Source organism: Pelodiscus sinensis, chromosome 4, assembly GCF_052426305.1.
Source record: "Pelodiscus sinensis isolate ZL-2025 chromosome 4, ASM5242630v1, whole genome shotgun sequence".
In the NCBI taxonomy this organism is placed as follows: domain Eukaryota; kingdom Metazoa; phylum Chordata; order Testudines; family Trionychidae; genus Pelodiscus; species Pelodiscus sinensis.
In genome coordinates, this window is record NC_143055.1 from 108,694,814 (window position 1) to 108,836,976 (window position 142,163).

Sequence of the window (142,163 nt, forward strand, 5' to 3'; positions counted from 1 at the left end):
TCTCAAGGTTACATGATTGAAATGTTGAGGTGTTGGAACAAGGTTGTATTAACATTGGCTCAGTTTAACCAACTTCCTCCCCCTCCTTCATACCCAAACATTAACCAGATCCACTATTTAATGGAAGTTCAAAGGCTTCCCAAAAGGTTCAGAAGTCTGTGTGATCTCTAAAAATCCTTGATTTTTTGTTCACGTTGGAAACCACTTGAAGGAGCATAATTCCAGAAGTCAGACTGTCTCCTGATGCCTGTGTTTGGGCCTGATGTAATGGGCTTTAGACCAAGCCTAACAGGAGGAGAAATAATTAAGATGAATCATCCATGTGCACATTAACCAGACACAGATTACACATGTGCACACGCATGCGCGTGTGCACACACACGCACACACGATGAATTTATGCTATAAGTGCAAAAACACAATTTGGCCATAACTCCATGTGTGTCAACATATGTATCTAGTGTGTGACATCTAACTGAGGTGTCATAAGTGACTCTGTAATTAAGTGCAACTTTCAAAGCAACTTTAAAGCAGGAAATTCCTATTTCATATTTTGATGATGAAAATTAGCTTCCACATTTGGCATAATTCTTAATGGATAAACCGAATTTTCACTGTAAAGCTTTACTAAAGAAGCTTCTAACTTTTTTTTCCGGAGGAAACAGTCCCAGTTTCAAGTTTTGGCCCTACTTTCATCACTTTTTCTTTAGTTAATGTTGTTAAACAGTCACAGCGCATATAAACTGCAAATTTTAAAACAAACATTCTTATATCACCTAGTGATAGAGATGCAGCCGTGTTAATCTGGTGTAGCTGAAACAAAAGACAGAACTATATAGCACTTTAAAGACTAACAAGATGGTTTATTAGGTGACGAGCTTTTTTGGGTCAGACCCACTTCCTCAGATCAATATGTGCTGATTTTCTTCCACAAACTGATCTGAGGAAGTGGGTCTGGCCCACGAAAGCTCATCACCTAATAAACCATCTTGTTAGTCTTTAAAGTGCTACTTAGTTCTGTCTTTTGTTATATCACCTAGGACACTGGTCACTCTTGAAATTTTGAACTTAAATGCATAAAGAATTATGCTCCTCATTCAGGATAACTGAACAGAGAACAGCTGATAAAACAAGAACTCCAAGAGTAATGAAGTAGTGGGGTGTTTTGCTAATGTGGCATAAAGAGGCATAAAGCTTCCCTAAGTGGGCTGGTGATGGTTCCTCTGCTGGCATTCCCTCACTAACATAGGGAAAAATACATGAGTGTGGAATGGTATAGTCAAAGGGAAATGGAGTTTTACCCTATTCTAGTTTGGGGAGTATAGAGTTTAGATTAGTTTACCCATTTTTAAACCACTACACCCTTTCTGGGGAAGAAGTTAAGCATGGGGGAGTAGTATGACTGGATTGTTACTGGGCTCCAGCACTCCTGAATTTATACAATGTCCGTTTTGAGGGCTTTATTAACTGGCTTACTTTAGAACAGTCCAGCCATTGCTCTAACCTATACTAAGGGCAGAGCTGGTTCCTAAATATTTCAGGGAAGCTCTTTCCTTCCAACAGGCCCTCAAAACCTACTCCTCGTCACTCCTATCTTGTCTTTTTTTTTTTCAGGGATGAATTAGAAGTCCTCTTCTCTTTCATTGAGATGTTAGATGGTTGGCTGCAATAACATAGTCCCATTTCCCATACCTATCAGAACAAGAGAAAAGGAAGGGAAGAGCTTCTCTGAAATATTTGCTGTGCCTCAGATGGAAGTCATCATGGTACCTCCCACGGCTATTTCAGAGTCAATGCAGTTTATGTACCAGCAGTTGCACATGGTTGTGTACAATTATGGTACAATCAATCAAACTTCATGTGTCTAGATAAAAGCAAATTGTGAGGCAAACTTTGGTAAGAATGGCAATGTAAGGAGTTAATTGTGAATTGAATGAGGAGGAACCACTTTGGCAACTTGGTCTGCGCAAAGCTGGAATTTGGATGAATTCAAATGCAAATTCAAGCAATTTTAATTTCACAGAGTTTACAAAATTAAAGTTTATGAAAGAGTCTAAAAGTTACAATTAGATTTGAAATAAATACCAGAAACTTAATATTTTTAAGGAATCAAAGTTTATCCTTGATTTTAGTAGAAGCAACATAGTTACATCTTGGACTGCTGACACCTTGGGTTTTTCTATGCTGTACCATCACCATTTATAATGTTCAAAAATTGGTGGCAAAACTATACACAAAACAATGGGTTTCTACCTTTTTTAAACATAGTGTAGGGTGTCTGACTCTCAATATGGAAAATAAGCATGTTGCGTAATGTCTTTTGTGGTATTGGAAAGAACAGATTTTTCCCAGATGTGGGTGATGTATAGCGAGCAATTAATAGGCTTCCTATTTTACATGTTATCATAAGATCATTCTGTCCTATGCTGAAAGGACAGCTAATTCCATATGCAGAAAAAAACTCAGAATGATGAAGAACTTAGCAATAAGAACTGGGCTAACATACAAAAACTATAACTTGGAATCTAGCCTTGACACTGTAGTTACTCCCTATGGGTGAAGTTCATGGCAGTGCAGACAGCCTGTGAAAGGTCCTCCACAATAGCTTAACCCCTTGATGGAGGATTTAAGTTGCAAGACAAAAATGACTTTCCATTCTTGGAAAGAAGAAGAGAGACTACAGGCAGCACAGTACAAATTTTGAAAATGTAACTTGTTCGTGACCAGGTCATGTTTGTGAAAATACCACTGATGATGTACTAGGGCAAACATTATTTGTCTTTATACCAAATATTGTTTAAATTATTTGTCCTTATTCTCAATATTGTAAACACATAAATGGAATTAGATTTATATAGCGCTATTTGCTTTCAAAATAATTTGAAGTGCTGCACTACTGTAGGTTTTGGTGAGAGTATGTCATCAGTCATCACTCTTTAAAATCAGGATATCAGAGATAATTTTTTTGAGAGAGAGGGGGAGAGAGAAAGAGAGAGAGAATGTTGGTGGAGACATAAGGATTATCCTCTTCTTTTCTTGAAATCAATAGCTAGTGGTATAATTTCTACTTTGTTCAGCTTTATCTGGGCAGGCACCAGAAATTGTTAGCTTCATATAGATCTTAATTTAGGTTGAATCTCCACAAAATATTTTAACAGACGCTCAACTCTGAGCATATGAGTTGCCCCATTTAAATCACTGAGATTGGTGAATGGAGATATATATTCTTAGATTTCGAGGTCAGAAAGAAACTGTTGCCGTGATCTAGTCTAATTTTTTGTATAACACAGCCCATAAAATTTCACGGAGTAATTCTTTCATTTAACCCATACCATTTGCTAAGCCAGGCCATATCTTTTAAGAAGATATACAATCTTGATTTAAAGACTTAAAATTATGAAGAATCTATCACATCCTTAGATTAGTTGTTGTATTGCCAAATTTTTAACTATGAGGGTTAGCCATCTTATATCTAGTCTGAGTTTGTCTATTTTCAGCTTCCAATCACTGAATCTTGTTAAGCTGTTGTCTGCTAGTTTACATTTAACAGACCTATTCTATCAGAACTCATTAAACCCTGGTAGGTATTTATGAACCAGGATTAAGACACATCTGACCTTCTTTTGGATAAAGTAAATGCACTAAGCATTTTAATCTCCATTGTTAAGGCTGGACTTCCAGACCTTGAACATTTCCTGTAGTTCTATTCTTAATCCTTTCTAATTTTTTAGCACTTAAGTATATTTAAGTGCTTTCCTGAATTGGAGCCATTCTGCCTAATCTGAAGCAGTAGCCTTTCTAAAATGGTATCATTCTATAATAACGGGTGATAAGCAAGACCGAGTGTTCAAAATATTGTTTTGGAGAAGAACCCAAAAGTCTGGTTACTTAATCATCCTTATTCAAACTTTCCACACACATTAAGTCTGGAAAACAGGGCTAGAAAATGCTCAAGTGAGCAAACTTTAAAAAACATACAATTTGTGATGCTTCAGGGCAGAGGTATATAACAATGGAAAACATTATGAGAAAAATATATTGGTATGCTTAAAGTCTCTCTCTCACACACATCCTCGTTTTGTAAATAAATAGATTCCTGCCCTAGATGTTCCTGTAGTTAAAGCTCCTCAACTTCCATTGCCATCAGAAAAGATTTGAGGGCATGTAGCACCTTGTAAATTTTGCCCTACAAAAGAAAAAGATCTGAAAGAGGAAAAAAGGGTTGCTATAAGGACTGGGATAGAAATCCATTAAAATGTGTGCGCTAATCTGTAGGAATTGGCTTATTACCTATATCTGTGTAAATAAAAGAGTGCTCTATTGCTGAAATGAACTCAGTCAATTAATTTGGTTTTGGAATGCAAGATTAATGAGGAACAAAGTGAAGTATAATCATCCAGACTCCAGAATGAAGATTTCAACATGCAGATGTCCGGGCCATCCCTGCTATTTTTTCCTATAGACGTCAAGTCAGTTTTTTCTAGTAGGTGACAATTGAACTGATGCTGCATGATATAAATATTAATAAATCAACTTCAGGGCTATTACTGTTTCAATTATTGGTCACAATATAGATTTGCTCATCTGACCAGCTGAGGTCCAACATCTTTAACTCTGTATCAACCTGGGACAACTATAAAAACACACAGCTGTGATTGACCCAACCTACCACTGGATGTCAGTGTTTACTGTACACAAACACAAGTGCACTCAAGTCTATACTAGTCTGGACGCTAGTCTGGCAGTGTAAAAAAAAAACTCTTAAAGAAATCAGCTGAAGTGTTAAAGTTTAATTAATTTAGTCTGTGGTAAGAATTTGATACTTTGTGGTGATAAAGGTCCGACCTTTTGGCATTGTTTTGTCAGAGTAGCATACTTTGTGATGCATGCAAGGTGAACATAAATCTCCCTATTATGTCATTCTTTGCCTGAAGATCCATGCCATCAAATCAGATTCCCATTATAATGATTTATCATGACACCGTGATATGATACTGTGGTGATTGGTGGGGTGATATTCCATCAGCAGCAAGTCAATATTGTCTGGTGCTGGTTGAGCCTTAAGCAAGAGAATGCAGATACCAAAGGGGGAAATGCCTTTGAAATGCTTAAAGAATTTTAGGTAGGTAATGTTAGGAAGTTGTGCTATGACTGATTTTGTAGCTCTAAGTTCTGGACCCTATCTACCACCATCTTTCCCACTCCTCTTAGCTTCTGGGAGGGAGCTTTTTCTCTTTCTTCCTTCTGCTTTTCCCATCTCCTTAATTAGCTGCTTAGAATGATAAGAAGGGTTTCTAGGCATTCTGGTCTTTTGATTTGCCTACCTGTGAAAGGAGTGCTGAGTCAAGAATATCTCCTTTTAGACCCACAGATTCCACGAAAGTGGCATGCTGCATGCCAAGCTATACAGATAACTGATTGGGTAATGAAGCTCTAGCAAATACGTTGGCCTATAACTTATTCTTGTTGAATTCATTCTGTACATGTTGACACAAATCTGCAATGATTCTGGAAAGATTAGAGTGATGATATTCAGTGCCATAACTGCTCTTTGAAGAAAAGTTTTAAATTAGTGGAAGGATTCACTTAGGAAAAACAAGTTCATTGGCAGTCATCTCATTTGATAGTGGCTCATTCCTAAAGAGGTCTCACACTTCATTGTATATAAGTTAAAATGGAAACACAATAAGCTTACAGACCCACTTGGTGATTTTAAAAATTAATTTCTTTATTTTGTAATGTTTTGGTTTGAATTAATTTTTTTTTCAGAAATCTGTGCAAAAACTTCTTAAGTATCTCTAAGTTCTTACTCTGGTTTCCAAAAAGGAAACTAAAATATATATTGTTTTATTTGTATGTCTGATCATTGAGTGCTAGATATTCTAGCCTTAACCACAGAGTTGGTACAATAGCTTGTGTTATTTGTTACTATTAGCTTCATATTATAAACTATTAAGAGTTTGTTAATGCCTATTTTGCATTTGGTGATATAATGTGTAATTTCTGATAGGGAGAAGATCCCTTTGGTTTAAGTGAATAGTAAGTTATATATGTGCATTTTTTACTAAAATTAGCAGTTCATCTCCCCCTTTAAGTTTTGCCTGTTTGGGGGGCATGTACTCACTAATTGAGCACACCTATTTAATTGTGAAACTGCACAAGTATTTTTGAACTAACCAATTAGCCCGTCATAAGACGGGATTTTCAGGTCTCTCCTCCACGCCAGTCTTCTCTCCTGAGCCTCTGGTCTCTCGCTCCATCTCTCTCTCCTCCTCCTCCTGCCTCCCCCCCTCCCTCTCTCTCAGCTCTCCTCCACCTCCTGCCTCTTTCTTTCTCTTCTCTTCCCTCTCCTGCCTCTCACTCGGGGGACCACTCCGCACTCCCTGTGCTGCATGGGGAATGTGGAGCCCAAATGGTCGCTTGTGCCACTTGCTCCCACGTGGCGGCCTGGCTGAGTGGTGCAGAAGTCAGCTGAGCGCCACGGCGGGAGGCGAAGGGGGGCAGGGCGATGACGTTCACGGGCAGGGGGCAGGGCCTGGAGCCGCTGTCACACCGCACGTCGACGCCCCCCTACCCCCCGCTTCCCCTCCTGCCATGGCACTCAGCTGACTTCTGCACCGCTCAGCCAGGCCGCCGCGGGGGAGCAAGCGGAGCAAACGGCCATTTGGGCCCCGCATTCCCCATGCAGCATGGGCTTCCCAGAAGGAACAGCCAGCATTTCAGGCAACAGCACCGCCCAGAGGAAACAGCCTGCATTTCAGGCAACATTGCTGCCCTGAGGGAACAGCCAGCATTTCAGCGTTACAGACTCACAGACATTGGGTTACTATATATATGATGTGTACCTGGGGTTTTTCTTTCTGAAAATTTGTACTCCTTTATTTTGTTGGTGATGTACAGAACAGTTCTTTTTTTTTAACCCTGTATTTACTCATCATAACTAAAGTTAGTGAAAACACTTGGTTCCTAATAGTGTTGTGTGTCTCTGAACTGTTGTCAGCAACATAAGAAAATATGCATAAAAGATGTACAAAAAGCAGATGTGTTAATTATTGAAGTGCCAATTTAACACAGACATGTTTCTGACTGTAACAAGCTAGAAAAATATTTAATGCATTGAGTTTGGGGAAAAAACTTTTAAAAACAATCCAGAACATATACTGACAAATTTAGAAGATTGGCTAAAGCTGCTTTGAAAACTTGGCCTACTATCTTTTTTTGATCCAAATGGGATATTTCTATTTGCTTTAACTTCAAAACCCAAAGACACTTTAAATATAAAAATAAATCTTTTCCCTTTTCCATTTTTAAATGGCATACTGAATCAATTTTAATTAGTTAAAAAATTTTATAAGGAGGATGTCCTTAGATCTCCCTTGAATTAGTTAACATGTGAATCATGCCAACATTTGGTTTGAGTTGTCCAAGCCATTTGATGAAAGCTAATGAATAAAAGGAGAAAACTGACAATTCTGATGCATTTCTTAACACTATTATGAGAAATTAAAACTGGGAATAAATTAATGATTATCATGAGAATCAAAAGCACGGGAACAGTTTATTCTGTTTGTGCTTTTGAGCACTCCAAAAATTAAATATGTTCCATTATAATATGAATTAGGTTGTCATTGACATGTGTAATAAAAATATTTGCAATTGAACTTAATGTTATTTATTGTTGTTTCATCACCACTCTTGATTTCTTAGCTCTCAGTGGAAGACTGTCAGGTTGTACTGTAAACCTTAGCCAGTTCTAACCAACATGTGTGACTCACTTAGGGTTCCATCTAAGTAGGGTAATAAGTAGGAATGATAAACAAGATAAAATAAGAATCTGTTCTAACCTTAATTTTTGTTCAAAGCCTCTGAGGCTCTGAGCATCAGAAATTTGGTGTTCTCTTCCTAATACTTTAGAACTAGTTGAATGAATAGTTTGTTATTTCTTTTCTATTCATATAATTCTGATTAATCCATCCTTAACTAGGGAGTAAGAGATGTTAATTTATTTAGTCCAACTACATTTGTTCATAATGCCATAATTTAACTAATGGATTACAAAATTCTAACCACTGGAATCAGCATGAGAACCTTATAGAGGGGCTGCCATAAATCATATCCTAAAGGATGGTGTGGCCTAAACAATTCCCATATACACTTACTCTATGGGGAGTTATGACTCTTCATTGCTCCTACCAGGTCCAGAAGTTAAATTACACAGTTTTGTCCATTCTGACTGTCTTTCCTAGGAGGTGACACTCTGGGAATGCCCAATCAGGGCAAATGGCAAAGAATAGGGCAGATGACACCCCACCCCCTAAACTGGTGGTTTATTCTATAATTAGATTTGCCAAGCCAGCCACAAAACAGCTTCTGTAATTCCTTGTGCTTATCAAAAAGCTAAAATACACTTCCCCTTAAGCAATCCAGCTTTTGGCTTCTATCCTGACAGCCAGTCTAATATCGTGAGGATTTCTTAAAATCTTATTCACTATAAATAAAGTATTACCATCCCAAGAGATTGGACACATTACCCATCAGGTCAATTAATATTTCAGATCTTACCCAGATGCACACTAGCCTATTCTTATTAATTAATCTAATTTATTTTTTAAAGGAAAGTTGCTATGGTTAAAAGATCACTATCTACAGGTATGAATAAAACTCTTGAATCGGCTCATAAGAGAGATGGTGAGATACTAATTTTGTGAAAGTACTTCCAGAATCAGTTGAATGGGTTATAATCCATATACAAAATGTATTCAAATTCTTCCATGAGAGAGAGAGCAGGGATAATCCAAATGGATCTGGAGACTTCAGTCTTACAGCTTGAATGTCCCCTAACAAAGTTTAAGCAGATCTGAGATATAAAGGATCAGGCCCTAGAGTTCTTTTATAGCAAGCTATGGTATCTTCTTAAAAGCAGACATCACAGCAGGCATTCCTTGGAAGAATAGGTAATATGCATTTCTGCTTTGAAGTAAATCTGTTTCTTAGGTACACACTGGTGACTAGCTGCATTCATTAACGTAAGGTAATTAACCATTCAAGCATTTCATAGGGAGTTTGCAGTAAATAACAGAGAAAAATAGACAATGATATTGTCACACCCAAGTTCTATTTAGATGTTAATATTCCTTTTTGATGTCTGAATCAATAGAATATATGGACAGAAGTTTACCATCCACCAGCTCATTAGATCACACTGATAAATGTCTAATAGGTATAGGCAAACACAGGTGTAAACAGAAATACTATTAGTATCTACTTGAATTTCTCTGATAACACAGCTTTATATTTCAAAGAATTTAGTGTACTTAATATAGCTCCTGGCAATTGCAGCTGCTACTACATTACTACATTACTGCTAAAGCGCCATGCTGGGCACTTCATGTGGCTCTGAGTAGGAGGGGCATGTCATGGTCTGGGCAGCACTGAGAGCTGGCTTCCCCCTGCCACCTGAGGTCCCATTTCTTTAGGGGAAGGCACAGTGTTGCTCCCTCCATACCTTGCCCCAGGGCCTGCGGCATCTGTTATCTAAACTGCAGTTAAGTAGTTCTCTAATATGTCTTTAAAAGTCTCAGGGGGTAGCCATGTTAGACTGCAACTTCAGAAACAACAATTAGTCCTGTGGCACCTTAGCGTCTAACAAAAATATATAGTATCATGAGCTTTCGTAGGAAAAATTAACTTAATCAGATGATGAGTTGGAATAGGAATAACAGAAAATAAGTTATTTATAACAGGAATAAAAAGGGTACTTGTCCACTTTAGGACCGGTGCTAATAAGGCTAATTAAGTGGGCTGGAAGTATCCCTTATCTAGTGTTTGATGTAAAAATGCAGTGGCTGGGGAGATTGGCTAACCATCTTGTTAGTCTTTAAAGTGCTGCATAGTCCTGTCTTTTGTTTCAGCTAGACCAGTCTAACATGGCTACATCTCTATTGCTTTATAATGGGACATCCAGTTAATGTTTTTGTTTACGCCCAGGGAAATAGTATCAAACTTTCAGATAAATACCAATTCTGCACTCTCTGTAATTGGCTGATGAAATTCCTTTGTAGAAGAATGGCTAATTTTAAATCCTTGATTGAGTGACCAGGCAGATTAAAATGTTCCCCTACAGGTTTATGTGTGTTACCATTTCTGATGTCTGATTTGTGTCCATTTATCCTTTGTGGTAGAGACTTCCACAGTCTGGCCAATATACACCCAGAGGGGCACTGCTGGCACTTGATGACATATATCACATAAGAGGACGTGCAGTTTATGATGTTGTGGCTTTTGTGGTTATATCCTGGGATGGTGTCGCTTGTATGGATGTGTGGACAGAGTTGACAACGGGTTTGTTGTAGGGGTAGGTTCCTGGTTGAGTGTATCTGACGTGTGATGTATGGCTGCTGGAAAGTATTAGCTTCAGGTTAGGGGGTTGTCTGTAGGCAAGGATTGGTCTGTCTCCCAAAGCCCATTTTCTAAGATAGGTTGTAGATTGTCAATGATGCACTGGAAGGGTTTGAGCTTGGGGCTGTAGGTAATGACTAGTGATGTTCAGTTATTTTTCTTGTTGGGTCTGACTTGAAGAAGTAAATTCCTGGCTACTTGTCTGGCTCTGTCAATCTGTTTTTTTTTCTTCACTTCCCCGGGTGAGTATTTAAGTTTTAAGAATTTCTGATAAATATATTGTAGGTTTTTGTCTCTATCTTTGGGATTGGAGCAAATCTAGTTGTATTTTAGGGCTTGGCTATAGACAGTTGGTCATGTGATGTGTCCTGGAGGGAAGTCAGAGGCATATAGTCTTGAAAAGTTGATTTTGGGTCACTTAACCTTCTGGTTGCTTAACCTTTCTGGGTAAGTATCATGCTCATAATAAAGCATACCATTAGAACCAATAAAATCACAGAGATCTACAGAAAATAGACACTTTAAAGGAACTCTCGTTAGATGCTCCGATACCACTTTGATTGGTAATGTATAAGAGTCAAATAGATTCAGTGCTGCTAAAGGTGCATATTCTTAATTGGCCTTGTTATGATCTGAAACTGGTGATGCATATTACTCATTTCATTCTTTATTATTTTTTAGTGAAAACAATAGCTTCTAACTACCACGGCATGAAATACCATGTAACAACTTGTGCCAGCTCAGATTAGTTAGGGTAAAGGATCAAATAAGGAGAGAGTTCATAGTTCAGTTAACAATATTGGATACTAGTGTGTCTTAATTCTTCACTCATCTTTGTTCTCTTTTATTATAATTTTGGAAGCAGTACTGACTGCTAAGATAATTTATTTTGTCTTGTCAAATCCCAGCCAATCATTTTCACGCAATTAATTTAGTTGCCAAGTATTTTCTGAGGTACCAGATGTTATCTGTCAGTGGACAATAACAAATTACAAATCTGGGTGCTATTTCCTTCCTGTTGCATGAAGTTGGGCAAGTCACTATATGCCTCTTTGTCTCCCATGTCTAATTGCAGATTCTTCAGGGCACTATTTGTACTTTTTTTTGGTATAAGTTGTTTAGGGCCAAATTAAAATACAATACAGTAATTCCTCACTTAACACGTGCCCACTTAACACGTTTTCGCGATAACACGATTTTTTTTTAGGGAACATTTTTCAAACAACATGACCCCATACCTGCAATAACACCATTTCCCCTAGGGCTGGCCGGTGGCCAGCAGCTACGCAAGGCTTCCCCTGCCTCCCTGCAAAACGTCATGTAGCTTTTTGTAAAACTAGGCAAATATCAAGATGAGTTGAACACCTCTGTCTTTAACCTTTAATGAATCTACTTATAATCTGTAAGGGTATGTCTACACTACCCCGCTAGTTCGAACTAGCGGGGTAATGTAGGCATACCGCAATTGCAAATGAAGCCCGGGATTTGAATTTCCCGGGCTTCATTTGCATAAGCGGGGTGCCGCCATTTTTAAATCCCCGCTCGTTCGAACCCCGTGCCGCGCGGCTACACGCGGCACGAACTAGGTAGTTCGAACTAGGCTTCCTAGTTCGAACTACCTAGTTCGTGCCGCGTGTAGCCGCGCGGCACGGGGTTCGAACGAGCGGGGATTTAAAAATGGCGGCACCCCGCTTATGCAAATGAAGCCCGGGAAATTCAAATCCCGGGCTTCATTTGCAATTGCGGTATGCCTACATTACCCCGCTAGTTCGAACTAGCGGGGTAGTGTAGACATACCCTAACATATGTTACTCAGGTCCATAAAGAGCTGTTGATGATTTATTAATTTATCAATATTTATTAATGAAACCTTATGAAGCACAACTGATATAGCTGTATCATTTATATTAAATCTTAATGTTTGTATGTTGAATCTTCTGAGAGAGTCTCTGATAATAGTCTCTTGTAATAATTCATTAAAAATGCAATTAAGAAGAAGGCTATTACAATATGAATGATTGTTTTGTTGCAGAAATACATATAGAATGCTTGACTGGCATTTCCATCACATCATAGGCTCTAAAAATCTGCCTCTGAATAGACAGTCAGTGGGTGTAGTAGTTTCAACAAATCAGTGGCAGAGAGTAGGCAGTATTTGGCCTGCCAAATATTTTCTCAGTGAATGTCAACAAAGATATTCTTAATCCTGTTTCTCACATATCATCACCTAACAGGTGTTGCAAAGAATAAGGGATTATATTTAGCAGTAAGTTTGTTCACTTATTCTCAGATGCTATATCAATGCCCTGTATGCCATTACAAAACTCCCATTGGCTTCAGTGGAAATGGATCATGACTGTATTACCACTATTTCCAGAGACAAACACTTCCCATTAGGCCACTTTACCTATACATCTGGATGTGATTTGAGACCTCTAAGGGTGTGTCTAGATTACAGGTTTTTTTTCGAAAAAAGTGGCCTTTTTTTTAAAAGTTTCCCCTGCATCTAGATTGCTGCCGTGCTCTTTTGAAAGTAAATGGAAAGAAGGTGGTAGTTTTTTCGATGGGGAAAACCTCATTTTACAAGGAAGAATACCTTTTTTCAAAAGTGCTCTTTCAAAAAAAGGCGCTATGTAATGCAAACTGTACTTTTTCGAAAGAGAGCATCCAGACTGCATGGGTGCTCTCTTTCAAAAAAGCAGCTTGCTTTTTTGAAAGTACTGGTTGTAGTCTAGATGCTCTTTTTCAAAAGAGGCTTTTTTGAAAGCATCTTTTGAAAAAGGTTTTTTCAAAAGAGGTTTGCAGTCTAGACGTAGCCTAAGTGGTGCTACATACATGTATGCATTAAAGGAAAATAATATTTATTACGTGACTAGTTGTATGAATGACTTTGTTACCCAGCATATAATATATTGCATATATTCTTTTGTTGGCTCTATTGCACAGAGGTGTAACCAGTCAGGGGACTCTACTAGATAGAGTGCAGCATTCTTTAGTGATATTGAAGACTTGTGGCAGTCAGTTTTCTGTTGTTCAATTTATCCGGTCTAGTGGGGACCCACTAAATTGAAAGCTGATGGAAGGAGTAAGGGAAGTAAGGGAGCATTTCTTCCCTTGACCTCCCACAATGAAGATGTGCCCTAGCTCAGCTTAAGGTACGTCAACTCCAACTATGTTATTTAGGTATCTGGAATTGCTACTTTAAGCCGACCTTCCCCCATAGTGTAGACCTGCCCTAAGGATATGTCAGTACAGTTCTCAAATGCTGGGTCAATCCCTGTGCCCATTATCTCCCAATGATGGATAGGGGCCTACTTGATTGCAGAATTATTCTTTGTCACATGGAAGGCATTTTTTAATCCTGGAAAAGGGGCAGACTGAAATAATTGATCCTACATTAACTTTTGTAGCAGCTTAGTCCCACAAAATTCGGAGAACCCTTGTCCTCAATGAGCAATGCATTTAAGCATATTGGCTCTGTGTAGAATACCCCATGCCTCTTCAGATACCTACTGAAGTCCATAGGACACCACAAGAGTGTAGCAGTCTACCAGCTTGAAGGCCATTGCAAGATCCAGATATAATCTAAAGAAATCAAATTAAATTCTTGTTCTATGCTTCAGAAATGTTATCCTTACACCCCAAACTGGTGTGTTATTCATGTCTTCAATCAAGACTTTTCATTTCAAACAAGCTGAAAGAGATGATTGTACTTCTCTGGCGTATTATTTCCCAAATGCCATTCTAGGAATGTATTATTATCTCTTTGTATTATTATCTCACAGAGGAATGTTGAATGTGCATTCTGATGGTTTCCTGTGCTCATTGGAGGAGAGGGCAAATGGGGAGAGAAGCTGGAGAGATGGAATCTGTTCCCTATGGGAAGAAGGAATGAAATTTACTTCGTGACCCACTTTCATGCCAGGACTCCTCACAGTTCTGTCAATGGCGTCACAGCATATTAAATCATTTGTTCTGAATCATAAGCCAATGCTCATGTCTTTCAAATGTCCTTGGGATAGTTATGGGTGAAAGACAGCTGGGATTTGAAGATACATTGCTTTTTTCACTCTGAACAGTAATAAAAATAGAACAAATATCACATATCATCTTGGTGCTAGTTTTAGATATGTTCATTTTAACTGCATATTGCTTTCCTGCTTGATTTTATCTAAACTTGTTTAAAGCCTCATTGTATTATCACATATTCTTACTGGTAATTCTGAGCATCTTAAATATTACAATGTAGCTAAAGAGAAACAAAATCTTTTTTGATCTGAGGAAGTGGGTCTGGCCCACGAAAGCTCATCATCTAATAAACCATCTTGTTAGTCTTTAAAGTGCTACATTGTCCTGCATTTTGCTTCAGCTACCCCAGACTAACACGGCTACATTTCTATCACTAGCTAAAGAGAGATCCCTTCATATCAGTTATATCTCAGTGGAAAACCTTGGTTCTTTGAGTGCTTGTTCATGTTGATTCCAATCAGGCGTATGTGTGCACACATGCACCAAGGTTAGAAGATTTTCCTCCTGGAAGTATCTGTCATGTCACTTGGATCACCCTCTGGAATTGTATCTTTGTGGCACCCAATATAGAACTCTGCCAACTTGTTACCCTTTCATTTCTTTCTTATTGCAAGTGACTGTTAACTGATTTTTTTTGTCTTGACAAGTGCATTTAATAGCCTATTAATATAGGTCTCCATTAGTTTTCGATTGTTTATTAATAGTAGATCAGTACTGCTAGATAACATTTTCTTTGGGGCAGGGATTTCCACTCCTGTGTGATCTTGGCACTGGAACATGCTGAGGTCTCCAGGCTTCAAAGCTGCAGCAAGGGTATGCACAGAAGTGATCCTCACATTTTGAATCTAAAGTACTTAGTAGAGGGCCATCAGAAGGATCATTGTGAAATCTGCAAGACCTTTCAACCCTGAATCTTAAAGGATAGAGAGAAGCACCTGAAAGTCCTGTTGATGGAGGCAGTATTCCACCGCCAGTCTGACTACAGCTTGATGGACCCTGCACTGAGTACATCATCTTCAGTGCGGAGCACTCTGGCACTGTCAGCATGAGCACTAGTGCCGAGTAAGGAGAAAGACTCACTGCACCGTCCTGGCTCCACTCACGGCTCACATGCCGGCACCATTCACAATCATGAGTGCTGCAAAAGAAGAGGCCAGAGAGTTCTCCTTCTGCTATGCCTAACGAGGTAGCCATTGAGACACCCATTTCAGGCCTCACTAGTTCTGCCCTACCTGTGATAGTTGCACCAACTCCTGCCCACATGAGTCCGAACCCTCTTCACTTTCCTAAGCTGAGCCGTAAGCTGCACCCCACATTGACATCTGAGACATTCAAGGTGGCCCAAGAACTGCTTCCTCTAACTTCACCATTCTCTCATCCTAGATGGGACATGTCGTTGCTCTCTGGGCACCTTCAAGGGGAAAGCCCACAATGGTGGTTCGCTAATCTCCAACCCCAGTGTACCAATTGGCACTAGAACAGACTCAGCAACCACACTGAGCACTGACTCCTGGGCACTGAGCATTTGTGCAGAGAAGTACTACTCCTCCATGGTCCCGCAAAGTTGGACCCCTTTTAGTCCTAAAGGAGTAGGAGCAGATAGTCCACATCAGCTCAGGATTAGCACACTTAGCCGGCACCAAGACCCACACAAGAGTAGCACCCTGGTGCAGTTGCCCTTTAGGACTTCCTGGGCTTTCCATCAAAGCCAGCGTCATAGCCAACGGTCGCATTCCAGGGCAATGTCAGTGTCCTTCACCACATTTGTACCCCCTCCAGCAAAGAGTTGGCATCAGCAATATTGGAGATAGTCCCATTACTACCCTGCACCACCATCATAATACCATCTTAATACTGGCAACATTAGCGGCTCAGGTGAAAATGATGATGCTTTCAGCAGCAGTGGTATCCATATCAGTGTATCCATAGCAGCCTAACACTGAGGGGCTCAACACTGAGGGATGTTATAGCCCCAGCCCTAGTGGACAACAGAGTTCAGCAGAAGTTGCCCTAGAGGATTGCCAGGGCCTGGGCATTCAAGCAGACAGCTAGTGGAGGACACAGATCCAGTGGTGGACTTCCTCGTCCCCTCCTGACCTGAATGTTTTGCCTTGCAGACTCCAGTCTCATTGCCCCGTATGTCTAAGTGCAATGAAAGGCACTACTTTGTGCCATCCATGGTATATGAGCATTGCTACACTCATCTCACACTGGATTCTCTTGTAGAGGCTGCCAAACAATGCAAGCACTAGGACTTCCAAGCACACCAGGCAGCATTCCACCCCCAGTCTGACTACAGCTCGATGGACGCTGCACTGAGTCGAGCAGTCCAGTTATTTGTCAGTGCTGGACAGAATGAAAGGTTGGCCTGTGTCATTGCAATGCATCTTGTGATGGATAGCGTCCTGTATTCACGAGCAGGCCTGGATTAAAGTGATGAGGGGCCTAAGGCTGGTGGGAGGGAAGGGCCTAAGTATGAATTGCATATTGCAGAAAAAGTCTCAAAATATTTATCTATGTACATATTTATGTAAAATTAACACATTTATTCTACTCTCACTACACTCAAACATTTTTTCCCCACTTTAGCTGTGACAAAGTAATGAATGATATCATCATCATTCAAAGACCTGACAATTTCATTTTCAGTGCTCAAGAGGTACAAAGCACTGTGATGCTCTTGAGTCATGGTGGATGTGCGGACATTTTTACCCTGGTTAGAAGAGAAAAGGAATGTTCTCCACTATAGTTAGTGATAGTGACAAATAGTGCTGTAATGCATTTTTAACATTTCGGAAACACTCTGTCACATTGGATTCAGTGATAAAGATAAATAAAGATATGATTTAATCATCAACTGAACTTGAGCTTGCAAGTCACCTGATTTGAATGAGGGGTGGGGTTGTCAGGCTTCGATATTGAGCACCATGAAGGTGCAACTCCAAGGGGGGGTCTCAGACCAACTCAAGGGATGCTGCTGGGGAAAAATCTTCCAGCAACCATGCTCATACACATGGACGCACCTTATTGGAATGGACATGAGAAACACACATAAAAAAACAGTTATGAGAAGCTGAGTAATCTTTTTTACCCCATTTTTACCAAAGGAAAAAGGTCCACAGGTTGAAGCTCTCTAGCCTGGCAACCTTGGGACTTGACCAGGGCTGAACCAGAGAATTTGCTGAACAATGGGAGGTCAATATTGTCTAGCAGCATTATCAATGCCTCCACTGCTCATTGGGTTCTTAGAGGACATTTACGTGTAAATTAGAGGTAAATAACAGCACAGAACACTAAGGGTACGTCCAAACTACATGGCTCCGTCGACGGAGCCATGTAGATTTGTTTGTTTGGCAAAGTCAAATGAAGCCGCGATTTAAATGATCGCGGCTTCATTTAAATTTACATGGCTGCCGCGCTGAGCTGACAAACAGCTGATCAGCTGTTTGTCCGCTCAGCGCGCTAGTCTGGACGCTCCCCTGCCGACATCAAAGCCCTTTGTCGGCAGCCCCGGTAAACCTCATCCCACGAGGAATAACGGGGCTACCGACAAAGGGCTTTGATGTCGGCAGGGGAGCGTCCAGACTAGCGCGCTGAGCGAACAAACAGCTGATCAGCTGTTTGTCAGCTCAGCGCGGCAGCCATGTAAATTTAAATGAAGCCGCGATCATTTAAATCGCGGCTTCATTTGACTTTGCCAAACAAACAAATCTACATGGCTCCGTCGACGGAGCCATGTAGTTTGGACGTACCCTTAGTGTTCTGTGCTGTTATTTACCTCTAATTTACACGTAAATGTCCTCTAAGAATCCAATGAGCAGTGGAGGCATGTAGTCTAGACACAGCCTGAGAGCCAGGACTGGTAGCTATAAACAAACTTTATGGGATCCCGGGAAACTTGGCCATGCCCATAGGTGGATATCCAGCTAACTAAAATCATGCCGGACCACAGATGTTGCCTGCCCAGAGAATGCCAGATTAGAGAGGTTCAACTTGTATTGAAATTTAAGTTGTGCTTTGTAATCATTACCCTTTATGGCTGGCAAAACAGGAGAAATAGAGATTTTATAACTGCCTCACAGGCACTCCCCATTATCCTCAGTGGGAGCTGAGGTGCCACCATCTTTGAAAATCAAACTGTTTTAAAATTTGTTGCTGACTGTGGCAGGACTTGAGTTTGAATAGTGCTATGGGATGAACGATGCTATCCAAGTTTAAGGTTATTACTTTGCCTATAATGACTATCACACAAATGGATAATTTAGCAATTACCTTAATTCTTTCCCTTTCCTTTCCAGGAATCTCTCTTCTGCTTCCACTTCTCTACTCTCAGGGTATATTCACCTGTGTAAATGCACATAGAAAGTTTGTAAAAGCTTGACTATCTGGCTTTATTAACACCACCCATGTACTAGAGACTTGGGGCTGGTTTGTTGGGGGAAAGAAACCCTCAGCAAGTTTAGAAGTCACATTATGGAGGGCTGGCACATAGGTAAATTCTCATTGACCAAATTGGTGCTTAGGAAGGTTTAATTTGGAAAAAGAACAAGTTTGTGCTAGTTACGATATGACAAGAATAGGTTAGCTATCCTCAGAATAGCTTCCCCTTCTCACTCCAAGGGCAGGAGGGAGACAAAGACAGCATTTTCCTTTTAAGTTTGAAATTATGAAAGAATCTTATGAATGAAGAATGTTAAGCTGTTGTCCCCCTCCCCCCCACACACATTAGTAGTACATAACTGTAAGTGACTGCTGGCCAGCTGAATGCTGTTTGTTTTTACAGCACTGGAAGCTCTTTGAAAGCTCTAGGAGTAGGGATATTTCTGAAGTTTTATTTCATTGTTTAGCTATCTGTCATCCAGAAGTGCAGTGTTTACTTAAACATTACAAGTTCAGTGTTGTAAATTAACAAGTCCTGTTGTAAATTAGAAGTCTTGGCTTTAAACTGTTGGACTATTAATAATATAATTGAAAACAGCTCAACAAATGTTTAGCTTTTGGAAACTAACTTTAGAGAAATACCTACGTCTTATTAAAAAAAATCCAAAGGAAGTTTTCAAAGTGTGTAAATACTCTCTCTCTCTCTTGAATGTAAGAGTGGTCATACTAGGTCAGACCAATGTTCCCTCTAGCTAAGTATCCCATCTTCTGACAGAGGCCAGTGCCAGATACTTCAGAAGGAATTAACAGAACAGAGAAATTTATTGAGTGATCCATCCCTGTTGTCTAGTGCCTACTTTTTTAGGGTATGTCTACACTACACTGTTATTCCGAATTAAAATATTTTGAAATATTTATTTTGAAATATCTTATTTTGAAATAATGCATCTACACACAAAATGCAATTTGAAATAGCGTTTTGTTATTTTGAAATAGTGCGTCCACACTGATTGGATGCTGAATCGCATTTAAGGTTGCCCAGCACTGGTTCTGGCAGGGCATCAAGTCAGAAGTTACCTTGTGTGGCTGCTGCTTGAGGCTATCTGAGGCTCATGCTTAAAGGGGCCCCCCTGGGCAGCCAGTTCTCAGGTTTCCCTGCTTGCTTGCCTACTTCACTGAGGGACAGCAAAGCATTTTTTCTCTGCCTGCTCTGGCTGCCCTCAATCAGGACACCACAGCACTCCCCAACATGGAGCCGGAGCTGTCCCTGGGCACACTGCAGCTCTTGGACATGTTGCTGCAAGTCTGGCAGCACTTTCTCCAGACTGCCTCACAGGCTCTGCAGCAACCCAACCCTCAAGCCTTCTTGCAGCTCCTCCTGGGGTATGTGGCGGAGTGACTGCAGGACCTGGATGCCGACGTGCTCCGCCACATCTGGCATCTGGACACCAGTGCCAGCTGGTGAGACCATGTAGTCCTAGAGCACTGGGGAGACCAACAATGGATCCAGAACTTCAGAATGAAGAAGGACACCTTCTTTGAGTTTTGCGAGTGGTTCGCTCCTGCCCTGAGTCAACAGGACATGCACATGATGCCCACCATTCCCCTCCAGAAGCGTGTTGCCATCACCCTCTGGAAGCTGCCCACGCTGTACAGCTACCAATCTGTGGGGAACCAGTTCAATGTGGGGAAATCCACCGTAAGGACCATGCTCATGCAGATATGGCAATCTCGGGCGACTGTGCCAGAAGGAGGGGTGGATGGAGGGAATGGGCTGCCCTAGGGAAAGGGCAGAGTAGAGGTGGTGCAAGTCCCCTCCCCAGGAGGATTTGTTATGTCCCACCTGCACAAAGGCCTGCCTGAAATGGCCAGGATTGCTGGGGGCTGCTTTTGGTGGGTGGGGGAACAGGGGATTAGAAGAGAGAGGAGAGAACTCTCAGGCACCCTGGCACCCCTGAGATTCTCAGGTTTTGTGTATCCTTCTGCAGGTGGTCAGGGTGATAAACACCATCTTGCTCCGCCAAATCATCCACCTGGCAGATATCAATGCCATCATCGAGATGTTTGGCACCCTGGGCTTTCCCAACTGCAGGGGACCTATCGACGGGACACACATCCCCTATCCGTGCCCCAGATCAGCAGGCCTCAATGTACATCAACCAGAAGGGATATTTTTCAGTGATCCTGCAGGCCATAACTGACCACTGGGGCCACTTCGTGGACATTAATGTTGGCTGGTCGGGCAAAGCACATGACGTGCGGATCTACCACAACTCTTCCATATGCCAGAATCTGCATGCCAAGACTTTCTTCCCTGAATGCCACATCAGGATTGGATATGTGGACATGCCTGTCTTCCTGGTGGGGGATTCGGCCTATTTCCTATAGTCCTGATGAAGCCCTACACCTGACACCTCAACACCTTCCCGACAGGCATTTATTGCCAGGCTCAGTAGGACCTGCATGGTAGTTGAGGGGTGCCTTTGGCTGGCTAAAGGCATGGTTTAGATGTCTCCTCACCCTCCTGGACCTCACACAGTGGAACATTCCACACATGGTGGCAACGTGCTGTGTGATGCACAATGTGTGCAAAACAAAGGGGGAGCCCTTCCTCCCAGGCTAGGTGGTGAAGGCGGAGCGCTTGGCCACATTGTACAGGCAGCTATGCATGGCTGCCATCCGGGAGGCCCATCGGGGGGCTGTGCACATCTGGGAGGCCCTGCGGGAGAGCTTCTACCCAGAAAAGCAGTAACGCTGCTCCCTCGTCCACCTTAGTGGGGGCATGTGCCTCACTCCTCCCCCATATGCTCTCATTTACCCCTCCCTTCCCCCCGTTCCTCATGGAAAATAAAGAAAGTGGTTTTTTTTTTTAACAAACTGAACTCTGTTTATTTGACAAAACTGAGAGGGCAAAGAAACTTGGGTGAGACTGGGGAAAGAAGCTGGGAGAGGGGAGGAGAGAGGGTGGGAGAAGGGGAGTTGAGTGGAAAACCTGGGAGGAAGGGGCTGGAACAGGGAAGAGAGGCTCAGGGCTCAGGGTTGAAGTGGTGCTTTGCTGGCTCCCAGCACCGCGGGTTCAGGGATCTCTGCGTCCATGGGATGTGTGTGTGGAGGGAGAAGCGGGAGGGGACGAGGGAGTGGGAGGAGAAGCGATAGCTTGGGAGGCAGCAGAGGCTGGAGTGGGAGGAGGCAGCATGTTCTGCACCAAGGTCTGCAGATGGGCGCAGATGGAGCAGCCCTGGACAAGCTGCTCCCACCAGCTCTCCCGCCGGAGCTGCAGGTCTTCCTCCATCTAGCAGTCAAGGGTGCAATGCAGGGCTCACAGTGCCCCCAGGTGCTGCCGCTGGTACTCCTCCATGGGACGGGTGTGCCTGCGGAGCCCTCAAGTATGGGAGGATGTCTTGGGTGATGTGGTGCGCCCTCCACTCGCAGCTGGTGCGGCTATAGAGAACAAAGAGTTCTCTATAGAGAACAAAGGTCAGTCATCCCTGGGGGGACAGTGCCTGAAGCCCAGCCACGCTCTGCAAGGTGAGGACGAGAAGTTCTCAGCACCATCAGAGCTGATGTGCTTGAACACAGGCCATGTTCGGGATGCCCAGTGGGCCTGGCTGTCCCCGGGACTGGGAGCTGCCCTGAGACTGCGGACATGCCCCAGTGTTGTGTGCTCAGTGTGTATATGTGGAGGGGGGAATGTCCCCTGCCTCCTTGGAGAGGGGGCTTGTGGAGAGAGGGTGGCCCACTGTGTTCCACTCCAGGGTCAGGAGCATGTCATGTCTCTCCACACACCCCTGTGGCCAAAAGGCCAAGGCCCCTGTGTGGCAGCCTGCTGGGACCATGTGCCCAGGAGTGGCACGAGACGTGCTTGCACATGCACAGGTAGCTGCGTGATCTGTGGCTAGCAAGGCCCAAGTGTGCAGTGCCTAGCACCCCCCACACCCTATGCATAACGGGAAAGTGATGGCACTTACACAATGTTGCTTCCCTGGCCTTGGACGATGCCTGGAACATCTCTTCATAGATGGCTTGGGAGTCCTGGCTGAGCCGGATAGTGATGCTGGCTTTGTCAAGCTCCTTGCCCTCCTCCCCCTTCTTCCTCCTCCTCCGTACCATCGTTGGGGCCCCCAACGAGGATGACATCTGCCGGCTCACCCCAAAGTTGATGACCACCTGGGGGGAATGGACTGTCCCACCCCCTAGGATGTGGTCCAGGGCATCAAAGTAGGGGCAGCTGTCTGACTCCGCTCTGGGTTGGGAGCTGCCCTCTCTGGCCCTTGCATAGGCCAACAGGACTGAACCATTAGGCAAGCAGTTATTGAGAGATGCAAAGACTGCCCCATAGTGGGCTCATTATCATACAGTTGGACAAATGAGTCCCTCATACATGGACCCCGCTCCCTCAAATTATGTATCTTCTGCATCCTGTTGCACAGATCAGATAAACAAGCAGCATTACTGCTATGTGGGTTTTATTAGGCAGAAGGGACTACTCTAGGTATATGTATTATGGAGTTTACAGACTCCAGACTGAGGTAAAAGGTTTGGTGGAATAGTGTTGGGCCAACTCAGCAACTGGCAGGCATGGTCTCTATGGAGGACCTGTTTAAAAGAGAGCTCTGGCAATCTTGGGGGAGGAGCAGGGAAGAGAGTGGTTGCAAAAAGGCAGGCAGGCTGCAGGCACTGAGGCAACCAGGGGGAAGGACTGGAACTGTAAGTAAGGCTTAGTTTGTACCTCCTTTTGCCTCACAAAGGAGCTTCAGACAAATGGACATTGAATAGGGAAGTATTTACCTCTGCCCCAGCTGAAGCCTTGAGCTTCTGAGACTGTGTAAGCCAAAAGCTCAGGCCACTTCCCAAACTGAAGGGAAACTGGGAAGATAGGAGATGGCCCACAAGAGACTGATGTGAAGTGACAGCCACAAAGGACTGAGTGACCCCCTTGCCTCTCACCCCTTGGGCTGTGGGCTGAGAGTAGAGAAGAAGGATGGCCTGGATCTCTATATCCTTCTCTTTCCCCCAGCCTGCTGAGAGATTCCAAAGGACTCTTTAAGGGACAAGAAACTATGAATTGGCTGTCAGGTTTACAAACTGCCCAGAAGAGTGCTTTTCTGGCTCAGAAATGCTATTTGACTGACTGACTGTTGAGCCTGCTGGCCCCCAAGCAAAGCCTGCTGCAGGTGGATTTTACATTTTATCCTTTCCTCCTGAAGAAATGAGTCCATGGCTCTATGTGTTCAGTGGCAAGCTGGATGCAAGTTCTGGGGCAACATTTCTGATTTCCAATACTGTCAGCCCTGATGCATTGATAATCATGAGATAGACAAAGAAAATTGTTCTAAAATCCCATTTAGCTTTGGTTAATTTTTTGCTATTTGAAGTCTCAGGGAGAACTGACTCTCTTTTTTGGGGGGGGGAAGGGTTGAGGATGGATGGGTGTACTTCAAGAAACTCCACTTGAAATATATAACATATAATCTATATAATCTAGATGTGCTTTTCCGAAAATGTTTTTAACAGAAAACCTTTCCGTTAAAAGCATTTCCGGAAAATCATGCCAGTGTAGACGTAGCCAACCTGTTTCAGTTGAGCCAGATCTATGTTTTTCAAGGAAAAAGTATTCACGCACAAATTTTCTTTTATTTCTACTCAGGATCTCAGAGCAATACAAAATTAAGATGTTCACAGGCAAGCTTACTCCTACATCATTTTTGGCTTTCTTGTTTTTCTTTGTCATGCTTGGTTAAACCAAGAAATTCTATTTTGAAAAGTTGCTCATTGTACTGAGGTTTAATATTATTCAGCATTTATGTGACCTCTTACATTAATAGGTCTGCTGGTGACTTTATTCCATTGCCAAGGACACTTTTAACTTCTTGGATGTTAGTATTTATACCTCAGTTGTCCTTTTTTTGACCATCGTAAACATTTCCATTGCCTTAATTCTCATTAGCAAAAAGGAGATTAAAGGACAACAGTATGAATTGTGCTCAGCCTGAATCTAAACTATAATTGGTCTGAAAGACTATAACCATTCTAAATCTGCTGTTAGTGTTCTTAGTATTTTAAAGTTTTATTTTAATTGCTTTTGACTTTTCTGAGCCAGTGTTTTAAGCAGCCATTTTACTAAGAAGTGATGTCATTGATGCTAGCAGTAAGGGATGCTAGTAAGAAAACAAATCTGTTTTTAATGTTTTAAAAGTGAGAAGAAAAAAAATTCAATACTTGTTGATTATTAAATCCTTACCAAAGCATGTTTGAAAACTCTTTGTAATGTTGTCATCACAAATAACATTTCTTAGATTACCTTATTCTGGTGCTAGGCTAACAAACTCTTTAGAATGATTGTTAAAAACCTATCTTATAGTGACCAGCTGACAGGTATTTCTTTCTGCATGGGTTGCTTTGCCGATCAAAATGGGTTCAATTTTCCAATATTCAGTGACTGAAATATATGCACTGTTGCTGTACATACCCAGATTGTATTTGGGACCTGATCTAGAAAAAATGCTCTATGTGCTTAACTATGGCTATGGGATTCCTCATGTGCTTTAATTTAAATCTGTGTTTAAATGCTTTTGTGGATCAGGTCTTAAAGCCTGAATTTTGGAAGTGTTGAGCACTCACCACTGTAATTGAAGTCAATGGGAGTGATGCATGCTGGTCACCAAGGGTAGCCAACCCATTCCAGATGAAAAGCCAAGATCCAGCTAGATCCAGTGCAAAGAGCCAGAGCAAAAAAGTTGTAAAGCAAAAAAAAAAAAAAAAAAAAAAAAGAGCTCCCCCTCTCCAAAAAAAGAAGAAAAGGAGCCCCCAAAAAGTTTTAGACCAAAGGAGAAAAAAAAAGGACTGGCCCTTTAAGAAGACTTTTTGAGGCTTTTTGACCTCATGGCTGCCATATTGAATCCACCATTTTGTTCCGGACGGCTCCCCTGCCCTGGTGATCACAGGGGAGCCGGGAGGCATGGGCTGTGTTCAGGAGGCTTGGGGGTGGCTTCATGTGCCTCGGAGGCAGCTTGGTGAGCTGCACTGATGGGGGAAGAGCCGCATGCGGCTTGCGAGCCATGGGATTGGCCACCTAGACTTTCATCCTGCAAACTGAGCATCAAAACTTTACAATATTCCCAGAGTGGCCTTCAGGCCCTGATTCTGTAAAGCATGTGGGTCTTGATTTAGCATGCCCTTTGCTAAATCAGCATAATAAATCAAGTAATAGCATTCTGTACATTGACACTTTATTTTTCTTAACCATGTACATACTCAAAGCTGTAATATGCTGAATGCCCCTGCTGTGGCTGTCATCCTCATCTCTCAGGGTATGTCTACACTACAAAGTTAATTCGAACTAATGGACGTTAGTTCGAATTAACTTTCATAGGCGCTACACTAGCGCTCCGCTAGTTTGAACTTAAGTCGAACTAGCGGAGCACTTAGTTCGAACTAGGTAAACCTCATTGCAAGAGGCCTAAACCTAGTTCGAACTTACTAGTTCGAATTAAGGGCTGTGTAGCACCTTAATTCGAACTAGTGGGAGGCTAGCCCTCCCCAGCTTTCCCTGGTGGCCACTCTGGGCACCACCAGGGAAACTCTTCTGCCCCCTCCCGGCCCCGGAGCCCTTAAAGGGGCACGGGCTGGCTATGGTGCCCGTGCCAGGTGCAAGCCTGCCAGCACCCAGCCATGAGCCAGCCACCCGATGCCCCCCAGCCCTCCGCCGCTTCCCGGGACCAGGCTGGCGGCTCTCGGGAGCCTGGCCAGGACCGCAAGAGGCGGGCACCCTCCTGGTCTAGTGCAGACATCATGGACCTCGTCCATGAACTCCGCACTAGGCACAGGAAAGTGGCCATCTAGGGCAGGAGAGCTGCCAGCCTGGCCACCCAGGAGCAGGTTTGCATGAAAATCAGGATGGTCCACTGAGACCCCCAACCCTGAGCCCTGAGCTTAGAATGGCCGTACTGGGTCAGACCAAAGGTCCATCTAGTCCAGTAGCCTGTCTCCTGACAGCAGCCAACCCTAGGTACCCTGGAGGGGATGGACCAAAGACAGTGACCAAGCCATTTGTCTCGTGCCATCCATCTCCAGCCTTCCATAAAGTTTGGGCAGGGACACCATTTCTACCCCCTGGCTAATACCACTCCATGGACCCAACCTCCATCACTTTATCTCACTTCTCTTTAAACTCTGTTCGAGTTGTAGCCTTCACAGCCTCCTGCAGCAAGGAGTTCCACAGGTTGACTCTTTGCTTTGTGAAGAACAACTTTCTGTTACTAGTTTGAAGCCTGCTACCCATTCCTTTCCTTTGGTGTCGTCTAGTCCTTCTATTATGGGAACTAATGGAGAACTTTTCTTTATGCACCCTCTCCACACTACTCTTGCTTTTATAGACCTAAATCATAGCCCCCCTCCGTCTCCTCTTCTCTAAGCTGAAAAGTCCGAGTCTCTTTAGCCTCTCTTCATATGGGACCTGTTCCAAACCCCTGATCATTTTAGTTGCCCTCCCCTCTCCCAGCCTCTCTCTTCCCCTCTCCTACCTCTTTTTCCCAGTCTCCCCCAGTTTTGTTCAATAAAGAAAGATTCTATTTTTGAACACACGTTTTCTTTATTTTGTACATCAGGAAGGGGGGCTAGGGAAGGGTAAGTGGAAGGAGGTGAGGGAGGAATGGGGTACGCGCCCCCGATGGGGAGGACTGGGCTGGTTCTGCGGGCTTCTCGGGGTGGAAGCTCTCCTGCAGCCCCCCGATTGCCCCCTCCCCCCAGATGGCAGCCTGTGGCAAGTGCAGCCGGGCTGATGGCCGAGTGCTGTGATATGCCCAGTGTGGGCACTCAGGGCACTCCAAGCCAGGACTGCTTTGCAAGCGGGGAACCCTGAAAACTGTCTATCCGGGATGGGGGTTGGGTCCCTTTAAGCACAGCCCTCGGCTAGCCTGAGACAGCAGCTCCACGCTCTAAGTCCTAATCTGATGCCCTGCTGGCACTGCTTCCGGCCATCCTTAACCTCTGTTCAGGGTCCACTCTGTGTGACATGCTAGTTCGAATTAGCAAAACGCTAATTCGAACTAGTTTTTAAGTCTAGCTGCGCTAATTCGAATTAGCTTAGTTCGAATTAACTAATTCGAACTAAGTTAGTTCGAATTAGCGCTGTAGTATAGACATACCCTCACTGACTCAAAGGATCCATTCCTGAAATAGATAGTACTTTTCTCAGTAAGAATCGCTAGAGTACTGTTTTCCGATGTTATCGGTGGCTGAACTTACATTAACATTGTTCCATTTAAATTCTAAGTTCTCCCCCTTGTGAGTCAGGAATGATATTTATCACAGCCCTCTATCATTTGTATGTTTCTGATATTACAGTGATTTGGAAATATGTTTAAGGTACAGATGGTCTCAGACCAGGTCAGGAGATCCCAACTTGCCCACCCATGAACAATAAGGGCAGTCAAATAATCAGATGAACCTTGTGATGGGATCATTTTACAGCCAGCTCAACTAGACCATCTCCATTCTTTTGAATAATGAAGGCCTCTATCTAGTTTAAGAACCATTATGAAAACTCTCTACATTCTTCTCTCCAAAGTCGAAGCTTTTATCTTCCAAGTTCTTTTCCTCGTGTTTATTCCTTACCTGAGGTCTTATTTCCCTTTGTGGTACCAAAATCCGCTCCACAGCAGCTAGTAACTATTTCACAAAAGGTTTTATATGGCTTTGCTTGAGGAAAAAGTCAGTGGAAGCAACACATTACCTGTTTTGTGCTATTGCCATTAGAAATAAAAAGGGAAAAAAGAAAAACCAAATAAAAAATGCAGAACCCAGCTAATGGTTGGATGTTATGTGGGTGGATGTGCCAGAAGAACAAAGGCACGTGTCTCTCCATTATCTTGATATCCCAAAAAGAGCAGTTGGCACAGCTATGGTCAGTTTTTGTGATCTCAGAGTATAAGGCTGAGAGAGACAGGGCAGTAGCAGACCTAGCCAGAGGTATAGATCTGAAAAGCTGCATTCTCTCAAAGGGATGATATAGTGGGTATGCTTTACCTGTAAGCCAGAGACAAAACTCCCTTGGGTACCATGGCTTTGCACTATCCTCTCTGCGGACCAGTGGATATAACATACACAATAGAAATTAGTTAAATGCTTTTTTTAGTTTTTAAAATTGTCCAGGAGGAGTTGGCTGCTCTTTTAGCTCAAATAATGCTTGACAGGTCAGTAATGAGAAAGAAAGGACAAATTATTTTAAAAAAATCCAAATAACTGAATACAGATAAAGAAGCAGAAACATCAAAGTAAAGAAGCTGTACACATTTTACAAAGCATTAGGAGTTTCTGGTCTCCTTTCCAAATATGAACATGTTATATAGTGTCATTATAGCTGTTAAGAAAATACAGAGATATTTACAAACAGTCCTTTGCCCTTTTAAAACAATCGTTTTTATCTTTTGAAGCTGAAGAGATACATGCAGCCTGAGTGCTGTGTTTCAGGGCAAGTAGGTAAGATGCTTCTGCCTTGTACTGGATTAGACCAAGCATTAGCGAAGCTAACTCTGATAATTAGGCATAGACTAGACATAACTGCAGTGAGAACAATTTTATATATGTAGTACATTTTTCTATTTCTAATTCAGTGTGTGTAAAACTGAGTGAAAAACACATTGGCAGAGACTAAAAGTGAAAAAGAAATAGAGCTTCATTAAAAAATACAATGATGGAAATAAATACAGGAGCATAAGTAGTCCTGGGAAAGGTTCTACGAAATCACAAGTCCATAATCAGGCTGTTCTATGATTGTAAGTTAAAGTAAGAGCTTCATTCAGATATATTCTTTGTGGCTTATTGGCTGGAAAGTAGGGAAAGGCCTATAAAGGTTGGTGTATTTCCTTAAAAATATGTGGTATATTGCATAAAATATTATACATCCTATGACAATTACTTGAACACCATATCTTGAATGCAGTTTTTCCACATTTATCACAAACATTTCAAGAAGGCATTTTGTTTTTTCATGAGAGACAGACAGACCTAATTTAACTTTTAACTAGGCTGTCAGAAGCTAATCTGAGTCTGATGTATTATAGTTTTCTAAGCCAATCAAGAAAAACCAGAATAAGATTTATATTGTCTAGATCTTTGTTGCTTTCAAGAGTAATCACTCATTTTATTGATTCTTCGTACACAGAAATATTCATCATAAAATGAAAGTTCTCTGCTTTTAGAAGATGTAACTTCAGTGAATGGTGTATCATAATAATCAAAATACTAATTGTTCTTTATATCTACTATATAGGACTACCAAATTTGGTATATAGTTTCCTTTTACCATAACTTAAATCAAGGTAAGGATTTGGTTGTGACAGGAAAATGGAATGTGCCTGGATGGGATTGCTTTTCATAAAACCATACAGAAAAGAGACAGAATCACTAGGCAGGTAAAAGGAGCTGGCTATCCCCTCTCCCTGAGTATGTCTACACTACCCTCCTAGTTCGAACTAGGAGGGTAATGTATGCATACCGCACTTGCTAATGAAGCCCGGGATTTGAATTTCCCGGGCTTCATTAGCATAAGCGGGGAGCCGCCATTTTTAAATCCCCGCTGCTTCGAACCCCGTGCAGCACGGCTACACGGGGCTCGAACTAGGTAGTTCGGACTAGGGTGCCTATTCCGAACTACCGGTACACCTCGTTTCACAAGGAGTAACGGTAGTTCGGATTAGGAACCTAGTCCGAACTACCTAGTTCGAGCCCTGTGTAGCCACGCTGCACGGGGTTCGAAGCAGCGGGGATTTAAAAATGGCGGCTCCCCGCTTATGCTAATGAAGCCCGGGAAATTCAAATCCCGGGCTTCATTAGCAAGTGCGGTATGCATACATTATCTCGCTAGTTCGAACTAGCGGGGTAGTGTAGACATACCCCCTGAGACTACCTCAGACTTGAACCTCCTGCCCCTCAGGGAGAAAAGGGGGCTGAAGCTTCTCCCTGATTCATATGGGAACATTGCTGGCTGTTCCCCTAGGAGAAAGTGCACAGTTTGCTGCACTCCTCACTCTGTCTGGGGAGCACAGGAGACCTATGAACCTGGACCTGGCCCAGCTGTGGGATATGCACCCCAGGCTAGGCGTGCTGGCGCTGCAGTGGCAGTGAAAAGGCACTTCTCACCCAGCTGCTGTGGTGAGAGAGGTCTGGATCCCTCATCCCCAGCCCACCCCAGACCAATTATTTAAATGAAGCACATACTTTTTCATTTAAAAAAAACTCCATAACTTAATTGAATTAAGGACCTGAGCAATGCTGGGTAAAACTTCTAGTTTGGCATAAAATAGATCTAATATTATCAATTACGTACAATTTTCTTGATGGATATTTCAATAATCCATTAGGAGGAGCTAGAGAAACACTTGTTGCCAGGCCTGTTATGGTCAGAAAATTCAGCTGGGATGGCACTCTATCTCCCAGACTGGTTGTGGTATGGATAGGCTGGGTCTGCATAGAGCAGGGGTGGGCCAATATTGGCCCACCAGCCAGATCCAGTTCTCCAGAGGTAGCTCCTGGCAGACCACCGCCGTTATATTTACCTGTGTCTCCCCAGGTGTGGGCAATTTGCAGCTCCCGTTGGCTGCGGATTGCCATTCCTGGTCTATGGGAGAGGCAGGAAACAGTGTCCTGGTCATGAAATACACATATAAATGACAAATATACACTTTTACACCATGTGCTAGTGTCACTAATACCATCTTGTGACTCAATAGAGGTGTACCTTCTCTGAGTGAGGATTTCTTCCAGTAATGTAGCATTTTGAATGAGTTTATCACAAATTACCAAACAAATGCCATTGGTGTTTACTCTCAGCAACAGACTTGCACTAACCTAATGTTTCTCTTCACTCCAGACACTGTTCATCACACTGAACACTCATTGCACTGAATGTATGGGCCAGAACATATGGTCATTTAACATAAACCTGCCAAATAAAGCTTTCTTAAGTACAGCACAGGACTTGTGTTCAACGTGCATGAAGAAAACCCATCTGTGAGAGTAAAGAAAGAAATGTTACTTTGTAAATATGCATCTCTTCAGTTTTTACAAATGTGTTTAAAATTCTTCAGATAAGTTGCAGTTGCTAGCTAGTCACTAGAGGGCATCTGATTGTCTTGTAGCTAAAGCTGGAGAAGATCTAGCTAAAGTGAATGCAGCAGAGTAGTCAGACATAACCACATTGTAAATGAGAAATGTCAGATTTATGTTGTGTTTTTTTTTAATCTTGATTCACTCACTTGGCACTCCATGTGGTGGAAGGGAGCTTCAGAGCAAATTTGGGGGTGAAGCAGAGATGGGGGTTTTTTTACAATTCATTCTGAATCCATTTTATCCTGTTCTTCATTGTACATCAGTTTTTCTGAATGTTTTTGAGATCTTCCAAAACAAAACAGATGGCATACTGATCCCCTTCCCTATGAAAGCTGCCAAAATAAGCAGCCCAGATATTATGAAATATCAAACATTTGTATTAGTAACCACCTAATCTTGTACACATGTTAAAGGAAGTCAGGTTCTTTTACATTTCAGTTTTCCATAGGCAACAACGCCTAGAGAATTTGGTAATTTTAATATATAAACTATTCCCCTTCTTTAGTGCTTTAAAATATACAGATATGCTTGTCTAATGTTACTATCTACACCTGCTCTGGAAACGAGCAAGAAATTCTCTGAATTTAAAGTTTTCTCTGCTTTCATTTGCCAAAAGTTTTTGTGATTTAAAAAGAATTGCCATTTCACTTAAATATCAGCATGGAATTCTTTTTCTGGTTTTGTTGTATTTTTCTCATGCTGTGCCTGAATGCATCAGTCATTTATAAATATCTAACAGCCCAATATAAACTCCAACAAGAGCATGTAGATATTATCATGATTGATACATTATTAAAAATAGTGAATGGAATAGAATCACAGATTCCAGATTTCTTTGAATAGAAAGTCTTGGGTCAAATGAAAAGGTGTTACTCAATTGTTAATCAATCCAAACTTTTATTGATGGTAATTGGATTACACGTGCTATGGTATTTTTTCTTTTTAATATTACCATCATAATATATGTTGAGATCAGTCTTATATTACATGCTAGTTCCTCTAATTTTATCTAAAATAGCTGTCTGAAGAAAACTTGAATGACCTTGCAAGCCCATGGCAGCTCCAACCATAATGGAAATTCTGTCTTGCTGGTGTACTTTTGCACTAGGCCATGTAGAACCCATACAGTGGGACTTAATGCTTTACTTCCAGCCATAGATATCACATCTCTCATTACTTTGTAGAGAGGCATGGAATGAAATGACTATATGTAAAGTTGCCCATAATGCATGAGCCGCCAGGGAGTCATGGCATTTTAATATTATCTCAGTATCTCCAAAATAAAAGTTTGAAAAATATCTAAAGTGGGAGCACAAATCTTCCAAATTCTGGCATATCAAAGGATATATTCTGGAATATTGGATTGCATCTTAAGCGTAGTTTGTATATAATACAACTCAACTTGGCCATAATTATTAAAGCTAACAAAAAGAGGAAAGGAGATAAAGCCTTATGTTTTAGGGTTTAAGTCCAACTCTGTTAGGATTTAAAATGAGAAGTTAATGGGGACAGAGCACCCCACCTCTGCCTACAAAGGAATACTTTTAACTTTCTCTGAAGCATCTGGTGCTGGCTACTGTGGGAGACAGAATACTTAAATAGGTAGACCTTGGGTCTGATCCAGTCTGACAATTACTGTGTACTTAAAAAACAGCGAATATATCATCCTATATACTGTTGCTAGATCAGAATGAACAGTGTTAAATTGACAAAGGCAAATTTATAGATTATAAACTATCATGATCTATCCTAAATCCCAAGGTCTGTACTCCATACTACTACTTTGATCCCTTGTTTTTTTCTGATGATGCCAATCATGCACTCCTTAAAATATTGTCTTTCCTTGGCTTTTCTGACTACATTCTCTCCCGTCTTTCTTTCTACTCCTGTGATTGCTCTCTTGGAATTTCTCTCAAATGTTCCTTTTTCTCCTCTCTCCCATTTAATTACTGACTCTCTCCTTGAGTCCTTACTTGGTTCTTTCCTTTTCTTCCTTTACAGACTCTTTGTGGGGGGGGGGTGTCTAGACTATACCTCTCTGTCGACAGAGAGATGTAGATTAGGCACATTGAAATTGCTAATGAAGCAGGGATTTAAATATCCCGTGCAACATTAGCATAAACATGGCTGCTGCTTTTTTTTTTTTAAACAGAGTTTTTTTTTAAAAAAAAAAACACCACAGCCTAGACGCGGATCTGCCAAAAATAAAGCCTTTTTTGGACAGATCCTGTAAACCTCATTTTTTGAGGAATACAGGATCTGTTGAAAAAGGTTTTATTTTCGACAGATCTGCATCTAGACTGCTGTTTAAAAAAAAACCTCCATTTCGAAAAAAAGCAGCAGCCATGCTTATGCTAATGAGGCATGGGATATTTAAATCCCTGCTTCATTAGCAATTTCGATGTGCTTTATTTGCATCCCTTTGTCGACAGAGGGATGCAGTCTAGACGTAACCTGGGTGATCTCATCTACTGTTTGTACATGGATGACACACAAATCTTTCTCTCCATTCTTGAATGCCAGCCTCTATCCATTCTCTCCATCCATCTCAGCTTAACTTTGACACATGGTTTTTAGATGTTTTACTAGAGACTCAATTCTTAAATGTAGAGATTGATGATAATATTCTGAAAGGCATTAGGGCAACAAATAATGGTTTTGGAGAATTTCAGCATTGACACAGTGCTGGTTCCAGAAACAGATGGAAAACAAAAACTGATATTTACCATACTGTTGTTATATCCACACTCCTCAAAGATAGAGGTATGTGAACTATGGATCAGTGCAACATAAAAATCTTGAACCAGTCCCACATGTGATATCTATGGTGGGTAATGGGAATTAAATGGAAACATTTTGCTTGATACCTGAAGGTCCTTGAGTGATGCATCATGAAAGGACAGACACTTTTATAGTGAGAGTGAACTGAGATAGTGCAGACATGTGATGCATATGTCTGACCATAGAATACCAAAGCTTGCCTCTTTTTTTCGGAGAATTGAAGACTGAAATCACTTTCAGGGCAGACTAGAAACTTTACAAAGACACCTTTAAGGGTAATCACCAACATTGCAATATTGACCTCAATACACGGGAGTTCTTAGTGTCTGACAAGATCTCATGGCAGCAGCTCTTGCTGACTTGGACTGAAAGATTTTGGAAATTTGTAGATTATTGTAATCCAGAAGATATGTGAGGGGTAAGCCTAAATCCAGTGCACATTTGCCTACAATTGTCTTTATTCACAGCACTTGCAGACGGGGCAGCAAGTCCAAAATTTATCTTTGGTCTCATCTCAGGACTCATAGAGATAGATGGGGATAGATGATACTTTGTTTATTTACTATTTTAAATAAAAAATGAATATATAAGAAAAGTGGCTATATGATTGTATCCCTCTTCACCATCTTCCTTGTGTCACTGGTCATTTAAACTTTGCAAGTTCATTGTGGGAAGAGTCTCCTTGTCTCTGTATATGCCTACCACAAGGGTGCCAGTTCTGACTATGGGCACCATGGCAACATGAATATCAAATAATCTGATATAAAAGACAAAGATTTTTATCAGCCCACATCTCAGAATTGTTTGTAAAATTAATGCATTAAGTTAAGCCCTTTGAAAAGATTCTGACAAACCTTGCTTGCATTAGAAAGGAAAACAGGTGTTTTTAAAGATGAAATCCTCAAAACCACCTTCTATGGCAAATAATTACACTGAGGGACATGATACCAACCTTCTCCCCAAATCACTTAATTAAACCCAACAAAATGAAATCTGTTCCATTAGGCTTGAAGAGACTTCCTTCTACAGAAGAAAAAAACAAACTTGGGTATTGAGCTAACAGGATTTTTTTCAGATTGTTTTCTTTATTTAAAAATACATCTGATATTCACGTTTGGTGGCTTAAAAGACCACAATAAAAGTCAGGGTGGGCTTCATCAGAAAGTCACATTTCACAGAACATTTGTTATTGATATGTTGGAAAAGTGTCAGACTTGTGAGGGGATGGGAGAGTACTTGCATGATCTGGTAATAAGAAACAGTTTAGTGTACTAGATTACTAAAGCATGGCTAATTTTGAAGCCAAAACCCACACATTCTTAACTTTGTTTCCGAGCTTTAGAGCCAGTATCTGCATATACTGTATGGGATTATTCTTTGAAAGCAAAGCCAGTGTTTAGCAAATCTGAAATTGAGTGAAGAGCACAGTATATTGTTTTAAGTGGTAATACCACAGAAAACAGGTTACATGTATTCTTGCTTTACCAACTTTGTGTCATTTGGATGTTTAATTTGTCTTGGGGAGTTCAAGGTCTGTCAGATTGACAGGAGTTCTATTTAAAGATCATTGGGAGTATTTTCTCCCAGTTTACATTCTTCCCAGAGATCTGCTGTTGAGAATACATTTCTGATAATCTCAGAGAATCCTGAAAAGATGAGTTAATTTCTATGAACTCCATACAGTTGAACTCCAACTGCTGAACAGCATTCCAAACGATCATTCTTGCCTTCCAGAAACATGCATCTTTTTCCTATTCATTAAAAAGAACAGTAGTGCAATGCATAAAAGTAGAAGGGTGAGAGAGGGTGCTATCCAGAAGTAATCATAATCAGGTAGTTACTCCTATAACTACCTGAGTAGTTATTCCTATGTTGCAGTACACAGAATACAGAAATATACTTGTTCTGCTCTGCCTAGAATGGGCTGTCACATTCTGTATCAGATGGAGCTTTTGGATGGTTTCCCAAGTTATCTATGAATGGATCAGGTTGCAATAGTTAATCCTTGATATGTCAGGGTATGTCTACACTACCCCGCTAGTTCGAACTAGCGGGGTAATGTATGCATACCGCACTTGCTAATGAAGCCCGGGATTTGAATTTCCCGGGCTTCATTAGCATAAGCGGGGAGCCGCCATTTTTAAATCCCCGCTGCTTCGAACCCCGTGCAGCGCGGCTACACGGGGCTCAAACTAGGTAGTTCGGACTAGGGTGCCTATTCTGAACTACCAGTACACCTCGTTTCACGGGGTTCGAAGCAGCGGGGATTTAAAAATGGCGGCTCCCCGCTTATGCTAATGAAGCGTGGGAAATTCAAATCCCGGGCTTCATTAGCAAGTGCGGTATGCATACATTACCCTCCTAGTTCGAACTAGGAGGGTAGTGTAGACATACCCTCTAAGATATAGGGTATCATAGTATGGAACTTCATGACTGAGAGACCTTAGGAAGGAATAGTAGTTGCACCACACTGATTTACATGATCTCTCTTAAAGGAATGGGAGAAAACTCTGTAAGGTAAATCTCTTCAACCTACTGATGTCAAGTAACAGTGAAGGTCAAGGAAGGTTGCTCGTAGATATAGCAGTATTAACCTACATAAGTAATCTCTATGCATTGACCTGAGTATGTCAAGAGCCAGCAAGATTAATGCGCCTTCAATGTCACAGCTGATGGAAATTGGGGAGAGCAGAACACACACATTTTGAGGATACCAAACATTGTAATTAACTTGCCAAGTTCTCAGTGATTATCCCCAAAATGAGGTTAAAAACTGATTGGCAATTTAAGGAAGCTTATTAAAGTCAAGCATATTCTCTTCATGTCATATAGGAAATCAGGCTAGATTATCACAACAGTTCATCTGCCCTTGGAATTTATAAAAAAAGTCATTATTTTTTTCTCTGCCGAGAGTCCTGACACTTGGCCTTCCCTCAAAGATTCTTTTGATCTTCCTTAATAAAGAATGCAAAAAATATCCAATGGCTTTAACTATAAGAAGCTACATGGGCATCTGATATAATAGGCTGGGGAAGGCACTGCCTTCCCAAACCACCAGCCTGGCCTTACCCACACTCTGCTCCCAGAACACCTACTGGGGGGTGAAGTGTTGCTGCCCCAACACCTACCTTCCCAGTGCTCCAGGGCCAGAGGGGCTGGAACTGTGTACCCTCTTCCCTCGCCATGCTCCGGAGCTGGGGAGGCTGGGGATGCATGCCACCTGGGTGTTGGGGGCTTGCCTCCCCTGGCCTACCTTCACTGACTGCCCATGAGAAGCTGACCTCTACCTTTTTGATACCTTCATAGAAATCTCCATGTGCATAGAATCATAGGACTGGAAGGGACCTCGAGAGGTCATCGAGTCCAGCCCCCCGCCCTCAAGGCAGGCCCATGCTCCGTCTACACCATCCCTGACAGATGTCTATCTAACCTGTTCTTAAATATCTCCAGAGAGGGAGATTCCACCACCTCCCTTGGCAATTTATTCCAATAATTGACCACCCTGACAGTTAGGAATTTTTTCCTAATGTCCAATCTAAACCTCCCTTGCTGCACTTTAAGCCCATTACTCCTTGTCCTGACCTCAGAAACCAAGGGGAACAAATTTTCTCCTTCCTCCTTGTGACACTGTGATGGGGCCCCGCAACCCCGCACTAAAACACCCGCGGCGAAAGCCCTATTCGGGCGGCGGGGGAGCGCGCACCGGCCTTGCACCGGTTGTACTCGCACCGCAGACCAGCTGACCGCCTCGGCGGCAGTGGCGGCACAGACGCTGCGGGAGGGGTGGAGTCAGCGGGTGACGTCAGGAGCACATCACCCTCCGGCGCCGGGCGCGGTGGGAGTTTTAAATGCCGCCCCGGATGGGGCGAGGGGGAGACCCCTCCTGGCTGCGGAACGCCGGGTTTCGCAGACCGCCGTGGAGCAACGGGGTCCGGAAGGTCGCCCGAAGAGATGAGCAGCGGACCCACGGAGGGCGGAGTAAGCCAGCAGCAGGGCACGAGGGGGGACAGGATGGAGAGGAAGTAGCCCAGGGGAAGGCCATACAAAAGCCCCTCACTTGGGCAGGTTTCGGGAGGACACCCCTGCCCAACCGGACCCAGACCGAAGCTGGTCCGTGTCCTTTAGGGCCCTGGGCTGGGGCCCGGGAGCGAGGGTGGGTCCGGGCCCTCCTCTCTCCTCCCTACCCGGTACCCCCTCTCGGCATAATCGAGAAGGAACGAAATTCCTTCCCCCGGAAGGGGGAAAGCCCAGGCTACGTGGGCACTGTCAGAGGACAGTGGCCTGAATCGAATAGCATGGCCGCCAGCAGAGCCAATTCCCCAAGGCTGACGACGAGCGACGCTGTGGGGGCGGTCAGGACGCCTACAGACACCCTTTTAGATATTTGAAAACCGCTATCATGTCCCCCCTTAATCTTCTTTTTTCCAAACTAAACAAGCCCAGTTCATGAAGCCTGGCTTCATAGGTCATGTTCTCTAGACCTTTAATCATTCTTGTCGCTCTTCTCTGTACCCTTTCCAATTTCTCCACGTCTTTCTTGAAATGTGGTGCCCAGAACTGGACACAGTACTCCAGCTCAGGCCTAACTAGTGCAGAGTAGAGTGGCAGAATGACTTCACGAGTTTTGCTTACAACACACCTGTTGATACAACCTAGAATCATATTTGCTTTTTTTGCAACAGCATCACACTGTTGACTCATATTCAACTTGTGGTCCACTATGACCCCTATATCCCTTTCCGCCATGCTCCTTCCTAGACAGTCGCTTCCCATCTTGTATGTATGGAACTGATTGTTCCTTCCTAAGTGGAGCACTTTGCATTTCTCTTTATTAAACTTCATTGTTTACCTCTGACCATTTCTCTAACTTGCTAAGGTCATTTTGAATTATGTCCCTATCCTCCAAAGAAGTTGCAACCCCACCCAGTTTGGTATCATCTGCAAACTTAATAAGCGTACTCTCTAACCCAATATCTACATCATTGATGAAGATATTAAACAGTACAGGTCCCAAAACAGACCCTTGCGGAACTCCACTTGTTATCCCTTTCCAGCAGGATTTAGCACCGTTAACAACAACTCTCTGACTACGGTTATCCAGCCAATTATGCACCCGCCTTATCGTGGCCCTATCTAAGTTATATTTGCCTAGTTTATCAATAAGAATATCATGCGAGACCGTATCAAATGCCTTACTAAAGTCTAGGTATATGACATCCACCGCTTCTCCCTTATCCACAAGGCTCGTTATCCTATCAAAGAAAGCTATCAGATTAGTTTGGCATGACTTGTTCTTCACAAACCCATGCTGGCTATTCCCTATCACTTTATTACCTTCCAAGTGTTTGCATATGATTTCCTTAATTCCATTATCTTCCCTGGGACAGACGTTAAACTGACCGGTCTGTAGTTTCCTGGGTTGTTCTTATTCCCCTTTTTATAGATGGGCACAATATTTGCCCTTTTCCGGTCTTCTGGAATCTCCCCTGTCTGCCATGATTTTTCAAAGATCATAGCTAAAGGCTCAGATACCTCCTCTATTAGCTCCTTGAGTATCCTGGGATGCATTTCATCAGGACCTGGTGACTTGCTGACATCTAACTTTTCTAAGTGATTTTTAACTTGTTCTTTGTGTATCCTATCTTCTAAACTTACCCTCTCTCTGCTTGTATTCACTACGTTAGGCACACCTCCAGACTTCTCCGTGAAGACCGAAACAAAGAAGTCATTGAGCATCTCCTCCATTTCCAAGTTTCCTGTTACTGCTTCTCCCTCCTCACTGAGCAGTGGGCCTACCCTGTCCTTGGTCTTCCTCTTGCTTTTAATGTATTTATAAAAGGTCTTCTTGTTTCCCTTTATGCCTGTAGCTAGTTTGATCTCATTTTATGCCTTTGCCTTTCTAATCTTGCCCTGCATTCCCGTGTTGCTTGCCTATATTCATCCTTTGTTATCTGTCCTAGTTTCCATTTTTTATATGACTCCTTTTTTATTTTGAGATCATGCAAGATCTTCTTGTTAAGCCAAGCTGGTCTTTTGCCATATTTTCTATCTTTCCTACACAGCGGAATTGTTTGCTTTTGGGCCCTTAACAACATCCCTTTGAAATACTTCCAACTCTCCTCAGTTGTTTTTCCCTTCAGTCTTGCTTCCCATGGGACCTTACCGACAAGTTCTCTGAGCTTATCAAAATCTGCCTTCCTGAAATCCATTACCTCAATTGTGCTGGTTTCCCTTCTACCTTTCCTTAAGATCATGAACTCTATTATTTCATGATCACTGTCCCCCATACTGTCTTCCACTTTCAAGTTCTCAACTAGTTCCTCCCTATTTGTTAAAATCAAATCCAGAACAGCTTCTCCTCTGGTAGCTTTTTCAACCTTCTGAAACAGAAAGTTGTCTCCAATGCAGTCCAGAAACTTATTGGATAGCCTGTGCCCTGCTGTGTTAGTTTCCCAACATATGTCTGGATAGTTGAAGTCCCCCATCACCACCAAATCTTGGGCTTTGGATAGTTTTGTTAATTGTTTAAAAAAGGCCTCATCCACCTCTTCCACCTGGCTAGGTGGCCTGTAGTAGACTCCTAGCATGACATCACCCTCATTTTTTACCCCTTTTAGCTTAACCCAGAGACTCTCTACACAGCTATCTCCTACGTTCATCTCCACTTCAGTCCAAGTGTGTACATTTTTAATATACAAGGCAACCCCTCCTCCCTTTTTTCCCTGTCTGTCCTTCCTGAGCAAGCCGTACCCTTCCATACCAACATTCCAATCATGCATCCCATCCCACCAGGTTTCTGTAATACCAATGATATCATAGTTGTATTTATTTGTTAGCAATTCCAATTCTTCCTGCTTATTACCCATACTTCTCGCATTTGTATATAGGCATCTAAGATACTGATTTGATCTTGCCTCCCTGTTGTGTCCTGACCCTCCTTTCTCCTTGCCATTATAGGCTGTAGCCCCCCCCCCCCATTTCCAACCCATCTCCCAGTGGCACACATTCAGCACTTACCTGTGGGCTTTGCTCACCTGTCCCCGTCGAACCTAGTTTAAAGCCCTCCTCACAAGGTTTAATAGTGAAAAATATACATTATTCTCCGGAATAAGAGATCCTCTGGAAAAGGCTTTATTTTCCGGAGAATCACATCCAGACTGGCGCTTTTCTCCGGCTTATCTCCAAGCCAGAAAAAAGCGGCAGCCATGTTAATGCAAATACCGTGGGGGATATTTAAATATCCCCCGCAGATTTGCCTATTCCAAAGTGCTACATTAGCATCCCTTTTCCGAAAGGGAGGCCAGTGTAGACACAGCCAATAAGTATATCACAGATCTAGAACTTCTATTATAAAAGAAACAAACCCCAAATTCATATTGTCATATTTTTTTTTCTCCCTCGGCTGTTTTTATCTTGTACATCTTGATGCATATTCTTTCATCAAAATCTTTAATTTCTTACTCCCCCAGATTTCTTCTCTCCATTCATGGGGCTTTATGATTATTGTGGTAGGTAACAAGGCTCTAGCACCGTATTGATGCCAGATACTTCTGTGCTGATTCAGAATCAGCTATGACTGAAATGAATTGGGCAATCAGAGTGATTTGATTGCCTACATTGTTGGGATACAACGTAAGTTAATTTTTTGGACTTTGAACTAAAGTTACAAAACTTCAGGGAAGCCAAAGAAGATCTAGCAGGGGATGAAAGAATCAAAAGCATGAATGGGAAATAGTCTTAAAAACCAACAATTTCAATGTTTTCATTAATACATTATGTTTTGCTTTAAAAAAATTTGGAAAATCAAAGCCAAAGATCAAAGTCTCCATAGCCATCTAAACAAAAGTTAACATTTCTTCTAGATTAAACATGTAAATATAGTTACAGTTTCTCCTAGAACTAAAAGCAAGGGTCAAATGATGGAAATAAAGGAAAAAACATGTAAATCTGTTTGTTCTGCATTTCTTGGCAGCTGCAGTGTTTCGTATTCTGGTACTTGTTATGCGGAAACATGGAGCTGCCCGTGGTGGATATGAGTGAAAGAGGCAAGGGACCAAATGCACCCTGTAGTATTTTGACTGACTGGTTTCAGTGGAATTCTCCAGGGGTGAATTTGGAAGGGCTCTTCCATTAAGTGACCCTAGGAAAGAAAGAAACTGGACAGAGGAAGGGGAAAGGAGAGAGGACTGGATAAACAAATCAGATGAGAGACGGCAACTGCACTTCCCCCACCAGACTAGCTAGGCATTAACTGACCTTTTGAAAGATAAACTCTTCTCCTTACTAGTCTCAGAGGGGTAGCCATGTTACTATTTAACTGAAAAAACTTAAAGAACAATGGATGGTCCTGCAGCACCATAGAGACTAACAAAAATGTAGATTGTATCATGAGGTTTCATGGGCACTAACTATTTCTTCTCCCTATTGTCTTCCTACCTACTTGCACCTACATATTTTGCTGATAGTTCTGCTCAGGCATTCTCTGGCTAAGAAAGGCATGTCCTAGTTTATTGCCTCTTTTACTTTCTCCAATAGATGCAGATGAGAGAATCCACTCTTTGGTAATTCCATGAGACCAAGGATGAAGTTTTCGGTGGAAAATGGAAGATTTGCCATTTACTCCGTAAAGCCAGGATTTTACCTCTAGTATTTGGACAAAAACCCATCAACATGCTTCAGCTGCCACCAGGTCAGCAATGCCAGGCAACTATATACAAGGCTGACCAGTCAATTGAGCCAGATAGGTACATAGATTTTTTTCAGGTCAGAAAGTACTGCCATGATAACTAATCTGACCTCTATATGGCTACTTTCCATCACTGGTTTAATGTTAAACAAAAAAGGTGGCCCTTTAATAGTGAAAAATATACATTATGCACCAAATTCATTTCTGATGTAACTCCTTTGAATTCAGTGGGGTTTTACTAGGAGTGAATTTGTCCTATTCAGTTTGTAAGAATATTGCCTGATGATCTTTAAATTTAATTATCATAGTATAATTTTCTTTGTTACATAGTACAATAACTTTTAGGGAATATAAATCTTTTTCTCTGTTACTGGATATTTCACTAAATAGAAATGACTAAGTCTTCTAAGACCCTTTTATCTGTTGCTTTTTTTCTGGTACGTAATGATTGCTGCTGGAGTAAGACCTTTCAAGTCTCGGGCTATGTCTAGACTGCAGGCTTCTTTCGGAAGAAGCTTTTCTGGAAGAGATCTTCTAGAAAACTTCTTTTGAAAGAGAGCATCCACACACCAAAAGCGCAATGAAAAAGCGATATGCTTTTTTGAAAGATAGCATACACATTCATTGGATGCTATCTTGCATTAAAGTATGATTAGTATGGATGGAGTGGCCACCAGGGCACCTGTGTTATTTCCTGGAGGCCTCTTCTTTCAAAAGAACTTCCTCTTCTGCATCCACATGCACCTTTTTCTGAAAAAGCTTTTTCAGAAAAAGGCTTCTTCCTCGTAGAAATAGGCTTACTACTGTCAGAAAACCCCCTCCATTCTTTAGACTTGCTGTCGAAAGAACACAATAGCAGTGTGGATGTAAATATAGTTTTCTGGAAAAATGTCTGTTTTTCTGGAAAAATGCTGTAATGTAGACATACCCGCAGAGAGGTAGCTGTGTCTGCATCTGATGAAGTGTTTTTTTCCCCCAATAGCTTATGCCAAATAAATCTATTAGTCTAGAAGGTGCCATAGGATTACTCATTTTCTTTAAAAAAAACAAAACAAAAAAAAACCTTTCAGTTTTGCGTCCCCGTGAATGGAAAGGAATTAGCCAGTTTTGTACCCTGTTTCTTGCGTATTTCTGTCTAAAATTTTTGCGCCAGGGACACTGATTCCCAATCCTGAATGGTTAATAACTATTGACAAATGAGCTATGTAAATCCTGAATTGTGATAGGCCAAGCCAGTTAGTTAATACTACCTCAATGTTCTGTACTGGTCATCATCAGAAAAAAATCTCTTAATATGGATTTTAACCCATTTGATAAATTACTGCATCCTTTGCCTCTCTATGTGGAATGAGAGGTTAGAAATTAGACAAAACTATGAGAGAACATGACATCTCCTGTTCCCTTTTTAGGAGCTATATTCTGTGGTTAAGGCACTCTTGTGGCAGAATGGAACTAGGCTCTCCTGCAACCCATCTCAGTGTTCTAACCATCAGGCTAAAGTTATAAAGTAGGAGCCACCCACATCTCCTACTCTTGCTGCCTTTTGAATAGGCCCTGATCTGGTAGGCCATGTGGTCCCCGGCTTGCCTGGATCTGGCCCCCGAAGATCAGGTGCTCCCCAATGCTGAGGGGGTGGAGCCGTGCTGGTGCTCCAGCCCTCCTTCAGCTTCTCACTTGTGTGCAGCACCGACTGATTTTTCTGTAGGCCAGCAGCCCCAACCTAAAAAAGGTTCCCCTCCCCTGTGGTAGGCAGACTCTGAGCCCACATACTGGAACAGGCTCCACAGGCAGGATAGATAGGTGTTACTGAACCCTCTGAAGGGCAGTGCTATAATAGGTCTCTAGACACCTGTTATGTACAAGCAGAAATTTAAGGGACTGTAACAGCAGCACTTTAGGTGCCTATAGGATTAGGTGACAACTAAGCAGGACTTTTGTGAATTGCAGTGGTGCCTAAATCTGGGATCGCTTCTGTGGATCTGAGTCCCAGTTCTTTAAGCACTGAGGGCCTGATCCAAAGCCTACTGATGATGGAGGAAGTCTTTCCATTGACTTCAGTGGACTTTGGATCAGACTCTTCATGCTACTCTGCCTTGAGAATTTCTACTGGCCTTAATATAGAAAGTGAAAGTATGAAGCTGTGTTCAAGGATGAAATGGCTCCTAGGCAGCAAAGATTCTGTCAGCTGGGCATTCAAAAGTAAGTTTATTTTCCATCTTTTCAAGTATTCCCTCTCTTAACGCTCTTCAGTGAGACCAAACAAAAATGAAAAATGTTTAATGACCCTGGCTGTGTTTTTTTCAGTAAGACATAAAACTGCCGAGTAGGGCCTCATGAAGTGAAACACTGGCTATATCTGGTCTGTGAGAGCTGTTGCAAGGGATGGTGGAAATTCAATGCATCTGAAGAGTCTAAAAAACAATAACACAAACAATGCATCTTTATTTTATATAATGTATTTCATAAAATATGTATTCTAAAGAATGAAAAGCATATTCAATTTGAAGATCAGGTAATTTTGTTTAAGTGGAATAAAAACATTAGGACCAGAAACTAGTATAAATCAGGAATAGTTTGACTGAATTCAATTAAGTTATGGTGTAACTAGTGTAAAATGTGAGATTAAAATCTGGCCTTTAATATTATTCACATATAGGTTGTCACCTTAGACAAGTGAAGGCTCATTGAGACCCTTTCACTCAAAAAGTTTGAAAAAGAATATTTCTCCTTTTTGAACTCTTTCTCTCTCAAAAAAGACTACATCAGCTGTCAAATCATGGACCAAATTTTAATACCCGTAACTAAGCAAAAAGTGTGGCTTTTCCTTTTTTGCCATTGAGTAAAATGAGTTCCATGATTTTTTAAAAAAAATTTTCCTTCCTTCTTTCCAATTTTCCTTCTGCCAGTTTTTAACTTTTTCAAAACATCCTGACCTCTTCATTTTTCCTTTTGTCACTGAAACTTTAAGAGGAAATACATGAAAACGTTGGCCATAATGAATACATTCTGTGGTACGAAGGGTGAACAGGGGTAAAAATGTCAAATTATGAAAAATTAACGTTTAAAAATGCATTATGTTTTGACCAAAAATGTGGAAAAAAATCATAAAACTGGAAGCTTTTCCCAAAAAAGCTCATTTTGTGTTTTGGGTAGAAAATGTTTTGAATGAAAAAGCATGACCAGCTGTAATTAAAGCAAACACCATGGTATATTTCTAGAACAAGTCTAAAAAATATTTCTACGAGTAATAGTATGTTTAAAAACATTCATGTAACAACCAAAATGGTTTCCCAGTACCCAGAAAACAAGTCCAGAAATAAACTTGAGGGATAAATACATCAAGGAGATATCCACTTACATTTTTAGAAATGAGAGCTTTATTTAATCATATTTTAACTATAGAAGCTGTCCTCTTCCTGAAAGATACAAGGAGGAAATGGAAGCTTATTTTCCTCCATTAATCAATTTTTAGGTTCGCTGGCTGAATCAAAAGACCAAAATGTGTTTTTTTTTTTTTTGGTTCAGCCCAAAGCAAAGTGATTTTGTTTTCTTGGTGAAACAAGAACATTAATTGGGGGAATGAGTGAGAAGAGTTCTATAGCCTCCAAATTTTCTGTGAAAATAGAAACTGTGTGTGTGTGAGGGAGGAGAATATATTTTAATAAACCCAATTAACTGTCAAATAACTTTGGAAGATTTTTGACTAACCCTATTGTTATCCCTTAGCCTAGTTTGTATCTTACTGTGATTCACTATTTGTGTTTTCAGCTATTTTTATGACAAGAACAGTATTCTTAATATTTATTGGCGGAGCTGGTAGCGCCATCTATACTTAATGTTCCTCCAACACTTCCAATTATAAACCCTATTTCAGTTGCTTATAATTTTTCCAGACTCTTTTCCCATTTGGACAGAAATTTTCCATGGCAGGTGTTTGCCTCATGCTGATTTAATTTGTGTGTATGTATGTGCCGAGGGGGCGGGGGCAGGAATGTAAGCTAAATCAGTTCACCTATTTTTAAAAATTCATTGTTTTCTCCATGTGTTTTTTAAAAAGAATTGTTTCATTGTTTCATTTAGTACCTTCCTTTTGCTGTCCCTGTGAAAATTTCCTCAAATTTGGCCAAGTTATGAGCTGTTGAAAAATCTGTTTACACATTCTCAGTAGAGACTGTCATAGAGTCTGTCTTCTAAATTATCTGAAGATTTCATTCACACTGAGCGCACCCCGTCCTTTCATAGCTCTTGGTGCTGACTAGATTATTCATGCACTATTCCGAGAGAGTGAGTGAGAATGCTCTGTCCTGTGCATGTGGGGACTGAACAAATCTTTCCTTGCAATTGCTCCTCTGATCTCTAGGCTCTGGAATTGAGCAGGGAGATTGCAGTCCCCCCATCTCACCGTGTAACCATGTGAATGCAGCCATAGTGAATTCAGTGGGGGAAGGAATGAGATGGGGAAAAGGGGCAATGTGGGATGTGGGCGAAGCAGAGAATGAGGGAGACAGCAGGTAAGGAGCAACAGTAGTAAAGGCACAAGAGATTGTGTGGGGTGGACAAAGGCAGAAGAACTGGAGACAGAAAATAGGTGCAGATGGAGAGTGAAGCAAACAGCTGATGGGGTTGGATAGGAGCAGACAGGAGAGAGAAAGGGCCAGGGCAGAGAACGGAACAGGAGCTCTGGGAAGAGATGTGGGTGGAATGGGAGCAAAAGACACATTTTAAGCAATTGTACAGCCCCTTGGCCTACATGCACTTAGAGTGAAACTTAAAACTTGCATCTTCAGTCCTAATATTGAAAATCACCTGTCAAGGTGAAACAATAGAAACCTTTCCAAATTCTGTGAGATGCTGCAAGACAATCTTCACTCCAAGGAATCCCATGTAAGAAACATATCATACAATAATTGGTCCTAGCTTCTTGGACTGCTGGATTCTCAGTTGATTTTTCCCCCCATCGTCTATACAATGCTTTTTCTGGGTCATATTTATTTCCGATTCCTTCCTCCGCTGAATTCAGGAGAATGGTAATAGGATGTACTTGACTAACTATTGTACCAGCTTCGGAACCTCACATTTTTCTCTTTTCTTTGAGTTTATACTAGAAACATAGAAGCTAATGGGAATCTTGTCAGTTCATTCATGTTCAGATTACATACTTGATATGTGTTTTTATTTAAAGACAAATAATCAGATTTAGAGTGCAATCCAGCTACCTGCTCAGTGCTTCTTCTGTGATGTTCAGCACCATTAATTGCCACTGGTTTCAGTGAGAGCTGTGGATACTTGGATCAGGTCATTACACTAGTTTTTATATTCATGGATTCTCTCTGTATCTCTTTCACTACCATTCTTTTATAATCCAGAAGGAACAAGTTTGGGATATTGCCTATCCTTACTTCATTTTCTGTTGATCCTACAGAAAGTATTTTTAAATACAGTAGACAGTGTTAATATGGAGGTTTGATCTTGCAACGTTTGCTCAGACAAAAATCTGATTGAAGTCATTGGGCATATCCTCAGTTAGGAAACAGAACCACATCCACAGTCACAATTAATTAACTCACTTAAAGCCTCATTCTATTCTCCCTTAAATTTAATAGGAAAATTCACATGCATTTCAATGGGAGAAGGTTCTGTCTCTTAGGGTATGTCTATACTACCACCCTAGTTCGAACTAGGGTGGTAATGTAGTCAACCAGAGTTGCAAATGAAGCCCGGGATTTGAATTTCCCGGGCTTCATTTGCATCTTGCCGGCGCCGCCATTTTTAAATGTCCGCTAGTTCAGACTCCGTGCCGCACGGCTACACGCAGCACGAACTAGGTAGTGAAATGAGGAATAACGGTAGTTCGGAATAGGAAGCCTAGTCCGAACTACCTAGTTCGTGCCGCGTGTAGCCGCGCGGCACAGAGTCCGAACTAGCAGACATTTAAAAATGGCGGTGCCCGGCAATATGCAAATGAAGCCCGGGAAATTCAAATCCCGGGCTTCATTTGCAACTCCGGTTGACTACATTACCACCCTAGTTCGAACGAGGGTGGTAGTGTAGACATACCCTTACTAAATGCTCAGTGTGTTTTCTAGCTATACAAAGCATAGAGGAGACACTGTTTCTGCCTCAAAGTGCTTACAAAAATCATTAAACTATTGATGAAGGATCACATTTTCAATCCATATGGCTGTCTAATATAATCACCTATAATTTTCTGATCAATAATCCAGAAATCTGGTAGAAGTTATGCTATCAATTTAAGTACAAGGCAGGGGAAGGTTTGTTTACCTAAGAAGAGTTATAAACTGATTTTGCACACTGTCAGGGAGTGATAACTGAGATAGGAAGCAGATCTTGTGAAACTTTATCTTTCTGCTCCTTTCTCATAATTCAGGGAGTGCTAAGGGAAGGCTGCTTTGTGAAATCCACTGCTGGAAAGAGGTGTAATTTGGATGGTAGTTGTTCTCTGCAGTACATTAGCTTCTGACCAAACCTGAGAGCACTTCTGACTGCAGGAAAGAAATTCAGGGTATCTCTTTCTGCCGTGATGAACCAGTGAGCTACTGTGTCAGCCTGTTCCTCTCAGGTTGATTTATGTTTGAGTGGATTAGAGCGCCCCCAGGGGTGTCAGAGCTGATAGGGTGTTTCTTTCTACCTGGCTATGATGGTAGGAATTGTTCTGTGTGCAGTCTGTTCAGATCTCACCTCACTAGCTTTCTGTGAATTTAGCATCTTTCAAAGGCTTTAAAATTTTTATTACAGAGAAGTTTCTTTTCAACACATGAAATAATTGCTGCATAGTTCCCAATCAGACTAGTAGTGTTATAAGAGAAAGGCTTGCCCATATGTGAAATGAATGAGCCCCTTGAGAAGTACCCTTTTGCTTTTGCCCTGATAGATGATTGCCCTGGCTTTCTCTTTTAGGTTTCTGATGAACCAGATCACATGAGGAAAAAGTGTGCGAACAAAAAGGGGGGAAAATATTCTCATCGCTTTCCTCGGGAAATTATAAAGCACTTACCTCCTTCTCCACTTGGAACTTTCCTGTAGAAATGCCTTCCATGATTATACACAGCTGCAAATTCAAAAATCACCACAAAGCAAGGACCCCTCTTATTCTGGAATCAGACTCTAAATTAAGCAGCGCAATTTATTTTAAGCCCCTATGTATTTAATATCCAGGCTCTATCCGGGATGTAATCTGCGTTTCTCAGAAATTAAAATAATTTAAAATCCATGCATACTAAAAATGAGTATGGAAGCTGACTACCTCTTTGGATAAGAGAAAAGAGATTAAAAAAATTCCTCCATGTAAAACTCAGTAAAAAAAAAAAAAAATCAAAGGCTTGAGTTGAAGTTTTTATAGGTTCACTTCCCCATTACCCGAAGCTCCTTCCAGATTACCACAAAGCCTAAAATTGGGACATGCTGGCAGGAGCAACCCTCTGTGTTCTTTTAAGACTTTATAAGGAATTGTTTCACATGAAGTCATTGCTGGAGACACCGCTCCTTATCTTCTTTAAAAGGATCTAGCCCTGGCTTCACAGGCAGGCAACAGAGCTCAGAGAATTGCAAGAATAAAGGATACTGGTTCAGGGGCTTTCCTCTCTTTACCCTCCCTCCTCTTTGCATGCCTTAGTGATTTCCTCTCACACACTGCTGATTTAACAGGGAGAAGGGAAATGAAGTTTCATTTATTCCTCCCCCCAACCATGTAAAGGGCTATAATAAGTGGAAATGATTGATTCTATTTCAGATGAGGAGCCCCGTGGAAGGAAAAGAACCCATGAACTCCTCACCTCCCAAAAAGTTACTGCTTATACTTAAATTTGTAAATAACCTATGTTCTCTCCCCTCCTGCTACTTACTACACCAACATGCACTGGCTAAGGAATCAAGGGTTTGCAGCAGTAAAGATATGACTCAGGGTGAGTCTTTTGCAGTGAGTCCTTTGCAGTTAATAGGAAAAAGGTAAAAACCAGATCTATACAGGTCCTGTTGATTTTTGCACTCAAGTCCCCAGTTCACTCTCTGACACCTAGATCTGGTTGCTTGCAGTGCTGTGATGCTCAGATGTGCCATACTTTCACATTTTTAGCAGACTAGCAGCTGTTGGATGTGTTCTTAGATGGTTGAATTTGGGGAACTGGGGTGCCAAAATTGCCAGGATCCGCATCTCACATCCAAAAGCTTGTGGCATTGCAGTGCCAAAAATGTGCCATATTCAGGATTTTTTGGTGCACTGATAATAGTTGAAGGTGTTCTTTATTCGGACAAAGGAATTTAGAGACATGGGCACAAAAATTGGCAGGACAAAGATTTATATCTGTGATCTGTGGATTTTTTTAAAACTACAATACCAAGATGTATCATATTACTGAATTTTTCTTCACACTACTAATGATTGGTCATTTTTTTAATTAGTGGAATTTTGGGGACCTTGGTACACATATTGGCAGGATATACAACAATGTATCATTTTCAGGCAGAATGCAACTTTTATTCCCATTCCAGATAATTAAGACTACAATTTTAGAACAGGTTTTTAAAGTAAATTTCACAGCAGGAGTATGGGGGGGGGGGGTCACAAAAATTTCACCCAGTGACACTTTCAGAGCCCTTAAGGGAGTCTTTCCCACCAGCTTGAACCCTCATGGAGCCCTGTCCCTCTTCTCCACTGCCTCGTATTCTCCTTGCTGGTAAGACTAGGACCTCAAGTGACTGGTCCATCCTGTACCTTAGATCTGTCCAGTCCCTGGTGCCAAAAAGAGCAACTGCTGTCATTTCAGCAGTCAGCAATTGAGTTCAACTGCACAGTGCTGAGCAGGAGCTGGCCGAAATGTTGCACACCGCATAACATAGAGAGCAGGACCTTGGGGCTGGCTGGCTGGGCCACGCTGCAGTTCATTTCCTCCCAGCAGGTTTTCAAAAGTGTGTTTGTGTGTGGCGGGGTTTGGAGGGCAGAATGATCCTTTGTTCCCCCACTCTGTCTCCGGTGCCTATGCAGCTGGGCCCAGACCCTGACGAGGGAGCCACTGAAGCAGCATGAATTCATCATGGACTTCACTAAAATTCCTGATTTCTCTGAATGCCATCCCTTGGTGCCAAAATTTTAGCCATCCCAATAGTCCAGAAAAAGGGATATGTGTCCTTGACTGTGCTGATCCCCTGAAACACAGTGTATGTACATGTGTCCAGGAGGTGTGCTGGTCACTCCAGGAGAAACAGAGAGACACAGCCTCCCATGTTCCTAAAATCAGGGGCTACAACTTCTGTCTCCTTGCCAAAATGGGAAGAAAGTTCTACTGTTGGAAAGATGGGTGCAAGGGGCAAAGGCTGGAGAAGAGTCAGTTTCATTCTTTGTCACTCTGAACTGGGGGCGGAGGAAAGAGAAATCCATTGTGGAAAGCTATAAAAAGTAAAGGGGGCTGTGGGAGACTAGAGTAAAGTGAGAGACTGTCAGAGAACTCTGTGTGTAGAGATCTGTGCTAAGGAACTCAGTGAGTTTGTCTAGATGTCTGTTTGTTTCTGCCTGTGTGAGTGATCTTGACTCCAGGTCTCCAGTCCCAAGGACTCACCCTGTCTGCTTGTCTGCCAGATGCCTGGAGCCCTGAATCCCAGCACCAGCTAGTCTATAGGAAGTGGAGGAGAACGTGTCCTTTCACAAACACTGGCTACAGAGGCTGAGGCAAAAGAAAGAAAAAGAAGAAGGGAGGGGAATAAAAAGGAGGGAGAGAGAAACAAAACTAATCCCAGCCCTTGACGGTGCTGCTTGGATTGGATCTGGTTTGAGTTTTCTCCCTGCTGACTTGTGTAGCAAGAGAGGAGGAGTGGGGGGAAATAAGTAACTGACTCTTCGTCTGAAGCTTGAGCAAACCTGCGGGGTGACTCCACTGGTGGGAAGCTTTCCTGGGTGCAATTGCCTCATAGTTTATTGCTCCCAGTCACTAAAACAATTCCTGAACTTCTCAAGAATCTGGAGGAAAAAGCTGTCACTTAACTTGATCTGACTGTTGCTCATTTCCTATAGACTGTACTTTTTTTTAGGCAATTCTTTTTCCTGTCTCTCCCAGGACGGCCGTTTCCTGAGCGTGTGGCATTGAAATCAATTGAGTTGTTTTGTTAACAAACCTTGGGAGTTTTTTTTTCTTTTTAGCCCTCTGCTGTTTTTTAAATCCCTCTTTTGGTGGGGAGGGGGAGATGATGATGCTGATATGGAATAAGTACTCCTGCTGTCTCCTCTTACTAGCCGTGATCCTGATGGTGGAGAGCTCCCAGCTAGACAGCTCCAGCTCCAAGGTGAACTCAATCAAATCCACCCTGATGGGGGAGGCTCCAACACAGGCAACCAACAGATCTGCAGGCATCCACCAGGGACTGGCACTCGCGAGTAAGAAGGGCAAGCTTCTCAGGCAGATGGGAAAACCTCCAAAACATCATCATCGGCAAGGAGAGGTAGGAAGCGATTTGTATGCACACTTCTCTCACTAATGTGTAAATGATGTTTTTATGTGATCTCTCTATCTGCCTCTCCCTACTTCACGTTGGTCTAACATTTAACATTAATCTATTAAAGTCAGATTTTTAGTCCCTTTCTTCTTGATAGAGCTTTTCTTCCAAAATGAAGTGAATTCACTTTTCCAAGACTGTCAAAGACAGCATACTGTTTTAGAGGAGTAAATGTAAGAGGGATACATTATAAAATTTTAAACCTTTTATTTTTCTTTAAGATATCAAAAATTAACTAACGGGTCACTAATCTTAAAAAATGAGTGGCTTGAGCATTTCTCTGCTGGAATTGCTCAAAAAGACAGCTGGAAATAAAACCATTAATCATAATGAATAAAGGATGTAGTTGCTTGTTATTAATTTAGTAAATAAGCCAAGTTTGGACAGATGATGTCAAATCAGAGCTCAACGTGAAAATGATGTTGTTAGTAATAAAATGAAACCCATCATAAAATCTCAAATAGGAGATTTGAACTGGAGAAATCATCTTGCGTGAAAATGTATTAATGAGGGTCAGAAGGCTTGCTCGTCCAATATTTTAATAAAATCCTTGGGCATAGTTATGTGCATTAGGGTGAGACTCACTCTGGGACACCCGCAATGCTTGCAGATGTTTTCTTTGGTCAGGGCCATGCTAGGCTGGGAACAGAATGACAGCCCTTAGGATGGGAAGGCAAAGTTAAGCTGAAATAAAAAGGAATTTCACTTACAGAAGTAGAATGGGAACCCAATTTGGCTGTGAACAACTGCTTCCTCTCCCTTTTCCTTTCCTGCTTTGGATACACACACATCTGACTGAAAAACATCTACATTCATGTTTCCTGAACAGTAAATTAGCATTTTAAGTCATCAGCTCTCTATTGTCTTTTGGTCTCAACATGAATGGTGCATTATAATGATTAATTATATAAAAACAATATTTTTCAAAGCAAAACTATGCAAGCTCTATCTATACACTTATACAATCAGGCACTAGTAGCACTTCCAGATACAGCTGCTTTTCATAAGCAATGGACAGTGTTGTGGCAAGGGAGCTGCCAACTTTCAGCGTTGAAAAGGAAACTTACTGAGTGCCTGAAGGGTCCCTGTCCTGTTCACTGTCCTGAACACATGTTCTTTAAAGCAAGGAAGAAGCTGCAAATTCAAGAGACTCACTGAATTCACTGAATTATTTCACGGCTTCTTAATAATTAGATGTAACTATTTTGTTATGAGTGCATGCAGAACTAGCAATGTGTGATTAGGGTCTTATTTTAAGCTCAATTACTTGATTTTTTTTAACCTTTGTAGTTTCCCTTCTCAAATACCACAATTGTTTTGTAGTTCACACGCAATTTGGTGGCCTTTCCTTACCTCTGAGCAAAAGTTTAATAGCAGGTGCTACAGTGGAGTTTCATATTACTACTTTTACATTTACTAGGATACAATGGAGTGTGACTTAATTATTATAACTTTCTATTGACAAAGGAGTACTGTACAATATTATTCATTCTCCTTGCTTTCTTTGCAGTGTTTAATCACCAAAAGTTAGATTCTGCCATGCATACTCACACAACATAATATCTTGCTCTCTCAGCAGTTCTCTTAATTTCTGTACTGCTGTTCCCAGAGTTATATACTACACAACAAGAGTATGGAAGACAGAATCTGTCTATTTGGTATTAATATGGCCAGCATTATTCAGGAGAAGATGTCTTTAGCATTAAGTATGATGTCGATAATTACTATTCATGTGGTCAGAGTGAAGTCAAAGGAAACTGCTCATGTTAAGATTTGCAGGACTACAGCCTTATTTATTAATTTGAATTATTCACTAATTTACAATGTCCCAGCCACTAGCACAAATTAGTGAAGCTCTACGGCAAAGCCCACTGAGACAACTATATATAATTATAAAAGTCCTTAGTGGGAATGAAGATGCCACTTGGCTTACAGGTCATGTTTTCTTATAATTTTTACTAGTATCAGCCAAAATCCTCTCAGTTCACTCGTGTGAATAGTGTCAACATTTCAATGGGATTACATGGCTGAGAAAGGCAAATGAGTTAGCCCAAGGGACCCTGTTTCTTTACTCTTTACTCAGGGAAAAACTCCCACTAGAATCAGTGGCTGTTTATCCTGAATGAGGAATATGGGATCGGCTCGAGTTCAGAGAGTAATGTATTTGTTATATTTTCTCTTATTAATGAAGCTTAACCCCCATTTGTGACTCATGGCTTGGTGGGGGTGAAGCTTCATTAATGAGAGAAAATATAGCCATGACAATAACTAAGATTTACAATCAATAATACCTGATTTCTTTCTATTGTTCTTGAGGTAAGATAATTAACACAACACTTCAGTAAAAAAATAAAATCTTGTGATGTAGTTCATTTTTGTTTACATTTATGGTTTCAGAGCTGGTAAGCTGCTGAATATATAAACAGTGATATTGTATATCACAAACCAATTAACACCTGACATTTTAATAATTTTCTTTAAATAGAGCTTTATTAGATTAGTACTTTTTCCTTGGTTTATTTAGACTTTTGAACATTGTAGTGGGAACGTGATATGTTTGTTAAAAGAGCAGAGCTTCCTACATTTTCTCTCGCTAATGTTTTTTTCCATAGCGAGATTGATAATGCGATAAAAATAGTAGTAATTTTTATTTTCTTGGTATTAAAGTTTTGAGATTTCTATGTTATTTAGTAATTGAAAATGGCTTTGCTAAGTAATTAGAGCATAAAGTACAAAAAAACTAATAAAATATTTTTTTTGTATTAAGACAGTTTCGAAGTATAGGCTCAATCCTTTGCTCGTATAAACTGACAGAGTTCAACTCGAGTCAACAGAACTATGCCAGCAAAGAATTTGGTCCATGCCGGAGAACAGAATCAACGCCAACAATTAGGGCTTTTTTTTCTTTAGATTAGACCAATATGTCTATGCTGTATTTCATACCTTTATTTACAACCTGTGATGATCTGAGACATCAAGGTTAAGCTCTAAAGTTTTTCAACAGATAAAGAAATGGATGTGTCAATAGTCCATGATTTCTCTGGACTATTGATATGTTTTCTCTAGTGATTGGTGCTTCGTAATGCTTTCACTTAGAAAGGGATGATGTTGCACTTCTTTCTCAGACATAGCTCCTATTGAAGCCAATGGGATTATTTGTCTGAGTAAGGCAAGCAGAATCTGGCCTCATAGATTGTTTATGGAGCAATTAAATACCAGTGGCTGAACTGGCTATGGGGCTGTAAAATAGTCGTGTAAATGTTCAGGCTTTTGGTTGGAGCTCTGGCTCTGGCACTGCATGAGTAAGAAGAGTCCCAAAGCCCTGGCTCCAGCCTAAGCCTCCACAACATTTTTTATCCTGCAAGGCCAAGCCTTGCGACCCCAAGTCAGCTGACTTGGGCCAGCCACAGTCATGCCACTAGCCTTTTATTTTAGGGTAGACACATTCATTCAGGAGGAATGTGATTTTGAATAATTCTTGTATCAAAATTGTGCCTGTACAGTGAGCATTTTTTCAGTTCTATTATTTACTTTAAAAGTAGCCCAGATATAATTTAGCGGTTTTGTAGTAGCAAACAGTGAGAGATCAGAGTAGCTAAACTGGGATTCTGGCTGTCCTTCATCCCTGTTACTCTCCTTCTCATTATATGGTTCTTTATCCACTTTCACAAAAGTGTGAAATGTACAAGCATCTACACTAGGGAAAAATGTATAGACATATAGGGCCAGGTGCTCTGCCATTTACTCTGTAGGGCCAGATTCTGTGTTGCTGAGTCACATTAATTGACCGACAAAGAAAGGTGGCAGAATCAGGCCCCAAGTTAATTGCTGCTCTGTGAAACTAAATTAACTCCCTTTTCCTGAATCAAGCAAGCAGGAATAGTGTAAGCATGTGCTATTCTAAGAGGTCCTAGTGACATGCCATCACCTCCTCACACTTTTCCTTTTAATTTTGATTTAGATGCATGAATTCTAGGAACAATTACCATAGTTAATTTTGGCAACTTGATTATGGATTTATAATATTTTTAAAAAATCACTCATTTAAAATTAATGAAAAAAGACAGATTAGCAGAACTGCCAACTGAAATTTTCCAGCCGTGTATCGTGTAGTTTACCCAGTGGCAGGGCAAGCTGTCCCCCACTGTTCTGGAAGGATCAATTTTGTGGGCAAAATTCCTATTCCTGGATGAAAGGAGAGACTTCAGAGGGACTATTCGTATGCTGTTGTCTTCACCTCACTTCACTCCTTTTTGCATATACCCTTCTGTTTCCTAAAAACTCCATCCTCTGTCTTCCAGCCACCTTGAGTACCACCTACTACTCTAGATACAGGTCCATTCTGTCTTCTGACTCCATTCCCTCTGCTGTGCTCTAGCCACCTACTACTTGCAATTACTTTCTTTATTAATGCATATGTCTAGTAGTCCCTCACTTCTGCCTAATCCTAGCCCAGTCCCTACTCCTTCCTTCTCCCTTGCTGCTGGCTGAAAGAGCAGATACTGAGTAGCTGAATTGGATCTCAGATCCTGCATAAGCTTTGCCCTGAGTTATTGAGGGAGTGGGCAATAGCTTTGCACTGAGCAAGAAAAAGAGTGAGGGGTTAAAAGATTAGAGGAAAGAGCAAGTGAAAATCTGAGTGGGTAAAAGTTGAGGGAGAAAGATTTGAAAATATGGGAGGAATGACAAAAGTGAAAAAGATAACACAGGTTGAAACCAAATAAACCTTTACGAATTCATTTTTTTAACCAAAGCTCTGGCTTAAAGCCTGAGCTGGGATCTTTGATTCTACTTATAACAAAACCGAATGACAATAAGCATTGTGAGCTGAATCAGAATGGCAGAGCTTTGCGTAGCTCTAATATTCATCAGCTCATTTCCATACTAGTGTTTCCCAACTACACATAATCACCAGCATGAACACTGAGACATTCTAGAAAATGCTAAGACGAGATTTCTTAAAAGCAGGCAAGTAAAACAGCATGAGACTCAGTAATTGACCACAGTATCCTGAAAACACAGCAATAATAGGTACAAAAAGACACCAAAATAACCACAGTATCCTGAATTGCTAACAAGCAAGATAGTACCAATTATTTATCCACAGGATCAAGAATAATTTAACTACAGTGCCCAAAACTAGATTCAGCCACAATAACTTTTGTAAGTAACTAGAGCTGCTAGCATCCAGAAAGACAATCAAAGAAATTATTTTTTGCTCTCATCTTTTGCTGTCTGAAATATGGACATTTATTGGCTGAGTGTTAGCAGTCTTGTTAAGTGTGCATAGAAATTGTTTCTTTCTCTGCTGGGGAACAGGGCAGGAGTTATTTCCTTTTTCTGTCTCACTTTGTGTCACCTTTAATTTTTTGTTACAAACATCTTAATTTGTTTGATTTATTTATTATGATTATTCATATAATAGTGGTGTGCCTTCATTGCAGATATATCCTTGATCAAAAATGGGCTTAATTATCTTCAAAAAGATACCTGCTTTCAATGAAATTTTGTCTCTTTCTACAAAGGAAGATCCATTTTCCCTTAATTTCATGAAAACAGGGTAGTTTTCAATTTCAAAATGAAACTGGAAAAACCATTGTATTTCAGGTTTTCAGCTTCAGACTGAAAAGTTCACACAACTCTAGAAGTAGCTACAAAAATTCATGTTCCAAATACATGACTCTACATTCTATCTGGGGAAAGACATACATGGACATACACAACTATATAAAATGGTCAGAGTACAAATCAAAACCATGTTTTTGGTTTTTTTTTATTCACAGTTATGGTTCTCACAATACTTATTCTGATTTTTGTGGCTGGCCCCATACTCATCTATGATTTATTAGCTCCTTTAGGCATATAGCCACAGAGGTCTTTGATTCTGAAATGAGCATATCTATAATCATTAGTGAAAATAGAACGCTTACTCATATAACAACTGTTTTGGACTTTCTATGAGTGAAGATGGGGAAAGGAGAAAAGAAAGAGAACATTGTTTAAGTCCTTTGTCAACAAATTGCTTAAGCACTTGTTTCAGTCCCATAGGAAATGCTTGTGCTTTGCTATGATCATGTTCATATACAGTTATGAATCTTGGACTTTGCACATATGTAGTGCAAATAGTACAACTTTTAGTACATTTTAGCAATGACAAAGGTGGATTGTTCCGCAGATGCTCAGGATAGGATGTGTAGCTCAACTCCACATGAACTCTGCCTCATTCTTACCACATAATGTAAGTGTGAACCAGGCTGTATATGCCTTTTAAAAGTAGACCTATCTACAGTCCAATGAATGAAAGTATAGGCTTCTGTCCCTGGCTCTTTATTAAGCTTGTATTAAATGAGGCAATGGCCTGCAGGAATTGTTGACTGCTTAACTGCAATTCTGACATTTTGTTTAAGATAGGAAATGGAATTATAAAGAATACCAACAATGCACTGCAGTGGTCAGCTTCCATCTCTGATACCTAATTCTTATCCTTGATGCTTGCTGTGTCTGATTAGGAACATGGGCCTGGAAGTCACAAATTTTATGGGGAAAAAGAAAAAAAATACCCTTTCAGTGGTACTACTTTTGATGAATTCTGAGCAGGGTAGTTTCCAGACACCTTTTGTTTCATTGCATTGTATTAGACTTTAAGGTCCCCCACCACCACCACTATCTGCAGGGGTTAGTGAAATTCTCAAAGCGCCTAAAACAACATGAATTGCAAATAAAACATAATTCATAGAAGGGAGTGAGGGAAATCATATAACAATTCATAGCACAACACACAAGTAGTCTGAAATTATATACCAAAGCTAATTTAGATGGGTACAGTTTGGATAGCTACAATGGAAACCTTTTCAAAAGTGCCTAAGTTACCGTACTTAGAAGCCAAAGTCCTGTTTTCAAATAACATTCATTAAGGCTTAAGCTCCTAAGTGCCAAGTCACTTCTGAAAATGAGACTTAGGCTCCTAAAACTTACAATTTGCAAAAGCATCTGAATCTGCCTTATGCTTCTAGAGCCACAGATATGGGTTTCTGGCTACATTCTCTCATAGTTGTATCTCATTTGTATTCAAATAGAATATGTTGGGGTGCTTTTCTTGTTCTGTTTCATTATTGAGCTCAGTTTTTAAAATATGTACAGTTAGGTTTTTGAAAAAAATGTTCTTTCTTTTGCATCAGAGGCACAAAGATGAGTTTAGGAGACCTACTTATTCCCCCAATTTTTCCTTCCGAAGAGGTTGCAAATCTGGTTAAATGAAACTGTCTTATAGGCTTCTGTCCCAGTAGAGGTAGGACAGGCTGCACAAATCTCATCTGCCACTTTCAGGGTTGAAGATTAGAGAGAACAGGCCAGTTTCTGTTCAGCTGCTCTTCATTATTGAGATAGGGAAATGAGGAGGCTCTCACATTTTCTCTTGACAGAATGGTGAAAGCTATGATTTTAGAAATGTTTGTTTCCCACCCACTTCTCCATGTGGAGGGAAGGCTCCGTGGAGCAAATGTTGGGCCAAGATCCTCTTCCTTTCTCTCTTCATAGTGGGTAGAATCGGACTTGGTGACTCTGCTGTTCCAGCCTCACTCAGCTCCATACACACTACTACAGTTCATGAGAGAGTAGGATTGAGTGGGAAGGATCTGCTCTCAATCCTGTTTTCTTCAGTGGGAGTGGCTCCAAGGACAGAGCTGTGAGTTTACTCTCCTCTTGGGTCTCCTCACGGAAGCATAAATGATCAGATAGAGGATTCTGCTTTCACCTTTCTAGTGGGGGCAAAGAGGCTAGGTTTAGGAAGGTCATTCATAAGCATTTCCTTCATTGGAAGGAATTGGATGGAAAAGGCAGTGTCCAATCCATAGTTCACAGGGAAGATAGTAGCTCATAGAGTGAGGCGAGAGTTGTCTTTTGGATAGGGGGATGCCTGTCTCATGGACAGAAAGGAGCAGACTGAAGTGATTTGGGGTACGTCTAGACTACAGGCTTTTGTCGACAGAAGTTTTGTTGACAGATACTATCGACAAAGCTTCTGTCGACAAAGAGCGTCTAGATTACATTCAGTTCTGTCGACAAAGCAAGGTGCTTGGTCTACAAAACCCTGTAGTCTAGACACAACCCTAGATGCACTAACACCTTCTGTTGACAGAACTCTGTCGACAAAAGGCTTTATGCCTCGTAAAATGAGGTTTACCAGCGTCAACAAAACTGCTGAGTTCTGTCAACATTATGTCGACAGAACTCAGCGGTAGTGTAGACGCAGGTATAGTTTTGTCGACAAAAGTGAACTTTTGTCGACAAAACCCTGTAGTCTAGACACACCCTTAGAGAGGGAAGAGTAAATTGTTCATTGCAAAGTAACCCACAGGGAAGCTTCCCAGGATATTAAACAAACATGGTGGGAGCTAGTATTTTTTATTAGACCAACTTCTGTTGGTGAGAGAGACAAAGCTATTATACCATAAAAAAGATTATCTCACTCACCTTGTTTCACTCATATTGGAGTTTTGTCAGCCTTTGTCTTCAGTTTATCACTCAGTCAGGAAGCAGGAATGATACCATATGCTTTAAGTAACCAAGCATGTGGCACAAAGAGTGAAGTAAGCAGTTTGTGATCAGCTAATGGAGCTGAAATTGTTCATCCAGACTACTCAATGATTACTGATGAGGAACAAATGAATTAGTAGAAATCAGGATTAGTTTATGAATGACTCAAAGAATATTAGTCATCATGAAATAACTTAGCCAGCTCTTGTGAGAGAGCCAGGACTGGGCAACACATGGAATTTGTAGCTGTATGGAAACCGTGGATCCTGCTGTCTCTGGAAGGGGCCAGAAAAAAGGTGGGTTACCCTTCTCTCTCTCAGCAATCTCCAGAGCAGAGCCTTGTGGCGTACACAACATCATATGCATTTTGTTAAGGATAATGTGTTCACTGAGGCCAAAATTCTGTCAAAACTTATCCTCTTTATACTAAAAGTTTTAGTGGAAGAGTTAAACTGTTTAACTTGGTAAAAATGTATCTGCAATTGCTTAAATTAATATGGTGCTTTCAAAATGCTCTTCAGGAATGCTTGTAAATTTCAGTTCTTGCTCTCTCCCCCCCCCCCCCCCCCATTGCTATCTTCCAGAACCCCCTTCATAAGGAAATGGCTTTTTAACTAGAAGAATCCTCTTGAAATTACATTTCCAAGGGGGTCCTTGCCACAGCAGCTGCAACAAATTGCAACTGAACTTTAGTCTCAGGTGGTTCTCATTGTTAAAATAAGTGACCAAACAAATATTTGTATGATAACTGAGTTACAATGTACTAAGCAATGCTGGATGGTGGACTAGTTGTCTAACCAGAAAATCAAGCTTTCTGCTTAAAAATACATATTTTGAAGCACTTACACCAGGGCTTGAAGGGACCTGAGGAAATACTCCTGACGCTAATCTATTTGGTTCCATTTGATTTGGGTTCTTTTATCATGGCTTTTCCAAGGGCCGCATTCCAATACTCATACTCATGCTGGTGCAGCATCTTACCGCTTGAGTGCTTTTATCTATTTCAGGGTGAATGAGCTGCTTGAGAGGTAAGATACAACTCTGCATGAGTAACGGTGGCACAAACAATCCCAGAGTGAGGAAACTGAACAAAGGACGAATGTTTATCATTCAGCTCCCCACTGCTGAACCATCCCCACTAGGGAAAAGTATAAGAGCAAGATGCCTATGAAAAACACATCTTTTGCTTGTGGGATACCAAACTACATTAAATTGGAAGCATTTTCAGAACATTTTTTCCAGGATCCACTACAAATGTTTTATGCCTTCTCATCATGTTGCTCTATATAATACTTACATGGAAATTTTGTTCCTTTTGAGCTTCCCAAAACACTTTGCAGACATGAGGTAATTAAGCCTCACAAAATCCTTGCGAGAGGAGTAACCCATACTGTTCCCGTTGTGCAGATGGGAGTGAGCCTTACTTTTGTTGACCCTCAGTTTCCCCAGCTGTACTTAATTTCTTTCATGGGGTGATGGGCATTTAGATTCTGCCCTATTCATGGCTGTGTCATGTTGCCCCAGGAGAACACAAGAAAATACTACACAAAACCTCGGATTGGTACAGATTGCTTGCTCAGTAATCTCAGCCAGTTCTGTCACCCTGTGTGTAAATAGAGCCATGGCAGAAATGACTACTCCCTGCTATACTCCCTCCCAATTTTGGGTACATCTAGACTACAGGCTTTTGTCGACAGAAGCTTTGTCGACAAAGAGCATCTAGACAACATCCAGTTCTGTCAACAAAGCAAACCGCTTTGTCGACATGAGAGTGTAGATGCAAAGGACAGTGTAGATGCAATAACGCCTTCTATCGACAGAACTCTGTCAACAAAAGGCATTATTCCTTGTAGAATGAGGTTTACTGCCGTCAACAAAACTGCAAAGTTCCGTCGATGTTATGTCAACAGAACTCGGCAGTAGTGTAGACGCAGGTATAGTTTTGTCAACAAAAGTCCACTTTTGTTGACAAAACCCTATAGTCTAGACACACCCTTTGTCACAATTTACATGTATGGGTCACAACGAAGGAACAACCTCGTGCTTCCCTAAGGCATGTTATTGACTGGGTCCTTCCATAGACTGTACAAAAAGCTGGGGGATAAGAGTGATTGCTAGAGCCAGGGACAATATAAACTGTAAACATTAGAGTTACTCAAATGCATAAAAGGTACCATGTTGCACAAAGCATTATTACAGTTTCAGATGAATCCGTGGATACATACAGCTCTTAAAACTCTCAACTGTATTTAATTGTCTTACTCACATATGTGTCTATTATTAGGCACCCAAGTTTGAAAGAATTGGTCTTGATACTCCACATGTCAATAGCAGAGGCAGGAATAATCCCCCGAATTGCTGCACAAGAGTTGCAGGTGAGAATTTAATTGGCAGAACTGTATAAGAAGGAAACATACATTTTCTATACCTAAAGCTATTTCATACTAGTTTCGACATTTAAAATAAAATATGCAATCCTAAATTAAAAGACAATATAATCAGTGTAGAACAATAGAAGAGTTTTCTATATCACTGGATTGTAGTTCAAAAATAGGAGAAACAAATGTATGGAATGCTAAGGAACATTCAGTTTCTGGTGGTAAGAGAAGGAACCTGGAAGTAAGACTCCTGGGTTCTTTTTCACACTTAGCTCTTTTTTGCTGTGAGACTTTAGACAGATCAGGAAATCTTCCTTTGCCTCGGTTTACTCCTCTGTGAAATGAACACAATAATTTTTATTTTGCAGAGATGTTGTAAGGCAAAAATAATATTTGTAATGTGTTTCTAGAGACTCATGGAAAAGGTATTTTGTAGGTGGAAAATCTTCTGAAATTTCTATTGTTAGTTGTTTTACCGAATACAGATAAATAAGTTTACACACCATAATTCAAAACTAGAAAAATGCACATTAACACTGAGAGAGTTTTTATCTGTATCCAGGCTTTGCAGATCAGGATCATCTATACTTGCAACATGTTTGCTTTAAACATAATGCTCTTATGATATCACAGTGGGAGTGATAAGTGCTTTTGTATAAACACTGTTCTCATTAGCTATCAGGGAGGGATAGATAAGAGAGTCTTTCACTCAGGCAGACATGTGCATAGCAGGTGTGAAGGGAATGCTCAAACTGTTTATGAGCACAAAAGTCCCACGAATAAAAACCACTGAAAAGGATGTTGTAATTTTAAGGGGAAATATGTTTTAAGGGCCTATTAAAAATAAAGCAAAAAGGGAATAGCAAATGAGCTGCAGATTGTCTGTGTAACAGGGATTGTCATTAAGAAAATCCTTTATTATTCTAAACAGGCATGTACTAGAGACAGGTCAAAATAGTTTGGATACCATTGGACACTGGGGTATCCACTAAGTCATTCAGGCTGTTGTCTGAAGCAGTTAGTTACTCATATTTCCATTTTCCATTTAAATAAATAGTGTACGGCAATGTTCTCTTAACTCTTCTAAAGGCTATTTCTTTTTATATATCATATAAAAAGGAAACCAATGTACACCCTATACAGACAGGTACCCAGTGATGCACATTCTTCCACAGAAAGGATGCCCCACTGAAGTCAATGTGAAATTCAATTTTACCCCTGACATTTGACCTCCTTTATGGTTTAAGAAGCCATAATTACACTATGGAGAGAGGAGAGAACCAGGAGAAGTAAGTGCCCTCTCCTGCATGATGCTAGCTACAGTTAGAAGGCAGCAGTCTCAGCATGTTTGGAAACATTGTCTGTAGAAGTAGGTAAAAACCCAGTTAGAAAGTTAACCCCGGTGGGGCCGCATTGCAACATGCTCTGCACTGTGGGAGAGGAGCTGCTCTGGCATGGCTAGGCCAGACTCATTGCACTGCACCACCGGTTATCCATTTACATCCCTAGTAGAAGCAGTGTAGAACAACAGGTGTATATGCAGTCTCTTAGCACTTGTTTGCATCTGATGCACAGAGGGAGTTGAACAATCTCACCCTACCTAGACACCTCCTTTTAGTTCACAGGATTGGAAACGGCTCAGTTTGTTCCCTGGTGTGCTGCAGGAGTGAAATCCATCCATGGGCAGAGCGCCAGCACAAAGGATTGGAACGGTGCATAGTCTGCTTAACCTCTTGGTCCACTCTCAGGACTGTATGCAGGAATTTATGTGGAGGTGTGTGTGAGCTGTCAGAGGGGCTGGTGGGTGCCCCAATCCTGCCCCCGGCCTCTCTCCTGAGGGAGGAAGGGGGGAATCAGCCCTAGGCTTCCCCCAGTCAGCCAGAGCATATGGGAAGGAGGCTGGCAGCGTGCCGTCTGTGCTTCCCTTTGGCTGGCCGGAGCACAGGGCAGGGAGGCTGGCAGCGCACCAACTCTGCCTTTCCCAGTCCAGCCAGAATCAGTCCCATGGTGGACCATGAAGAACCATCCGTTTGCATCCTTCACCCCGCTGTATCCAGGCCTGACTCTGCACAAGGGTGAATTTCATGCAGGAACAGCAAAACAGCTAAATTGTATCTGCCTCCTAGGTGCAGGCAATGGGGAACTGAAGGGAATCGAAGCAACTTCTTTCTTCTTTAGCTGTCTTGTAGAAAAGTCAGAATTTAGCCTTTTGGGTTATATACATAATTTGGCATGCATCAGGACAACTTTCAGACAATGCCATGAAAGAGAACTGGTGAATGAGACACCATTCATCTGCCACTCTTGTAATGAAGTTTTCATCAGCCGTAAAAATTAAACCTTAATCTTCTTTCCCTGAAATAATCTAATATTCTCAGATTTAAAAAACCCAACAACTGGACTAGGCTGCAGAGATGTAGCTTAGTCCACCCTATCTAAAACAATTGCTACCTAGAGAGTTCTGCAGAAGCACTGGTACATATACAAGGATTTGAAACATGAGTGTTTTAATTTTGACCTTTCTGAAGCATTGGGGCCATGCTCTTCTTCAAAAGTATCTTCCAATTACCATGGATATAGTACAGTAGTAGCAGTAGCTGAGGAAGGGCTGTCTAAATCAGATTTAGTGGAATCTGTGAGACTAGTATGCACAATATCGGCTGATGCCAACATCCTGGTTTTGATCTCCTCTCTTGCGCTGAGTAGTATGCCTTTTCTGGTCACCTTTCCATATTTAGTATATTTGTGTGTGTGCTTGAGGGGCTGTGTGAGGGCAGAAGAGGAAATGTTTACAGGAAATGTAGAGCTGTGAAAAGTAGAGTTGTGAAAAGTTTCATATAGGCCAAACAATTGGAATGAAACCTGTTTATTTGAAGTTCATACCTGTACATAGTGACAGCATGAAGCTTATTTTAAGGTCTTATGTGGGATTTAGAGAGAGCCTGCAGGAGGCCCATTTGTCACCTTTGCCTAGGGGTGAATTTCAGTCATGATCCATTCTGTTTCTATTCAGGCGATCCATTCTGAGAGTGGGTGCTGAAATACTTAGCATACATAGAAAAAGCAGAAGAGATAAAACATGCATTTGTAGTTGCTCATGAGATCTTATTGCATAACATAGTCTGTGCTGTCTTGATGACAGTGTTTCCTACTACTCTTGATTACTATGTGTTATCATAGTGAACATATGGGGAACTCAGTACCACTTGCCTTATTCACGCAAGTATGCCCATTGCCTTCACAGGAATCTGTTTTAAGGTGAAAAAACTCAGCCCTTATCACTCTGCTTTTACTTAGTGATTTCTCCCCTGCCCCAATAGACATAAGAGGCAGGCAATTTAAGTACATTTCTGATACTTGAAGTGTTTCTGATATGTTCACTAATTCCAGTTTATTCTCACAATGTTTCACCACAAATATTTGGCAGTCGTTTCCCTCATCTTTCCTGTCTGTCTCACATACCCCATGTAATAGTGCTTTAAGGTTTAGTCTTAATGATTCCTTTTGGTTTATAGTTAATTCAGACAATAAAGCTGACCCTGCAAATGGCAGATTATAACCACAGTGAACCAAAACATTTTTACATCTAGCAAACTATTTGCCACAACTCTACAACATACTAATGTGAATGGGGCTCAAACGCAAAGGCTGAAATGAGTAATGAAGGCCCTAATTTAGCAAGGGCAACGTTAAGCATTGGCCTAACTTTAAACATGAACATAGTTCCATGGAAGTGGCAATATTCACATACTTGGAGTTAGGCACGTGCTCAAGTATTTTTGCTGAACTGAAGCCTAGGAAGTTGGTCTCCTGTTATGAAATTGTTGATATCCAGTCTAGTTGGTGCCTTCCCTCACTTCCACTGAAATCAAAGACAAAAATCTCATGGACTTCAGAATGCGTTTGTTGTCCTGAAAAGCCTTTGTGGCCCCTGTCTGGTAAGAAAAACCCAGAAAATACTGGATATGTACAATTATTTTTTTTGCTCAGCAACTTTGGTCCCCATTTTTTTTGCTCAACCAATTTTTTTCCTGACATGTTCAGGATTTTTTGTGAAAGTATTCGGCAACCCGAGGCAAGATTTTCAGAAACACTCAGGTTTTCAAGTATCAGAGGGGTAGCCGTGTTAGTCTGAATCTGCAAAAGTGACGAGGAGTTTTCAAGTCATTCAGCAAGGGGGGCTGAAATCTTTTAAAAATCTCTCCCTGCAACTTCCTGTTCTGCTCACTATCATTAGTGAAGATCTTCGTCTCAAAAAAATTCCCTTAATAATTTCTGAGCACAGGTGAAGATGAACAAGCTTTCATAAAATAAAAATAATAAACAAACTAGTCCTGCTCTGAGATGCAGCTATTCGGCCTCTTTTTGCCCCATACAAGATTTCATGTTCTTTGCATGGGTCCTTCAGTCCTTATATGTATACAACTCTCCTTGAACTCATTTAGAGTTCTCCTTGGATAATGATTGCAAAATCAGGCCTTACGATTTAACAGAGTTTACTAATATATAAACACTAAGGATAGTCAGCACTTTCCCCTGTTTTTGGTAAACCAGCCAGTTTATAGCTATAAAACATGACATTTTTTGATAAAATGTTTATCAAATAGCATATATTTCCTTCACACAGTCACTGACTAGCATGTTGATGCAAATTATGTTTCACCAGTTTTGCAACCAGTTTGTACTCCATGCAAAGGTTACGCTATTGTTTAAGTCACTGCTTAATTTTACCCAAATACTCCATGGAAATTACACTCACTTAAACCAGGGATGAATTTGTTTCATTATCCCCATTTTTCAGATGGAAGAAAAGAGTCACAGAGAATGGCAATTCAGTATCAGAGTCAGGAATAGAACTCAAGATGGTTTCCTTCTAGACTCCTGTTAAGTTCACTAGATGAGGGACTGAGGGAACCTAATAAAAGTTACTTTGTATTTTAAATGAGGTCTTTGTCCATTTTGATGTTGACTCAAATAAGTCCCTTTCCAGCACCCTGTGCAGGCAAAAGATTGCATGTGATCTGAAAAATATTGTATTCCCTTCACGCTCTCCCCCAACTGCAGTTTCCAGTTACATGTTTAATAAATATATTTAATAATAAAAATATTTTTCCCCTTTGCCCTACCCTTCCAGCTGTAAACTCCCACCCTATTTGGAGCCATGATGAATACATATGTTAAATATATTTAAAACAAAACAAAACAAAAAACATCTCCCCCTTGTCTTTCACCTCCCAGCTGCAGTTTTCCAGCCCCATGGCAGTTTCGCAGCCTGAGATAGCAGAAATACTTCACTGAGAAGTCCAAACTGCCCCAGTGCTTCTCCCAAACTGACTGCCCTTGCTTCCTCACAGCGCTTCTGACTGCTTCCAATAGAAACCAACCATGAAAAATGCTGAAGACAATGAGTGAAACGGAGCCTGATGAAGTAGTTTAAACTTGGTGCAAGTGTAATGGGAAAACTGAAAAAATAATCCTCTAATAAGTCAGATCGTATTTTTGTCACAGGCCCTGACAAATGTGACAAAACCCATGACTTATAGGCTGTTTGATCAAAATCCATGATGTCTGTCACCCCCATCTGGCTTGCTTTGAAGACATTAAGCTTTGAGTTCCCCGCCCTCATAACACAGTGAAAAGCATGCCAGCTGGCTTAGCAGACCAACCAGCTGTCTTGTAAGGGTTCTGCTCCAGAGCATGTAGAACACTCTGTGACTTGGTGATTTACCTGGTGATTATTAGAATGCTTTCAGAATAATCCATGATTCTTGATTTAAAAAGGGATCAAGACATATATACAACCTTCTATGTAGCATAGATTTAAAGGAGCTTGTCTCCAGAACTGGACTGTCTAGTGAATGGCTCTCAGCAACCCTAAGCACGTACTGAATCACTGACTAATAAGGTGGGTGGAGGTGGGGGAGGGAGACTGTGTCTCTGTTCTACTGCTTTTGCATTCAATGTATTGATGGCCATAGGTTAACTCTTTTTTCCCCTCTCCCAGCCTTGCTTTAAACTGCTATATCATACTGCTTTATTTAACAAAATAGGTGCCTAAATCTAGGTTTCTAAATCCATACTGGAACAACTAAATAAGTGGCCTGATTTTCAAAATGAGCTCTCTTCAGCTTCCAGGGACTATAATGCTTTTTTAGATGCCTAGCTAGTGACTTACGAGTCTGAGACTATTTCTGTACTACAAACCTTGCAGTGGCACAGGTCTCCCATGTAGCCCCTCTGTAGCAACATGAGAGCTCTCCCATCCCTGGTATAATTAACACCCCCACCCCCAAGAAGTGATGGTAGCTATATTGGTGAGAGAGCACATCTTCCACCAGCACAACAATGTCCACATCAGTGTTTCCAGTGGAGTTTTTTTCTCACACCCCTGACCAATAAAAGTTTGACTGACAAAAGTGCTAGTGTGGCTAAAGCCTAACTTCAGATACTCACGTTCAAAATGTTGGCCACATATCAACATCCACCATGAGAGCTTCAGGAGCAATAGTTCTTTTCTTGTGATGAGTTATGCTTAACTGAGCTACAGAATGGCTTTGAGGCATGAGAGTGCTAACTGTAAAATATTAAGGATGTCACATTATCTTCACAGTAAGGTGGGACACTGTCAGCCTCAAGGGTATATCAAAGCTGGATCTTATCTGACTGTGTAGCAGAGTCCAAAGAAATACAGATAGAACTGTGAGTGAGTGTCAGAGTAGCAGGCAGTAGCTCACCCCACAGCTAATTATTATTGGCAGACTGCCGGTCAGGCTGCCTGGGAGAAAGATCAAGGACTCAGAAGTGGGAGGAAGACAAAAGTCCATCTCAGTGATGTGGGGTAGCTGAGAAGAGATATCTGTCTAGAGTGCAGACCAGAATTTTAATAGATTCAATTTCCCTTTAGTCTTTATCTACTTTGATTAGCTTTCTGGATCATCTTTTCATTTTTGAAGGGGTTTCTTGCTTGCTCTCTCTGAATAGATTTTAAAATCTATAGATCTGTAAGTGCACAAAATGAGTCTGCTGGTTATTTTCACTGACCAAGGTCATGGAAAGGAATCCAGGAGGTAAGGCATTCAAGAAAAATAGCTCCCATGACAGGCCCGTTTAATTCATTGTCCTACTTCAAACCCTTTTTACTCTAGTTAGAAAATTAAAACGATGGAGTTAATTTGAATTTTCAGGATTTTGTGTGGATGAGAGATTGGTTTGAATACCCATGTAAATCATTTATTGTTAAAATGGTCTCCTTTAGTTATGTATAATGTAGTGAAACATGCACCAAGGCCTGTTTCAAGTGATCACATTAAAAACAGTAGTTTGTTTGACCTTTTAACTAAAGACCACTTAACTAGGTGTGGCGGCGCATCGGGGTCCCCCGCCTCCTGTACCCCCTGTAGTGGCACAAACAGACTCCACCAGCCAGTAGAATAGAGGGAGTTTATTGCTTCTCCAGGATACAGCACAGCACATATGTAATCTAGTTACAGGAACGGGGGCTAGGAGGCCTCAGTGCCCCCCTTTGAGATGGGGGGTGGCTGGGCCCTACAATCCCAGCCCTCTCCCTAGCTCCTTCTCCCCTGCTTCCTACACAGAAACTACCACTCTCTTCCAGCCCTGCCCCCCAGCCAGGGGCAACATTCCACCTTCCTTTGTTCCTCTACCTGGGAGGTAACTGGTCAAACAGGTTACCTCCCTGTCCCATCAGCTACTCTGCTGGGCCGTGGTACAGACAGCAGCCAGTGGGAGTCACCCACAGCCCAAGCCCAACAACCAGCAAGGTACCAACACTACGTCACACTAGGCATTTAATGTTTGTGGTCTCTTGAGCAGGCTATTAAGATAAATTTTACAATATTAATTCCACTAATTAGTTATGCTGTCCAAACCTGATGTTTATAAACAACACAGTTATCACACAGATTGCATGTACTGTAATATTGTACATATTATATTATACATTATATTACAGTGTTGCAGTATATTTAATACATATGGATCATGTGTAATATAATGAATGTAATCTTCTTATTCTTAGGGTAGTGCCTATAGGCGTCCATCCAGGTTGGGGCCCTATTGTTCCAGGAAGTATTTACATTCCAAAGTACAATGAAGAATTTGAGATTCCTTCCGTTGATTTCAGTGCACTTTGGATAAGGCCCAAATTAACTTGACAAAAGGCGAGGGAAAGGAAGTATCATTTTACCCCTGGGGAACTGAGGCACAGATATATTAAGTAATTTACCCAAGGATACACAAGAAATTGGTAGCAGAGACAGCAGATAAAACAAATTTCTTAAGTTCTAGTCTAGTGGTTTAATCACAATATCATCTTTCCTCTTGATTGTAGAGATGCAGGGAGATGATTCTACAGAACAGTAATATTTACATTGCCAGACTGTTAGGATATTATGGTAACAATTTTCTTCTGCATGACCATTATGTGATTGGGGGGGCGGGAGAAAGGTAAGGAATGCAATAAATGTTAGAAGGATGACAAAAGAGAAGATGAAAATGGAGGGATAAAGGACAAGAGTGGAGTAGAATTAGAAAGGGTCTAAGTGAGAAAGATGTAGGACAATATTTAAAAGTGTTATTAAAATTTAACCAAAAATGAGCTTTTTATAAATCCTGTAAAATTATTTTCAAAAGTGAGCTTTTTTCTGTATGAAGAATTTATATCTATATACCTATATCAATCTATAATCATTTGGAATAAAACCTCACTATATATAGTTTTTTCCCCTCTGAAAAACAATAAAAATGTTTTCCCCTCTGAAACACATTTTAAAAATTGTAATTGAAATTTTTTACTTAAAATTTCAGTTTTCAGACCATATAAATTCCACCAAAATGAGAAATTTCCACAAAAATGTATTGTAGTTCAAAGCCATTTTTCATCAAACATTTTGATGATGAAAAACTTTTACTCTCCTTTGCTTTCTATAGCCATGCAAACCAGCCTATAAAACCCCACAGGAGGAATCTTATTCTCCTCTATTAACTTAAAAATTTTGTAGAAATTGTCTAATCCATTTCCCTGTTCCGCTGTACATGTATAATTGACATTCTCTGTCTTGTCAGTCTTGCTTATGCCACAATGGAGAATCCAACATTTATCTTGAATAATTTTTTAAATATCCATGCAGTGGCTGTGATCAGTCCAAAGCAGGTGAGGATCACTTTGAGGAGGATCAGAGCTATAGCTTGAGCCCTAGCTGTGTTCAAAACACCTAAGAATGATAAAATGTTTATGTCTAATGATCTTTGTAGATGAGGGCGCAATCTCTGGAACCCTGTGCTCAAACCTCAAATTTGTACCCTAACCCTACCCCAACCCCCATAAAGTACAGCAGTTTTCAAGACAATCTGAATAAGTAAGTTGATTAAGAGTGTAATTGGCCATTAAATTAGTCTCAGCCTTTTATATTATTGTAGTGCTATGCTATCACACTGTTATGATCTTATTGTATAAAATGAAGTTCTGGCCATGATACAAAAACACCATTTTTTAAGAAGTGCAATAATTAGGTGGTTATTGAGTCTGATTTCCTTATTTTAGATATTAGGGAATAGTGTAATTCCATGCTACTGCTAATGTTTCTTTTTAAAAAGCATGACAATAGATGTAATAAGTAAACAAGAAGTTTAATATTTATCTTCTCTGCAGAGGAGATGTGCATGTTGTATAACCTTTTGACTCTGAGTATTTTCCCACTTTAACATTTTCCTGGTGTGTTTTCACTATCCCACTAAGCAAGAATATCCTTTATATCCCACTGGCAATTCAGCAGTGGAAGAAACTGTTGTTAAGTGACACAAGGCACCTTTCTGCCAAGGCCTGAGGGCATATTTTGACTCCACAGGTTTCATGCTTCTGTCATTCTGGGACTAGAAATCAAATTCTGGACGTCTCCATCACAGGGTGCATTGGAATAGCCCAGAGAGAATTGAGAAATTATGAGAGACCATGTTTTACTTTCTGATAAGTAAATCTAGTAGCAACTTCTAGTGAAGGGCCATGTTGAGCACCACATCAGTGCAAGGAAGTCCAGCTACTGTTTTTTAAAGCACCTAAGTCCCATTTTCAAAAGTGAACTGGGCATATTGGAGTCTAAATTATGCTGACTTTCAATGAGAGTTTCCTAACTCCCTTTTGAAAATGGAAGTCTGACATATAAGTAATTTAGGGTATGTCTACACTATGGGATACACTATGTTAATTGTGTAGCTGAAATCAAAGTACCTTAACTCGACTTTTGGTGTTGTCCACACTGCAGGAAGTCGAAGGGAGCACACTCTCTCTTCAACTTCCCTTACTCTTTGTGGAAACAGGACTACTAGCATCAACCGAAGTGCCCCTCTCAGTTCGAATTAGCGTGTCTTTACTATACCTGCTAATTTGAACTCTGATAGATTGACAGCAGCAGCTTTGACCTTCTCTGTAGTGTAGACATACCCTTAGTGCTTTAGAAAATTTTGCCTACTTTCTTGCCTTAATTTTCATATAGACACACATATTTGTTGACCAGTTGCTTTTTTTGACAGTATAAACCCCTCAACCTTTAAACCAGAAGCATGTGATTCCTCTCTAGCAGACCAATATTTTCCATTAGCATTTTGAAGAGAATAAAAATTTAAATAATAAAATAGTCTCAAAGTTGAAAAGAGCCTATACACCAAACATTGGTATAGGCATTCTATAATAAAATAAATGTTCAGCAAAGGGATCTTTGATATGAAAATGAGATCCAGATTTTGCATACAGAGAAGGGTGAACAACTGTGTCAAATGCAGGGGCAGAAGCGTAGGTCTGCAAGTGGCATTGCTACAAGGTGTTACTTAGTATATTGCACATTCAGAAATGCAGTCCAGAAAAAAATAATCAGTTTGTTTGTATATCACAATTATGGTGGTATGAACAAAATGTAGTGTTGTCCAACTTGTTCAGAATGATATAATTCAGGACAGATTTATTTGGCACATGGTTTTGAAATTGAAGATTTCTTTTCTTTGAAGAAAGATGGAAAAGTCATTATGCACCAAGTGCATAAAATTAAGCACGCAATGAGATTTTCATGAAATCAGACATTCTGTTCCCCGTGTATCTCTTATTCTAACATCACTTTTTGCTTCACCGAATTCACTATTTTATTTCTTGTAAATTGAATTTTCACGTTGAAATGCATTTACTTCTAAAATGAATCTAAACTACTTATACTAATTATTATTCCTGGCATAGTATCCAGTCTAGAGGAAAGGAAGGAAATGTAGGGTGTTCTTTTACAATGTTAAATCCAATGTAGTAGATAATTCCCATTAAAAGCCAGTGGTAATCCAGGTGCAGGAAGAACATTCAAGGATACACATCTATTTTAAAATTATGCATCTATGTATCTACATAAAAAAAAAACAAAATAAGCTACATTATTGGAAATCCAAAGAATGGATTCCTTATGATTTATATCAGTTTCATCCTAGTGTAAATCTACTGATTTAAAAAGTTTCATTGTCAGTTTATGCCACTTAAGTGAAAAATGGTTCAGTAGGAGCAAACAAATATATATTTGCAATTCGTGAAATTCCTAGGAACTGAGCCCAAGCCTGGATGCTTCAAATTGAAGTGAACTGCATGTTGAAATAGATTTAGCAAATATTCATTTAAATTTCAAAATGTTGAAGAGGAGACAAATAAATTCCTGACTAAAAATTATTCAGCGTTTATGAAAACGGACCTAATTGCTTACTCATCCTTTTTTTTGAACTGAGATATTTTGTATTAATAATGACACATGCACTATAATTTCAGCTAAAGTATGTGCATTTTATGTCTTACAAAACTTATTAAAAATGAATGTCCAGGCTCCCTGTTCAGAAATATTTTACTTACCAAAATGTTGCACTTTTACTATTTCATTTCAAAATCTTTGGAAGGGACTTTAGAACTTTAGCATTAAAGTATAACTATATTCTGAATAGGAATTTTGTAAATATGGCATCATGGGCTTTCATGTTTATTGTCTCTCAATCACTCCATATAAAATATGCTCAGTTTACAAATAAAGAGATGCTAAATCTAACTGCCGGAGCTGCATATTCGCCCTGGGAACAGAAAGTCAAGCTGTGTTCATTTTGGCTCACACATCATCACCAGTAATAAAGATTCTACAGTTGGAATTTGGTCAACAATTCTGTTGATGATGCACAAGTCTGAAGAGAATCCAGTTCACTCTGTCTATGTCCAGCTGTATTGGCTCTGCAGAGCTAACAGGAGTAAAAAAGTAGTAAAACATTTATTTTAGTCAGAAAAGTCCAGAATCCATATCATTCCAGACACAGACAGGGAGTAGATCTATTGAGTATGCATTTGACACTGCTATATAATCACTTGTCTCAGCATTCCACAGTTTCAGAAAGACAAACTGAATAATACTGAAGTCGGTTGTAGTGGAAAACAGTTAGCCCCTATGTTGCACATTTTTAGCAATAACTTTTTAAAAGCACGGGGCAATAGTTTTTCCTTTACATTGAAAACTCTGTTGCTATCTCGCTTTCAAAACACCTCCCTTCAACAAATATTTTCCTCTTTTGCTGACTCTTCCATTTGATTTGTGCTGTGTCCCATGTAGCATCTTCAAGCTGAAGCATCCTAGGATTGTCAACAGCAATTGGTTTTCATGTGAAGTGCCACTCATACCAGTACCTTCAGGGGTCAGAGGGGTTGCTGTCATTTAGTTGTGTTTGAAGAATAACCGAAGCAAGAAAAGAAGATCTTGGGGCAACGCTGAAACAGAATATGCTTGTTATAGCGGCAGCTCAGCAGGCTATCTACTTCAGAGGAGCAAGATCAGCACATAGAAGACAAAAATCCCTAACAATGCACAGAGAGGGTCTGATTCAAAGCCCATTGAAGTCAGTGGGAATTTTTCCATTGACTTCCATGGACTTTGCATTAAGCCCCAAAAGAGAAGAAATAATAAAAATAAATAATACAGCTTTGCGTTTCTGTAACTATGCACACATACTGTTTGATTTTTAGAGTGAAATACTAAGCTGGTGCAATGTGGCATGTCTTTTGAATTCAGTGGCACTTTGTCAATCTCCTCCAGTGGAGTGTCCAACCCTAAAAGTATAACTTTAAGCTCCGTTTTTTCTCCTCATCTTAAATTAAGAAATGAGCTACAATGTCATAACCACAGCACTTCTAAGCTGTTTGAAATTTTAAAATTTAATACAGTATTAATTATTCTAGAGCAACATATGCCCTCAGATAATAGAGTTTAGGCCTTACAGTGGAAAGATTTCCACCGACTTCAGTGGCTTAAAATCAGACTCTCTCTGTGTAAGGCTGTATAAACAGATATGACACATCATTGTAATCAGTGGTATCTACTCACCAAGCTTCAGTGGCTATTTTAATAAAATTGATGGTTGAGGCCTGCTGAAATTTGCTTTAAGTATTACTTACACACACACACACTCACACACTATGGAGCCAGATTTTAAAACTAGGATACAATGGATATGCCAGCAAAAGCATGGACCCATCACAGCCTAACCTGTTACCAAATTTGTAAGTGCAAATGTGCCATATTTGAAAATTTGGCCTTCAATTACAATACCTCTTCTATATCATGTTCTTATTCAGCAAGGCAAAGATGGCAACATTTAACAGTTACAAGATAGTGTCTAGGCACGCATGTATTTTTTTTCTTCATGGCCACTCAGTACATTGTTGTAAGCAAATGACGAAAACTGTGCAGAATAGCACAAGCCATTTTCAAAAATAATTCAGGGAGTTCATCATCTGTATAGCATCTTTTGTGACACTGGAATAATTTGATAAACAACAGTAGGGGGAAATCTTCCAGGGGAAATCGAAGCTCCTATTTTTCAGAGATGTGAATGTTGCTATATTTGGAGAGCAAAACAATAGATTATAGTGCATATGGTAGAGATCTGAAGGGAAAAAATGACTAATTTCTTCAGTGCAAATGGACAGCTTGAATTATTGTGGGACTCAGAAGGAAATCATGACCTTTTACAGGGACACTTTAAAATCCCTACACCCTTCGCTAGTTTTCTCCTGTCGCACCTACTTAAATTTTCAAAAAGGCTTTTTAATGTATTGAGTGTGCTCTGGATCATACTTTTTCTTGAGCACTTTTGACAGCTTTCAGAGATTGTTGGTGGCTCCCAGCAGATTGTAATTCTAGAAACAGGAGCATGATACAAAGCATCCCCACCTGTTCTACATTATTTTTCTTCAGAAGAAAACAATGCTTGGATAAGATTACACACTAATGGAATCCATTTTCACTAAATAGGTACATTTGGTCATATGTAATTTGGTGAACCATAAAAGAAATTATATATAGTAAACTGTTTTCAAAAGAGAGAAGCAAATAAATGAAAATGAAAAGTCTCCAAACTAAACATGTTAGATCAAACCAAGTCTTATGTACTGTATATACAGATATATCCAGGTGGATGAGGCTTTTTTTAAACAACTAACAAAATCATCCAAAGTACAGGATTTGGTGGTGATGGGGGACTTCAACTGTCCAGACATACGTTGGGAAACTAACACAGCGGGGCACAGACTATCCAATAAGTTCTTGGACTGCATTGAAGGCAACTTTTTGTTTCAGAAGGTTGAAAAAGCTATTGTGGGGAATCTGATTTGATTTTAACAAATAGGGAGAAATGAGACAAATAGGGAGGCTGAGAATTTGAAAGTGGAAGGCAGTGATCATGAAATCATAGCGTTCATGATTCTAAGGAATGGTAGAAGGGAGAATAGCAAAATAGAGGCAATGGATTTCAGGAAGGCAGATTTTGGTAAGCTCAAAGAGCTGGTAGGTAAGGTCCCATGAAAAGCAAGACTAAAGGGAAAAACAACTGAAGAGAGTTGGCAGTTTTTCAAAGGGACATTATTAAGGGCCCAAAAGCAAGCTATTCCACTGCGTAAGAAAGATAGAAAGTATGGCAAGAGGCCACCTTGGCTTAACCAGGAGACCTTGCCTGATCTAAAAATAAAAAAAGGAATAATATAAAAAGTGGAAACTAGGACAAATTACAAAGGATGAATATAAGCAAACAATACAAGTATGAAGGGGTAAGATTACAAAGGCAAAGGCACAAAATGAGCTCAAACTAGCTACAGACATAAAGGGAAACAAGAAGACTTTCTATAAATATATTAAAAATAAGAGGAAGACTAAGGACAGGGTAGGCCCACTACTCAGTGAGGAGAGAGAAACAGTAACAGGAAACTTGGAAATGGCAGAGATGTTAAATGACTTCTTTGTTTCGGTCTTCACCGAGAAGTCTGATGATGAAGGAATGCCTAACACAGTGAATGCTAGTGGGAAGGGGGGTAGGTTTAGAAGATAAAATAAAAAAAGAACAAATTAAAAATCACTTAGAAAAGTTAGATGTCTGCAAGTCACCAGGGCCTGATGAAATGCATCCTAGAAAACTAAAGAAACTGATAGAGGATGTATCTGAGCCTTTAGCTATCATCTTTGAAAAATCATGGAGGACAGGAGAGATTCCAGAAGACTGGAAATGGGCAAATATAGTGCCCATCTGTAAAAAGGGAAATATGAACAACCTAGGAAACTACAGACCAGTCAGTTTAACTTCTGTGCCAGGAAAGATAATGGAGCAAGTAATTAAGGAATTCATCTGCAAACACCTGGAAGATAATGAGATCATAGGTAACAGCCAGCATGGATTTGTAAAGAACAAATCATGTCAAACCAATCTGATAGCTTTCTTTGATAGGATATTTCTTTCGAGTCTTGTGGATAAGGGAGAAGCAGTGGATGTGGTAAACCTAGACTTTAGTAAAGCATTTGATACGGTCTCACATAATATTCTTATCAATAAATTAGGCAAATATAACTTAGATGGGGCTACTATATGGTGGCTGCATAACTGGCTGGATAAATATTCTCAGAGAGTAGTTATTAATGGTTCACAATCTTGCTGGAAGAGCATAACAAATGGGGTTCTGTAGGGGTTTGTTTTGGGACCGGTTCTGTTTAATATCTTCATCAAAGATTTAGATATTGGCATAGGCAGCTTGCTTATTAAGTTTGCAGATGATACGAAGCTGGGAGGGGTTGCAACTGCTTTGGAGGATAGGGTCATAATTCAAAATGATCTGGACAAACTGGAGAAATGGTCTGAGGTAAATAGGATGAAGTTTAATAAGGACAAATGCAAAGTACTCCACTTAAGAAGAAACAATCAATCTCACACATACAGAATGGGGAGCGACTGTCTAGGAAGGAGTAGTGCAGAAAGGAATGTAAGGGTCAGAGTGGACCACAACCTAAATATGAGTCAACAATGTGGCACCGTTGCAAAAAGAGCAAACATGATTCTGGGATGCATTAACACAAGTGTTGTGAGCAAGACACGAGAAGTAATTCTTCCGCTCTATTCTGCACTGATTAGGCATGAATTGAGTATTGTGTCCAATTCTGGGCATCAGATTTCAGGAAAGATGTAGAGAAATTGGAGAAGGTCTAGAGAAGAGCAACAAGAATGATTAAAGGTCTAGAGAACATGACCTATGAAGGAAGACTGAAAGAATTGGTCTTGTTTAGATTGGTAAGGAGAAGACTGAGAGGGGACATGATAGCCATTTTCAGGTATCTAAAAGGGTGTCACAAGGAGGAGGGAGAAAAATTGTTCTCCTTGGCCTCTGAGGATAGGACAAGAAGCAATGAGCTTAAACTGCAGCAAGGGAGGTTTAGGTTGGACATTAGGAAAAACTTCCTAATGGTTAAGGTGGTTAAACACTGGAATAAGTTGCCTAGGGAGCTGGTGGAATCTCCATCTCTGGAAATATTTAAGAGCAGGTTAGATAGACATCACGGATGGTCTAGATGGTTCTGGGGCCTGCGATGAGGGCAGGGGACTGGACTTGATGACCTCTTGAGGTCCCTTCTAGTTCTAGTATTCTATGATTCTATATGAAGAACAAATGGGTGTCCTGTTAGAATATCTGAATTTTCAGTCTGATAAATTGAAAGGTCCTAGAAAGGCTGTGGCTTGACCTAGTTCATCTCCATGTAGATCCACTGCAATATAAGAAATGAACCCATCTTCTGTTATCAGAGATGGATGTTATCCCTTTAGGCACTGAAAGGAAATATTGAAATATATGTTTGTATAGTGCCTAAAACAATGAAGCCCTCTTCTGTTCTGGGGCTCTCAGGGCACCTCAACACTACACAGAAGATTGATGCTGCCACGGTCGATCTTCTGGGGTTCAATTTAGTGGGTGTAGTCCAGACCTGCCAGATCAAAGTCAAAGGACACCGCCATTGGTGCAGGTACTAGGGATGTAAACGAGTAGTAGAGTATATGATTAACCAATAAGCTTAGGCTTATCGGTTAATGTTCTCAACTACTTACATCCATCCCTTTGCTGCCTCTGTATCAGAGGCAGTGGAGTGGGGGGAGCCGGAGCCAGTGCCAGGGGGAGCTGGCTTAAAAGCCAGTTCCCCCCAGCACTGGCTCTGTGGTGCCACCTGTCCTCCTGTTCCCCCACACCGCTGCCTCTTCTGAGGCAGGAGCGTGGGGTGGCAGGAGCCTGCTGCGAAGCAGCCTCTACTCACAGTGAACTTGGGCCCACTGAGGACAGAAGCTGGTCCCAAGCAGCAGCCCCTGTCGATGGGAGGGGGAGGGGGGGCTGGCTCACTGTGGACACAGGCTGCTCCATGGGTGGTGGAGCAGCATCTGTTCACAGGGAGCTCAGACTCTCCGTGGACAGGGGTTGCTGCCACCCCACGCTGCTTTCTCTGTATTAGAGGCAGCAGCGCGGAGCAGCAGGCAGCCGGTCTGTGTGGGGAGGTGGTTTTTAAACTGGCTCCCCACATGGACTGGCTCCCACCTGGCACCCCCACACTGCTGCCTCTGATACAAAGGCAGCAGCGGGGGGTAGCAGGGAGCTCCCTGGGAGTGGGACCAGAGCGCACTGGCTGTTGGCTCTGTTCCCAGGGGCTATAGAATAGTCAAGTAACTGCTAAGAATTCATGCAGTTACTCAAGTATTCAATTACCCAATATCTAACATCTCAAGCAGGTACTCCTACTCCTCATGAGGAGTAAGGAAACCTGATGGGAGTATTTGTTCCCATCTACCTCCCACTATGTGGATGGGGATTTAAGCTAGGTTGACTCCAGCTACATGATTTACCATGTAGGGTAGACCAAGCCCCAGGCTAGAAGAGAATTTCTAATAAAACCATAATACTAGTTAGAAATAAATCTGCACTTATGATATATGCATTATTTTTTAGAATTATTTCTTATATATTATACTGTATAAAGTGTTCATGAAAATGTATTAAACCATGGTCAGTAACAAGCTGGTAAGAGTATTTTAATAATATCAGTGGTTAAGAGTTTGTATTTGTTTCCACTTTCCTCCCCCATTCCTTCACAATATATAGGATATCAGTTTTCAAATATAGGCACAAAGGACACATACACAAAAATAAATCACTGTTTTATCTGGTGATGTTTTCAGGTTCATCCAGACCAGTCAGGGATTTGGTCAGCATCTGCCTTATAACTTTGGGTGTGTGGGAGCTGTGAAACTTTCCCAACTGAAATAGTCTTTGTGGGCTGACCTTACTACCCTTCCAGTTCCTATTATTGGACCCTTCCAGAAGAAGTGTTAGGTTCACTGCCTAATCAGGGACAGTATAACACCAGTAATTATTCATAAAGCAAAACAAGTTATTTAAAAAAGTGGTGATTAAGTGATGCCAAGTGAAAGAAATAAAGCTAGTGATGGTTATAAGCAAATAAGAAGTGAAATATGTATATAAAAGTCTGGAACATAAGCAAGCAAGGTACAGTACTGTCTTTTTCTCTCACCAACAGTCTTCTTTCCAGTTTTTGCTGTCTAGCCTGGGCTGGATTCATCAAATTAATCAAATTGCTTATTGCTTTATTTTTGTGAAGAATAACTTAAGGCTTCATTCGCCTGTCTTTACATATTAGTGACTCTCTGAATACATTCTTCTGAAGGGTACCTGCAGATAAAGTTAATTAGTTCATTCTCCATGAAGGATACATGAGGTTTAGAAAAGAAGGATCCCTGCTGGTTTTTCCTCTATAGTCTCCTTCTACAACCTCTGATGTAAATAAATAGCCCCTTGAATGTGGGCCATACCATGTTGTGTTATCTTCTTTCATTCTTTTTTTCTTTCTGGAGAAAACCTGTTTATCAACTCCCCTGCAGTGCCTGGTTAAAACTAGGTATGTAATAGTGTAGTCGATTAACTGATTCATTGATAAGCAAAAGCTTATAGGTTAATGTTATAGACTACATGCATTTCCCCTTCCCCCCACCTCTTGCCATTAAATTTTTTAGCAGGCTGGCCAGCAGCCTAGCACAGTTCTGGCTTGCACTGGGTTCTGGATCTATCCCTTCTGTGGCTCTGCATTTAAAGCATATTAGGAGCCAGGCAGGCAGGCAGGCAGCCTGGCTCATTTCTGGCTCGGGAGCTCAGACCCACCCCCTGGACACAGGTTGCCCGGAGACTATAGAATAATAGTGAATACGAATTCATGAGGTTAATCGACTGTTCAATTAACTAATATTTAACATCCCTAGTTTAAACACCTTTCAGTCACAGGGCTAATCTATACTGCAGCTGCAACACTGTAACATGTCTTATGAAGTTACCATGAGCCCATGAGAGAGAACTCTCCAGTTGTCTTAATTACTCCATGAGGGGCAATAGCTATGCCAGTGAGAGAAATACTCTGGTGCTTAGGTCAGTGTAACATCATTCAGGGGTGTGGATTATTCACACTCTTAAGTGACATAAATGTTATACTTAAGTGTAGTGTAGACAAGTCTACAGATTTTAAAATGTAGGTCTATACTTTCATATAGAGTATAAGTACACATTTTACAATTATATTATTGACCAGTGTGTTATCAGCTTTCAGATGATACCTCACAAGACATTTTGTACAAAAATTATTGCAGTGGCAGGTAGGGGTACCAAGAGTGTCATACTCAGGGAAGCCCCCACTCATGTGGAATAGTACCTTACTCAATACAAGTAATCCCATTGTGTTCAATGAGACTGCTCATAGATTAAGACATTACTAAACATGGTACATACATTATCAGAATCTGTTTTTCCTTCCCTCCATATGTTATCACTAACTCTGATTATATACAAGTAGGATCTTTGTTTGAAACAATTTATCTGCTTCTGTTACTTATTGCGAGATACCGCAACACATTTGTCAGACACTCAGGATGTCAGTAATGCTGTTTAATAGTTGTGTCTGAGATAAGCACTGCAGTTTCTGTTATTTTTTATCCAACCCCTCCTCCCCCCGGCACAAAAAATTAATCTCCAAAACTAGTGAAGAAATAAAAAGTATTGGTACTTTCTAAAATGTACTGAAATCCTGAGCACAAAGAATGAAAAGAAAATACTAGATTTTTTAATAATTTCATTAAAATGAAATGACCATTGTCCCATCTCTTTCAGTACTCAACCACACAGAGACAAAGTCTGTTGAATTGTAATGATGGTCTTATGTTTGATGAAACTGAGTTATTTACATTTATCAGCCCCAGTTTGGTTTGTAAAGCATTGGAAATGGTATGTTAGTGACATGCTTCATTAAGGCTACAGACAACCCCAGCATTGTGAACATTTAGTTTTGTAGCTGAGTTGTTGAGGTCTGGTGTGTACTACTAGAGCCCTATTGCTTACATCTTTCTACTGTATGTGGATGAAACCCTATACTTGCTCTCTAACCTGGACCTGGGATATGAAAGAGAATCCAGGTTTTTGCTGCCTCATGCTTACAGCCTGATTTTCAAAAGTGGTGAGTTCCCAGAGCCTCCTATTTGGGATCCTGACCCATTAAAATACCTAAGACCATGAATAGTCCTGTTGAAGTCAGCGGGTCCATTCACATAATTAAAGCTAAGTACGTGCCTGGTTTTGCACTGGAATAGATCATCGTGCCTGAATATGGATTTGGACCCTAACTTTAAATACAGGCAGTCCCTGAGTTACGCGGATCCGACTTATGTCGGATCCGCAGTTACGAACGGGGATTTTCTTGCCCCGGAGGACTAGAGCGGCGGGACTCCTGGTCCCGCCGCCCGCCTCCTCCGGGCGAGAAAAGCTGCTCCCCATCTCCCTGGTCTGCTGGGGGAGCCAGCAGACCAGGGAGACGGGGAGCAAAGCGGCGGAGGACCCGGGGCCGGACCCGCGGCGCTTCCAGCTGATCTGTTCTCCGCCGCTTTGCTCCGCGTCTCCCTGGTCTGCTGGGGGGACACGCAGCTAGTGCCCCCCCCCAGCAGACGAGGGAGACGTGGAGCAAAGCCCGGAGCCTGTGGTAGAGCAGGTGGGGCGCTGCCGGTTGGTCCCGGAATGCCAGTTTCCTGAATGCAATCTCAGTTTAAAAAACATTTGTAGAGTTATAAATATCAGTTTTCAAATGTGTACAAATCCAGTTGAGTTACAGAAGTGGCTGCCTTTTTTAGCACTGGAAGTTTTCATGTTGGATGGAAGAGAGTGGCTTGTTTTGACAATGTCAGATTATGAATGACAGTTCAGAAGCTATCCCGGCTGTATGCAGTAGGACCCAACCCTTTTGCAAAGATTAATGAGTGTGCTATTTCAGAGAAATTAATAGGTAAGAGCAAGTTTTCCTATACACAGAACTCTTTCTAACAAGAATGTGTGTTTTCAGTGTTTTCCATGATTCATCTTCTGTTCTAAAATAACTCCTTACAGCTGAACCATTCCAACGAGGGCTATGTCTACACTCCAGACAATGGATCTGCTCTTCCTCATTTTATTGCAGAAGAGCAGACGTGCTCTTTCAGAAGCCTCTGTCTTCCTCCTGTCACAAGGAAGAAGGGATCTTCCAAAAGAGCCCGTTTGTAGATGGGCCAAATTTCAGAAAAGCCTATTCTGAAAATTTTTTTGGAAAAAGGTACGCAAATTGCAGAGCGCTATTTACGTACTTTTTTCTGATCAGTGTAGTGTAGACATAGCATAGTAAATACGGTTATGTTGCCTGGCCTTTTTATGTTGAAGTCAGTGGAAGTCTTTACATTAGTTAGGGCTACTTGCATGATTAAGGGATTGCATGATCCTGTCTTTAGCATTTTAATTTTCAAAATAAATTTATCTTTTCATTCTGATTTTGGCTGGGAAAATTCTTTAGTTGGTTTGATGGAATGGGATTAGCCTATGGATGACTCACTGCTCTGTGCAGGAAAGGCAAAGAGGACCAAGAGCTTCAGAGAGGAGAGATTTCTTTCCACCTCTCACCCTGTGCCTAGGGAATAGGTTTACTTGGGAAAAAGTCAGTGTTGTGGAGACATGAACTTGTAGAAGACACCGTAAATAAAATGCACTGTGTTGAACTTGTGTGGGAGTCTGCTTGAAAACAGAAACACATGGAGAGGAGGATCCCACACTGTGACAGCTGGGCAGTCACAACATTTCCATTCATTTGTATCAGTTTTCTCCAAACAGGATAGAGAACAGCAATGCTGGATATAACGTCTAAAATAAACCATTTCCCCAGAGTTCCAGCCTTTATCCAGTCCTTAAGCAGTGAATAACTTCACTGTTATCCCCGAAGCACAATAAACAAAACAATGATTTAGAAGACTTATGAACAAAGTTTAATTCTAAAGGATTCTCATTAAAGCAGTCATTTGTTGCTCTTCTTTTGAACTTTTCCATAGCTTTTCTTGAGCTACATCTGATAGAAATGATAACCGTACTACTGCACATTCCTCTGTAAATCTATAACATACAGCTGGTGTGTGTGTGTGTGTGTGTGTGTTGAATAATGGAGCATTTGAAATAAATGGATAGATCTTTAAATACTGTGGTTCAGGAACTTCTCTGTTACTATTTCAAATACAGGTTGAACCTCTCTGGTCTGGCACCCTTGGGACCACAGTGGTCCTGGACCAGGGAATTTGCCAGACCAGGGGAGGTCAATGCATCCAGGTCTCCACATTTCCTGGCCACCTGCTGCCACCTGGGGCTCTGCGGTCACCCAGGGCTCCACTTTTTCCCCACAGCTCTGCTGCCGCCTGGGAGGGCCCCACTGATTCATCTGGCAAAATGATTAACATAACATAGAGCTGATAAATTCTGTTGGGTCCATTACATGACCAATGGCTATTATGGCAAAGACAAATCATTTTAAAAATCATTATTTTGCCATCCTCAGGATTTCAGATTTGATTGATTTAATAGATTGCAATTCTTCTAGGCCTAAAGACCAAGATCAAATATAGTGTCACAGTTTCATATCTAATATCATAGGTAGGAGAAATAGGCGTGTGGAGGGGTGCTGCACCACCTTCCAGATTTTGTGCCTTGCACCTGGGTCCTAGCCACCGGCTCACGTTCTGGGGCCCCACTGCCTCTGAGGACCTGGCTACGGGCCCTGCTACCTCTGTTAGTCCCAGGGCCCCAGCTGCTGAGGGCTTCACTGCTGTCTGGGATCCCTGCAGCTCTGTTCTGCAGCAGGCTACCTACATGACCTTGGGAAACTCATTTCTCTGTAAAATGAGTACTAATAATCAATGTTCCCTCAAAGATTTCCATCTGTGTGTGAAATAAATTTTGTTATGCGCACTAAGGCATGTGCACATGTGCACCACCAATATAAACACATGCTGCTGGGTGTGGGTGCTCTGCCAGTCAGCAGGGTAGCACCTGAATCTCTCTTGGGCAGCCACCAAAGTGCTCAGTTTAGAGGGAACTCTGTTAATACTACTTCCTTGGCTATTCCATTATAAACTGTTTTGGGGCAGAGATTGTCTTTTTGTGCATGTACCACCCCTAATGGTAGGCAATTACTAATAGGAGTAATCCATATTTACTGCAGGTGTCTAACTTTAGGCACCTACGTGTGGAAAAAATTGCACTAAATGTTTACTAATGAAGATGATGTCCTAGAGAATCTGACACTTGCAGAAGAGAAGCTGTCAAGAAGAGGGTGCCATATTTCCTGATTCTTGTAGGCTTTAGGTAGCATTAGAGATGAGAAGTTTCATTATAGAAGACTTGCATGAGCTAAAATCAGTAGTATCAGGTTGCTTCATTTGTCTTAGTTTCAGAGGTAGAAAAATATAATAATGGAACTAACAACTAGGCCATAATAAGATGTCATTATGTAATGTGGCAGGGTCAGTCCCACTCCTGAATCTCAGACCCCTGTTCTGCCCACTATCCTACAGTTTAGGGGCCACGATACGAGTCCCACTTGCCTTTGTTTTGCAAAGGGACAGAAGGCCAAATGCCAAGAAAAAGGGTGTTGGGGCCGATGCCAGTCGGGGCTGAGTAAACGGTCCTCCTCAGCTACCAGCTGAAGTTTTTGGCCACCTGGGGGTGGAGGGAAGGGAGCCTCCAAACACTCCTTTGTAGCCCCTCACCTTCCCCTGCAGCTTTTGGCAGTGCTGATGTTGTTCTGCTCAGCTCCTCGCATTCTCCTTATCAATTGTTAGTTCCCCTCCAGGGAAGTTTTCTAGAGAGGTCCGTGACAGCCTGAAATCAGCTCACCTGGCTCTTAATTGATTTATAGATGCCCTGCCTCAGCAGCTCCTGATTGGCTAGGGCTGTTTCTGGTTTTATTTAATTTATTAATTGAATTTATTATTTATTTTATTTTAGAGTTGCCTCTCTCCCCTTCCATCAAGCCCTTTAACCTGCCCTGTCACAGTAAAAACAACAACAAATCTTCTATTATATTTATTCCAAATGAGGCCGTAAAGAAACTGCTCACACACTGATGTTTTGCTAAGCATAGGGGATTAAACATTGTAATTACTTATGTCGATTAGCATTCAGGACATCCAGAAACATAGAAGAGATTCCTTAACTAAAGAAATCAATTATTTGTTTTCAGATGGGTTATAAAAATGGATCAAATGTATACTGTAAAATATGGCAGGGAAGAGAATAAAGAGAAATATCAGAAACAGAACCTGAGGTTAAGGGTGAGTTGTCATACTATAGGTACAGCAGTGTCACTGTTGTGAACAAGGACAGTTTTCTGTGTACTTGCTCATCAACAGCCAGTGGGTTTGAACAGATAGCTTGATTGGCTCCTCAGATGCATCTGTTTTCCCTCTCTCCTTAACATATTTTTGGAGGTGCATTTACCTATACTGCACACACAGTGACATGCAATTCTGGAGTTACAGACTCTAGGTCAGGTTTGCATTCTGGACCTTTTTGACCATTCCTATGCCATTAAAGCCAGAAAGCATCCAGATCTGTTGGCCCTGTTTGACCATGTAGGACTTGTCCATCCCTTCTCCTTTAGATTCTAGTGTTTGGAGATGCCAGGACATGCCTTAAAGTGTGAGGGAGAAGAAGTTATTGCCAGAGAAGTGCAGCTCAGAATCAGTGCACGGTTGCCCGCAATATGCCATACAAATATGTTAGTGATAGAAATGTAGCCGTGTTAGTCTGGTGTGGCTGAAACAAAATACAGGACTTATGTAGCACTTTAAAGACTAACAAGATGGTTTATTAGATGATGAGCTTTCGTGGGCCAGACCCACGATCTGAGGAAGTGGGTCTGGCCCACGAAAGCTCATCATCTAATAAACCATCTTGTTAGTCTTTAAAGTGCTACATAGTCCTGTATTTTGTTTCAAATATGTTGGTGTTCACCTTGTTTTAGTCATATTTTTGCCTTTCTGTATTATTTATATTTTCTTGTTTGTGAAAAACAAAATAAGAACAATTTAAAAGAAACAAATAAAAAGTGTACATTGTTGAAAAATTAAGAGCTATATTATTTACCTCAGGCTGAAATAGTACAGGCAGCTCCAGCTTACTCATACAACACCGTCATCATGATTTTTTGTGTTATTGTAAAGGGTGCATGCTATTTGGCATGATGCCCCTTCAGTATTCATTGGCTTCCCGCAAGCAGAGATTGATTCTTGTCCTTAAAGGTGTAGTACTGTGACATGGATTTACTGTTAGAGATAAATCAGCCAACTAGAGACCCAGGCTGTACCAGCATGTGGCATTTCAAGGGTCTCTACCTTCAACTCATACTTACATATAGTCCTTCATGCAGGTAGTCCTGTTTGATGTCAATGAGACTATCCATAAATAAGAATTGCTGCATTGGGCCCCAATATTATACTTCCCAGTGTAGTAATAAAGACGAAAGCCCAGAGTTGCATTAGTGACTTAATTGAGTCCCATTCTGCAATCCTTATTCATACTGACCAACAGTGAGTCACCTGTAAGGATTGCAGAAATGGGATCTGTTTTAACATAAGTCCCCATCCATGTCTAGATCCTGAATTCTGCAGAGTTCTCATGCAACTGTGATATCTTCCCTTTAAATATAAAAAGTGGGCATTTTTAATCATCCAAGTGATGAAAATGATTAATACAATCTGTGCAAGTGCCCTGTTATTTACTTAGTTATTAAAATCAAACTGATTTGGGCTGCCCAGTAAGTTCAGTTTTTTATAGGTCTCTGTGCTTTTAAGCTGGGTATATGAAATTCCATCCCTGCTAATATACAATACATAGAATAATACAGATGTCACATATTAGATTTTGCATTGTAATTTAACAAAGAAAGTGAAGGTTTTGGGAGCTTGGGGTGGTGGCAGCCATGGCCTTAGACACTGGGAAAAGAGTTTGGAAATGTGGTATAAGCACATTAGCTGGCAGTTACTGCTAAAATGTTCAGCAAGGAATGAAATAACAATGCTGCCAAATATGGACACCTTTCTGTTTCAGAGCTGATTATCGATTGAGATAAATAGAAAAGTTCATGTCTCTCAAGGCTATTATTTCTGGTTCCTGAGTTTGACACTCAGTTCACATCTGCAAGGTTATATTTGAAAAACATGAGGGCTAGAAACATGAATTTTTTAAATACATTCTGTAGCAATTAGTAGGAAAACGGTGGGTTCCATAGCCAAGTTCACTGATATGGAATTGCTGAGCATGTAGGGACTTGAACACAATTTTATAACCCAAGCAGCATTCTCTGTAGGTGAAATCCTGGTTTCATTGAAATCAGTGGAAGTTGACTTCAGTGGGGCCAGGACTTCACTCTATTAATTCATTGCTTTCTCTATATTTTGTGGACTTAGTACACAGTAGGGGTATTTCTTGAGCAGCAGCTTGAACCCACAGAGAAAGGATATTAACTCTTTTTATTTCCATGTGCTTGGTGCGTTTTAAGTTCTCCTGGCGAGAGCTACTGATAGCTATTGTGTAAAGATGGGGCCAGACCAAAACCTCAGGTCAGAATACCTTCTCACTTCAGGAAAGTTCTGACCAGGATCCAACCTTTGTAGCTTGGGACCATTTCTATTGTCCATTTGGAGAGAGTAAATTAAAAACCACAAGAAATGCAGATCTATTTAGGGCTGGCACAAGTGCCACTCTCTTATTAATCATTCACAAGGGGGGTATCTCCAGACTGAAGATGTCATTGCAAATTATACTCAAGGTCAGGACTGCCAATGGAGGCGGAGGGGAGACAAAGAGGGCAGTTGTCCCAGAACCCAGAAATGTAAAAGGCCCTGGGGCTTGGGCACCCGGAGTCCCTTAAATCACCACCGGAGCTCCATACAGTGTGGTCTGGGCAGTGCTGAGGGCTGGCTATGGGAGGCTAGACCCTAGCAAAGCTCCCACTAAGATGCATGGCTGAGCGGCCATGCAGCTATGTTCTGAGCCCTGTGCAGAGGTTCAAAGCTCTCCTGGCAGGCAGGGAGATCAGCTGATTGGCGGGGCCGTGGCCTCAGCTAACCACTTCCTGTCGTGTGATTGAAACAGAAGACAATCAGCCAGCTGAGATAAGCAGGGAATGAGTGACTGGGAGGAGAGAGGGAGTAATTAATGGGCTTGGGGAAAAGAGACACAGGGTATGTCTACACTACCCTCCTAGTTCGAACTAGGAGGGTAATGTAGGCATACCGCACTTGCAAATGAAGCCCGGGATTTGAATTTCCCGGGCTTCATTTGCATAAGTGGGGAGCCGCCATTTTTAAATCCCCGCAGGTTCGAACCCCGTGCAGTGCAGCTACACGGGGCTCGAACTAGGTAGTTCGGACTAGGCTTCCTCCGAGGTGTACCGGTAGTTCGGAATAGGAAGCCTAGTCCGAACTACCTAGTTCGAGCCCCGTGTAGCCACGCTGCACGGGGTTCGAACCAGCGGGGATTTAAAAATGGCGGCTCCCCGCTTATGCAAAAGACATACCCACAGAGAGGAGAGAGAGTGAGAGAGACAGTAAGCGCGCTGGGCAGTGGCAGAAACTCAGCAGTCTCATCAACCATCCTGAGCTGGGAAGGGGTAGGTAAAGGGCTGCATGGTTTAGGTGGGGGAAAGAGGGAGTGATTGAGTGCTTGCATCTGTGCAGTGAGGTAGAGGCAGGAGGCAGTTTGTTTGGGGTGGCTGACTCACTGCAGTCTTCTCTGTTAGGCTGGTTTGGAGGGGGTGGAAAGCCTGTGTGTGTGTGTGTGTGTGTGTGTGTGTGTGTGTGTGTGCGCGCGCGCGCACGCACACGCCTAAGAGGACATTTGCATTATTACATTTCAAACAAAGTTTGCATCTAGGTGTTAATAGCTTAAGATAAGAAAGAAAATATTCTTTGAACAGTTTCACAGGGGGTAGCTATGTTACTCTGTAACTGAAAAAATATTAAAAAACAATGACTAGTTCTCAGGTGCAACAGGATTATTCATTGTTTTTTAATTCTTTTAACATAATTTTTTGGAGCATTGCAGATATCTAAATTCTGAACATAATTTTTTAAAATCCTGTGTTACTAATTAATACATGACAAATTGTATTTTTTAAAGCCAGATCTTTGCTCACTGGTCAAGTTCTGGCTTTTATGTGTCAGAAGTAGAAAGTGTGATGCTCATTGTTTTGAAGGATGAAACCATATTTGCAAGCTCTTTGAAACATGCAAATGTCTAGAAACCCTGAAGCCACGTGTTAATTTGTTCTAGGGCTTCTATTCTTCCTCCAGTGGAAGAAAGCTAATTCCCTACCTTTGTACAGCACCTTTGTAGTCACTACTAAGGGTACCTTACAGCAACTAGACACAGATGTCTTGTTTTAATATATTTTATTCCACATGTATGGACTGCTTAAAATGTATATGGTATATATATGTGTGTGTGTGTGTGTGTGTGTGTGTATGTATATATATATAAAATGCGTGTTATGTTTGTATTGGTGATGCGCACAGACATACTACCTCAATATTGGTGGTGTAGATAAGAAAATTCAACCTTCCCAAAAGAAAATTCAACCGCCCAAATATAGAAAATATTAGAGGGAACACTGGTCCCTACCCTACCTCTTCCACCTGAGGTCCTAGCCCTTCAGGGAGGGGGGCCAGAGTTAAGCCCCCCAAAATTGCTCAGAGTCCAGCAAACTCTGTCGCCTTCCCTGCTTAAAGTCATTCAGGGCTATGACACCACACTTCCAGAAAAACATCTAAAAGATAAGTGGCAATGATTTCACTCTGTTATATATTCACCTCAGTCAGACTCTGACACGGGAGTAAGAGCTGGTCAAAAATGTTCCAAATTTCAAAGTTTTCATAGAAATTTCCAATTTTGACTTTTTTAAAAAAGAGGGGGATAATATATGCAAAGGTTAGAAATTTCCCTCTCCCTGTGCCCTCCCCCAATTTTGATCTCTACAGTGGGGGTAAAGATTTTTCAGAAACTCACCCTTAATTCTAGAGTGGGATCGGAATATTGAGTGATAGGGAATGGGGTGAAGAAGCAACATGAGATGTACTGAAACAGTCACTGCTTTTCCATTCTCGTCTATATTAATAAACTCCTGACCATAATGTGTGAGTATCTACCTGAGATTTAATTCTTGGTGCTTTGTGTATCAAAGGATCTGCTAACTGTTTCCATCTGGATAGTATTCTTAAATGAATAAAAATGCATACTTCCAGCGTTAATAGATCATGTATGGAAATTTTTTTTGGCACCCGACTGCTCATCCATCACAGAGAACGTGCTGATCAAAAAGCCAGAAAGAGCTTACTCTGGAGCAGATGATAAATAGCCAATTAGAGACAAAATTGAAAAGTAAAGCCAGCAGAAAATGGGTGGGAAGAAAGAAGATAAAAGGATAAACACAGACTGTTGAAAAGGGTGGTTGTGGAACAAAGTACATATTAACAAATTATCTTTCAAGAAGACTTTGGCGGGGCCTTCAAAAATGACATCAAATCAAGAGATAAAGACTTCATGTCACAACTGATTTTGTTGTGTATGGCTGCTTTCAAAAAATTACTTAATGTTACTTTGGCACCCTACATTATAATGCTGTTGCTGCTGCTAGTTCATCAGTCAATGTAAGTTACTCTGGGTGAGCCAAAGCCAATAAAGGTTGGGTCATTCTGACTGCTCCTTATGCTTGTAATATTGCTCAAAGGTTCAGATAGTTATGTAGGGAGGGTCTGTATATTCTTTCACTCCTCTGGGAAGACATGTAATCCAAACCCTAACATGTCAGTTGACACATGATATCTAATCTAGGACCAGAAAATGAGTAGGTGTGCAAAGGGAGAAGCGCTAGGAGCCCATTCCTCCAAAATGAAGCAGGGACTGGCCACAGCGGCTGTCCCTCAGTACAGTGGATGTACACTGCATCCAGTTCTTGGTAGTGTAATTGCTACCATCCCTTCTTGTTCCTGAGATCTCACTGAGACACAGTGCCTCCAATAGCTCACCTGAAAGGCATTGCTTATTGCTCCTACTATAACTCCCATCGACTTGCCCATAGCATTTGATAAGAACTGGTTTGTCCAATTCAGAATCCATTGGATAGTTAATGGGCTCTAGAGAGCTCAAAACTTTAAGTTGCGAGTTTTATTTGGCTCTCGCAAAGCATGAAGTCTGGACTGCTGCGTGTTTTTAACATTTTATTTTCATGATAGTCCTAGAATCAAGCTGAGAATTCCTCTCAAACTATTTTCTGTTTAACATGGATTTTCATTTAGTAAGAAATACATGGTTTGGAAAGTTAATTTTTTTTGAGGAAATACATAGCTTTAAATTAAGGGGAGGAAGATTTTACATAACTCAATAAGTTTCATGAAATTTAAATCTTTTTTGAAAAGTTCTAGTGTTTCATGTGATGCCCCCAGTTTGGAGCAATTTCCCCCTTATTTATGATCATATGATTAGGAAGCTATTCACCCATACATGTAGATACAGTCATGTAAGTATCATTTAATGCTAATAATAATTAAACAGCTATGGTGATTCCCATTCACAAAGATGGTGGGAATTTGATTTTTCCCTAGACATAGAACAGGAAATGACTGTACTCTATCAGATACTCTGGTGTCCAGTAATATGGACAAATGTCCACCAGGGATTAAGCTGAGATCACCAAACTCATTTTCACTTGTGGCCTAATCAAGTTTTTAACCCTGTTCTCCAGAGATAAAGATCTAGTGCAACATCTGCATACATAACCTGCACTTTGTTAGTTTGTTAAAATTATCTTTAGAGATGGATAAATTTATGCTCTTGAAAGTTCAACTCCAATCCAAACATTGTTTTGCTCATATTCTGCTTAGAATAGGCAGTGAAAAGAAGAGCAAAAAAGGGGGAAAGAATAAGGATAAAGATGCTATCTGGGATGCACCAGTTCGCACAAGCTTCTTTTTAGCCAAAAGAAAGCATAGGCATTTGAGGTTTTGTTTTTAATTAACCATAAAAAATAAAGACTAGAATGTGACTCAACTGTGCATCCACATGGAGGAGGGCGAGGAGTAAGAACACTTGCACCTGTATGTGGGTTACCTGTACACTGGAGTCTGGTGTATGAAGACAAGGTGGGGCACAGCTCTCCCTGAAGAAGATGATGAGGAAGGATGTGGAATTAGTGGAGACTTGGCTCCAACTCCCCATACATCAGCCAGTATAGATATTGCTATCAAAATAAGACAGAAGTAAAGACTACTCCTTGGGGCAAAGTGGAAGCAGGGTTGGGGGGAATTTTGCCTCAGAGTGCTGCCTCTGAGATACAATGCCTGATGAGGCTATTCATGTGTCATGGCAGTTTATTCACAGTCTTTTGCTAAAGGTCAAATCTAAGCTTAATAGTTTGTTACAGGTTAAATATGGGTTGAATTAATTTTGTGAATGCAGAGAATAATTTGAAAACTCCAGTACATTTACTCAGATATAATTATCTCTAATGAAAATGTCTTTAAGGATACTAATACTGCTAGTTTTACAGTGAGGTATTGCCATACGACAACGGAAACATTCACATAAATAACAGAGAGAGAGAGGCAGGCAATCTGCAGTCCATGTAATCAGTGAGGGTATGTCTACACTACCACCCTAGTTTGAACTAGGGTGGTTAATGTAGGCAACCGAAGTTGCAAATGAAGCCCAGGATTTGAATTTCCCGGGCTTCATTTGCATCTTGCCGGGCGCCGCCATTTTTAAAGCCCCGCTAGTTTAGACTCCGTGCCTGCGGCTACACGCAGCACGGAAAAGATAGTTCGGATTAGGCTTCCTATTCCGAACTACCGGTACACCTTGTTCCATGAGGAGTAACGGTAGTTCGGAATAGGAAGCCTAATCCGAACTACCTACTCCATGCCGTGTGTAGCCGCGGGCACGGAGTCCGAACTACCGGGGCTTTAAAAATGGCGGCTCCCGGCAAGATCCAAATGAAGCCCAGGAAATTCAAATCCTGGGCTTCATTTGCAACTTCGGTTGCCTACATTAACCACCCTAGTTCAAACTAGGGTGGTAGTGTAGACATACCCTGAGTTACTGGTACAGGCAGTCCCCGACTTACGCGGATCCGACTTATGTCGGATCCGCACTTACGAACAGGGCTTTCTCACCCCGGAGGTCGAGGTGGCAGATTGCTACCTGCGAGCTCCGGGGCGAGAAAGCCCCGTTCGTAAGCTGCTCCGGTGCCCCTGGTCTGCTGGAGACCGTCTCCAGCAGACCAGGGGCACCGGGCGGGTTCCCGCGCTTCTGAGGCTTTGCCAGAGCAAAGCCTCAGAAGCGCGGGAACCGCCGCTGCTGCGGCTTCAGTCCCGGTGCCTGTGGTCTGCTGGGGACCGTCCCCAGCAGACCACAGGCACCGGGAATGAAGCCGCAGCCGCGGCTGGGTCCCGTGCCTCTGAGGCTTTGCCAGAGCAAAGCCTCAGAAGCGCGGCACCCCGCTGCCGCTGCAGCTCTGCTCCCCGTGTCCCTGGTCTGCTGGGGGGGGGGGGGGCGCAGCTAGTGTGCCCCCCCCCAGCAGACCAGGCTTTTGTTTTGGACCCTGGGGCAGAGCAGCTGGGGCGCTGCCGATTGGTCCTGCAGCGCCGCTCTGGGCACTACTGGACCAACCCGGCAGCACCCCAGCTGCTCTGCCCCAGGTCCTGATTCAGCCGCTGCTGGTCAGTTTCAGCAGTGGCTGAATCAGGACGCTTGGGGCAGAGCAGCTGGGGTGCTGCTGGGTTGGTCCAGTAGCGCCGAGGAGCTGTGCTACTGGAGCAACCCAGCAGCATCCCAGCTGCTCTGCCCCAGGCGTCCCCAAGACAGCCGCTGCTGAAACTGACCAGCGCTGACTACAGGAAGCCCGAGGCAGAGTTGCTCTGCCCCAGGCTTCCTGGAATCAGCCGCTGATCAGTTTCAGCAGCAGCTGACTTGGGGACGCTTGGGGTTCTTAAGTTGAATCTGTATGTAAGTCAGAACTGGCGGTCAGTTTCAGCAGTGGCTGAATCTGGACGCCAGTTCCGACTTACATACAGATTCAACTTAAGAACAAACCTACAGTCCCTATCTTGTACGTAACCCGGGGACTGCCTGTACATACTTGTTTCTGGTCCAGGTACCATAAACTAGCCCCTCCTCCCTTTCAACTCACTATTTCTTGTTAAGATTGAATCCAGGAAAGAGCCCGTTGCTGCTGCTACTTAATACTCTGGTATGGAGTTGCAATGGTGTGTCATTTGAAATCAGTATGATACCACAGCAGTTGGAGTAGGGGAAAACCACCAGGAATAATTAGATTTTTAGGATTTTTTCCTGCGCTTTAAAGATGCAACAAGGTCAAATTTTGTACCTGTCAATGAGGAAGACTTGAGAACAGGGGCAATCCAACCGGTTGTGTTAGGCCAGTTACACAGACAGTTTGCTTGAATGACACTTGGGGCTTGCCTTCTGCACTAAGGCCATGGCAATGAGCAGAGAAAGCAGAAAACTGACGGGAGGAAGGAGATAAAAGTGTACGAGTGTGATGGAAACAAATGTTGCCTTGTATGATGACCACATTGTCTGACAGAATGAGGCCCCCTCCAAAATAGGCCAGTGGAGAAATATTATATCTTGCTAGCTCTTAAACTGGTTTGTGTGTAGAGTGTGTACTTCTCTCCAGAACTAAGTGATAAATTGCAGAGCAGGGAATTGGAGGGTGCAGACAGTTCACAGCTGCCATGCAACACAGTTGCTGTTTTTTTTTAATTTTTAAGTCTTTTTATCTTAAAAGAAATCCTAGATAGCAGATCAAGCTAGCATCCAGTTACTACGCACCCATGAAAGAGAGTAAGGGGATAAGAACCCACGTATTCGCCTACATGGGCTACATCAGGAGTGGGAAACCTAAGGCATGGGGGCCAGGTGCACTCCTTGGCTTACCTGGATCCGGCCCCCGAGACTCAGGGACCCCCAGCATTGGAAAGCCCACAGTGGTGCTCCACCCTCCCTGCTTCACCTACTAGTCTGGGCACCCCAGGCTACGGTGTGTGAGGAGAATGTCTTTCTCCTTCTCAGTCAGCGGCTGTGTCAGTCAGGGGCCATGTCATGTCACTTGTGTGCAGCCCCCAAATGATTTTTCTGTGGGTCAGCAGCCCCTGACCCATCAAACCCCAAAAAGGTTTGACACCCCTGGGCTACGGGGACCTGCGGACTCATTCCCTGTCCCTTCACCCAGAACAGACGGGCAGGGAGTAGGTGGGGAGGGCTGAAGAAAGTGGAGAGTCTTGGCTCCACCTGCTCAGCACACTATCCAACACAGCTGAGCTAGCATGGAGGACCAGGGGAGGGAAGATTGGAATATTCTGGCACAGCAATGGGGTGGGGAGCTGGGAGCAAACTGTGACTCAGATGGGTGTCTGTGAGGCACAAGGCTAATGGGGTTACTCATGGGGTGGGGCAGCACCTGCCCTCATTCAGGGATACACCAACCTACAGAATCTGGCCCTATGTGTGTTGGCTGTTCTGCCAGCTTCAAGTTATTAACAGCTGCAAGCTGAAAAGTTAAGGGGGTTATTGGTGCAGGAAAAGAATGTGAGTCAGTGCCCCCCTTTGTGGCCTACTGCACTCAGCCTCCCTTGGCTGAAGGGGCTTGCTTCTCCCAGCAAAATCCGAGACTGGATGTGGCCCATCTCTGAATCCTCGCCACACACCATTTTACAAACTGGGGATGGAAGAGAGGCTACGTGGCTGAGCTTGTGACTACGCATCAAGGGCCCAATCTAGCTTCCACTGAAGTCAGTGGGAGTTCTGCTTCAGTGGGAGCAGGAATGGCCAGTTTCACAGCCAAGATTAACATGCAAAGAATTCCTGGCTAGACCAGACTCACACTGAACCTGGAGCTTCTCTCTTTCTCGCACTATCAAATTAAGGAAGAAAATGAGAGTTGAAAAAAGGATTCGCAGCCAATGATTTTCTCAGAGGAATTAGCCTCATTTTCTTTTTTGCAAATGTCTGAGAGCAAGTCATGATTTCCACACCAGAGGAGCTGATTGCCTGTCTGCTTGCACACCAGCTCAGCTTTAGCAGAAGCGCCAACGATGGCATTGTTCACCAGCATCTGTGCTTATGTGACATTTTTGAATTGGCAGAACAAGACAAAGCTGCACTATCATTGAAGAGTTGTGACAAGCTCCTCTCTCACCCACAGATGTTGTGGACTCAGAAAGCAGGCAACTCTAAGGAAAGTAGTACATAATCATTTCCCACCCCATCCCATTTCCCACACAACCCCACCCTGCTAGCCAGTGCTTAATTTGAAATGAATTAAGGGCTCACACAATTTTTTTACTTTCATAACTGACACAGCAAACCAGAGATACCAGGGCTATGAACGTCCAAGCCTAGAAGTTCCAGACTCAGCCATGACAAAAATTAAGCATGGCTATTAGCGATAGTTACTCCACAGCAATGAGAATGCTCTCACCCCACTCTGGCCACTTCAGCCAGCCTCATACAGTTTTCATAAGGATCTTCAAGTGGTCTTCTGCTTACTACCCTCAGAGGAAGCAGCAAATGGTGAGAGAGCCCACATAGCCTATTTGGATTTCCACTATCTTCCTGTCACAGCTTGTACAAAAAGTGGGAAAATAATAGTTTTACCATAAATATGTCCAGGTGCATTCATCCAGAATTCTTCAGCTGTTACCAAAATTAAAAACAATCCACTTTTGATGTTTTTTTGTCTTGACCCTTTTGTGATTTTCCACAACTCATTCACAGCCCTTAGCATTATGAATGGAGCAAAATCACTGTTTCAGGAGGTCTCTTTATACATTTGACATTTATGCCTCTCCATGGCATGGCTGAAACAGGTTAATCTTTGAGGAGTGATCCACCTGAATGCCATGTATAACATGTTCTCGCCACCCTGTGGCCGCGGTTGCCCCTTCCTCCCCCCCCCCAGTCCTGTGTTTTCACCTGCGCAAGTGTCTTTACAGTTTTCATGGCTGTCCTCAGTCTTCCCCTGGGATCAGCCTACTCCATTCGGGGAGTCAACTGACAATGCCATCTGTGGTGATGGGGAGAGGGGGGTCCGGGACCGCCTTCACTCAGGGACCCCAGCCCAGAGCCCTAAGGACATAGACCTATCTGGGTCCAGTCTGGCTGGCGAGGCTTCCCGCCGAAACACACCAGGCTTTCCAACTGACCTGCCCTGGGCTGCTCCCTCTCCCCCTTACCTAAGGTTCACCTGCAACAGTTGTTCACCTCCCTTTTAAAGCACCCACGCTCGGGCTAGGCGTCTTGCCTCTCCCTCCTGGTGCCTCCATCCCAAGGCTCCACTCCTAACCCCGCCTCCTTACGTCTCGTCCCACTCACCACATCTCCCTACGTGCCATTCCCCTCCCCCCCCGAACTCCCGCCTGCGAATTTACCATGCCCAGGACATGATGTCATGTGACATCCTCCCCCTCCCCCCCGCTGTTTGGCAGCATCTGAGCACGCTGTGCATGTGCGTGCTCCAGTTCGCCGTTCCCCATACAGGGCGGGCGCGGGGGGTTTTAAAGTGTGGGGCCATAGCGCCCCGTCACACTCCTTCCCCCTTAGGTTCTACCCTCTCCCAGGTCCTCCTTCCTCTGCAGGGTGTTCCAGCCTAGAGAAGAAGTCTGCATTCCCATGATCCCTACTGGACCGGTGAGCCACTTCAAAAAAGTACGGCTGTAAGGCCAAGTACCATCGCATAATGTGACTATTTGAGTCCTTCATTGTTTGTATCCACCTCAACTGGGCGTTGTCGGTGACCGCCTGGAATGAGTTCTCTAGAAGATAATACAGCAGTGTATCAATGGCCCATTTCACTGCTTGGGCTTTCTTTTCTATTGTAGAATATTTAAGTTCCCTGGGAAATAGCTTGCAGCTAATATACACTATCGGATGTTCCTCCCCCTCCCTTTCCTGTGACAGCATGGCCCCCAATCTGAGCTCCAAGGCGTCTGTAGGATGAAGGGTCTTGTGAAGTCTGGTTGTGCCAGGACAGGGGCGTGGGTTAAACAATCTTTCAACTCCCAAAAGGCCCAGTCACAGTCCGTGCTCCAGCTTACCTTTTTGGGTAGGGATCCCCTGGGTAGGTTGGTCAATGGCACCGCCAGCATTCCGAAATGGGGCACGAAATGCCTATAATAGCCAGCGAGCCCTAAAAACTGATGCACCTGTTTCTTGCTTGTAGGCCGGGGGTTATCTTTTAAAGCCCCTACCTTGTCGGCCAATGGTTTTAGCCATCCCCTGCCTACGGTATACCCCAGATAGGTGACCTCATGTTCCCCAAATCGGCATTTACTGGGATTAGCCATGAGGCCGGCCTCTCGCAGGAAGCTTAAAACTGCTATTAACCGTCGTACGTGTTTGAGCCAGGAAGCTATAAATCACTATATCATCTATATAAGCACACTGCCCATGATACCACAGTACCTTGTCCAATAGCCGGTGAAAAGTGGCAACTGCGCCCTGCAGTCTGAAGGGCATCCTTACGAATTGGTATAACCCAAACAGTGTTGAGAACGCCGTTTTTTCCCTGAACTCTGGGGTAAGGGGGATCTGCCAGTATCCCTTCATTAAGTCAATAGTGGATATATATTGTGTTCTTCCCAGGCGGTCTAACGGATCGTCTACTCATGGCATCGGGTAGGCGTCGAACCGAGATATGGCATTGATTTTGCGAAAGTCGATGCAGAATCGAGTCGACCCATCCGTCTTCGGGACTAACACTATGGGGCTCCTCCAGTCGCTAAATGACTCTTTCACTATGCCCCATCGCAACATTCATTGTAGTTCTTCCCACACTACCTCTCACATTTTCCGCAGCAGAGGTCGAACTGGGTCCTGTACATTCTTACTGGGTTCCGTCGGGATATGATGATACGCCATGGTGCTATGGCCTGGTTGGTCACTCAGGACTTGTGGGAATCCTTGTAACAGGTCGCACAACTTGGCTTGTTGGTTCGGTGTCAGCTCCTTTCTGACCTTCACGGCAAGAATGACATTCTCCTGTCCCCCTCCCAGTCCTAGGTCTAGTTCTAACGGCCTCAGGTCCACTAATAGGCCCTCCCTCTCCTTCCAGGCTTTTAGGAGGTTACGTGATAGATCTTTGTTTCCTTGCACCCCCCCCCCCCTCGGCATGCATATTTCATAATCGACTTCCCTTACCCGCCTTATTATTTCAAACGGACCTTGCCATTTGGTGAGCAATTTAGATTCCTGGGTTGGTAATTGGAGCAGTACTCTGTCTCCTGGCTTAAAACGTCACACCTTGGCCTTCCTATCATATTACCCTGCCTGTCTCTCTTGGGCTGACACTAGATTGGCCCGGGCAAACTCACCTAGGGTCTGTAATCTTTCCCATAGATCCAATATATATAGCACTGTGCCTTGGACCCTCGTTTCCTGCTTCTCTCAGTGCTCTTTAATAATGTCCAGTATTCCCCGGGGTTGTTGCCCGTACAGCAGTTCAAAGGAGGAAAATCCTGTGGAGGCTTGGGGCACTTCCTATACCGCAAATAAGAGGGCGGGTAGCAATCGGTCCCATTCCCTAGGGTTGCCCTCCACAAATTTTCTTAACATACTCTTCAGCGTGCAGTTAAACCTCTCCGCTAATCCATCTTCTAAGGATGGTAGACAGACGTTTTTAGCATTTTGATTTGTAACAGCCGACAGAGTTCCCCCATCAGGCGAGAGGTCACGTTTGTGTCTTGGTCTGTTAATATCTCTTTGGGAATTCCAACTCGAGAGAATCTTTTTACTAATTCTGCTGCCAATGTGGGGGCAGTAGTATTCCTTACAGGTACGGCCTTGGGCTGCCTTGTTGCGTAGTCTACTACTACCATGATATATTGGTACCCTGCCTAAGTCTTCTCCAGGGGCCCTACTAAGTCCAGAGCCACCCTCTCGAAAGGGACTCCGATCACGGGTACTTGCAGTGGTTCCTCTTCAGTCCCAGAGTTGCCATTCCTTGACCTGAGATGATTCTGTGATGCTACCTGATCCTTCAGGGGGTTCTCCCTCTTGTCCCAGCATCACTTCTCCCCGTTCCTGGCAACAGCATTTCCTCCACTTGCCCATTGCTCTTCCAAACCCTTCCCAATCTCATTCCAGCAGGACAGGATACGGCAGCTTCGGGGCTACTACCACGTAGCACCAGCTTTCATGTGGGCCATCCTCAATCTGAACCCATGTTGTGGGATAGGGGTGGGTGTCACCGTGCACACACTGGATGTGGATGGGGGGACCCCGCAGTCCATCTTCCTTTACCAATTCTTCCCGTATAATGGTTTGGCCACAACCTGAGTCCACTAGGGCTTCCATCTATTGCCTCTTGATCTTCACTATCTTTATAATTTTCCCAGCTCCCTGTCTGCTATTAGCCTTCTCACTGGCTAGGGCATGGGCGTAGGTGCAGTCCATGTACAGACAGTCTTTTTTAAAGTGTCCCTCCTGGCCACACCTGAAACAGGCCCCCCTTGTGAGTCCCACTGTCCCTTGGCTTCACCCTCCTTTGCTCACTGGCAGGGCTTTCTCGCCTGCCGTCTCTTTTAAGGGAGTCGACCACCCAGGGGCTAACCTCCTCTCGTCCTGTCCTCCGGCCCGCCCTCTGGTCCCTTCAGGGTTTTCTTTTGGTCGGCCCTGGGGGTCCCATCTTTGGGGGTGGTCCTCCCTTCTGCATCTTTCCCACCACTTCAGCGGACTTGGCGGCTTCATAATGGTCCATTAACGCGACTGCCTCATTTAGGGCGGTGGGGTGGTGCCTTCATACCCATCTCTGGCCCCCACTGGGCAGTATGTTCAGGAATTGTTCCAAAATTACTGCCTCTGCTACTTGGGCCCCCATTCAATGATCCAGGTCTAGCCATCGCCATCCTGCTACCCTCAATCTCTGAGCCACAGCCCTCGGCCTAGCCCCCTGCGGGTACTGCTCCTGCCTAAATCAATGCCTGTAGATCTCCAGTGTGATTCCCATTTGATCTAAAATTGCCTCTTTAACTTTGTAATAGTGCAGTGCCTCTTGCGTACTGAGACTACAGTAGGCTAACTGGGCCTGCCTGATTAGCAGCGGCAGATAAAGGGCAGGGAGAGTGGGGCGGTTGCCCCGGCCCTGCGCTTCAATAGGCCCCACGCTGAGCTGCCGCGCAAAAGCAAGCAGCGGTGCAAGTGGCCATTTGTGCTCCACACTCCCCATGCAGCACGAGGGTACAGCGCGGGGCCCAAACAGCTGCTTGTGCTGCTTGCTCCCACGAGACAGCCTGGCTGAGTGGCACAGAACTCAGCCAAGTGCCACAGCGGGAGGTGAAGGGCATGACAGAAGCTCCAGGTCCCACCCCCTGGCAGTGTACGTCACCGCCCTGCCCCCCTTTGCCTCCCGCTGTGGCGCTTGGCTGAGTTCTGTGCTGCTCAGCCAGGCTGCCGCATAGGAGCAAGTGGCGCAAACAGCCAGTTGGGTTCCGCGAGTGAGAGGCAGGAGAAGAGAAAGAGAGAGTGAGAGGCAACAGAGGGAGAAGAGAAAGAGAGAGACGGAGAGAAAGGCAGGAGGCAGAGGAGAGCTGAGAGAGAGGGGGGGGAGACAGGAGGAGGAAGAGAGAGAGAGACAGACAGACATGGAGGAGAGACCCAAAAATCCCATCTTATGACGGGCTATTGGCTAGTTTTTTTAATAACGAACATTTAATATTGATATGTGAAACGTGTAATGAAGTAATGTGAATATGCAACGGGCAATGGATTGAAACTAATTTACGCTCTACTACCTGTCGGTTGTGGCCGTGGCGCGTGAGCTATGTCACTCATTCCATTTTTTACGGATAAATAATTTTGTAAGTGTAAATTCGCCGACAACCCCAAATTATAAAATGACTAGCAGAGCGAGAGACACAGGTAGAAAATATTTGTCGAGAAGCCAGAAATTAAAGAAAAAAAGAAAACTTGAAGAATGTTATCTTAGTCTAAAAGGTACTGTGGAAAAATTGAAACTAATAAAGAATTACTTAAGATCTACTATGAGCCAGGAGCATTTTGTAGGTCTTTCGATTATATCGATTGAAAATGACCTGTGTAAAGAAATAGACTTTAATAACATAATTGAAGAATGTGCTGCCAAAAGAGCTAGACAGCTATAATAAACTTAAATACAAAGGAAATTTTTTAATTATTAATGCAGAATTTTGTTTAAGAATGACTTACAATATAATTAAAATAAAAATTATCCAACTAAATTAAGTTTCTATCACATTTACCCAATTTACATTTAATTTGAAAATAGCCTTCAATTTGCGCATTTGACGTCTTTTTTCTATTTCTTCTCCAAACGGGGGCCCGGCGAAATTGTGCTGCCCTGGTCCCCACACAGCTCTCATCCACCAAGGAGAGTGGCCCATTGGTCTTCGGGCTACCAGGATGCGGTGGCCACCCTTTCAAATGTTGTTAAAAATGCTTCTGGGTCATCAGTGGGGCCCATCTTGGTTAACCGGACCGGCAATTAAGAGATCCCCCGACTTCGTCCTCATTACTCACAAGCGTCCCAGGGACTCCCTGGCGAGGTGGACCGTATTGTTGCAGCCACTGGTCCTGTTGTACTTGGTGTTGTTCTGCCAACTCTCTCATTAGTTGCCTCTGCTGTTCCTGGTGTTGTGCAGATAATTGCTGTATGCGTTGTGTCTGTTGCTGTTGGTGTTGCCTTTGGGCCTCAGCCATTCACTCTAGCAGCTTGGCCAGTTCCATGCTTGATGTGCTAAGGTTGACAAACCAGGTAACTGTGATAGGGGAAACTCATCACTCCCCCCCCACACTTCTCCTTCTCTCTCTCCCCCCCCTTTTTTTTTTTTTAATTGGGCTCACCTGGGCTCTATCTCGGTCCCCCTCACTGCCCCTCAAACCAGGAGGCTGGGACTCGTGCCCAAATTCTCCACTACCTGTAACATGTTCTCACCACCCTATGGCCCCAGTTGCTCCTCTCCCTCCCTCCCCCCCCCCAGTCCTGTGTTTTCAGCCATGCAAGTGTCTTTACGGTTTTCATGGTTGTCCTTAGTCTTCCCCTGGGATCAGCCTAATCCGTTTGGGGAGTCAACTGACAATGCCGTCTGTGGCGATGGGGAGAGGAGGGTCTGGGACCGCCCTCACTCACGGACCTCAGGCCAGAGCTCTAAGGACATAGACCTATCTGGGTCCGATCTGGCTGGCGAGGCTTCCCGCCGAAACACACCAGCCCGCGGGCTTTCCAACTGCCCTGCCCTGGGCTGCTTCCTCTCCCTGTTACCTAAGGTTCACCTGCAACAGTTGTTCACCTCCCTTTGAAAGCACCCGCACTCGGGCTAGGCGTCTTGCCTCTCCCTCCTGGTGCCTCCATTCCAAGGCTCCACTCCAAACCCCGTCTCCTTAAATCTCGTCCCACTCACCACATCTCCCATACATGCCTTCCCCTCCTCCCCCGAACTCCCGCTGGCGAATTTACCATGCCCAGGATGTGATGTCATGTGATGTCCTCCCCCCTAGCTGTTTGGCGGCATCTGAGCACGCCGCGCATAGGCGTGCTCCAGTTCGCCACTCCCCATACAGGGCCAGCGCCGGTGGTTTTAAAGTGCGGGGCCGTAGCGCACCGTCACACCAGGGCACAGACTGAGAGATGCATTTTCCAAAGACATCCCTTGGAAAGCAAAATTCAGATGATCTGGTTGCAGAATCCTCTACTCCAGCAGCACTTTAACAACATCTTTGGAAATGTAGTTTCTTGCCACCAGAATCAGCAATATCTATGATGAAGAGTCACAATAGCCAGAAACTGTGGGCAGGGGAGGAGAGGAGAGGAGAAGAGCAGCAAACCATTTAAAAACAAAACTTTTATTATTAGATTTAATAATGCAACGTGAGCTTCCTTTCCCTGTCATAGATCTGATCTACATTAGTCTGTGGTTTTATTGGCCTGACCAAGACTAATTTTGGGCTGAAAACCTGAAATCATTATGTCTAAATAAAGCTGCGGGGAATGCTAAATATCATTGATCAGTTTCCTATACAATCAGAGCTGTGCTTCGTGGATGGATTATTTAGCCATTGTGAGCAACACTGACACTCCTTGACTGCAGAGTCTCAAGAGTGCAGCAGGCCATCTCTGCTGGCCTGGTTGGGGAAGGAAGACTTGAAGAATGAATTATGGTCCTGCCCATTTTAGGTTAATTTGCACTCCATGGGGATGTGTGGAAAAAGCAGTCCCTGCAGTTCCTCAAACACAGTCCTTGTGTGGGGTGGAAGGTCCTGCCCCATGTATACCCATGCATAGACAGGTACAAACAATCTACCCTTGAACTGTCCTGTCCCCCTGTTACCTGACCACAGAAGTTAGTGTGATAATCAAGCTCAGTCAAATGCATTATCTGAGTAAGGCTCTCAGACTTCTACAGCAGATGAACTCAGCACAGAACAGTAGAGTAGCTCTGCTAATTTGCCATTGTGTGAAAAGATGCATTTTCCGTGATTTGTATAATTTGATGATTTAAAGCTTTATTTATAAACTGGATCAGCCACTGTGGATAATGGTACATTTCATAATTCAGTGAAATAATTCCATCTTAGCCTTTTAATCATTCCCACTCATTTGACACTGCTGAACAGCTGGCTCTTTTAAAACCAGTATCTCCGGGCAGATTGTTATAATGAAGGCACAACTCTACACCAAAAAAAGGATAAGACTGTGAAATGATGCAAACCAACAGAATCCAGGAACCAAAAGCTGAGGCTGATGCTCTGTTCATTACCCTCACTATGTTTTATTTTAAAAAATCCCCATGAATGAACAGAGCAACAAAAGTGAGACGCAAAAAGTTGTGGTTCACTTTTTAATAAAAAAAAAATACTCTTTTGATACCTTTGCACTCATAGAGGCATTTCCTGCTTCACTGAAATCAGGAAGTATCCTACTGGAAACCAGTTAGTTCTTTAGGGTTTTCTAGCCAAATCCCTACATCAAAGAGACTGAGATATCAGATAAGAAATTACACTTTATTATGTTTTGCCTGACCAAACCATGACACTGCATGGTGGAGAGGCTGATTTAGGGGGGAATCATAGCATGATTAAGCAACGATGAAAGGGAGTGTAACTGACTACAAATACTGAAGGGGCTAAACACCAAAGAACAGATTTTCAGTGGTCCTAGAATAGGAAAGTGGATACAAAGGAAACCTTTATCTTCCTCTGCAATCCCCGTGGAAAGGCAATGGGCAGTTACAGTTCCAGTGCTCAGGCATGATCCATAGTCCACTGAGGTCAAGTCGGAGTTTTCCATGACTTAATAGGCATTGGATTATCTCCACTAAGCCCAAAGATTGCGCGCCTCATGTACCTCTGAAAACAAGTGCTTGGAGAGAAGAAGGGGGCTAAGCTTCATTCCCCAAATCACACCTGCCGATAGAGCTGAAAATGCTTATTTCAGCAGGCTGCATACTTCTGCCTGCCTGCTAAGGATGTATGTGTTCTCTAAGGCTATATCTACACTGCCTCTTTTTTGCGGAAGAGGCAATGCAAATGAAGTGCTCATTAGTAATTTCTCGCACTTCATTTGCATACTCTCTTCCGATGCTTTTTGCACAAGAGGTTTTTGCACAAAGTGGACCCATTTACACTGATTGTTTTTGTGCAAAAACCTCTTGTGAAAAAAGCATCGGAAAAGAATATGCAAATGAAGCAAGAGAAGTTGTTGATGAGCGCTTCATTAGAATACTCTCTGCAGGCAAAAGAGGCAGTGAAGACATAGCCTAAGATTCCTAGGAATGCACTAGAAACCCAAGCCAGGTTGGTTTATAAATCAGCTGTAGATGCTTCATATGGTAATGAGCAGGATGAGGAAGCTCCTGGTTAAATGCCACCCCTCTCATTTAACTTACCACACTAGAGTCAGCCAAAGCACCTTTTTTCCCCTCCACTCTCCATGAAGCAGCATTGTCAGCTTCTTAAGCAGCTACAAAGGAGAAGGTATAAATGCCACTGAATGAAGACTGGTAAATTCAAATAGACATGTGTTTATTTTTTATTACTGCGTGAGCCCTTTTTAAATATTGCATGCTGTACAAAGGGGCTAATCCTGTGGTTGGGAAACAGGCTTTGGAATATCTGCACTGAAATCAAAGGTGTGATTTGCAGTGCAGGTAGGCCTAATTGAGCTATCTGTAATCTAGCTAGTTTGGTGAAAAATAGCAGTGAAGCAGTGCAGAAGATGTCTACACCCACCTAGGCCCCCTGTGGTAAACAAACAATTGCATTAATCATTTTGATTGAGTTTTTCAGTTAAAAAAAATCTCAGAGGGGAAAATGATTTCCAAAATTCTTCAACGTTTTTGACAGTTCCTGGGAAGCTAATTTTCCTCTCGCATTGGTTCTGAGAGATGTGTTAATATCCCAAATCCAAAAAATTAACTAGAAAAGTTAATAAAACCTTGACTATAATTTTAAAGCATGTGTGGTAAGTCTTGAATTAATTAATGTGAGATAACCTGACACTATATATTTGCTTGTGTAAGGGAAAGGATAATTTAATACACACTAATCAGATACAGCAGTGATGCACAATTACAGCGGCTTGGTAGGATTCCTGGAATGTGTTGGGTTCATGGAAGCATTATGTCTGATCTGGAAGGACGAAGCTTCTTTTTCTTTCTCTCTCCTAAGGGCCATATTCTGTTATTTGCACATAAAAAAGTGTCAAAGAGGTGGTCTTAGTGGAAGGGAATTATGGTTTTGATAAGTATGGGAGGGTTCCATGTGTTCCTTCTTTAGTGGCAGTCAGAATAGGGGGATGTTCAGGGCCGGCTTTAGACCGATTCCCATGATTCCCCCGAATCAGGCCCCGTGCCTAAGAAGGGGGCCCCGTGCCTAAGAGGGCCCTGCTCCTGGGCGCACGGCACATGCACGGTGCCACCCCAGGCACACTGCGTATGCGCGGCCCTGCCCCCGCAAATCGGACCCTGCACTTCCTAAAGCTGGCCCTGGGGATGTTTTTAATCAGGAGGGAGAAATTAGAGACCAGGATATGAGAAGGCTGGAAATGAGATAAAAATAGGATATCCGTGTGAAGATGATTACAGATACTGTTTGCCTTCAAAAATTCTACTCATAGGTATCAGTGGAAACTGGGCATGGAAAAGAAGAATTTGTACCAAAGCGGGAGCATTCAGTGTAAAGATCTTGCACTTATGGGAAAGGTCTCTTCATCCATGTTGTTGACCATGACTTTGGAACCTGTTGAAATGCCACCTAAGTATTTATCACAGATTTTAGACAAGACTCAGTGCAGAAGACACTTTGGGAGTTTTATTCACTTCCAGGTGGATCTCCACCAAAGATGTTTTATGTATTAATTACAGCTTCAGTAACATGGAATGCATTAGAAACATAGTCCAGATTATTTCTTGCACCAAGGTAGGCTTGATCTAAGAAGGACTAAGGCTCTCAAGGAGCTGGTTGTGGCTCCCTGATTCTTAAGATGCTACAGCTTCAACATCAGCTAGAGCAGTCTGCGGGCTGCTCTAATTTGTGAAAGCTGGCCATAATCCCTGAAGGACCACATGCAAGCTGTAAATTGCCAAAGAGAAGCAAACTTTCATTCCACATCCTTGTGGCCCCTTCTTGGATCTGATACATTCAATCCCCCTCTGCCCTGAACATCTCTCTCACACTTAGGTTTTTCTTGCTTTGGTTTCTCTGGGGGTACATCTAGACTACATGCCTCTGTCATCAGAGGCATGTAGATTAGGCTACCAGACATAGTAAAATGAAGCAGCAATTTAACTAATCGCCGCTTCATTTAAATTTACATGGCTCAGCGTGATAGTCTGGACGCGTGGGTGTCGACATCAAAGGTATTTGTCGACCACCCAGGTAAGCTTCCTGGGATGAGGTATACCTGGGTGGTCGACAAATACCTTTGATGTCGACACCCGCGCGTCCAGACTATCGCGCTGAGCCGACAAACAGCTGATCAGCTGTCGGTTCAACACGGCAGCCATGTAAATTTAAAGGAAGTGGCGATTATTTAAATCGCCGCTTCATTTTACTATGTCTTGTAGCCTAATCTACATGCCTCTGGCAACAGAGGCATGTAGTCTAGACGTACCCTTTAATATGATGCAAAGTATATGAATTAAGAATTATTGTGCATTATCCTTTATGTAAAACGTTTCTTTTTCTTAACCAGGCATACCCTTGCACTAATGATAAAGAATGTGAAGTTGGGAGATACTGCCACAGTCCTCATCAAGCTACTTCTGCTTGCATGATCTGCAGAAGGAAAAAGAAGCGTTGCCACAGAGATGGCATGTGCTGCCCTGGGAATCGCTGTAACAATGGTACATAAGCAATTCTTCTTGTTTTCCTTTTATAAATGACAGTGACTGGTATACTGGCATAAACTGAGAACATATGTAAGCAGAAGACATGTGTAGTAGTATTTCTGTGTGGGTTACAACTATTCCTTCCTCAAACCCAATAAGAAACAATTAAAAAATCTTACAACACAAGGCTTGTATAAATAAATCATGTTCTTTCTTCCTTGTGATTAGAAGAGATACTATGATTTTGCTCTGGTTGTATGAAACTTAAGACATGATTTTCAAAATTATGTACGAAACTGTATGCCTAATTTGTGGATGCAGTTATTTTGATTGCTTAAACTGTATTTCCAAGTGGAAATGGGAAGTTAAATGCATAGCTATTTACACTACATCTACACTACAAGTTTTTTCCGGAAGAAAATATACTAATGAGGGGCTCATTAGCATGAGTCGTGACATCATTAGCATATTTTCTGCCATTTCTTTTTGCAAAAGGGTTTTTTGCGCAAAAAGAAGCAGTGTGGATATTTGGGTTTTTTTGCACAAAAAAACCATTTTTGTGCAAGATCCTTATTCCTTCTGGGACAGGCATAAGGATCTTGTGCAAAACAGTGTTTTTGCATATAAAAAAAGTCCACACTGTTTCTTTTTGTGCAAAAACCCCTTGTGCAAAAAGAAACAGCTGAAAATATGCTAATTATGTCATGACTAATGCTAATGAGTCCCTCATTAGCATACTTTCTGCCAGCTCATAGTGTAGACATAGCCTTTCTGTATAATCATGCCATGACTGGTCAGGTTCACGACTCTTGTGTTAATTCAGTGCTGTTTTGTTTCACATTAATACAATGTCAATAGCAGGGGACTGTTTAATGTTTTTTAAAATTCCCCTGTCCATTGACTTTTCTGTAATTTTATAGTATATTTCTATTGATTTGACCTCTGAATCTTCCTGCATTCTTTTATATTTTTGAGTAGTAGTGGCTGACAGATTACATAAAATATGGATCAATTCACTAATTCAATAGCAAACTATGGGCAGTTATTCCTTTTCAGTAAATGTAAAAGATTAAATTCATACATGATTGACTCCTTGGAAGTTGTAATTTATTCTTGTTAACATTTACATTGCTGATGCTGCAGCTGAGATTACAAGTCCCATTGTAAGAGACAGTCCGTTCCTCCCAACATCTTGAATCCAAATAAACAAGACAGATTTACGGCATGAGGGAAAACACACAGGAGAAGTGATTTGTTCAAGGTCACAAGCAAAGCCATGAAAAGAACCCATGCCTTCCGAATTTTAGTTTAGCGCCCTATTGACTGGACAACATTGCCTCTCAAACTCTATCACATCTTTCTAACAGGTATTTCCATTTCTAACATCTCATTCCCATAGGTATTTGCATACCAGTAACTGAAAGCATCCTTACTCCTCATATCCCTGCTCTGGAAGGGCCACGCAACAAGAAAAACGGTGTTTATACTAGCAAGGACATGGGCTGGCAGAATCTGGGGAGACCACAATCCAAGCTATCACACATAAAAGGTAGGCTTGCTTTTGCAATATAGTTGGTTCCTTTACCTCTCTGGAGCAAAACAAGATACAGCAGTGCAGATCAGGCTGACTTACAGTAATCTGCTATGAAATGTTGCGAGGTCTGGAATTGTCATCAACTGTGTATCTCAGGAATTCACAAACCACAAACAATATTATACTAATTTGCTTGTATATGTCTGTCATAGTCTCTGTATTCACAATAGCATTTGTTCTTTGGGTGTAAGACATGTCAGATGCGATGTCAATGTATCTTTCAGTTGTGGAGTTTGTGCAGGCTGCACCTTGCTTATCTTGTAATGATCATGTAATATATAGCACATGCCTTTGTGACCCTTCCTTAGTTGAATATCTCCACATCAGGCCTTAACGGTAGATTGTATTGATACAATTTGTGTATTTAATGCATTGCAACATGGTGGGCAATGAGGACTGTAAATAAACACATACTGGTTAAAGTAATGATTGTGGTAGAAACAGAAATCATCCCAAACTGCATTTGTTTTGAACTGGAACTGAATGCTGTGGCAGCTGGAGTTTTTCCATTATGAAACTTTCTTTGTGTAAATAATTTTGTGGATAGTGCACCTCTGTAACTTACTCCCCACCACATGTTGGTGTTTATGTACTTCAGATACCGGCTGATTAGCATCCTATCCCCCGTTTCTTAGTCAACAGTGGGCTAGACTGTTCTGCACTTTCACTCTGTCCCAGGCACTGAAGTATTTTGGTTGCTTTCCTTAGGGCATGAAGGAGACCCCTGCTTACGGTCATCTGACTGCATTGAGGGCTACTGCTGCGCTCGCCATTTCTGGACCAAAATTTGCAAACCTGTGTTGCATCAAGGAGAGGTGTGTACCAAACAGCGCAAGAAAGGCTCTCACGGTTTGGAGATTTTCCAGCGATGTGACTGTGCTAAAGGGCTGTCTTGCAAAGTATGGAAAGATGCCACTTATTCTTCTAAATCAAGACTTCATGTATGTCAGAAAATCTGAATGAGGATTGGAAAAATGTTACTAACAGACTGTGAATTTGTGTATTTAATACATTGCAGCAGGGCGGGAAATGAGGATTGTAAATAAACACAGAATGGTTAAAGTAATGATTGTGGTAGGAATAGAAATCACCCCAAACTGCATTTGTTTTGAACTGGAGGTGAATGCTGTGGCAGCTGGAGTTTTTCCATTGTGCAATTTTCTTTGTGTAAATAATTTCGACAGTTTGTGGAAAATGCTATTTTAAAAAAGCACAATGGAAATTATTGACATTTACCAAGCTGCATGATCCCATAACTTTTCAAGAGTTCAGTGTTGGGGTGGGATAGGTTTCCACCATGGTAATGATTGTTCAACAAATTGTATACAGCATATTCCAACACAAAGCAGTGCTTTAGAGGAAGACTTTTTCTGTTAACACGTTATTGGCTACTAAAAAATTTGTGATACATTGCAGCAGTTAGTGATGGGATTCAAAGTTACTGTGAATGTCCACACACAATTTTAATCAGCTCTGTCACTTGAAAAAAGAAAGCACTCCTGCAGGGCAAGAGTGCGAGATTTTGCTGGCCCAGAGGAAGTGGCAAAATCTCACCACACAGAGATAGCAAGACATCAGTGGCAGTTTTTCTCAACAGAGGCATTTAAACAGTGGTTTTTTGTTTAATATATATATATAAATATATAATTATATAAATATTTAAACTGAAATGCCTTAATCAGTCCATTTTCAGTTACCATCATTAATAGGCTATATTTGTCTAGGTATACTGCTAGCAAAAATGGAGCTGAGCAGAGAAAGCAAAATATGTATATGATGCATGCAGAATGATGCCCATGCAGTTGCTCGTAGGCCTACAAAATATAGTTTTCTCGCCAGAATGTGCTTGCATTAAGAATAGTTCCATACGGTGATTTTTTGAAAAGTTATGAACATCTGAATATGGAAGGTTATAACATAAATTGTTTTGCAACTTTAACTACAACAGATGCTGCCTGCATCTGCTACAATTAGATTGCATGCTAATCAGTTAAAAGTTTCATATTATGACAGTACCAATAGGCTGTTAGTGTAAAACTGGCTTTGCTTTGGTTTGAAAAAGCTAAAATAGATTGGATTCATCTTGCATGGTCAGCAAAAAAGATTAGAGTTGATTTTTGCGAGCATCTCAGAACAGACACTGACGTGATGCTGTCATCTATGACATGCTGCATGTGATCATGTGATGTAACAAAACAGCTCAGACTGAAAAGAGAACAGGTTCTGGTTGAATGCATTCTAAGAAGCTTGGATATTGTTGTGAACATTGCATTCACATTGACTACAGTCGCTAAAGACATTTATTAACATAACTACAGTACCACCCTGTTCGTGATCTAGAAAAAACCAAAGATCCTCACCATCTGACTTTTCTCCTAATGTCTTTACACCTCCTCTTACTTTGCTCACTTATTTTAAAGAATGATATTTGTGTCAACGTAAGTAAAGAGACAGGAGTTTCTTTTTTTTTTAAACCCATCTGATTATATGACTTACTGAATTATCTGTTCTGTATTTGAGAAGGCAATGGCTTTCCTCTTTGGTTAATCAATTCCAAATAGTTTGGGTAGAGCAGTGAGTAGTTTAAATGTAAATACCAACTTTTTACTGTTTTTTCTCTCTGTATGACACCTTTTCCCATCCTGGCATTTCTGCACCAGTGCCTTTTGTATAAATAATAGTTCATATACATCTTCTGACTCAAACTCTCTTACTGTAAATCAGATCTGAACTACACTTCTGTATGTCTGATAAGAATCTAAATTCCAATATATATACTGGATTAAAAAGAATGATTTATAATATACTATTTTTCATATCCAAGACAGTTTTTTATTGTTCTAAAGGGAATGGCCTGTAGAGAGAGGATCTCGTATTCCTTATTGTAATGATCTGATTCTGGTCTCACTGTCACAAGTGCTACATTATTTCAACTCCAATGTTTCAACAGTTACTTCAGTGCAACTGAGAACAGAAATCAGGCCTGGAAAGCGAATCATTTCAGCAGAACAGATGAAATATCTTTCTTTCTGAAACCCTTTCTTACACTGCAACAGCGCATACAGATAAGAGCAGTCACAATGATTTCAGTGTGTCTACTTTAAGAATAAGAGGTTACAAAATTGCCCTCCCCCCATGATTTGCATCTTACCTACTGACTTTCTGCATAACCCTCCCTTCTCAGCACAAAACCTAGTATTTGGAATAATTTATTTACAGGAAATGTTTAATGAGATTTATTTTCTTATAGAGATATTTCTTACAAAAAGCTTTACAGCAGAATATATATTCTGCCTGCTGACTTTGTAATTTACAAAAATAATGAACAATAAGTTTAAATATATTAAATGTCCTTTTTCCTCAAAATATTTACTTACATTCCTCACCTGCTGATTAGGTTTTCATCAGAGGGGCTGGATTGGCAGGTGCACTCAGTATTGGCAAAACATAATGAATCAAGCCCCAAAATAAATAGATTGGCTTAAAATCATTAGACATATTTTAAAATTGGGGTTCTTTGGAGTTATCTGGTTTCTGAATTTTAGGGTGCATTTGTTTAATATTTTCTTGAGGATTTTTTACAGAACTAAGAGGACTAGAAACTTTCATTTTCCAAGAAAAGCTAGGGTTTTCAGATAGTCTCTTGACTACAATTGCAGGGATTTAAAAACCTACTAAATATTTATAAAACTTTCCATAAAATCACAATAGTTGGCAACAGGGATGTTAAAGGGAAGGGCTGGAGCCGCTCCCTACTCGCCACGGGCAGATGGCTGCTCTAGCTCGTACAGAGTAACCCCTGTCTACAGCTGGCCCCGGGGCTCTTGCCTGCAGTGGGGGAAGGGGAGCTTCTCCAGCCTCCCCACCTGCCTCCCCCTGTAATCAGTTAACCAGTTAAATGCTATATTTAACCAATTAAACATGATTTTACATCCCTAGTTGGCAACACTGTACAGGCTAGAACTGAAGTCAATAGGAGTTTTGCCATTTGTGCTTTATGAAATACACCTAAAGAACAACAACAAAAATATTTTAGCTGCTCATTCAAGAAGCAGAGGTTTCTGTTGTCCAATTAATGGTATCTGTTCCCTGATATGTGGTGGAACCTGTAGTAGGTTTCCTCTCAGATAACTGGGGACACTGACTTAAATGGGAACCATATAAATGCAACAGAGGAGAATTTGCCTTGTAGTCTGTCCAGAATAACTGCTTTTCCTGCTTTTAGCAGGGGATTGGACTCAGTGACCTCCTGAGGTCTCTTCTAACCCTATGATTCTTTTAAATAAAAAATAAACCCATCAAATAGAACAGCTGCTCAGATACTCCACCAGCTCCTCAGATACACCATGGTAAGAGAACACAGATAAAAAATAGCCAGAGATTGATATAACAGATTGATATCAAATATAGGCAAATATTCACAAATGTGGCACCCTTTCAAATGCAAACATTGAATAACAAAACAATAAACAAGTCATAATGAAATACTTCCACTGACAAATTGATAATAAGGGGTTAAAGCAGCTTCTCAAGCCTGTCTGTCTGTCAAAGAGAGTGTCTGTCAACATTTGTTCCAGTTTTAAACAGCTGATTTGGTTCCCTTTTATTTGTTATTTGTGACCATTTGTGTGATTGGCTTTTCAGTCATATGAATGTTTGGAGTATGTTATGAGCAATGGTGTATGGAAAGAACCAAAATTATTTGCTACTAGTTGTTTGGGATTTGTCTTTTGTTAGCCTCTTTTTGGGAAAAAAATTCAAGGCCTGATTTTCAAAGCTGTGAGCATCTGTTGCTCCCCATTACTACAAGGGAATCTGACTTGCTCAAAACAAGCTATCAGTCATCCAATCAGGGAGCAGAAATGCTGGCCACAGGAAACCATTCAAACACTACAAATAGTAAATAGCAAATAAATGAACTGAACAGCGTGTAAAGAGCTGATAGGATGAAATGTGTTTGCATGGAAACGGTTCAGTCAATATTTTGAATAAGAAATAAATGTTTTGAAATTGGGTTGTGAACATTTGGGGGAAAAAAAAGCACCCTGACGTTATTGGATCATGGAGTTGCTTCCGGAATAAACAGAAGGCGGAATTTGGCTCCACCGTGACATTTCAAAAGCCTAACATCATGAAACAAGTGTTGAAGAAACTGTTGCTAAGCAACTGGGATGTTCTAGCTATAGCCGCCAAAGAGCCTCTGAGATGCAATTTCTTTTCAGTAATATGCATTCACTTATCTAAAATTAATACATTTTACTATACAATGGCATAGAAACATACATCACATCATGTTACATACATAGTATGCAAATTATTGTGTTACCCACCTTTGTCTGGAGTGCTTTGTATTGCATCCTATGGTATTTATGGATTTTAAACATTTTAAATGAAAACAATTAAATTTTTTCTATTCGCTTATCCCTGTAAGTTCGACATTGCAGCATAGAGCACAGACTCTCCAAATGTGGCATCTGACTCCTACAACATGGATCATTTTGTTTTCTTGTGTCCATTACCGTCCTCTTTCTATTCTACCTTCTCTGCTAATCAATCTTCCAAAAATGGCATAATTTTGTTTTTCAGGTTTCCAGGGTTTTTTTCTTGAAAATCTGAAAAACCTGTAAGGGAGAAAGCAGAGAAAACAGGAATTTACCAAGGAAAATGTTGTTAAAAAAAACCCCAAAAAACCTCTAGTTTGTTTTTGGTTGAATTTTCTTGGAGTGAAGTGCAGAGCGGGAGAGAGGTCACAGGACTGATGTGCCAGCTCCCGAATGCTGGTGTGGGGGAGCCCCAGGCCTCGAGAGCTGAATCCAGAAAAGCCGGGGGCCACACATCCGACCCTCCGGCCATAGGTTCCCCAGCCCTGCGTAAGGGGAGGGGCTTTTAGAAGTGGGCGGGCTAATGCCCACCCACTCCCCTGGGTTCAAATAGTGCTTAAGGGCTTGCAATACAGTAAGAATGGAGTACGAGTGAAGTAAAGCCCAGATAGGGAAACTAGGATTTTCCTTGGTGGGAGGCACAAACTAGGAAAAATATAGTTAAAAATGTCAAGTCAACTCTTCCCCAGAAGCACTAGGCATTGCTTTCTTGCTCCTTCAAATCTCAGGCTACATCTAGACTGGCATGATTTTCTGGAAATGCTTTTAACGGAAAAGTTTTCCGTTAAAAGCATTTTTGGAACAGAGCATCTAGATTGGCACAGACGCTTTTCCACAAAAGCACTTTTTGCAGAAAAGCGTCTGTGCCAATCTAGACGCGCTTTTCTGCAAAAAAAACCCCGATCGCTATTTTCGCGATAAGAGCTTTTTTGCAGAAAACAAATCTGAGCTGTCTACTCTGGCCCTTTTGCGCAAAAGTTTTATGCAAAAGGACTTTTGCCCGAACGGGAGCAGCATAGTATTTCCGCAAAAATACTGACAATCTTACGTGAGATCGTCAGTGCTTTTGTGGAAATTCAAGCGGCCAGTGTAGACAGCTGGCAAGTTTTTCCAGAAAAGCGGCCGATTTTCTGGAAAAACTGGCCAGTCTAGACACAGTCTGCGTATTTCTGGGGATCTTAAAAAAACCACTCAGTTTGGGCAGAGTTAGCATAGACAATTGCCTGTGGGCAACCTAGGATTCCCAATCCTCTTCCTTTTGCTGAAAGACAGCTGCAGAGGAAGGAAGAGAAGAAAACAGGTGGCTTCTGTACTGCAAAACTCCATCTCTTCCCTAAGCTATTACTTTGAGTACCACTGCTGTGACTGACTCTGCTGGATGTGTAACATAGAGTGGATCTCATTGCAAACTTGTTTATGCTGGCAGTTCTATGTTATTTTTGGACCTGCTATTGTTATTGCACAAGTGTCAATTACTTATTTACAAATGTCTGGTATGAATAAACTTTTTGTTTTGCTCAGCACAAGCTTGCTCTGTGACTGTATAGAAATGATTTGGTACATGATGCATTTCCTAAAGTGGAGGAATAAATCTTTAAGTGGAAATTAAAGAATGATTTGGTGCAATTTGAGATGCACCAAGATAGCTTTAAAAGAAAAAGACTAGTTAGAAGCTTGATGTTAACAACATTCCCCCCCCCCCACACACACACACACATTAACATAACATATATTTCAAAATGATAGGCAGATTAAAAACAGTGCTGGGCTTTCAGATACACCTGGTAAACACATTCCCCATAGTTCTTATCAAAGAGGCTCAAAGAGGGTATGTCTACACTACCCCGCTAGTTCGAACTAGCGGGGTAATATAGGCATACCACAATTGCAAATGAAGCCCGGGATTTGAATTTCCCGGGCTTCATTTGCATAAGCGGGGCGCCGCCATTTTTAAATCCCCGCTTGTTCGAACCCCGTGCCGCGCGGCTACACGCGGCACGAAGCCACGAGGAGTAACAGTAGTTCGAACTAGGAAGCCTAGTTCGAACTACCTAGTTCGTGCCGCATGTAGCCGCGCGGCACGGGGTTCGAGCAAGCGGGGATTTAAAAATGGCGGCGCCCTGCTTATGCAAATGAAGCCGGGGAAATTCAAATCCCGGGCTTCATTTGCAGTTGTGGTATGCCTACATTACCCTCCTATTTCGAAATAGGAGGGTGGTGTAGACATACCCAGAGTGATTAACAAACCAAAAATGTTATGAATTTAGGCCTCCCTCTTTTCTGGTGATCCATACTCAAACCCTTTCTGAGACTGGTTTTGGGTTTGGTTTTTTTTTCATTCTTATTTGCTGACTAGTGAAGAGGTAGTGATTTTTAGACTGTGGATGGCTTGCAAACTGGTAACTAACCAGAAATTACAGAGTGTGAATAGCCTGGTTCTGCTCTTCGAGTAACTGACATTTTCAGAGAAGAATAACAAATATAAACAGTCATAAATAACACACTTCATATTCATGAATGCTAGCGACTGGTCAAATATTTAGAAATAACCACCCCTCTAAGCAGCAGCAAATTCAGCTCAAACCATCAAGTTGCAAACCACCTATTTTCTTCATTATTTGAGCAGTTTTCACTTGTATAGTTATACTTAAGATGGAATAAAAAATTCAGGGTGTGAGTTTTAAAAATGTGCTCAGTTGGTTTGTTGGCAAAAAATGAAAAATGGGCTGAATTTTAACCTTTCAAATGTGGCATATAGCTAGCCACTTGTCAGGGAGGAAAGGTTGCTTTGTGTGGTCCAATACACTCGTTATGTTACAGTACCCCCATTTTCATTGTGTGGTTAATTGTTTTCAACTAGAACACATAATCACTGTGATGGGGTGTTTATCCCACATCCATTCCTTCAGGGGCTAAAGGCGGCTGGGGGGGGGGGGGGGGCAATTTAACCACTTAAGTTGCACCTGGAGGAGGAGGAAGGGAGTAACTGATTAAAGAATGAAGGTCAGCTGGGCAAGAACAGGCAGCGCCTGTAAACAATGGAGGGCTGAAGGGAGAAAGGGGTAGGAAGGTTTGCAGTCTTTTTTTTTTTTTTTGTGGTTAGGGAGAACAGATACAGGCAGCAGTCTTAGAAAACAGCAGCTAGGTCAGACCAGACCAGACCAGACCAGACATTAACTGTGGGGGCCACGAGCTGGAAATTTGAGAAGAGGGTGGGCCCAGGAGCTTGTAATGGGCAGTGAAGAAGTACTGCTATTGGAATGGCAGTGAACTGGAAGCCGGAGTGGAATGACTGGGGCAGAGAGCTGAGCCCTTACTTCCTCCCCCCCCCCCCCCCCCCCCCCGGAAAATTGCAGTCCCCTTGCTGGAGAGCTGAGCCAGGAGAACAGCAGTTGAGCCCCAAGAAGGAGACAGTGAGCACCTGCAAGGAGGGGCCTCAGACTGATAGAGCTACTCCCCAGCTATGGCTACACGGAGGGTGAGTAGAACTTCTTATGATTCCATGTTCTCCCCTTCTGGGGTTTTCTAGGAGGTTTTGAAAACAAGGAACATTCTGGTTTTCTCACATCCTTGGGATTTTGTGACATACATTGACTGATAAAGTGGTCACGCATAAAATACTTGTTAACACTTCTAAATTGCATGTGGAGAGAGTGAGATGCTTTAGTTCATAGCTCAAGTTGCTTAAAATCCAGTATCTACTTTACAGAGTTTTTTTAAGTCTACTTTTCAAAAAACCCATTTCATAGATGGTCTCATTTAAATTTTTAACCAGTTCTGCTGGTTGAAGAGTATTTTTAATTAAAAAGTTCCCTGGGACCACTTCTGTTTTTTATTTCAGATTTTGGACAAAACTGACAGGGGAAAAATGGCAGTTTTAGAAGTTTCATCTACCTGTATTCAAAGCTATTATTTCAGGTTACCTCTAAAGTCAGGTGGCTGTGTTTGGGATGGATTTTTTTGTTTTTGTTTTCAAGGCTACCTTCAGAGGTACTAGAAGAAGACCCTTTTAAAAATGCAAATTTAGGTTCTGGAGAAGAGCTCTACTGCAATGAATGGATTATATCTGTATAAAAACATTGTCTTTAATACACTGAGTGCTATTAGGCATTGCAGTACAAGCTTAAATATGACCATGGTTATTTTTCAAGTGTTTCATAGAATGTTTGTGAACAAACTGAAGGAAAAGGTAGAAGCACAGAAAGGAGCTGGCTCCTGAAGTACCTGGGATACTACAGAAGATGGCATGATCAGGAGAGTGGGGAAAATATTTATGCAGGAATAACTGCATTATGATAAATAACGAGTAATAACAGACACAAGGCAGCCACTAAGTACAGCATAGGATTGTTCAATTTATCTCCTTCACCAATGATACAGTGGCCAGATCATCAAGGTATCAAACTGCTACTCTCTTCAGCAGTGCAATATCTTTTTCTCTAGGTGGCCTGCCAGCTAATGCAATCATCAGCCCATAGCTAGGCAGTGAAGATCCTTAATTCATGGACAGCAGGGCAAACAGATGGGATGAGAGGGATGAAGTCTGCTGCATGTCCCTGGGGAGGTGGGAGGAAGGAAAGGACAGCACCGGGCCTCCCCCAAGCAGTGCTCAATGCTGTCTGGTATAGTGATCTGACACCAAATTAAAGGATCTGGGGCTCCAGCTGCAGTAGCCTTTTGATATTGTCCAGACTTGGGGAAGTTGCCCCCTCTTTCTTGCTTGCCCCTCCTCTCTATTGGCAGGCTTGTTAATGGGGATAGTTAAGAGTATAAAGAAAGGATCCTCAGAAGCCAATAAGCTGAGCAGGGAGCCATCTGAGCCAGCCAGGAGTGAAGTAGAAAGGGTTAGTCACGAAGGGCTGACTTAGTGAGCCAGGCTGACAGGCTATAGAGAGACACCACAGCCACAAACCCTCTTCTGGAACTGGGTGCCAGAGCCATGTCAGCTTAAATTGCCTGTGTCCTAATAATTTTAACAGCAGTAGAAGTTGCATACTTCTACTTCCAGAGATTTCATGTGCATGCTGTGTTATCCTCCTGACCCCCATCTGCTTGTAGCCTGCATCCAGCCCTCCTCCTGCAGAGGCTTGGTGTCAGGCTTGGTACGTGCTCAGAGTACCTACAGGATTGGGCTCCACTGGTGAGACAAGCATTCCTCCCTGCTTCCACAGTCTCACTTAAGGCCCCCTGGGGCTTTGGTTTGAGTTAGGATTGCAACCAGCTCATTTATGTGGGCTCAGGATGAGTTAAGGGCCTTCAGGCAGAAACTGGTTCTAAGGGGATTTGGGTACCTACAGAATTAGGCAGCAGCTGAGTGACTGCCATCTGAAGAAGTGGGCTGTCTCCACGGAAGCTCATGATACCATGTACAGGCAGTCCCCGGGTTACGTACAAGATAGGGACTGTAGGTTTGTTAAGTTGAATCTGTATGTAAGTCGGAACTGGCGTCCAGATTCAGACACTGCTGAAACTGACCGCCAGTTCTGACTTACATACAGAATCAACTTAAGAACCCCAGGCGTCCCAAGTCAGCTGCTGCTGAAACTGATCAGCAGCTGATTCCAGGAAGCCCGGAGCAGAGCAACTCTGCCTGGGGCTTCCTGTAGTCAGCGCTGGTCAGTTTCAGCAGAAGCTGACTTGGGGACGCCTGGGGCAGAGCAGCTGGGGTGCTACTGGACCAACCCAGCAGCACCCCATCTGCTCTGCCCCAGACGTCCTGATTCAGCCGCTGCTGAAACTGACCAGCAGCGGCTGAATCAGGACCTGGGGCAGAGCAGCTGGGGTGCTGCCGGGTTGGTCCAGTAGTGCCCACGGGCGCTGCAGGACCAATCGGCAGCGCCCCAGCTGCTCTGCCCCAGAGTCCAAAACAAAAGCCTGGTCTGCTGGGGGGGGGGGAGCACACTAGCTGCGCGCGCGCCCCCCCCCCCAGCAGACCAGGGACACGGGGAGCAGAGCCGCAGCGGCAGCGGGGTGCCGCGCCTCCTGAGGCTTTGCTCTGGCAAAGCCTCAGAGGCAAGGGACCCCGCCACGGCTGCGGCTTCAGTCTGGGTGCCTGTGGTCTGCTGGGGATGGTCCCCAGCAGACCACAGGCACCCTGACTGAAGCCGCAGCCGCGGGGGGGTCCCGCGCCTCTGAGGCTTTGCCAGAGCAAAGCCTCAGAGGCGCGGGGGAACCGCCGCTGCTGCCGCTCCAGTCCGGGGGCCTGTGGTCTGCTGGGGACCGTCCCCAGCAGACCACAGGCACCGGGTCTCAAGGGGCAGCAGCAGCGGTTCCCGCGCTTCTGAGGCTTTGCTCTGGCAAAGCCTCAGAAGTGCGGGAACCCGCCCGGTGCCCCTGGTCTGCTGGAGACGGTCTCCAGCAGACCAGGGGCACCGGAGCAGCTTACGAACGGGGCTTTCTTGCCCCGACTTCCGGGGCGAGAAAGCTCCGTTCGTAAGTGCGGATCCGACGTAAGTCGGGGACTGCCTGTATGTGTTTTGTTAATCTATAAAGTGCTACCAGACTATTTTTAAGTTTTTTCCTGTTAGCCAAATTAGTTTCTCCCTCTGAGGTGTTCTGAAAATGTCACTAGCACCTGACTACCTCTGAAGAGCTTGGCCCCCATGTTTCTGTTCTCTATTAAAGAGAGCAGGAGTGCTTCATACTTCTGGTTTAGATGAGGGCCTGATTCAGCACCTACTAAAATCAATAAAGACTTTGTCCATTGACTTCAATGGGTTATGGAAATTAAGCCCCAAATATCTTGCAAATCATACAATAGGAGAATAAAGGACTTGGCTGTTGATAATTCTTTTGTAAAGGACAGGAGGCAAAACCTGAGAGGTAGACCTACTGACTGCTTTCTATTGGCTGTGTGGAGCTTCAATGCTCATGTCTTCAGGTAGGCCTTGCCGTCTCCCTTGACGGCAGTTGACTTCAGAAATCTTGCTAGTTACTATTGCTGTCCTGTCAACTCAGATGCCTTTGGTGCAACTGCTTTACAAAGTGCTCTGAAAGCAATATGGTAATTTAAATGGCTCTTTGCAGATGGGCCAGGTGAATCTGCAATAGATGAAGGAGATCTGTTGGCAATCTTAACAATAAACGATTCATGACAGTCATACGCTAGAGATGTGTTCAGCATTTTAACTCAAACCTGTTCAATGGAGATTAATAAACTTGCCCCTCACAACTTGAGGACGGACACATGCTTGCTCAGTTGTAAGTAAGAATCAGGAGTGTGTGTGTGTGTGTGTGTGTGTGTGTTTTTAAATCTAGGCAGAACTATTGAGAAGGAATATAGCTCTGTCAACTTAAGTTAAAGTTTTGACCTATCACCTGAAGTGCCCTGGTTTGAATTCAGCTTCAGCCAAAGAGACACTAACTTATGCTGATGATGTGACAGTAAAACTTTCTGCATCTGCTGAGTTTGGCAGTATTGGCTTCAGTCTCAAACTTGAGCTCTCAGAGCAAATCGGCTTTGGTCCAGCTGGCAGTATTTGCTCTCTGAGGCCTAATGTGAAAATAGATGAGACTTTTCTTTTCTTCCCCCCCTGCCTCTGCCCCCACCCCCACCTGACATGCTGGCTTTCAAAACTTTTTCATGCACCAGTGAAATTAATGAGAGCTTTGCCACTGATCTCAATAGGAGCAGTCAGTCAAACAGGGGTAAGGTGTGTGGGGAATCCAGTGGTGAGCTGCTTTACTCTTGAGCTAGAACAGTATTGACACTGCTAGCCTTATCAAAGCCCCCCCAAAACTTTCAGAAATACTCCTTTTATCACTTGGCCAAGCACAATGACTTGATCCATGGCCACCACAAGACAGTCCAAGTACACATGATGAATAAACTGGGAGATTCTGTGCAGGAGTCCTGTTGACTTCCCCTATGTGGGGAAGAGTGAACAGTTCTAATGTTCTAGAAATCATGCATCTGTGTTTCCAGACAAAGTGGTGTCAGTCCTTTAACCCAGGATACAATTTCAACACAATCCCCTAAAGGCTTCATGCAGAAAATCCTGCTTATGCCAAACCTGGTCACACATTTAATAGCCAGAATGCTGGAAGGCTTACAGTAGTCCTGGGCCATGTGCTCATTGTGGGTGAAAAGTGGCAATTGGACACAATAAGGTTTGTGACTTAGGAAATCACTAAATGCTCTGAATCATTGAGTGAGGTTTTCAAAACTAGCCTCCATTCGGCACACCCAAATTTAGGGCACACTGCATTGGGCCTAGGTTGGTGTCAGAGCTGCATTTTTGTACCTCTCAGTTCAGCCCATCTGGAGCTCTTGTACATTTCAAAGGAGGAATGCGGAACTCCGCGTACAACGTGGGGACAGTGGGACGTCCCGCTGACTCTGAGGTGCATGCAAAGTGCCTGCTTAAAAATGTACAAGAGTCCCCAGCAGGGGCTCTTGTGCTTTTCAAAGCCATGGAGCCTGGGGTCAGTGGGGGACTCTCACTGCATGCTGCTAGGAGTTGGGGGTCCCCAGATGACTCCAGGTTCTGGGAAGTGCCATATGGAACCCAGGGTCAGCTGGGGAGTCCCCAACTCCTAGCAGCATGCAGGTGTGAGTCCTCCATGGCTGCCCCTTTGAATTGCACAGAGATGGCTTTTAAAGGGGCAGCCACCACACAGCCTTGGGATTTCAAGGCTTTGAAGTACCCCTTCTCATCTCACTCCCTCCCTCCTTTGCTGCCTCTATCTCAGAGGTAGCAAGGGTGGGGGGAGGATATGGGCTAGTCGACTACTCAAAAGAGTATCCGATCAGCAGATGCTGATCAGATACTAGTCTTTAACATACCTAGTGTGTACGACTTACTTTAGAAAACTTCTGTTGGTTCAGTGGATTCACTAAATCTTTCAAACTGGGGTGGGAGAGCACAATTTCTGTGATTCCTACTAACCATTCCTGAAAGACTTTATAAATACCCATAAAATCTATAGCTTCCCAGGTTCAAATTTAATGTTCGCCTTCTGTGTTTTTTCACCAGCCATGCCAGCTTGCAACTAGTAACAAATTTCTTTAAAAATAAAAATGTGAAGAATGAAAGGATTTTATTTGGAAACCAGCAAGTATCCCCGGTTAAATGCTACATTAAAACAAGATTTGGAAAGGTATTTGTCTCTTGCAAGTCTTGTCTGACTTGGGACAATATTTGTTTGCCATATTTTCTACCTTGAAAACAGATATAGGTTTTCCCATGGTTCTTCTACCTCCGTTCTTGTAAAGAATAGTAACTTCTTGCATCATGTTTTTGTTGTGCTGTAGAATGTTGTTCACTAATCATTTCCGTGTACTTGATTTAGGGAGATCAAAGGAGGAATTCCATAATGAGTGCTTGATCAAAGAGTGTAATTTAACCTGTGTCGTAATCAGTTTTATTTTGGAAGGTCTTGTCTAAAAAATAAATGCCTTCTAAAATGACTGATGGTGAAATGGAATAAAATCTCTGAAATGTCTTGCTAGTTTCCTGGCATTGTGTGTGTGTGTGTCTTGTATAGTCATTGCCAGTGTATTTAAGAGGATGAAACCGATCTACAGTATCTGAGTCTATAATGCAGTTCAAAATATCCTCCAACAGATAGTATACCGTAAACATTCTTGACAAATTCAAATGAAATAGAGCTTGTATAATACAGCAAGGGTTAAGTATCCAATTGTTTACCATAATTTAAATTAATTGGCTTTCCTTTTGAACTCTTGAATGGGATTTTAATAGGATGTTGACTACTTAGAATTCCAAATTCAAGGAAGAGACTTCTTCAAAGAAACCTGCATTGAAAATAGTAATGTTCCTTTACTGAAAGCTCGGTTTCTTAAGGGATACTCTCTTTAAATTTAGGGCTAGACTTTAAGAAGTGCTCAGCCCCTGTTCCAAAAATGCCATGTGTTTTGAAAGACAACCCTATCGTTTGACTTTAGTTGTTTACATGAGATCTGGCCTTCAAATATTCCATCATTCCTTTTAATAGGCTGTCCATGACTGTTTTTAAATTTGTGTAAAAGTTGGTATATTGGTGTAGGGTAAACACAACCATCAAACTTTAAAAAATGGCCATTACTCTTATGATACTTTACTGATTGTAACAATGTAATATGTAAAATGGATAAGAAAAGCAAACTAAAATGTGTTTGTAACCCTGTGCAATACCATGATAATAGACTAGCCAGGAATACTGAGCGGGGGAAAAGGAAATGAAAGCAACAAATGAAAGGCTTGATCTAAACTTCTAAAGGCTATTAAAATCAATGGGAGTCCAACATTCTAGGATCAAATCACACAAATTATAGTACATGAAATGAGAATATTAATTGGCAATCCATATGATAAAGTGCTGTCTTGTAGCTTGACTACCGCAGTAATGAGGCCATCTCCTAATTCTGCCCATAAATCCTTTTGTTTGCGGTGTAATATATAGTACAACTTGGCATGTATTCCATGCCAAATAAGATCCTGCTGTGGTCAACCCTTTCCCCTGCAGCATCGCATTAGCCCAGAAACCTGCAAGATGCTCCCCTGCCACTTATCTTCAACCAGAGAAATTGCAAGGAAGCACCAGTCAGAAACTGAAGCTGGCAGAGAAGCCTCTAAAGCAGGGAGTAGGACTGCTGGATAGGTTTTTCCACAGCTTTGACTGGCCTGTCTCTGCTCTGTGGTAACTGTTGGCTTGCACCAACCTGTACTGCCCTGTCTCAATCTTACCTCAGGCATGTATAGAGTGAGGTTGCCCCTCAGACCGTCCTCTTCACCTCTGCTGACCCCTCAAATTCTCTCTTTTCCTGTCCTTGACCAGTATGTAGCTAATACAAATCTACCCATCCACCCTCAAATTGCAGAATTAACATCACAGTTGTCACTATCACATTGCTAGAATGCACAAGCAGAGATTTTTTGCTCCTGCACTCTGTGTGTGTTCAGGATTAACCCAATGAAACCACAATATGGGGTGCTCCGTAGGCACCACAACAAATAACGTGGCTGATGGGCTATAAGAGGATACTCTGCAAGAAAAAACTCATGGGGGAGTTTATTTTCATTGGCTGCCTCCCCATGGACTTTTTATGGGGGAGGTGATCTCACCATGGTGAGATTGTACAGTCTTCCTTTAAAATGGTTCAAGTAGTGAGATTTGCACCACTCACCTTGTGATACTGTTGATTAGAAAAGACAAACAGCATAGAGTACAGTCCTTCATTGATGGAGAACTAGATGATTTCAGCTGTTTCCATTTCAAATGTCTAAAAATCTATGGGTTTTCATCTCCTAAAAATTAAAAGGTGCAGTGGCAATAATCACTCTTACAGATATAGGCAGTGGAAGACAGTTTTGATTTGGATAGAATTTTCTATCCTTTTGCTTTTAGTATTAAACTCCATTTCATAAATGTTTAGACACTATTGATGATGTGACTCTAGTGATGGATCTAAGACTTGTAAAGTGTCCAGATGTTCTCATTTAAATGTCAAGAGTTAGTGACCCATTCCTGAAAACATTTGCTTAAAGTAAAAAATCACCCACATTCTGCAGATCTTTGAAACATCAGAAGAATTTGCCAAACCTTTCTGCACACTTCTGATAATTTTTCAAAATGCATAATGGAAAATTATACTGTAGCTTAAAGTATCTCTGCCATATTCTGCAAAATTCCCCATAAGTCTTTAAAATCAAACTTCCCCAACAGCATTGACCAAGATCCTGGTGATCTTACCCATTAACTTCTCATCACTCACTCCAGCTGTTCAGGATTCTGTTTGGTGCAAGCGATGCCTCCCATAAGTTCCTTTGCAGCGAAAACCAAGGCTTGTGGTTCATCAGGAAATCTCTGTGCATATCCTTTGTGCTATTCAAACACTGCACCATTTCTAAGCTATTAATAAAAATGTAGTGCAATTCTCCTCTTGTAAGTCCATTCGATTTCATGTTTAGTATTCAGGTTTCTTGATTTATCCTTCCATGGACTGTTCTTGTTCTTCATATGGACACAGTTCTCTTGATATTACCTGCAATATCCACAGACCCTATGGGTTTTAATCTCTTGTCTTGCTTCAAGTTTCAGAGCGTCTCTTGCTACTTTGCTCCCCATGCATTGATCAGGGCTCCCCAGTGACGCATCCAGATGCCTGTTTAACTACTGTACTCAGCATTTCAAAATCATTAGTCAGGACTTGGATTGTGGCCATCCAAATATGGATATTTGGGGTGCACAGTTACTCCCAGACTTTCCTCACTCCCTGCATCTGGAAGATAAATAAGTCCCCCAGTATCTTGTTTCTTATAACTAAAACTAATAGGATGGAGATAAATTAATAGCTGATTCCTAGCTATTAAGCTGAAATGGATTCAGGCATTTGTGACCTGCTGAGTCACCACTCTTAGACAACATATTTTCTAAGAATGGTAGGATGGCACACTGGGTTATCAAGCTGTTAACTATATTCTGAATTAGTTTGGACATTGTCATTCTAAAAAGTTAGCCAGGTGACAGTCTATATTAGGTGGAAAACACATGCATGAGCCAGGCTGATATATTATCTGTAATGGACACTTGTACTAAAACCCATTAAATCCCAAAGCTTTCATGCCTCCAGCTGCGATGTCATAAATGTGCATCTTGTGTTGCTGAGTAGCTCAACTGTTAAACTCATTTGTATGTACTGTGCATTCAACTCATTCTTATTAATTCACTGGAGTCCTTCCCTTCATTGCAGATTATCTCAAGTTTCTTCTCCCTAAAGTGATACAGCACTTAGCTTACTACCCAATTTTTAGGGAGTCTATTCCTTTTTACAAGCTCCAGTCTTCTAAAGACAGCCAGAGGAAATGTCAAGCCAGTCTGTCTCTGCTGTCAGTAGCAAACTTGATACTATTTTCATGGTTAGTGTGTTTGCTTTTGAAAGAATGTTAAACAGACTCTTATTAAAGCTATTTTTACATCCTCAAATCATCCATCATATTGCTATATGTGCAAATTGTGTATTTGTCCTTTGTAGTAGCTGTACAGGGATTCAATATCCTGCTATGAATTGTGCTTAAACTCAGTTAAAATTGTGGTGGTGTGGGGGGGTTTCTGGGGGGGGGGGGGGAGAAGGGAAATAAATATCCCATGTCCGTTGCAAACCCTTCCATCCTAAAATAGGCCCATGTGCCAATTTCTCAGGCAGACAATATAACTCCACAGCAATAAAAAGAAACTGCACAACAAAATATTGATGTGCAGTTACATATGGTGTGGATACTCAGAATCTTTCATACAGGACTTCTTTCCTGTATGCTGCTGAATATTCTGTGTACAGCACCTGAAAATTTGGGGTACCACTGGATCTTAGTCTCCTTTCTAGCCTTTTCTGTGGCTTCTTCAACCTGGTGGGTCTGTCTTTGGAGGTGTGCTAGTTAACTTAAAAGTGTGAGAGCCTTCTAACAGACTGATTAGCAGGATATGGAATTTGTGAAAATCATTCAAGTGGTACTGAAACCAATTAACAGGTATGTATACTGTCAATTTCCAAATTTTTTGTTAGACAAAACCTTAAGTCTTCTATACTACACTAAAACACAAGGAAGATTTTCTTCACTGAGCACACAGTCAACCTGTGGAACTACTTGCCAGAGGATGTGGTGACTACTAGGACGTTAACAGGGCTCAAAAAAGAGTGAGTAATGGAGTTTAGGTCCATCAATGGCTTAGCCAGGATGGGTAGGAATGGTGTCTCTATCCTCTCTTTGTCTGTAAATGGGTGAGAGGAGAGGGATCACATGAGGATTACCTGTTGTGGTCCCTCCTTCTGGGACGTCTGGTATTGGCCACTGTTGGCAGACAGGATACTGGGCTAGATGGAACTCTAGTCTGACCCAGTGTGGCTGTTATGATCTTAAAGCATTACCACATTATGTAAACCACCTCAATGAGGGGAGTAGCTAACAGTGCTGGGAGCCATAATTTCTAAATATTTTAATTACACTTAGCATTTATGACAGATGCAAAAAATCAAATGAAATCTTGAACCTTTTGGAGTTGCAAATTCCTTTGAAAAAATAAAAGGGGCAGAGAAAATCCTACATCTCTAGTTATGATTTTTAGGGGTAGTAACTGACCGCTAGGGGGTACCCATTAATGCCATTTAAACTGGCGTTTTAATTGTAAGAGCTAAAAAAGTTAAACTAATGCCCCTTATCCTGAAAGTTACTCTGGTTTTGGATAACTGATTTTAATTAAAAAAAAAAAAAAAAAAGGTAGTGGGAGAAGAGGGGACTTCACAGAACTGCAACATAATTGCAGTGACAAGGCCAATGGAGAACATTGTTCATAGAAGAAGTGGAATCATCAGGTGAGCAAAAAAGATGTTAATACAGCTGCATGTTTATACCAATAAAGCATTTCCAAGGCAGCAACATGAGTTGATTTTGAGATGAAAGAGCAACTCAGTCATCCGCTCTGTTTCTCAATACTTCAAGTGCCTAGTCCACTTGAGATCTCTGTCAATTGAGGGGGGAGGGGTTCAAACACTTTGTTTAGAAGAACAATCGGTGTAAGGCAAGTCTTCCTGAGAATTCAGACACTTTTAATGTTCTGTTCTTGCTTGATTCCTGTTGTATTTTCCAACTATTGTTCCTTGATATTACTACCCATCAAATATTTGTAGGATGTCATTCATAGTTATCACAGAACCAGTGTATGGTCAACTTTTTTTTTTTTTTTTTAAATCTCACCTCTGAGTCACTCTCTACAGCCCCCTCAAAATATTTTGCATGTTCTTCATTAAACTCACTTCAACTTGACACAGCTTTCTAGAAGTATCGAAAAAGGAACAGAAAACACTAAGGAACAAATGATATAAATATTATTTGACTTCCCCATGCATAATAGGAGCAATTCTCTCTGACCACAACAGATGTCAATTCTATTTTGGGAAAGGGAGTTACATTCATTTTATTGAAAGAAATTTTCACCATGAATCTTGCATAATGGCTCTTCAAAATTGAATGAAGAAAAAACAAGGCAGTAGAAGTAAAAATAGTAGAGAACTACAAATAGATTCAGTACTTGCCCCAAAGCTTGCGGACTAAATTAGGTAGTGGCTTTTTTGAAACACTTACCTAGCATATACTAGATCTAAAGGGGTGCAGACATGACTTGAGTTACTGTAGCATCTAGGAATCCACTATCTTAGGTGTTGTCCTAAGATCAGAGCTTTCAGTCTAAATATCAGACCAGTAACTACAGACGCAGACAGAGGGAATAAAGGAAACTGTATCATTTTATTGGCCATCCTGATAGTTGAGCTGTTGGCGTGCTGAGATCTGTGACCAAGATCTTGTAAGCATTGTGGCAAAAGAAGGCTTTTAAGGAGGAATTTGGAGGAAGAGGATAACATGGTACTGGAGATAAGATCTCTGTTCACATTTTTTTTCCCCTCCTCTCTCTCTTGTATCCACTTAATCCTGCTCATGTTTATAAAGGAGGAAAAGGGTGTCTGTTGGCTGAGATATGGAAGGGAGTTTTAAACATGGGATGGTACATTAACACCTAGGTGAGGAAAAGGTGAGTGAACATATTCATGGAGGGCATAGGCCAAAATCCGTTGATACCAATCGGAGTATCTGTCAACTTTGAGTTTTGGATAGAGTCCTAAACAATTTGTGCATGTTCCAGAACTTCACCCACAGTAAAGTAATGGGTGTCCTGCTAAAGTTCATGCCTTGTGTATACAAGTCCAATAACAAGCTGGACTTAAACAGCTGACCAATATGATCAAGTACCTCCAAATATCAGGCCTGATCTCTCTGCTGACTTTCACATCAGTATAATGCAACTGATTGGAAAAATCCAAGCTTATAATCTGTAAACATCTTTTTAAAAGCCTTTTTTAAAATGTTTACAAAGGCAATTGTGCATCAGAACCTCAATTAGCAAATATCTTGGGATTAAATATTTACCATACCACATACATTAATATTCTAGTGTAAAACTTTGTCGTGTTAGAGCCACAGAATTTGCCAAGAAATTGAAGTCAATCCTCACTGAGATTGTTTGAATGTTATGCGCTGAATACAACTCAGTTTGGCAGAGTCATTTCACTGGATTTCTCCCTGAAGGAGCAGATTCACTTTCCCCCCCAAAAAATGTAGTAATGAAAAACTATCCTAGGCCAGAAAATACAGATGTGCTGTTCTGCATACTCTTGACACCCAATGCTGAGTCCATAGAGAACAGCCAGAAATGTCGTCCACACCCAGAAGTCTCTCCCAAGAATTCAACAAGAACTGTACCCTCTCCCCACCAAACACACTTAAAACTGGCTTTTTGCTTATTCCTGTGTGCATTTTCTGTCCTAAGCAGGCAATTTACCTGAATAACACAACCTTCAGTGTTTAAAAATCCAATTTCAGAAAACATTCGTAATGGTTTGTGTTTTATTTGCACTACTGCTTATTCCAGCTGCTCTACATGTTGCTTGTAGGGTTGCCAGGTGTCTGGTTTTTGCCTGGACAGGCCCTGGTATGTGTCCCCTGTCCAGTTTTTTAAAAGAAGAATACCGGACATGTAATGTTTCGGGGACATTTTTCCCCTGCCATGTCTGGTAGGGGGAGTGGTGCGTTTTTTGGTGTGGTGTTTTTTTTGTTTGTTTTGTTTTTCCCCTCAACCAATCTTTTTTCCACCATGTTCAGGTTTTTTTTTGTGAAAGTATCTGGCAATCCTAGTTACTTGTCCTGAATTAAGACAAACCTACATAGCTGCTAGGAGAAGAATCTTAAAGGAACCATTTCCAATTCTAAAGGAAATAGTTTCTGGGGGGGAGGGGGAGAGAGAGAATACAAGAGCATTCTTCTGCATGCAAACTACAGGGACCTTTCTCATTGGCCTGCTTAGGAGCTCACAAATCAGCCCTCATCTCACAATGGGAAGCAGTCACTAGAACTACAGGGGGTGATTAACAAGTAAAATAATACCATTAATAGCCCTTCCCACAATGGCTGGGTTAAAGGCATAAATGTTTAATGTCTACTTATACTAGACCTATGCTTCAATCTACACACTCTGAAACAGTAGCTGAAACAAAAGACAGAACTAACAAGATGGTTTATTAGGTGATGAGCTTTCGTGGGCCAGACCCACTTCCTCAGATCAATATACCAAAGTGATACAATTACAAAAAAAAAAAATGAACGCATGTGAAATTGACAAATCAAATTTTAGAACAAAGTGGGGGTGAGGGGGGGAAGGTTAGTGTCTGAGGTAATGACATTAGGGGTGATAACTGGGGAAGCTATCTTTGTAATGGGTGAGAATTAAGAATCCAGACTTCCACGAGAAGCTTCAGAATTGTCATTCATACTTGTATTTGACACTTTATGCTTTTCGTGGAAGTCTGGATTCTTAATTATCTCACCCATTACAAAGATAGCTTCCCCAGTTATCACCCCTAATGTCATTACCTCAGACACTAACCATCCCCCCCTCACCCCCACTTTATTCTAAAATTTGATTTGTCAATTTCACATACGTTCATTTTTTTTTTTTGTAATTGTATCACTTTGGTATATTGATCTGAGGAAGTGGGTCTGGCCCACGAAAGCTCATCACCTAATAAACCATCTTGTTAGTCTTTAAAGTGCTACATAGTTCTGTCTTTTGTTTCAGCTAGATCAGACTAACAGGGCTTCATCTCTATCACTCCAACAGTAGCCAGCATTCAGTTTTCATGGCACTATCTCGGGTCTCCTACTTTTTTTTATAAATTCATTGGGGTGGGGGTCACACAGCTAATGTTTTTCAATTTTAAAAAAGTGATCGTAATACTCTCCAAATAAAATTCTCAAATCCTCACAACTGACTAGAACATCGACTTCAAATAGACTCCAGTCCAGTGAAGGATTTAGGCACATAGTTAACTATAACATGCAAATAGTTCGACTGAATCCAATGGGACTGCTCATGGGCTTAAGTAATTTGCTGGGTTGATGCCACAGACTGAACTTCCTAGGGCAGAGATTGTGCAATTCAACTGTGGAGCACATTATGGTTGGCATCAGTTCAGGAAAAATAGTAATAGAAATTCTCTACAATTGCTCTCCTCTTCCTCTGGTGCCTGCAAAATGCTGAAATTGTGAGGACTTCTTGCTGGACAGTAGAAAATACAATTGTCTTCAGCTACAGCATGATGACCACTATCAGACACTGTTTCTATGTTTCCTAGGACCAGTAAAACAACATTCTGCACTTCCATAGCAACACAACTATGATGTCATGATACAAAATACATTCACTGCATATGGAGGGGAGGTTTAAACACAGCAACTTTAAAAAATAAAATCTTTGTCCAAGTCTAAGCTCTTCCCCACAGTAACAGGTATACTGTACAATCATGATTTTTCTACTGTCTAAACACAAATGCTTCCCTACAGTAACACAGACCATTATTGGCTTTTAACTTGTAAGGTGTGGGTTTTCTTGGTTCACCTCAGGAACTGTTTTCTGTGATTACAAATGTGACTTGACCAGGACAACAGCCCTCAGTACTCTAAAGAAGGCAAGATGCTGTGCTTGAAAGTAGACCACCAAGATACTGTGGGGTACACGCATGGCCCCACAGCATGCTAACATCTTTATGGCCGACCTAGAACAACGTTTCCTCAACTGCCGTCCCCTTTCACCCCTCCTCTACCTACGGTACATTGATGACATCTTTATGATCTGGACGCATGGCCAAGAAACACTGGAGACATTCCACAGAGATTTCAACAACCTACACCCCACCATCAACCTCAGCCTGGACCATTCTACACGAGAGATCCACTTCCTGGACACCACTGTACAAATCAACAATGGAAAATTAGACACCACTCTCTACAGAATACCCACCGACTCATACAGTTACCTACATGCATCCAGCTCCCATCCAGAACACACCACACAATCCATCGTCTATAGCCAAGCCCTTCGATACAACCGCATCTGCTCTAATCCCACTGACAGAGACCAGAAGCTTCAGGATCTCTACCAAGCATTTATAAATCTCAACTACCCACCCAGAGAAATAAAAAAGCAAATTGAAAGAGCCAGACGAATACCTAGAAACCATCTACTTCAAGACAGACCCAAGAAAACCAACAATAGAACACCACTTGTCATCACCTACAACCCCCAACTTAAACCTGTCCAACACATTATCAATAAACTACAGCCTATATTGGAACAGGATACCATACTCAAAGAGGCTCTGGGAGACAGACCCATAGTCTCCTATAGACAACCACCTAACCTCAAGATGATTCTTACCAACCACCACAGGACATACCACACTAATACCAATCCTGGTACCTTCCCTTGCAACAGACCCCATTGACAGCTTTGTCCACATATTCATTCTGCTGATACCATTATTGGACCTAACCAAGTGAGTTATAAGATCAAGAACACATATTCCTGCGCATCCAGAAATATAATCTATGCTATCATGTGCCGAAAGTGTCCGTCTGCTATGTACATTGGACAAACATCTCAGACACTTCGCCAAAGGATTAATGCCCACAAAACAGATATCAGACAAGATCACAAAGAGAACAGTTTCTTGCCATTTTAACCAGAAAGGACACTCTCTCAATGACTTGACCACCTGCATTCTGCTACAAAGACCTTTTACATCTGCACTTGAAAGGGAATCCTCTGAACTGTCATTCATGTTAAAATTCGACACTTTCCAACAAGGACTTAAACATTTGAACTATCTCACCCATTACCAAGACAGTTTCCCCAATTATCACCTCTAATACCATTAACTCACAAACATCCCACTCTCCCTACCTCTAATATCATCAATTCACAGACACTTACCTTCCTTCCCCCCCCCCCCCCCCCCCCCCCCCCCCCCCCCCCCCCCCCGCATCCTCCTCCTGTTCTGCAATGTGATTTGTCCTTTTCATATTTGTTCATTTTTTTAATTGTATCCTTTGGTATATATGGTTGTGACTACTTTCTTCCACTATTTGGTCTGAGGAAGTGGGTCTGGCCCACGAAAGCTCATCATCTAATAAACCATCTTGTTAGTCTTTAAAGTGCTACATAGTCCTGTATTTTGCTTCAACTACCCCAGACTAACACGGCTACATTTCTATCACCAAGATTCAGTCCTTCTCGTACAGTTTTTGCAGACTTGTATTGGTGTATTTCAGGTAGGCTATTAACTAGCAGGACTACTATGCAATCCTGCACAGTCTGCAAATTCCCAAACCCAGTCTACAGCCAGGAGCACTTCTGAAACCCCTTTCTCCATTGCAAAAGAGGTGAAACTGGTCCATCCCAAAGGCATATCACATCAATATGTTTAGAAGTGCCCATAGAACATATTTCTGTATTGAAACCTAGCTCTCGTTACTTTGCCTCTCATACTTTGATTTTAAATTGAGTATCTTCCTCCAAATGCAAAGAATACGAGAACAGCAAGTGACAGAACTTTCCTGTTCACTCCCGTAATCCTAGTCATTCATGGAGATCTCCTCCTTCATGGGTTTTGTCTGAGTACAATTACAAGATTTTTCCCTACAGCTCATCAAGTTCAACATGACACTTTTTTTAGGGCCTGGGTTGTGGATGAAAGGTGTTACCTGCTAAACTTTGCTTTAATTATGCCAAATGCATTTTTACCACTTTTCTTTATAGTTTTACATGGCTAGTGCACAGATCATGCACCCCCTTTAGGTTAGTAGTTACCAGAAACTTTACAAGTTTTGTGATATTTATATAATGATATCTGTTCTGTGCACTGGAGAAAGTAAACTAGGTCTACAGTTTAAAGTTTTTGATCTGGTTTAAAGCAAAATTATCGCCATCTTCTAAAGAAGACTTCACGAAGCAGCCAGTAACTAAATGGTTTTGAAGAAGGAAATCACTCCTAGAGCTGTCCCCTACAAGTATTGTCTTACAAGTATCCAGCTATATCACTGTAAAAAACCAAGTTAGCTAACCTCAGATATACTATTGTTTTGAGGTTACTGTGGACCTAGACAAGTGGTGGATAATCAGATGAACCAACTCCTGATACTTTTGATTAAGATACCTGAGATGACACTGGACAAAACTTATTCTCATTCTGGCCATAAAGCCATGGCCATTATGACAGCAAGTCTAATTCTGCAGAGCAGTATTTGGATAGAACACTTTTTGTAGTGAAGTCAAGCTCCACCTCAGAATTGAGACCCTTTGGTTAGGCACTGCGAAACTTACCTGACTATTTGTGGAATAAACTTATTTCAGTTGACGGGAGACAGATCAGGGCTACGGGAATACATATTTACAAGTAAAAGCTATTATCTTGGGAACCTTGGGATTTAGCTGGAGGAAAAGTAGTCACTGGAATGACCACTGACAAGTGAAATCCCCAGAGTCTTCTTTCACAAAACATTAAAATATTACGTTGACTACTCCATAAATAACACGAATGGAGAGATTCTGAACTAGAAATACCTAATGATATGAGAGGAGCTAAAACAGATTTCATTGAGGCTTTTTCCATTTTCATAACACCACTATCAATGGCCTTGGATTCTTAAATGTAATATTAATAATCTGTTTGGCTCAAGTCCTGTAGAAGCTCTTAGGTTTCAAATTTACAAATGCCCTCTAAAGCAGTAGCTTGGAATAAATTTATCACTGGGCTAACAAGATTACTGACTGAAGAGATGTGATGTGACCGAACACTCAAGACCAATGGGTACTGCTTTAGCAAGCCTCAGTACTGCTTTAGCAAGAAGTACATCCCCATATGTAGCTTGAGAGAGTACAGGCAGTCCCCGACTTACGCAGATCCGACTTATGTCGGATCCGCACTTACAAAAGGGGCTTTTCTCGCCCGGAGCTCACGGTGGGCGGGTCGCCGCCCGTGTCCTCCGGGGCAAGAAAAGCTTCTCCTGGCCTCCCTGGTCTGCTGGGGGGGTCCAGCAAAGCTGCTGGACCCCCCCCTCCCGCAGCAGACCGGGGACACCCGAGCAAAGCCGCCGCCTGGGCGGCTTTGCTCGTTTGCCCGGGAGCAAAGCCACCCAGGCGGCGGGACTCCCACTGCCTGGGCGGCTTTGCTCCCGGGCAAACGAGCAAAGCCGCCCAGGCGGTGGCTTTGCTTGGGTGTCCCTAGTCTGCTGGGGGGGTCCACCAGCTTTGCTGGACCCCCCCCCCAGCAGACCAGGGAGACAGGCGCAAAGCCGCACAGGTGGCAGGGTCCCTCCGCCTGTGCGGCTTTGCTCGGGTCTCTCTCTGGTCTGCTGGGG

The 142,163-nt window shown here is 42.0% G+C and overlaps 1 protein-coding gene across 2 annotated transcripts; it reads left to right on the forward strand.

Moving 5' to 3' along the window:
* Positions 1-45,517: 45,517 nt before the first annotated feature.
* Positions 45,518-121,439, forward strand: DKK2 (dickkopf Wnt signaling pathway inhibitor 2). Of its 2 annotated transcripts, none has more exons than XM_025182724.3 (5): positions 45,518-45,583; positions 53,628-53,833; positions 112,809-112,959; positions 114,344-114,493; positions 115,247-121,439. In XM_025182724.3, the coding sequence occupies exons 1-5, from the start codon at positions 45,535-45,537 to the stop codon at positions 115,495-115,497; spliced, it is 807 nt and encodes a 268-aa protein (XP_025038509.1). In that variant the 5' UTR covers positions 45,518-45,534; the 3' UTR covers positions 115,498-121,439. The 2 variants fall into 2 exon arrangements, with proteins under 2 accessions (XP_025038509.1, XP_075785818.1); XM_075929703.2 differs by lacking the exon at positions 45,518-45,583 and adding an exon at positions 52,770-52,878.
* The last annotated feature ends 20,724 nt before the right edge of the window (positions 121,440-142,163 follow it).

Excerpts from the sequence above, each read along its gene's own strand:
- DKK2 (XM_025182724.3), top strand. The coding sequence starts at position 45,535 with ATGAAATGGCTCCTAGGCAGCAAAGATTCTGTCAGCTGGGCATTCAAA. Across the intron at positions 112,960-114,343 it reads TGGGAATCGCTGTAACAATG|GTATTTGCATACCAGTAACT; the intron begins GTACATAAGCAA and ends TCATTCCCATAG. Across the intron at positions 114,494-115,246 it reads CAAGCTATCACACATAAAAG|GGCATGAAGGAGACCCCTGC; the intron begins GTAGGCTTGCTT and ends TGCTTTCCTTAG.